The sequence below is a fragment of the Sinohyriopsis cumingii genome, chromosome 1 (genome assembly GCF_028554795.1).
Source record: "Sinohyriopsis cumingii isolate HCF-2022 chromosome 1, ASM2855479v2, whole genome shotgun sequence".
NCBI lineage: Eukaryota > Metazoa > Mollusca > Bivalvia > Unionida > Unionidae > Sinohyriopsis > Sinohyriopsis cumingii.
Window position 1 is genome coordinate 20539124 of NC_142961.1, and position 144179 is coordinate 20683302.

Below are 144179 nucleotides of genomic sequence, written 5' to 3' on the forward strand. Positions count from 1 at the left end.
GAACGTGACGATGTTTGCCTAAGCATTGTTTCTGGTGTTTGGACAAAGGGATTGTGCCTTTCAAGACGTTCAAACAACGTTCGCACACGGTATCGATGACCTCTTTGGAGGCTGATTGAATGAGTTTTTTTTCGTAGAGGTGGAGAAGCTTTGGACAGGACAGATAACATGTCCCCATGTTTGACTAAACGAGGAGGTAGTCCTTTCCTTTTCTTTCCTTGGGTTTTAGAAGAGGGATGTTTTCTGGAGGGTGACATCTTTGAGTCTTCAGGAGCATCAAAAACACTGATACCCCTACTTGGTCACAGACCTTTTTTATACTGGAACGCGTCGCCACTGATTGTCTTTACGTCGTATTAACTTGAGGACAGGCATGACACGTCGTGCAGGGGTACGCAACGGACTAAATCGAGCCAGTTCTTGCTTGGACAAATCTAGTAGACTTTGTAACATGCCCGATCTTTCTTGAACTTTGATTTTGGGAGCAGGTACTTTGTGAGCAGCGGCCACTGCCGCTAAACTGGAGGGTCCTGCCACTGGGGAAGTTCTTGGGGTCATCAACGGAGAAGTTCTTGGTGTAATCAACGTCTCCAAGTACTTTTCAGTTCTTGGTGTCATCAACGGAGAAGTGAATGAATCTGAGGCTACCGAAGACGCGGTCACCGCCGTTTCAGGTCGTGGTTTGCGAGTGTAAGGTTGCGTCCTGGCCGAGGTGCCTCTCTTGCGACTAGTTTTCTGTGGGCTTTTCTTTTTCTGTGGACTTTTTCTCTGCTTCTTTAACTGGGGACTTTTCTTTTTCCGGGGTGGTGACTGGTAAGAGGAGGGTCCCGCCACTGGAGAAGTTCTTGGAGACACGGGTCTCCTTGGGGACCTGGTCTTGACACCGTGGCTCTTTTTCTTCTTGGAGCTTCGTTTGACTTTTTTCTTGGGGAGAACTTTGGGAGCATTAGGATCCCATCTTAAGAGAGAGCGAATGATGACACCTGCTAGAGTTCCGGTCCCTCCAGGTTTCAAAATGATTTGCTTTTTGGTTTGAGTGTCGATGCGGCGATCGGCCAGTTGAGTCAAAGCGACTTTGTTTCGATTGAGACTGGCTTCTACGACACGAGCGCATATTTGTGGATTTTTTCGCGACTGATGCCATACAAGGCACGAATCAATTTGACGGGAAGATGCGACTGAAGGGACGTCATGATGAGACTGTGTGAGACAGACGAAAAGTGTCTGAGGTTTTTATAGATTTTTTTTGAGTGAAATTAAGTCGAGGAAGGAGACGTGTACAGGACAGGCCCTCCGTCTTGACACCAGTGGTGAAACAATTAAGTACGAAATTGCAAATCATCAGGGGTCGTAGGTTTCAAATCGACGAGTAAATAGGCGTATGGAGTTTGAGTGGCATCGTCGTACGCCTGAGTGAGCCAAGGCGTTCCTAACTGTTTGGCTAAGACTTGCACTTGCGATTTATCTCGAGGGCTTTTAAACAAGACCACGTAACGAGCATTTAGACTGATGGTGCGATGGGCTTTACTTTGTTGAAACAAATTTTGAGTGGCATTACGATGATGCCCTTTGCATGTAAACCAAAGTTTAATTTCTTCTTCGTCTTCTCCTAACATGTCGTCGAAAATGACCAAATGGGTTTGACGGGAGTCAGAGACGATGCCGTCGTCTTCTTTAGGAATGCCTTCCACAAACACGATGGAATCGCCTTGACTTTCTCGCAAGAGGCTGTACGCTGATTGCCACTCTTTGTAACACCACACGATGCGCTGAGGTGGTCGATCGATCAAATGATGTTTATGTTCAATCAAACGTTTGACAAATTCGGTTTAGCCTGAACCGCTAGGTCCAGCAATGAGCATGTTAAAGGGATGGCGAAGATACAAAGCCTCCCAAGTGGCACAATATAAGTGTTCGTCGATAACTTTGACAGTGGAGGAAGAGGGAGCAGAGACAGCAGAGGTAGCCATAGTGTTAGGAATGTCACTTGTGACACGAAAACAGACAAGACAAGAGTTTATATACTTTTTTTCAGGACACGTTTATTGAATGTTTTAAACATGAACATGAAAGACAAAAATACATAAAAGCCAAAGGCTTAAGTACAGCGATAAAAGGCACATGAAAACCATCAACGTGGAATAGAAACAAGTTTCTGTACAACATGTTTTGGGTAATGTTCTGACCAGTTCTATAGGGGGTAAGGTCACACAAGTGTCCTCCCGAAAGGGTCTTTCAGACATGTCCACGACAGTCTTGTTCTGAGTGACGAGTTCCTCTTCTGGTACTGTCACTAACACAGGTTGAAAAGTGACTTTTTTCTTTGGACGTTGAAAGGAAGGATCACAACTCTCGAGCATACTGGGCCACTTCTTGGGTCCAAGCCTCAAAACCCCTTTTTTTCCAGGCACGTACATCTGTCCAATGGGGGTGTAAGTCACAAGCTACACACACATCGTCATACACGTCTTGGGTAGCTAAAAGTTGACGAATCTTTTTTTCCAGTAGAGGTCGAGAAGTATCCAGATGAAAACGCAAGCTTTGAGCAAAATGAGTCTTTCGTGAACATTTAAGGCCAATTGGTTGGTAAGTACTGTTCGTAAAGAGTCCACAAGGAATCGGCTGGTAAACGAAATCCCAGAAAACAAGTCACTAAGACACACACCACTTGTCGACTCAAATTGAACGGAAACAGTTCTTGTAATAATTGATGGTAATGATCCACGGTTTGAATATGGTCATTGAGTTCCTTCCACGGAATCTGTTCAATCACATGTGATAAAAGTCGTGGCATGGATTCCTGTTTTTATAGTCTCTTTGTTTCGGAAGCAATACACGTACTTTCTAGCCAGAGATCTTCGTTCTCCAGTTGGAAATTTAAATGCTCCAAACTGTAACCTACACTTCAGAGTTCGATTAAAAGTTTCCTCTTCCCCTAAGTAGATTCCACGTAATAGACCTTTGTAATCCTTTAACTTGTCTTCCTCAATGCGTTGCTCTAGGTGAATCTCGAAGTAACCAAAATGATGAACATTTCGATCATTCACTAACTCAAAGTGTTGAACAAGGTCTGACCACTGAAACAATTTCTGACGAATCAGTCCTCTTATACCATTCAGGTACCAGTGGTTCAAACACTGGTGACGTAACGGATGCAATTGTTCTTTACGTTTGACTTGTATTTTGACCAGCTCTCTGTAAATGCGTTCTCTCAACTCCACAGGCAAAGCACGAATGTTCTCTTGTAAAGTATCCATGAATAGGTCAGTCAGAATTTACAATCTTCTCCTAGAGCAAAAGTGATCCACATAGTAAGTAATTTCTGACCACTGCCACTCAGGGTAACGTCCAAGAATCTCATTGAAATCTTTTGATGTAAACGGTCTAAAGCGATATAATAGGATGAATGCACACTTGACCCAGAGAAATCTAACACACTGGTTGACTTTGTTTCACTTTCCTCTTGTGAATTTCTCGGCACAAAAGTTCTACAGTTACCCACTGAGATTTCACTCTGGCAAGTCCCTGCCAAACTTCCTTGTAAATCTTTTCTTGCAGTTCTTTAGGTGATGATTCAATATTATTTTTGAAATGAAGTTTAAATACTGGTCTCGGTGATGTCCAACATTTTACTCCTTGCCAATCTGGTTTCTTCTTCTTCAACGACATGGTAAGTTACTTCAATATCTCGGTCCCACTAAGGGTAAGTAATGACAATTCGGTGACCATCGAACATGTTCTAGGTAGGCGGAATCTTGTGGTTCCCAGTGGTGATGTGACACACCGCAACTGAAGCACATGACTTTATCCCCTTCGCCCAAGTAGAAAAATCCGGCTCTGGCTAATTCTTCGGGGGTTGGTCCTCCCAGATACTTAGGCCATTTTCCTTTGAACGATTGAAGACGATTTTCAAAGTCGCAGTATTCCGACAAACGCACAGGGTACGAATATTCGTCTTTCACAGGTTAGTTTCGATGAGGGTAGGGTGACATGGACAGGAGTTTGCTCAGGGCTGGATGACATCCGTAGGGTGGTAGACGTGAAGGTTGACATCCACATTTAAAATGAAACCCAGTAAAGTGTCCAAGGGGACGAGTGGCATCGCTTTCGCATCCCTCAGGTTTGACACGCACAGCATCACTTTCCACGATAGGGGTAGTGAAAACAAAGTTTCCATGATGCTTTATGGCATCGCTAAGGTCACAACGTACAGCATCGTTCCCATCGCAAGGCTCACAATCGCACTCGTCTGCAAACTCCGTTACGCAATTACAATGGTAACCGCATGGACACTTGCAGTTTCCTTCTGGACATTTTCCGTCGCAATGCATGGGTCTTATCCATCCAGTATTAGTCACACTAGGGGAAGATAAAACTTTTTTACAATCCCCAAACTGGAATGTTGTTTCTTTCAAAGGATTCATCTTGTTCGCTTGGTCTTGGTAGTCACAATGAACTATCGATCTTGGACATTGTCCCTTTTTATATACAGACCAATACCAACATGTCCATACGGTAAGGTGAAGTGATTGGAAAGTCGCACTCGCTTCTGGCACACGATTTGATAGACTTTTTCCAAGGGTCGACTGACGATGTGGTGAGTGGATAAACGTACAATCTTGTTGGGCTGATAGGTGGTCTCTTTAAAGTGGTCATCTTTTCCAGAGTGAAAGCTTCTTTCAATACCCCAAAGTTCACCACTCGACTGGTACTATAATTCAGAGTCAATCCTTTCACCTTACACTTCGTGTGCACTTCTTGTTTGTCCCGGTATTCGTAGCCGTAATTTTTACGACCGCCACTTGCGAAATTTAGAATCTTGTCGTCGGGGTGCTCGTCTGTCCAGGCTCCTAAACGGTCTCCTTCGATGTCAGGGTGCTGTTGACTCTGTCACAGAATAAGGCAAAGAAATAACTTGGTTTTGTCTTAAAAACAATTAGACTATTTCTCGTTGTACATACGTACGTTATATAGGGTGAATGTGTTTTTCCAGGTAAGCGACTGTATAACATGTACCTAGCCACAGATTACTTGTGTCGGGTATCATGACTAACATGAGGTGCACGGGTATTCTACCCCGACTTTTACTCACTCTCCTATAGATTTAAGTAAGTCGATTCCCGAAAAACCACACTGGTCATTTTTTGGATCACGTCAAGGAGTATACACTCTCCTTTATTCTCCAGCCATAGGGGTAAGTGTTAAATTTACATTCTATTTATTTGATAGGCAAAGCTTATTCGGTTTGTACTGTGTTATCGCGTAATAATGTTTATTACAACGCAGATTTTTAAAAGTAATATCATATATATAGAAATTATGCATACACTATTATGTCCCATTTGGTTTTATTATAGCTGCGTATGTGAATCTGTAGCTGCGTCTGTGTGTCTGTGTTGGCAGCTGTGTCTGTGTTGGCAGTAGCTGTGTCTGTGTTGGAAGCTGTTTCTGTATTGGAAGATGATTTTGACTGTGTTCGTAGCTGACTGTTATAGTAGCTGACTATTATGGTAGCTGACCGTGTCTGTAGCCGTGAACGTATATGAAATGTTATTGTGAATATAACTAGAGCGGTCCGAAGCTGTACGAAGCAGTCTAAAGTTTCTTGGAGTCATCTGGAGCTTCCAGAACAACGCTGTTAGTCGTGATAAGATTATTGTGAATCTTAGTCGTGATAAGATTATTGTGAATCTTAGTCGTGATAAGATTATTGTGAATCTTAGTCATGATAAGATTGTTTTGAATCTTTAGTTGTGTCAAAGATTATTGTGAATCTTTAGTTGTTTCACAGATTATTTTGAATCTTTAGGTGTGTCAAAGATTATTTTGAATCTTAAGTTGTTTCAAAGACTATTTTGAATCTTTATAATTTTGTTCTTGTTGAACAACATACTGTTTAAGGGGTAAGTGCAGTCCATGAGGGTTCTTGGATCTGCACTTCATTTTTATTCAATATTTGTTTTGTTTATTTTCAATTGTATTTTTTTACATCACATATTTATCATTATTAACTCATTCATAAATTTCCATCTTTCTTACATTGTGTTTGGCTTGTTCATTTCGTCCAAAAACCCACTCGGTTACAATTCTGCGACAGACTCGGGTGATCAATGTAAATGCAACTGTCCGTGTCAAAGTTCAGGACACGTTCCCCTAACAGTTCTAAAGCTTGGTACAGTTTTAAGCGAGCATGAGCTGTCACGTAAGCCGCAATGATGACATTTCCAAAGGGGTCGGCTTCTACAAAGTCCAGATCTTCTTCGTAATTGACTAAGATCAAATCCTCGCGAACGACGTCCACGTGTTTCATAAATTTGGTTTTGTCGTGAATCATCTGAAAGTAGCGGGAAGGTTCTGTCAAATACTCCGTCTTGGGTAAACACGGTCGTTGTGCCATTTTACCCCACAAGCAATTTAACATCACTTTGGCAAACGATCGCCTGCCATCGTTTTTCTCGATGTGATCTAAAGTAATGCCTTCTTGTGCCCAGTATTTCTCTTTGAATGTCTTTTGGTCTTCGGGAGTGTGACACCAGGACGGATAGCCACTGGCTTCTTGCTTTAGTTTCAAAAAGGCATCCACGTAGTCTGCGAAAATGCCTTTCTGCGAGGGATCACCCTTGTGGTATTGTTGTGTCTTGGGAAAGTGACAAATTTCGTACACTTCTAACAGTTGGTATCCCATGTCCAGAGCTTTGAACAATTCTACGCTGACCCAGGTTCCCGTCAAGGCGCGTTCTTCCTGGGTGTGCTGGCAAGGTTGATCTTGGTTGCACGTTTCGGCACAAGTACGGCAGAAAGGAAACATCAGTTTGCCTTGACAATGGTGAGGTAGCACGGGATGGTACAAGTCAGTGGGAGGCAAAACTTTGCACTTGATCAAGCCTTCGTATTGTCGAATGTTGGCCAGGTCGATGTGTTCCGTCAACAATTGTGGGTGCCCTGAAGGAAAGCAACAATATTTGCACACGTAGGATACAGCGAACACACGTCCAAGTATTTAATTTCTTCTCCTTTCTCTTCGTCGGCTTGGTACAGCAAACAGGTGGCATTGGTCCTTCCTCTGTACAAACTATCCCTCGGACTCAGGGGGTCCATGAACTGGTAGCTTTCCACGGTGCGTTTAAATTCGGGATCGGTTTTCAAACGGTGATCGTATTCGTGTTCCCACATTTCCACCACTTGGTATCCTTGCTGTTCTAACTTTAGGCGTCGCTGACAAGTGGCCTGGTACAAGTCTTCAATGTTTCGATGTAAATACTGATTTTTAGTGTCACGATCAGGGTAACAGACGGGACATCCGTGAAATAAGCAACCGTTAAACTCGTACACGATCTTGGGGTTTTCTAAATTCCAGCCATCGACCGAATACGTTCCGATGGTCTTCTCGCCCCCTCCGTTGCGGGCATGCTGAATCCACTTGTCTTCCTTGTCGCACAAGTATTGTAACCAGCGTAGGGATTTGACCGTGTATTGACGTTTGACATAGTTGGTCGATTGAGGACTGATGACAGCAACGGTGTTTTCAGGCATGAATCGTTGTCGGTACACTAAGGAATACGCTTTGGCAATGGTGCAAGCTTCTTTCAAAGGATCGACCCCTCCGTGCTCCATGAACAGTTCTCGAAATTTCCCACAGCAACGCCGTAAAATGTCCACGTCGGAACGACAAAACTTTAGCATTTCTTCCTGAAAGTCGAAAGGGTCCGAGGTATGGGCCTGGTACCAAGCGTAGAAAGCTTCTCGTTGTTCGGTGCGCTTGTTGTCGGGGTCGTAGTCTTTAGCCTCAGGCAAATGGGGTAGAACGGCGTGTTGATTGGCTTCTGTATTGAAAAAGTGTGGAAAATAACCTTTAGCCATTTCTGTCATTCCAAACGTTTTAGGCATTCGGCTCAAAGGCATGGCCAAATAGCTCATGGAATCTTTAAACTGCACTTGTCCCACTTGCATGAAAATGATTTTGGCTCCGTTCAAAGTGACTTTAGGACGTTCGGTACCATGTTCCGTATAGTATCTGAGAAGAAACTGTCCATCGTATCCGGAGAAATTGTGATCCATCACTGTGGCATGACGATGACAATCTCCGTAACGTTCGATGTCCTCTTGGCTTCACGTCTTGTCGATGGGGTCTAAGACCCATTGTGCGAAATCGGCTAGCGTGTTCGGTCCCCGAAAGATTTTTTCACGCCCTCCAGGAATCTTACTGCAGTGAGGGCAATGACTGAAGATAGATTCTTGAATGTACTTTTCGCACGCTCGATGAGCCACACAGAAATTAGGAATGTGAATGCCAGTCTCTTGCATGCATTCAAAATCGAAAAAGATGAAATTGCCTTTCTTTTTGTGACCATCCTCTTTCTCTGGTTGGGGTTGGTATTTTTGCATGTAGCATTGATGTTCCAAGTCCACGATGTGGTGACAAATATGACATTTTTTCTTTCCTCGACATACGTGTATCTTGGCAGTATTGGTACGTAAGCTTTGTCCACACGTAGGGCACAATCTCAGGAGTTGACAAGCACATTTCTGCTGTGAACCTTGCGTCTTCAAATGTTGTTGGTAACAGGTAGGGCTGACAAACAAGCGCAGACAAGCAGGACAGTGCACTCGTTCTTGTCCTTCGTCCAGACAGGGTTGAGAGGCCAAACATCTTGAGCATTTCGATCCACAATGTTTGTGTTGTTCTCGATTTTTATAGCCATAGTCACATTTCTCACAGTAATAACTGTATCCCAGGAAAGCAGTGATACTAGTAATGGTATCGAAATGTTCATCGTGATCATAAAGGTGAATGTATTTTCCATCCTTAAAATCTTGGCCTCGAAACAACAGAGGCCCGCGCACTTCTTGAGGGTGCACTTTCAAGGTGTAGCGTGGAGTTAGGATATCTTGCAATTTTTGCATCCCAGGAATGCCGCAAGGTGTGTCTTTGGACAGGCCGGCTTGTTGCAACAGGAGTTCTGCTTCACTTCGTTGTTTGGCTCGGTCGGATTGTCGAATGTTCTCCCAGGCTCTTTTCCATTCTGCCGTGTCGTTTTTGTCGGCATAGGTTCGTCCCACCACAATAGCCCTGGCTAAACACATCTGGTCTTCAGAATTGTGAATTTGGACGAGGTTCTTTTCGGTGCTACGAAGACCGTTCACCATTAACACCTTTTTGCGCTGTCCGATCCCTTGAGGAGGAGAGACGTGGGTCATGTCCAGTGTGGCTTTTCCATCGGTGATGTCAAACTGGTCATTGGATTGTTGTACATGTTGAATCTTGTCCATGACTTTGGAAGCGGTCAATTCTGCAGGGCTGCTAAACTCAATCCAAACGGGATTTCAAGCCGTCGTGTTGTATGGAATGTCTCAAGCGATCGTCTTCTTTGGCTTCACATTGTCGTTTCAGTGTGGTGAGCAAAGAATCCCACACTTCGGTGATGAACCCTTCTGCTTTCTCTAACGGTACTTCGGACTTGAAATCTTTAACCTTCACCGTGTATTTGTAAGCCGTGGTTCTAAATTTTCTAGAGGGACGTTTTTCCGTCTCTTGAATGGAATAGTACTTTTCAGGGTTGACTAAGGGTGGTGAACTTTGTTTAGAGGAAAACTCTCTGGGTTTGGATTCTGGCTCACTCATGTCCTCTTCAAAATCACTGACATGAATTTGTGCCAAGACTTCAGCCCTGGTACGAGGCGATAGATCACGTTTCTGCCTCTTAATTTCTTCTTCTTTCTTCTTGAATGAATTGGATCGTTTCATCTTGATAGCAAAACGTCAAATGACTAAAATTTAAACACCATGGGTTACTTTATAGTCATGACAGACCAGCATATATAAAGGGTGTGTGTCTTGTCCTTCCACTATTCATTTCACTCTCAAACCGAGCACAACGATGGACGAAACTACACAAATAGAACTTTTCATCAGAGCTTTGCGAGGGGTCATCCGAAAATTTTCTTCAGACCAGCCGAGGGACTACTCACCCTCCTATCGAGATAAAGTCAAGATACTTGCTATATCTGTCAGAAGAAAGGGCATTGGTCTTCAGAGTGTCCAGACCGTCAAAAAAGAAAAAAAGGGGCTAGAAGAGACAAAAGTCAAGATACCTGTTATTATTGTCAAGAAAAAGGACATTGGTCTCCAGATTGCCCTAAGAAACAAGAGGAGTCAGAAGAAGAGAGAGATTCTGGAGAGCAAGAAGAAGAGGAAGAAGAAGAGGGGGAAGAAAGCAGACAGTGAAGAAAAAGAAACAGGAGAAGAAAAGAAGAAGGGAAGAAAGTGAGGATGAAGAGGAGGAAAAGACTGTGACTGTGAAGAAATTCAAAAAACAGAGTGCGAACAATGAGACAGAAGTAGTCTATGAACCTTTTAAAGTGTTATGTTGTGAATTGTGAATTGGATTGTAAATATTTATAAAAGAATAAATTATGTATAAAAGGTAAGTGTCTTTGGGTTTTGAGTTTAAAATAAGAACCTACACTCACGCACTCATACACAGACACGTACTATAGGGTAAAATGTTTCTTTCTTTTTTTTAGTTTGAATAGATGTTGGCAATTGAAAGACTATCTCTTTTCGAGAGACATGGGTGGCCCTGAAAAGGGCCTTTTTGGTGTATGGGTGAGTTTAAACAATCAACTTTAACTGCCTTAAGCCTTTGCCACGGCCAAGGCCTACTTCTGGACTGCGTAATGTTGTTGATGATGATGATTTGGTTGAAATTACTAAGGGTGATGCAGTAGGCTTAGTCACAGGGTTGGAGTGTTTAGCTCGGGAAGGTCGTATTCTCTTCGGTCGTAATAAAGAAGTCTGATACATTTGTTTCAGACTTCTTAACTCTGCTAAAATGTCTAACAGTATCGTGACCGTTTGACATTCACACCCTTGTTTCTTTGCTGCTTCTTCTTCTTCTTCTTGTTTTTTCTTACCTCTTCTTCTTGCTGCTGTTGCTGTAGGAGAAAAGCTTGTTCCGCTTCCTTTTGCTGTTGTATAAATTTCTCCAATTCTTCTTTCTGTCTCTGTCTAAAATTCTCCATGTGCGGTAATGAAGGAGAAGGTGACGAAGGTTCCAGAACAAATTCTTGCGAGGTAAGAAAATCCACAAAATCCCAATTCACCTCTTCTGAAAGTAAGTCCGGGTTCCCTTGGGTAGTCTCCACGGCTGGTGCACCCCAATTGATCGTTTTCTGAGTTTCCGTCATGTTGAAAAACTGTCACATGGATTGAATGCGCATTGGCGCTAGCGAATCTATATAGGGAATGTGACGCCACAGACTGCTCTCTTCGGATTGGACGTGGGCTGACTGAATTTTGTAACGCGTGTTTGGATTGGTCAATGAACTCAATCCGTTTCAATCCTTCCTCTCCCTATGAATAAGCGCAGTTTACTGCATTCCTTTATCTGTTCTCGACACCCCAACATGTGGACCACAGTGGAATCATCAACTCTTGTCTCTTCCATGATGTTCCGGACGGACATACCGATGTCCGATCCAAGTGGACTATTGTCCATAGGGCAGAAACAAGCCTATGGATACGAAGGATTTACGTGGAGAAGCAAGGATGCCTCAAGAGGGTTCTCATTTACGGCCCTGAAATCAGACGTAGTTTGAGGAAAAGAAGGACATCTCAAAGATGCCCTCTATGTTAACAGTTGGGTATGTTAACATAAAACCAAAGGCCCTTTTCAGGGCCCCTTCATATGCCTCGAAAAGACCTTGACTTTCATGCCTACCCACCCCCTTTTTTTTTAAAAATATAGACCCTCCCTGTTTAAATTTTCCCATGTTCAATTTCCATAGACCCATAAGGTCGAAACCATATTAAAATAGGGTCCCGACCCTGTTCTTCAATTCCCCTTGACGCTAAAGTGCCGGTCTTGTATTCCCCATGTTAAATTCCCCTTGACCTTATAGTGCTGGTTCTGTATTCCCCCATGTTCAATTCCCCTTGACCCTATAGTGCCGGTCCTGTATTCCCCATGTTAAATTCCCCTTGACCCTATAGTGCTGGGCTAGTTTTCCCCATGTTAAATTTACATAGACCCTATAGTGCCGGTCCTGTATTCCCCATGTTGAATTACATAGACCCTATAGTGCCGGGCTAGTTTTCCCCATGTTAAATTTACATAGACCCTATAGTGCCGGGACCATGTTTTTAATGGTAAGTCCCATAGACCCGGAATCGCCCCCATATACTACTATCAAGTTCATTGTGTACCTGACCAGTAATGTTTATTTTGTTAACAAATAATACATATTCAATATTTCTCTGAGTTTGGGTTAAATATTAGGATCATTATCAATAGAGGTAAACCTATTTATTTGGGTCTGGGTCTAGGACAGTAGACCCTCCCCCACAAGATAAACAGGATCTACCATTTTACTCTATGTCTTACCACATTCTTTATTACAGTTTTAGCAACAGACTTTGTCTTGTTGAGAACAAGAAATGAACTTTTGACTCATATTGGATATATATATATATATATTGTTTACTTGAGAATTTACTTATGCATTTAACATCTGAGGTAGAATCAGTAATATTGTAGTGTTCAGCATTTCATTTGGATGTAATTATTTATTCAACTTATTATTCACAGGAAATACGTGCTCATCTATATTATTCTTGGACTGGAACAATAATTTGGAATCGTAGCAATTTTCATACAAAAACATTATATGAGTGTGATATATCAAGACTGTTGGCACACCATCACACTTCAGGCAAATATCAAAAGACTGTTGGCGCACCATCACAATTCAGGCAAATATAAAAAAACTTGGCACACCATCACACTTCAGGCAAATATCAAAAGACTGTTGGCACACCATCACACTTCAGGCAAATATCAAAAGACTGTTGGCATATCATCACACTTCAGGCAAATATCAAAAGACTGTTGGCATAACATCACACTTCTGGCTATTGGCAGATTAACACATTCAAGAGTACAGGCACATCAACACATTCAGTACTGGAACTTATTTGAAATACCACTAGAATTTAGTTAGAATGTTATCATTTGGACTTGTGATAAAACTGGTAGGTAGGGAGAGGCTAAGTAAAGGAGGTCTTAGATTGTAACTACCATTGGTAGGTAGGGATAGGGGTAGGGAGAGGCATAATAGAGGTCTTAGATTGTAACTGCCATTGGTAGGTAGGGATGGGGTAGGGAAAGGCATAATAGAGGTCTTAGATTGTAACTGCCATTGGTAGGTAGGGATAGGGGTAGGGAGAGGCATAATAGAGGTCTTAGATTGTCACTGCAATTGGTTGGTAGGGAGAGGCATAGTAGAGCAGGTATTAGATTGTAACTGCCATTGGTTGGTAGGGATAGGGGTAAGGAGAGGCATAATAGAGGTCTTAGATTGTAACTGCCATTGGTTGGTAAGGAGAGGCATAGTAGTGGAGGTCTTGGATTGTAACTGCCATTTGTTGGTAGGGAGAGGCATGGTAGTGGAGGTCTTAGATTGTAACTGCCATTGGTTGGTAGGGAAAGGCATGGTAGTGGAGGTCTTAGATTGTAACTGCCATTGGTTGGTAGGGAGAGGCATAGTAGTGGAGGTTTTAGATTGTAACTGCCATTGGTTGGTAAGGAGAGGCATAGTTGTAGTAGTTATAGTTGTTGTAGGGTTAAACGCCATTTTTCAGCACAAGATAGGCTATACATGGCGGCCAGTATAATTGGTGGAGGAAGAACCCTGGAAAACCCCGGGACGAACCACCGACCCACGAGAAGCTACTGGCTCACGTACCCATGTCAGCCGAGCCTAAGACTCAAATTCATGCAGACAGAGGTGAGATGGCAGTGATCCGTAATGGTGAGTGCTTTAGACCACTCGGCCACTCTGGGCCCTAGAGGCATAGTAGTGTAGGGTTTAGATTGTAACTGCCATTGGTAGGTAGGGTGAGGCATATTAGTGGAGGTTTTAGATTGTAACTGCCATTGGTAGGTAGGAATAGGCATAGTACAGGAGGTCTTAGATTGTAACTGTCATTGGTAGGTAGGGAGAGGCACAGTAGTGGAGGTTTTAGATTGTAACTGCCATTGGTAGGTAGGAATAGGCATAGTACAGGAGGTCTTAGATTGTAACTGCCATTGGTAGGTAGGAATAGGCATAGTACAGGAGGTCTTAGATTGTAACTGCCATTGGTAGGTAGGAATAGGCATAGTACAGGAGGTCTTAGATTGTAACTGCCATTGGTTGGTAGGAATAGGCATAGTACAGGAGGTCTTAGATTGTAACTGCCATTGGTAGGTAGGAATAGGCATAGTACAGGAGGTCTTAGATTGTAACTGCCATTGGTAGGTAGGGATAGGCATAGTACAGGAGGTCTTAGATTGTAACTGTCATTGGTAGGTAGGGAGAGGCATATTAGTGGAGGTTTTAGATTGTAACTGCCATTGGTTGGTAGGAATAGGCATAGTAGAAGTCTTAGATTGTAACTGCCATTGGTAGGTAGGGAGAGGCACAGTAGTGGAGGTCTTAGATTGTAACTGCCATTGGTAAGTAGGAATAGGCATAGTAGAAGTCTTAGATTGTAACTGCCATTGGTTGGTAGGGAGAGGCATAGTAGTGGAGGTTTTAGATTGTAACTGCCATTGGTTGGTTGGGAGAGGCATAGTAGAAGTTTTAGATGTTGACAATTTCTAGACTGGCATAATATATGGCAGTGTGGTATACAACAAAAACGTTGTAATCATACAGTATCTTTTAATATCACAATAATTATATATCTTTTAGGCAAAAACATTTCATCATGCAAACGATCCTTTATCCCTTGCACCATGGAAGATAACAAAAAATATTCGTCTTTCTAAGTATGTATATACATTTAGTATTTATCAGCATGTCAGTACAAACTTAGAAATATTGTGCCAATTGAACTTTGAGTTCTTAAAGTCAAAATAAAATTAATGTAAAAACCATTAGAAGAATAAACTTTTCCAGATAAATGTAACAATGAACAAAACTGCAACATTTAAAAAAAAAAGAAACCAGGATTCAATGATATTTAAGAGAATTATATCGAATTAAAATCAAAATGAACTGAGTATCTAAAGCGCACCTCAAGCTGTAGATATGCAAGAAAAGATCAACAAAGTCTTTTTTTTAACCATGTTTATTAATACTAAGTCCTTTACAGCCACCATGCTCGTCAATTTTGAGAATTTTGCAAAATAAATAAACTTTAGAAGACGCCAGAATTGATCTAATTATAAAAATTCAACTACCATACATATATCAACAAAACACATGCACTCTTGTGACAAAATAATAATATAAGCATTTTATACATCTTTATCATTAATAGTCATTCTCATGCGATGAGCAGACAAAACTGGAAGTTACATCAAATGTCACCTAAGTGCTGATAAAGCTAAAAGATTTGGTCATTTAAAAGAAGTACACTTTTAAACTTTTTGCAAAACCTGAAAAATGTATCTATTACAAAACTGAAGGCATTTAATGTAACATGGAATAGTATCATAGACAAGAATGTCTGATGATATACCTATGATGTACTAATTGCCAGTTTAGGCAATGCACAAAATGAGGCAATGCAAGCATAAATACATCTAAATGACTCTTCTGACTGCAGGACTGGAATTATGAGTACTCTGTTTGTATACCTGAAAGGACCATGCCAAGCAAACCCTTATATATAATATGTATCCAACTGTACCAGGAGTATAGCAGGTTGTGCAGACCCATACTACTGCTGGTGGTATGGACATTACTTGTTTGGGACATACATCCAAATGAGTACAAAAATGATTCATTTTCAATTAGATTTGGTTTGATTTCATGGTGTACCACTTTTTGGCATACAATACAGGCTATATATGACAGCCAGCATCATTGTTGAAGGAAGAACCCAGAAAGAACCACCAACCTACTGGAAGATTTCTCACATAACCATGTAGGTTGAGCCAAGACTTTAACTCCAGAGGTTAAATACATGGGTGATCTGTAAACAAAAGTGTTTTAGACCATTCAGCCACACATGCCCATTTATCCAGTTTTAAATCAGTATGCCTTGAGATCAACCACAGACAAAACATGAAATTCTGCAAAGCGGTCAAAGTATTTGGTTCTTTATTCTTTACTACTGATAAATTTTCCCATCACCTAACAAACTAGAGAATGACCGTAACAGATGAATCTGGCAGCAACAACCCTACATAATTCTTGCAGATAAAAAGGTTCTAGGCTGTGCCCTGAAAACTATTAACAGAATGAACAGCACCGACCAAGTGACCAAGTCCAGTATTCTCAAAACATTCTGAGCAAAAATGTCAAGCTCCACCCCAAAACACCCAAAATATCAAATGATGCTTGGAGCACATGTAGTTCCATGAAATTCTGCAGCTGTATCAAGCAAAGACAATTCTGAAATTCTATAATTTTAACTTTATTATAATTCAGACAGTCCATATTATGAAAAGGAATCCAAAAGACCATCATGCAAAGTACGTCTTTCTAACTTTAATTTTATTCAGACTGTCCAAGTTAAGGAAACTCAATTGAAGACAATCCTGAATTATGCAGTTCCAACTTTATTATAGTTCAAGATACAGATTGTCAAAAGGTTTTTGATTCTAAGCTTGAGTCTGAGTTTTAAGTTGACAAATTTGTAACAGGACTGTTAGACCATGGTATTAATTAGACTGTTAGATTACAGTGTTACATGACTGACAGATCACAGTGTAACAGGACTTTTGGATCACAGTGTAACAGGACTGTTAGACCATAGTATTAATTAGACTGTTAGATTACAGTGTTGCAAGACTGACAGATCACAGTGTAACGTGACTGTTGGATCACAGTGTAACATGACTATTAGATCACAGTGTAACATGACTGTTAGACCATAGTATTAATTAGACTGTTAGATTACAGTGTTAAATGACTGATAGATCACAGTGTAACAGGACTGTTGGATCACAGTGTAACATGACTGTTGGATCAGGGTGCTGCAGTTCAGGGCCTCTTAGGCTGATAAAAACATAAACTGCTGTTGATAAGTAAATAAATATTGCACTTTGAGCTACAGAGAATCATTTTTACAACAACAAATACTAATTATGCATAGAAATAAAATCTGAAACAAATCACAACATAAAATGATGTAACTATATATCATGTTGAGTAAGTATGATATCTCCTTCAGTTTTTTCAGTAATGCTTGAAGCTTTCAATAGACAAAATATCACTCTATCTTCCTGAATCTTGGAACACTCTTAGTGGAATAAGGTAGGTTGTTGACAATGACTATAAAATATATAAATAAACATTTCTAATTATCAAGCAACATTGTTACTCATTACATCAAAAGCAACCCAATGCTTTTGTTCTTAATTTCCTAATTCATACTGCAGAGCAATGATATATGTCGCAATCAACTCTAACCTAAATAAGAAAATAAATTTGATATTTTGTCCTATTTTCAAATATCTGACAGTGATTAAGTTTATGATAATTTATTTGCTTTTTTCTTTTAAAACTACCTCCATTTGATGATTCGTACTGACTGACAAGTCGACCATTTTTCCAAACCATTTTTATTAAACAAAGGGTTTAAATTAAAACAAAGGGGGCAAATTAAAACAAAGTTATATCGAAATTAAAACAAAGTTATAATCTCAACATGATTACGTTGTTCTGAAACACATTTTAGTGATAAATGGTGGGGGTGTTCCTTAGACCTAGACTTTGTTGTACCAAATCAGATTATTCAAAAATGGCATGAAGCAGTATTAAATAATGCAATCGATCATAGCTAAAAATAAAACGATAATAAAATCAACCATTTTCAAGGCAAAAAGATGATGGGGTCCATTTGGGCATTACAATTTTAATGAAACTGAATGCTTGGAAAATACCAATTACTGAAGACATTTTTAAACACAAACTTATGCTCTTTAAAAATTTTAAATTTCAATTATTGAGGCACAGCATTTTACTTAAATATTTGACAACTCTCGATGAGACAGCCTTTTATTTAGCAAGAAAGTAAAATACCTTAATGCCGGATCCTCTGAAGGGCTATACAGTCAGAAAAGAAATAGCCACAGTGGCTGCCATATTGGCTGTAATATTTTTATTTAGGATGGACCGGGCCCCATTAAAAGACTTTTGGCCAAAAAAAAACATGCTAATAGGACAACCCATTTAGAAGAAATGGTGACAAGATTTTCAATGCGTTTACTGAGGCAGCCATATCTGAGGATATATCAGCTCCATTATCATGCAACTAGATATCATAATTCGTCTTCTCATGAAAACCCTTTGTTGATTTTCAGTTTCAATTTGTCTGCCTTTGTGGTCATTAACGGATGTCATGTCCATACCAACTATATCATAATAGGCCTTTTGGTCAAAACAAGACCTTGATATATATGACTTTCCATCTAGGAGTTGGTGATAAAAGACTTTCAAGATGGTGACTGTGGTGGCCACTGCAAAATTTTATTTAAGACAAACCAGACACCCTATGAAAGTCTGTAAGTGAAAAACCCTTTCTGATAAGAATTTCAGTCCAGGAGAAGTAGCAATAACAAGATTTTCAACATGGCATTTGTTGCTGCCATATTGTGTGTGTGTGTGTATGTGTGTGTGTGACTTGGATTTTTAATGTAGCTTTAACAATTTTTCAGCCATATTGCTATGATGTCTGCAGTGTGGCAGTTTATAGTGATGCCGAACACTAAGGCATCATGCTCCAGACATGTAGCATGATGTCCCACCCAGTCACATTATCCTGACACCAGGTCGACCAGTCTTAACACTAACCTCTTAATGCTGAGCACCAAGCGAGGCAGCTGTCAGTACCATTTTTATAAATCTTTGGTATGACTCAGCCGGGGATTGAACCTACGACTTCCTGCAACCGATTCGGATGCTCTAACCAATAGGCCACCTGAGCGGTGTTGCCATATTGGCAGCCAGATCAGCACTACTTGAATTTATGATCAGCTAGACATCATGAGTAGTTCATGGTAACTTTACTATCTGTTACTCAGGTGGAGCAGTGATAACATTTTCAAGATGGCAGCTGTCCGAACAGAACCATATGAATTTGGGACCCAAAGGACGTCATCAATAGTCTTTTGGCAAAAACCCCGATATTGGTATAATTTTCAATTCTGGAGCTGTAAAAAATATTGTCAAGATGGATGTCAGATCTGCACCATTTTCATTTAGGAACAACCAGACATTACAAGAAGTCTTTCATGAAAACCTCATGTTGATAATAACCATCCATTCAAGAGAAGTAGTGATAAGATTTTCAAGATGGCTGCTGTTAGCAGCAGCATCATTATCGGTTTGGACAAACTAGACCTTGAAATATATATGTGTCAAGTTTCTTGGCATGCAGTTTTGGGAATAGCAATAACTAACTTGTGCTAATGAAGGAATGGAAGTCAGATGAGAGATGAGGTACAAATGGTCAGCCCATAAACTACTGGTGTATGACCAGTAGAGGTAAATACTTTACCATTGACTTTAATCTAGATGGTGGATAGACAGATGCCATTGATCACTATGCTGACTAAAACACGGGAACATTTTTTGACCTAATGCCCATACATAATATATGCAAATATAAAGTTATTGTGGAGACTTCCATTTCTAGGATAACTCAGTCCTATGTACTATTTTTCTAAGACATGCACAGGCTTTTATTATAGTCAATATTATCATAAAATACTGAATTTGGAGACCCACAACAGCTCCTAATGCTCCTACACTTTTCATGGCAAATTACACAGAACTGAAAAAAGGTATCTGATAAGTCACCAATCTAGAAATGAGTGTATTCATTACATCGGAGATAAGTACCACCAATAGTTAGTCGTAATTATGCAACTGATCTGCACTACATTGCAGTCCAGGTATGCTTTTCTAATCATGACACAATATTAGCTCACTTCTTTGAAGAACAATAGGTAGTACAAAATAGAATTGACTAGAGAGGAAAATTCATATAAGAAAACTGTCACATGTATTAACACATTTACGCAATCGACCATCAGTTCTATAAAAGCTTCTATAAAAGGCGCTCAACACTGTGTTTAAACAACTGTGCTAATAAAGTAATGCTTGGTCATCTAAAAGTGGTGGGATTAGAAGAGATGGTGGGAAACATTGTAGAGACCAAGTTATTGTGCACAACTGAGTCAAAACAACAATGGTTGTGTGCTTTAGTTAAAATCAAGTTTAGTTTAAACCAAATTCTATAGAATGTTATACTATATTTGCTTACTCTCTTACTATTTCTTGGCAAATGTTTGGTTTGGTTTTGTATTTTATGGCACTGCAACACAAATTGTTTAGTAAGTACCAAGGCAAGTGGAGAAAACTGCCTTGCCAAAGAAAACAGCATCGTAGCCAACATGAGCTGAAAATATGGTAGGGCTCTAACATGCACATTTTCAATCAGGCTAACCAACCTGCTACTGCAGCTCTTCTCTGCACATGTGCCACAATTCAATTTTATCACTGCTTCATTTCTTTATTTCCATATTTATGCCTTAAATAGCTTATTCTACACTTTGTCCAAAGACAATTTTTAACTACTCAAAAGCTTGTCCTGTCAAACTAAGAAGCACAAAAAAAAATGGCAAAAGCAAGTGTTATGGCCTGGACATCACAACTCTGATCACGAGTTTCTGCTAAAAAACCAATCAGAAACAAGCTTTCAAAATCCACATCATATGTGACCGACAAAATCAAAATCTCAAGTTCCAACTCAGACTCAAGGGATTTATCATTTCCAGGCATGAAGAAGAATCCATGAATATGTGCAAGATTTATCCCACTATGTCGGACTGGCCAAAACTTTAATAATGTTGTTGCATTTATCCTTAAATTAGTTTGCATGGCGATATTCATACAGACAACAAGCATCTTAGTTATAATACTTGGTGCAATAGTTCTTTATGAAAAAGAACAAGAACTTCCAAATTCTCTAGCTGGCACAGAAGACCAGAACCCATTTTCAGTCAACTTCTCAATAGCCATTAGAAATAAAGAGCCATCTGAAAACTGAAAGAAAATGTAACATCAGTGATAGATGACCTATATCTACTGTGTACGTATGTTAAGGAGTTAATGAGATCAGCAATTCGATCTTTACATTTATAATGCTGTCAGTAATTTAAATTTGAAAATAGGAGATGAAGATGTATAATACTGGTGACAATTGAAATTTCATTAAAAATGTTTTATAAGAAACACTGTATCTCATAAAATCTTGTTACATGTACAAAACTGTTAGAAAGAAAAGGAAAAAAGTCCTCTTTCAATGTACTTTACCAAGATGTGGTAAGGATTCTATAAGAAAAGCACATTTTTGGTATCTATATTAGAACCATCACAGAGTCCATATAAAAAATTCAATCTATCTTCATGTCTAAGGATTTCTTACAATGTTTTATTTATAACTGGAGATAGAAATAAAACACACACTTGTCCCTTATCTGCAGCACACAAGCCTCTTTTGCAAGATGTGATCATTCCATTTCAACCTATAAGACTTGGTGACAAATAAAACATAATATTTCAACAAATCACATATCTATTATAATCTGTTTCCAGATCTGGAGGAGAAAAAGCAGGCAAAACACAAAATCCAGCAAAGCCCCTTTCAATGCAGTCGACCTTAATCTGTAGTAAATGAAAATATACACTGACCATTATGCTGTAACAGAATGTTACTAATCCAATCAGAGTGAAAACAAGAAACGGATGAATAAATAAGCTAAAACTGAATACTAAACTGTGTGATCAGATGTCAGGATTTATAATATAAGATATAGTACATAACATAAGGAATGGAAACTCCAGAAAGCTACCAAATTTCAACCATTTCCTTTTACTATGCAAATGAGGTTCCTAGAAGTCAAATGAGCAGTAAGATTAAAGGAACAGTAGAGGTAAATGTGCCCCCAGGTAACAAACTTAACTGAATGAGCAGACAGGTTGAAATTAACTGCAACAGTTGTGTTGAAAATCAATTTATATTTTCTTGTTCTATTTTCAAGATTTAACATTTTGGTAATATTATTTCCAAAAGATACGATGCTTCCCTTCCATTGATATATAGTTCAAAAGATCCATCAATATTTCCCCTCCACTGCTAATTAGTCCAAAAGATACATTGATGTTTCCCCTCCATTGATATAAAGTACAAAAGATACATCAATGTTCTCCCTCCATTGATATACAGTACAAAAAATACATCAATATTTCCCCATTACTGGTAATCAGTCAAAAAGATACATCAATGTTTCCCCTCAACTGATATATAGTCCAAAAGATATATCAATATTTCCCCTCCATTGATATACAGTACAAATGATATATCAATGTTTCCCCACCATTGATATACAGTACAAATCATATACATAGTCCAAAAGATACATCAATCTTTCCCCTCCATGAATGTATCATTTTGTAATTTTATGATAGCAAGATTAGTGAAGGATATCACTCAAAAAGTTTCTTTTTGCTACACTTAAGTTAACCCTGATTTTCAAATTTCAAGTATCGATATGGCCAAAAAATCTTTCAGTTAAAATGTAGCAATACATGGTTCCATTAATGTACATTTTACTCATGTATCCTGCATACAAAAGGCTTTATTGGACAGGTTTGTTGACCATGTATTGTAGCAATACAATGTTCCATTACATGATTCCGTTAATGTAAATTTTACTCCTGTGTCCTGTATACAAAGTTTATGAAGCAATTTACAAAAACCAATATTTTGTATGCAAATTCTAAATTCATCTTTCACCTCTCATTTTCAAATGTTCTGCTTAAATGTAACGAAATAATTACAATAATGCATTCTCACATCTTTTGCCAATAAAAGAAGGCTTTTTTCTTATTTAGTTATGAAATATAGGAGCAATGTGGTTTACAAGTATTATCATGATGGACCTTATTTTGTTCCTTGAATGAATTTACATTATAATCTTAGAGTGTACTGGGAACACCATTTACATAACAACTGGGAATGAATCCTCCTTGTTGGGCAGGGAAAGGGTTTGCTTTGGGAACAAGTTCAATGTGGGAGACTGGGAAAAGAGTTTACACTGGAAATGGTGGGCTGGGAATGGAGTTAACGATCCTCATATATATTAGTATCAAACAATATGCAATAAGAAAAACGTTGACAATAATAAAGCTCTTAAATTTGTATTGTTTATTTCTATTTCACCTGCATACAAAAATGGCTAAACTGACCCAAGAGACAGATTTTAAAATAATTAATCACCTTTTTGAGTTTGGCTTTTTTGGCCAATAACATTTACTTCAACCAGTCTGAATGAGAGAATAAACATCTGAAGTTGTTTGGGGCAGTAGACAAGAAAAAATTGTGGTAATTCATATCAACTAATGTATATATTAGTTGAACATGTGAAATACTTATGGTATTAAGCACATCAATAAATGCAGACATTATGAACAAGAAAAACATTAAAGACCACATAATCAATCTTGATACTTCATGCTTTATGAACATGAAAAAAAAGCATTAAGTGTCAGATAATGTAACTGAAATACTTTTCAATATCATTAAAACAACTGATGGCAGGCAACAATACTGTTAAAGCATATCACAGTATATAACACAGTATATAACATAGCAAGCTAACAAAATAGTCATGAGTGTGGAAAAGCTTAGTAATTATTTCTCTTTTTTGTGTGAAATTGTGTTATAAATCAAGCTGGTGAAATTCTAGTTCACTGTGAAATGAATAAACCCGACTAGAAAAACTCTGGCATAAAGATAAATTTGAAATAAATGAAGAGTCTTTTATCCTGATAATAATGCCATAGAAAATCAGTGTATATGGTGCAAAATTTAACCATTAAAAACCCACAGGACAAAATATTTTATATTCCTGAGTGATTTTTAGTTGCACAGCAAACCAAAGATAAGGTCTGGGCCTGCATGTTAAGACCACACTCAAATCATCGGTGTAATTAATACATGTGTCCTTGATCCCAAGGTCAAAGGCTGAGCGAGCATGTTGCAAATGTACTGTCTCAGTTTCATACTGATTACTTCAAAATATGAACACATCCATCAACTAGTATAGTAAGTGCAAGCATATTTAAAATCTTTAATAAAAATTGAAATGCAAATGCAAATGACCTAGCAAATGATCTTAGTTTTATAATGACCTTGAAAATACATGCACATGAATAATTTTAATAAAAACATTAACAAACTGTTGATCACACTGATACTGCTACTTGAAATGTGACCATTATGTCTCTCTAACCACTAATATTGGGTTCACAAAAATTGAAGCAGAAAATCCCTGGTAATCGTACAGTGGATCTGTAATATATACTGGATGTAATGCACTGGCTTCTTGGATCAGTATGCTTAAGCAGAAGTATGTACCTTCCACTGCCATGTAAGGAGTGATTTTTCCTACATCAACTTAATTTATATAAACCTGACAACTATTTCAAATTGCCTTATACTAACTGAAAGAATTTTATCTTCAGAAGGTCAGATGCCTGACTGGGAAATTGCTGATCATAATTTTTCCCACTCAAGGGAGTGCATCCAGTATTAGATATCTTATTTACTCACTTTTTACAAGTCTTGGGGAAATCAGAGGGCTAAAAGGACAGACATCTGGATCAAGAATGTTAGTCCATAGTAAGGGCATTGACTGCCCAGGTTTTAGTCCATAGCAAGGTTTTAGAATGGTAGTCCATAGTAAGGGCATTGACTGCCCAGGTTTTAGTCCATAGCAAGGTTTTAGAATGGTAGTCCATAGTAAGGGCATTGACTGCCCAGGTTTTAGTCCATAGCAAGGTTTTAGAATGGTAGTCCATAGTAAGGGCATTGACTGCCCAGGTTTTAGTCCATAGCAAGGTTTTAGAATGGTAGTCCATAGTAAGGGCATTGACTGCCCACGTTTTCTTATCTGGAACTTGCAAGGTGTGGGTCAAGAGATTAGCATTCACTTAGTCAACAAGAGGTCCACACATTCATCAATACAAGCAACATCCCATGTCGAGATACGAAAATGATTTACAAGGGCTGTAACTCTAATAGAGTAGATGAGACAAACTAATAAATGACAGATATAAGTCAATTTAAAAAAATTCTCATCAACTGCATTAGAATATGTTCAGTGGTTCTTGAGCTATGCCAGCAACATCCAATGTTAAGATATTAAATTCTGATACAAGGGTCATAACTCTGTCCCAAATGGTATAGATGAGACAAAACCCATAAAGGCACATGTAAGTCTAAGACAATATCCTTACAGAATTCCATCATAACACATTGCATGGACATTGAATTATGCAGATTGCAAGCAACATTTAAAGGAAGAGAAATTGACTGTGTAAAATGGAGTAGACATGACCAAAGCCATAGAGGACATATTCATACCAAATTGAAGCAGACTGTCGAATGATTATTGAGCTATACAGGTTACAATCCCATTTGTCAAAGGTCATAAATCTATCCAAAATGTAGCTGACAGAACAGAAACCATAAAAGGATCATCCAGGCCAATGACACAACTTAACTGCATCAGAACATACAAATACCGTTAAATGAACATTTCTGTCTACATGGCAATGTGGACACCAAACTGCACTGGAACATATAAAACAAATGCCTTTAAATTGAAAATTTAGTTCTATGAGACAATGTACATACCAAATTGCATTGGAACATATAGACAAATACACTTAAATGGAACATTTAGGTCTATGAAAAAATGTACCCATCAAACTGCATCATAAAATACTGAATGATTCCCAAGCTAGGCCAACTCTATCAAAATTGGACTTAAAGAATTAAATCTATGTGTAAAAGGCAACTCACCTACCAACCAGTTATGTGAAAGAGTTATAGATTTCGCTGGTTACAAGAACTGTGAATGGGCAGACACAATGTCAGATAGATGTACTGAAAAGATGACAATTACACAAGGAATTTTAAGTAAAATCATCAAACTTGGCTTTATCGATAAGAAATCACAGCCACATAAAATGCCTACAATTTCTGTAACATTTGCCTATGTTTTGTACATGCAATGAGATATTCATCTGCAAATGTCAATTTCAAATTACTGTTTCCGAAGCTAACTGTATGCAATAGAAATTTCAGTTTAAAATAATTCCTAATTGATGATGGATTTTGTGTTTCTCAGTTGGCCTAGTTTTAATCACAGTTACTCCAACTTAAGGTTTGTGATATTTCGATTCTTGTCAAACTTGGCAGCGACAACTTTGTGAACGCCCCTGCACATTTTATAAAACCAGACCAAATTAAGAAGGTCAAGGACAAAACATGTAAGAACTAAAACAAGCTGTATGTGACCCAGCCGAAGAAAGTCTTCAGTGCCATAAACCGAGTAAACCTTGTGCCAGTAGGTGGGCATCGTGAAAATTCTCACTGCAAAAAAGGTCACCGTCATCAAAACACCGCTGCTGATGTAGACTGGATGTGTTTTGGGATAGCCCAAGGCATCGAAAAACCATCTAGAATGAAACATACATGCATTAATTGTACAAGAAATAAGCTTTATAGTCAAAACTATTACTAAATCATATATGACTGAAATAACAACTACATGTACTTAATATGAAAAATGGAAAGCGCATAATTGTATAAATTGAATTATAAAACAACTCTGAACACAATATTTCTTTGCATCTTATCTCCACTTCAGTTACAAAGTATCTCTGTACAAAATAATTCTTTGACTCTATCTGCAATTCATTTCACAAAACAACTCTGTACAAAATACTTCTTTGCATCTATCTGTATTTTAATTTACAAAACGATAAGCTCCAAACAAAATATGATAAGTAATTTAACTCATCAACTTCTTGTGCCACGTTTATGCATCAGGAGCTAGTACCTTACTTCTGAGTTTTGTAGCATCAAGATCACTTAAGATACACCAAAGTGGGTGGTTTTATAGAAGAGCAGATGTATCTCAACAATGATTTAAAATAATCTGGACTTTCTACTCTCACTGCACAATATAGGGCAGAAACATCTTCTGTGACCCAATTTTCACCAAAACTTTGCCTGTTGTTGGAAATGGATTTTGGGTCTGGATTTTTGGATTCTTTGGTCTAAGATCTGAACTGCAAACAGACAGGTGAACTTTTGCAAAAAGTAGGATAAGAAGTTGGTGATTGGAGTAAAAATGTGGCCAGGACACGAAAATGATGTGTACCATGTGTTTCACGACAATTTGCTGTTACTACTACCAGCATACTTCATGACAATTTGCTGTAACTATTACCAGCATACTTCATGAAAATTTGCTGTAACTATTACCAGCATATTTCATGACAATTTGCTGTAACTATTACCAGCATACTTCATGACAATTTGCTGTAACTATTACCAGCATACTTCATGACAGTGTCCTGTCACCCATGCAATACTATTATCGGCATATTTCATGCACAAGTAAATATTGTAATGACAAGTATTGCTTTATATAAAAGACAGAATACTTGCAATATGGCAGTGGAAGGCATTGAATACCATTTGAAAACTTGTTCTGAATTTCTCACTATTAGTTTAAGTTCATGTGAAAATGGCTGATGTTACCATGATGGTGAAAATGAAATCAAATGCAACTTGATACCAGATTTTCCAGTCTTTACTTTGAAAACTCAACAGGTAAGTTTGTCATGAAATTAAAACTGTGCTAAGTGTTGGAAAAAAGCTGGAAATTTCCAATCACTCAGACCTATTTCACTCACTACACTTTAGCAAAGCAATACTATGCAATTAGTTACAAAAGTCATATTGTTTTTTAAATAAAGAAATCTGCCCTTTACATACAAAAAATGGACAATAATTGACAGCATCAAGATGTTTACCATGCAATGTAGCACTGTTCCCTCGCTAATGCTAAAAAAGAGTTCACATGTTGAACTGTAACACATCTCCACAAATCAATCAGTCAGTCTTGTGTATCAGATATTATCTGAGTAGAACCAATTGCCAAGACATGTTGTTTTAACTAAATCAGCTGAGACTGATTTTATTTGTGTAACCTTTCTCAAGGTCCACATTCTATGAGACTTATTTGATCACTGGCAGTACAGAAAGATTTCTTACTACTGTGTTTAGCTTGTCTGCTATTTGTACATTTGTCTGCTTGAGAAAAAGTTTTATAAATGAGAATTATCAGAGACATAAATGAAAGCATTAATGTTTGGATTAATATCTCATTTTAATGTCTTGAACACAATTACAGTTCTATATGTGCAGAAGTAAATCTCAAATAGCAACTGGAACCTGGAATGGAGGTGGGGGGGGGGGGGGCAGTTGCTAAAGTATTACTAGCTGGACAGACAATTACAATTCTAAAATGCAACCGTCCAATGCTAGATTTTCTAGCCTCAACAATACCATACTTTTTGGCACTGACACCAGGGAAGTGCTTTCTTTAAGCCTGACTTTTTTTATGATGGTATGACCTTATGATGCCATCAAATTATGTTTAAATCGCACCTTATGAGGCCATCGAATTGTCTTTAAATCGCACCTTATGATGCCATCAAATTGTGTTTAAATCATACCTTATGATGCCATCAAATTGTCTTTAAATCACACCTTATGATGCCATCAAATTGTCTTTAAATCACACCTTATGATGCCATCGAATTGTCTTTAAATCACACCTTATGATGCCATCGAATTGTCTTTAAATCACACCTTATGATGCCATAGAATTGTCTTTAAATCACACCTTATGATGCCATCGAATTGTCTTTAAATCACGACTTACGATGCCATCAAATTGTTTTTAAATCACACCTTACGATGCCATCAATTTGTCTTTAAATCACACCTTATGATGCCATCAAATTGTCTTTAAATCACGACTTACGATGCCATCAAATTGTCTTTAAATCACACCTTATGATGCCATCGAATTGTCTTTAAATCACACCTTATGATGCCATCGAATTGTCTTTAAATCACGACTTACGATGCCATCAAATTGTCTTTAAATCACACCTTACGATGCCATCAAATTGTCTTTAAATCACACCTTACGATGCCATCAAATTGTCTTTAAATCACACCTTATGATGCCATCAAATTGTCTTTAAATCACACCTTACGAAGCCATTAAATTGTCTTTAAATCAAACCTTATGATGCCATCAAATTGTCCTTAAATCACTGTAAAGTTACCAATAATAAATACAGTATAGTTTGAAAATAAGAATAAATGCAAAGGTTATATTTAAAGCAGGTACATAACACAGTGATTTTATTTTATTAAATTGATGAAATCAGTCTGACACAAGTGATTTTCAATTATATTGTTTTAAGATTATTTCAACTTAATGAAAGATTCTACAACTTTACTGGGTCTTATTTTTTGGTTTACAAGGGCATCCAGCTGTTAATAACACCAACACTAACAATCACATAATGTTCTAGCATATAAAGTCAACAATCACATAATGTTATAGTATATAAAGTCAACAATGTTCACAGTTAGGTGAGTACTAAAAGAAATTTGGTTGTTCACTTAAGTCAGTTTCTTGCCATGTCCTTTGGAAGGGCACTTAGCCCCATTTACTTCGCATAGTATAGCCATGTCCTTAGGAAGGGCACTTAGCCCCATTTACTCTGCATAGTATAGCCATGTCCTTAGGAAGGGCACTTAGCCCCATTTACTCCGCATGGTATAGCCATGTCCTTAGGAAGGGCATTTAGCCCACAATTTACTCCGCATGGTATAGCCATGTCCTTAGGAAGGGCACTTAGCCCCATTTACTCTGCATGGTATAGCCATGTCCTTAGGAAGGGCATTTAGCCCCCCCCCATTTACTCTGCATGGTATAGCCATGTCGTTAGGAAGGGCATTTAGCCCCCCATTTACTCCGCATGGTATAGCCATGTCCTTAGGAAGGGCACTTAGCCCCATTTACTTAGCAATGGTATAGCCATGTCCTTAGGAAGGGCACTTAGCCCCATTTACTCAGCAATGGTATAGCCATGTCCTTAGGAAGGGCACTTAGCCCCATTTACTCAGCAATGGTATCGCCATGTCCTTAGGAAGGGCACTTAGCCCCATTTACTCAGCATGGTATAGCCATGTCCTTAGGAAGGGCACTTAGCCCCCCATTTACTCAGCATGGTATAACCATGTCCTTAGGAAAGGCACTTAGCCCCATTTACTCAGCATGGTATAGCCATGTCCTTAGGAAAGGCACTTAGCCCCATTTATTCAGCATGGTATAGCCATGTCCTTGTAAATAACACTGCATTGCCATGTGGTTGTTGTGACAATGTAGACTGTAATTAAACTAAGAACGAATTATTAATTTAGTGGTGTTTATTGATAATGGAATGTAGATACATGAAGATTATCAAAATCATCAGGTAACTGAAAATAGCCTTTTTTCTCTTTGCAAAAGCTACAATAACAAAAAACTGTCCTAACAAATACGGCCCTGTACACTGAAAAATTTTTGTTTCATCTCTCTCTCTTTTCCTCACACACACACACACAAACACATGCACACGTGCATTAACTAAACGTGTCTTCAAGTTTTTATTGTTTTTATTGCAATTTGATAATGAGATTATTGTTGCTGTAAAAATAAAAGTTGCACTTAATTTCTTAACAATGTGGACTTGTATCATTGCGGAAAATTTACCAATAAATAATACCGGTAACTAATACATGTTCAAACCATCTTAATCATTTTGCCAACATTACACAACATAACAGCTACATATGCTCTAAATGCAGATGAGCTTGTACACTGAGACATAATCCTCTCTCATGTTCACTAACTCTCTCATTCACTATTACAACAAAAATCTTTTTGAGTACTTTAATTTTTTTGTATTTAGATTCTTGAGTTGAGAGCAGAATGAGGCAGAAAATATATGTTTACTTTGTCCGTTTGTACCGTTAGGTTGACAAGTAGTGCATGTTCCATATAACTTGTTCAGGTATGATCCCTTTATTTTTCGTACACGGTCAGTACCACAAAATGATAAATATTCATTTTACATATAATGTTTTGTACAGTGAAATTAATAATATTTTTTTGTGCACGAAAAGTTACATGAAATATAGTACAGCAGGAAAATTTCCATTTTCATATAGCCCAGTACTTCTTTCAAAGATTCTGCAGGCAATGAATTTGCTGAAAAAGATTTCTTGATAAATTTACAATTAAAAAACACTTCTTGACATTTCTCACCTCTGATTGACAATAGGAGTTGAAATTTCTGCCATCAATCGGTAGTTGGCAAAATATGGCAGAACACCATATGTCTGAAAATAAAAAGGGAATGTTTCTTAATTATTATATGCTCATTTTTTTCCCCATTAACTTTACATTGTCAGAATCGTTCAGTAACACTGATTATACTGTGTGTAAGACTGATCATACTGTCTGTAAGTTACACTCTGGTCATACTGTCTGTGAGTAACATTCTAATCATACTGTCTGTGAGTAACATTTTGATGATACTGTCTGTGAGTAACACTCTGATCATACTGTCTATAAGTAATGCTCTGATCATACTGTCTGTAAGTAACACTCTGATCATACTGTCTGTAAGTAACACACTGATCATACTGTCTGGAAGTAACACTCTGATCATACTGTCTGTAAGTAATGCTCTGGTCATACTGTCTGTAAGTAACACTCTGGTCATACTGTCTGTAAGTAACACTCTGGTCATACTGTCTGTAAGTAACACTCTGATCATACTGTCTGTAAGTAACACTGATCATACTGTCTGTGAGTAACACTGATCATACTGTCTGTTAAGTAACACTCTGGTCATACTGTCTGTAAGTAATGCTCTGGTCATACTGTCTGTAAGTAACACTCTGGTCATACTGTCTGTAAGTAACACTCTGGTCATACTGTCTGTAAGTAACACTCTAATCATACTGTCTGTGAGTCACACACTGATCATACTGTCTGTAAGTAACACTTTGGTCATACTGTCTGTAAGTAACACTCTGATCATACTGTCTGTAAGTAACACTGATCATACTGTCTGTGAGTAACACTGATCATACTGTCTGTAAGTAACACTCTGGTCATACTGTCTGTAAGTAACACTCTGATCATACTGTCTGTAAGTAACACTCTGATCATACTGTCTATAAGTAACGCTCTGGTCATACTGTCTGTAAGTAACACTCTGGACATACTGTCTGTAAGTAACACTCTGATCATACTGTCTGTAAGTAACACTCTGATCACACTGTAAGTAACACTCTGATCATACTGTAAGTAACACTGGTCATACTGTCTGTAACACTCTAATCATACTGTCTGTGAGTCACACTGATCATACTGTCTGTAAGTAACACTGATCATACTGTATGTAACACTGATCATACTATATGTAACACTGATCATACTGTCTGTAAGCAACTCTGATCATACTGTCTGTAAGCAACACTGATCATACTGTCTGTAACACTGATCATACTGTCTGTAAGTACCACTGATCATACTGTCTGTAAGTGCCACTGATCATACTGTCTGTAAGTAACACTCTGATGATACTGTCTGTAAGTAACGCTCTTATCATACTGTCTGTAAGTAACGCTCTGATCATACTGTCTTTGAAACCTACTGAATTCAGGATATACCACAACTTAATGGGTGTCAGTTGTGCTGCATGATCCCATGGAGTTCAAATAAGCAAACTTACCATTACATAGTAGTAAGCATAAATTGAGGCTCCGTGGTGGAAGAAATAGAATATTTCCCCAATATGTTTATAGTGGATGGCCATCAAAACTGCATCTGAAATAGAAATTCTGGGGTTGAAAAAGGTCTAAAAATCCATTTGTAGTACAAATATTACCAATCTAAAATAAACTCCCAGCTTGCTATAACAGAAATAAAAAGCTGAAAGTCAAGTTAAAGATTGTTTTTCAAACTTATTCTGTCACTATTCTAACATTACTGTAAATAATTACAAACTGAGACCAGTCAGCTCTCCCACTGGTAAGCATTTATTAGCACTGAAGAGTGCGAGTAAAGCATTTGAATGAGTAAAACAGATGGAAAACAGAACTTCTCATGGAAGGTATGGGCATCCCTCAATGTAAGTGTATGGGCATCCCTCACTGTATGGGTATGGGCATCCCTTAATGAATGGGTGTGGGCATCTCTCATTGTATGGGTGTGGGCATCCATCAATGTATGGATGTGGGCATCCCTCAATGTATGGGTATGGGCATCCCTCAATTTATGGGTATGGGCATCCCTCAATGTATGGGCATGGGCATCCCTCAATGTATGGGTTTGGGCATCCCTCAATGTATGGGTATGGGCATCCCTCAATATATGGGTATGGGCATCCCTCATTGTATGGGCATCGGCATCTCTCAATGTCTGGGTTTGGGCATCCCTCAATGGATGGGTATGGGCATCCCTCAATGTATGGGTATGGGCATCCCTCACTGTATGGGTATGGGCACCTCTCAATGTATGGGTATGGGCATCCCCCAATGTATGGGTATGGGCATCTCTCAATGTATGGGTTTGGGCATCCCTTAATGTATGGGTATGGGCATCCCTTAATGAACAAAGCAGCAATATTCTTCATAGGATATTATCTTCATTAAAAACAAAACAAAACACTGGTTAGCCCTGAATCAACTGTAGGACAGTAATTTTCAACCCCTGAAAGGGTAAACTCCTTTTACCCTTAACATAAAAAATGCCTGGACTCCCATTCAGCTCTATCAGATGGTAAATGTGTAATTGGTGTATCCAAAAATAGCCTCTATATCTCTATTTAATGTTGCAACCATACAAATCTGGATCAGACAAAGTAATTTCTGGGGTTTGGTTATATGGGACTATCAAACTGTGGGAAGTCATGGTGGGAATGAGTCCTCTTAAGATGACCTCTACCTCAAGGGAGAAAGCCCTCAGTAAGTTTTTACTGTGCTCCAGCAAGACTTGGGAAGTTTCCAGGGCAACTTCCTGCGGAAGTGAATATGCTTCACTGATAAAGCCATGGGCATGTATAAACATGCTTAGATATTTTGGCCAGTGCTTTTAAAGGTAACTGGTGACAGATTTCTCCTTCAGCAGGCTAAAAGCTGCAGGAAAAAAGTTGGTCTGTGAAACTTTTGTAACTAAAGCCTGTAGTTCTAACACCTAGTGTCTCAACTTGAAGACAAATCCAGGTCCCTGTTAAAATATCCACTATAACTGTTGTCCCAGCATCAACAGTGGGTGGTGGTGGTTGGGGAATTTAGAGGCCAAGAAGGAGGTGAGACAAATGATCTTAATGTAGAGGTGAGGGGACACAGATAGGGACACAGATCACCCCTTATGAATGTTGAGCTAATTCTTGGCCCTAAGTAAACCTTTAACAAAGTGCCTGGACCATAACCAAGTGAGGAAGTAACAAGATCTGGCCAGGTGGTAGCCCCAGAAAGCCTCTCCAAGCTGAAGATAATTTTATAGTTTTATCAGCCTACTGGTTGTGGACATAGATCCTGAGTAATGACGGTAAACTTCATCAAACACCTTGTCAAAAGACCAGATCTCTTCCTCTTCTACTGCCTTGAACACTGGTTGGGAGGAGGAGGATGACCTGAAAGGGGAATGTGCCACACAAGGCTATTCTGTCAAACCTGTGAGAATATATGGACATAACATTCTCATCCTGCACTTGCTCCAATGAGGCAAGAGTTTGTGACCCAGTTTCCTTCTGTTACAGAGAAGACTTTGGGGTAAGGGGAACCTGACCCGTAACCTCTTACATGGAACTAAAGTACTGTCCCTAGTGGCAGACTCAGCACAAGGGTAAGAGTGATCTTCAACCCTCCTGGGGTGTTAGGGGTTAGGACTGCTCCCTCGTGCATTTTTGACCTAATTTTGTGAAATGTGATGTCAGCACACAGATTACAATATTAACCTCTCTATCATAAAGTCTATGTCTGCATGCATGAGAAAGACCAATCATTTCCCTTTAAAGGAAAAATGGATGTCATGTATCAATTTAGTGGTATTATAGGAAAAAGGGGGATAATGATCTGATTCCCCTTCCCTAATCTGGCATCTGTACACATATTCCCAATCATAAGCAGAATTCAATTACAGCCTAGAGAGATGGGGTCCATAGGATGAACGTGTATGTAAAGTTTCAAGGCAATCCCCCAACTAGTTTAGGAAGAGTAGCTATTACAAACTTGTGCTAATGGACAGAGAGATGACAAAGGTCTTCTAGTCAGAGATGACAGGTGATGGACCAATAGACCATGCCTTACGATCTAGTCAGAAATGACAGGTGATGGACAATAGACCATACAAGGTGATGGACAACAGACCATACCATAAGCTCTTTTAGTCAATGACATGAAGTTCCAGAGAAGCAAAAGAACAGGCAGACAATCTTAATAGTAGTCATCTCTGATGATACTTTTTGCAAGTCAGAAAAAAATTATTTTGTTATACTCAGTTACTTACCGGAAGTCATATATCCTACCACAACAGCACAGCTTGTTCTTACCATGGAGCTATCCCACCTGAAAAATATAGACATCATAGTTATACCTCCATAGACAACATAATTATACCTCCATAGACACCATAGTTATACCTCCATAGACACCATAGTTATACCTCCATAGACACCATAGTTATACCTCCAATGGTGTACAGAACAAACATACCTTCATTAAGACATGTATTAATTATATATCCTGGTCATACAAAACATTCACTAGGACACTACCAGCAGTACAAATACATAACTGAGCAAAAAAAATCCTCTTGTACCTTTTTAGTTTATGTGCAACATACATACAAATGCCAGCAGCCATGCCCTGATCTACTGTAGAATAATGTGACCCCAAAGTGTAAGTTTGTACACCCTAATATTCCAAGCTAATGGCACACACCTAATAGCAGATCAAGGTCTGTGCTGTTTGCATTTGGGACATGGATAAATCAGTATCTGATGACTTTAAGGCATAAATAATGGTTATACTGGCATAAATAATGGTTATACTGGCATAAATAATGGTTCTACTGGCATAAATAATGGTTTTACTGGCATAAATAAAGGTTTTACTGGCATAAATAATGGTTTTACAGGAATAAATAATGGTTTTACTGGCATAAATAATGGTTTTACTGGCATAAATAATGGTTCTGCTGGCATAAATAAAGGTTTTACTGGCATAAATTAAAACTTGAGCTGTATATACAGTATTAGCGATGAATGCATCACAAGAGGCTCTACTCACTAGCTTGCTCCATAGGGCCTTAAACAGAGAAACTTGTATTGGGAAAGCAAAATTTGGAGCCAATGGGCATTCAGCTGTCATGACTGATCTAAATGATGGCATGGAATGCGTGAAATCCTTAAGGTTGAATGATTACAAGCAACATCGCATTTGAAGACATGAAATCAATCTTGAAGGGCCACAACCCTGTCCAGGTTGAAGTAGATGACACAAAACCTATAAAAGGTACATCTAAGTCATAAAACAATGATTGGCTTACTCCATCAGAACATGAGCTATGCTGATATCAGGCAACATTCCAAATTTCAGTGTGAGGACAAGAAGTTTTTGACATAAGCCATTATTAGGTCTAAAATGGAGACAAACCCATAAAATGCACATTTAAGTCTAGAAGACAATGTTCATATCAAACTGCATTAGAATGTGTTGAAGCACTGATTCAAGCACATCACAAAGTGATAATATCATGTCAAGTGTCAATAATGAAGCCAACAACACCTAGTGAGAATACTGTATGCACACACCAAACAACACCTAGTGAGAATACTGTATGCACACACCAAACAACACCTAGTGAGAATACTGTATGCACACACCAAACAACACCTAGTGAGAATACTGTATGCACACACCAAATGCATCAAATTATGGAATGGTCCCTCATCTGCAGTGGTTACAACAATCTGCTTTAGTAACAACTGATGGAAGAAAGATTAACTATGTCAAAATTGGACCTGAACAGATATATGCTTTACACTAACCAAAACGGCATCCAATTGTGTGCAATAGTTGCAGAGTTATGGAGGTTACAAGAAGTATGAATTGACAAACAGACAGGCAGACCGATAGAAATGGTGATTAAGATATAGCCCTCCCCATGCAAGGCCCAAATTAGTGATATAATAAAACAGAGTTACTCAACTGTAGAATATCTGAAAAAGAAACTAGAGAAATTGTGAGCAATTTGCTCACATAAATATACCTGCACCTTTCCCACAACCAACTCCTACATGATGAAAGAGGGGAGTCCATATTAAAAACAAAAGCATAGCTCTTGTGAAAAAGTTCAGTGATTTGTGAACATGCATATCTTCTTCTGACCATGCTAATTATATACTAAGCACTCCGCTAAAAACTGCAATAGTTGCATTCACAAAATTATAACATACACTGTATTAACTATGAGTAAAGAATGGCAATAATACAAATTAAGGACACAAAATAATTTAATGATATATGCATCTTCCGGTGATAGCTATGTTTACCAAGATTTATGGCAATTCAAAAACCTGGGGGACTAGTGACTGTTGTGCTAACAAGACTGTGTCATACACTGTGTTGACCTACTAGTTAAAAATGGGCAAAAGCTCTAACAAACATTGTTGATATGTACCAACATCTTCACATGATGAACATAACATACGCCAAGTTTCATGGCAATCCATCCAACACTGGTGGACTTGTTGCAATAACAAGATTGTCCCATACTTATACATGGTTCCCACGCTTTTCTGAAGATAAATTTCCAGGTCATTTCCAGGGTTTTTCCAGGATGAAATTACATTTTTCAAGGTTCGCATATGACCATTAATGAATGGAATTAAAGAACATCTTAGATTATCAAACATGCATTTTCTATATTTAAAGATGTTTCTCTTTCAAGACTCCCCAAAAACATCGAAGTCAGAAAAGATATGTACAAAACCATGAAATGTATCACACGAAACAAGTTTGATTATATTCCTACAAATTGGCATGTAAAGTCATTCAATGTACAGAAAAAAATTCTAACTTTATTTTGCTGCATTATGTTGCTAAGTGGGAACAACATAATGAACATAAATTATGTTTTGTTCCTTTCAAACCTTTAATTCTAAAGAATTCTATAGCAATTTTATATGCATCTCACAGAAAGTAACATTTCCCATTACAGTATAAAAAAACAACAATAATCGCAAATGATTAGAATCTTGTCTTGTAATGAAGAGTCATCTCTGAATTTATCTGTGCCAATTAAATCCCAAACAAGATTTTTCAAACAACCTTATCTCCTAAGACAATCTGGTTAAAAATCCATCATTTAAAAAACATTTTCAAAAGGGTTGCTTTAAATTCTGACAAAAGACCTTCAAAATTATATACTGTTGTATAAACAAGGACTGAATTTTTTCTAAAATCAACTTGTCTTCTTGTAATTCATTAAACCAATCCCCAAACCTGTATTGATACAGGGGCTCCTATAATATATAATACAAGGGGCGACAACTTCTCATTTCAGCTCTGAGATTCAACAATTTGGACTACAAATCTGGCTTTAAATGAATAGCAGTCCATTTTCTAATCCAAGTTTCCTCCAAATATTCTCACCCCATTTTTCATATTTGGACATTTAGGTTGGGGTGTGGGGTCATTGTGACTGCACATCGAACATTTGGAATTTGCCGCCACCGTGCAGTAGTGACATATGGTAGTCACTTACCAATGGGTCTAGAAAATTTAAACTTATGTTATATCGACTCGTACCTGCATGAAATCGATAGGAAAATGATTTATTGTCTCAGAAATGGCAACTATTATAATCATTATGTCGTTAATCTGCTGACAGACAAGACGAAACTACGCCTTAGATGAAACCTGACCCAGTACTCACCAGCTGCATTATTAGTCCCATGACTTCACAAATCTCAAATGACGACATCGAAAGTCAAATAGTCATGTGATATCAACAACAAACTCCTTTATACATGTAATGTTGCTGTACAGAATTTCAATTATAGGAAAGTCAGATACTTTATGTAAAAACCAGCAATCTGGCCAGTCTGATTTATCAAGCAGAGAGCACATATCAACATGGTAGTCACATGATACAATAAAACTCCAGAAGTTCTCGGAATATATAAATATGGAAAATTTTGTGTTCTTTCATTTTTGTATTTTTATTATAACCAGTATACGACTGTTTTTTTTTTTTTCCTCTACAACATTTGAAAATATAGGTTGTTAGATTTGTGTACTCATGCCACTAGCAATGCAAATCGCAAGTACCATGTCACATTTTATCAACGACATAGTTTGATCTTGTCTTTAAAGACAATGATTTTAATACTCACAATTTCGATCTAACAATGTTTAAAGTTTGCTAGGCCATCTGGTAATCAGCTACGCTTTGCCACCACCATGTTAGTGTGGTTCCCTGCTTAGTATGCTCCCTGTGTTGCACTCTCAAAGACTTATTGATAGGGCCCACTACCAATAAAGTTTGATGGTATTTAAGTCTCATTCAGCCCCACCCCAGGTTGTAGGGGATGCTATGCCACTTTCTTTCAAGAAATCAATTCGAAATGAAACTGACAGTAAGAAATGTCCAATATTAGCCAAATTGTCAGCTTAATAAAAAAAATAGTTGGTATTTTGGTCTTAATCTTTTGCAAAATGTGGGTTGTCATTTTGAACAATACATCAATATCAATGTAAAATTGATCAAACAATTGATTTAAAATGGAACATTGAGATGATACTGTCTAAAATATTCAGTTTTTGGCAACATTTGCCCCTTGCCCCACCCTTCACTGAAGGGATTTGATAATAACCTTTGGCCGATTAAGCACGTCATCTATCACCTTATACCAATTCTGACGTAATATTTATCAAGTAATCGATAGCAAATGGAATGTCATACATGATTTGACAAAATGTCATCACTTTCACCTCTTCGTAGAAGAGGGTTGTTATATCAATGCTAATATTTGGGCTATCATGGAAAACGATATATAACATATTTATGCAAAATTGGTCAAGGAATTCATTGCAACTAGAATATTTTAGATGACGCAGTGTGAAATGTGCAATATTTGCAAAACAATCGTTACCCTCACCCCTAAAAAATGGGGAAGATATTTTTGTCTTAATCGTTGGCAAAATTAAAGCTGCCATACATAACCTCATACCAATTTCAATGTAAAATTTATTAAGGAATCGATTGGAAAAGGAATTTTTGAGATGACATTGTGGGAAATGTGCAATATTAACAAGATATTGTTGCGTGTATCCCTCAGACATGATTTTGGTATTCCACAAAAAAAGCTGAAGATTTGAAAGGTGGGTTTGGGGGTCCTCCCCCAAGGGGGTCTTGAGAGGCAGCTCCTGGAACAACTTATGACCATAATATATAACAAAATAATCATTTGAAAAACTAACAAACTTACCAAAAAGATTCAACTTGACTTTAATAATTTCACAATATTTATTGTCACATGAATTTGTTCTCCAATACTATTTGTGCTTAAGTTATTTCATGTGCATGTCAGTGTTCACATCAGAATTAAGTCACAATAATTTCTCAATTTTTGGCAACATGCAGTGCATGTATTCTGACAGAGAGCTAGGTCTGTTCTCTCATGCAAGAAATCTTTCTTCTTATAATAATTATTTGTACTTTTTCCAGATGCCTTCTGAGCTTCAAATTTTCCTTATGATTTTCCTTATGAAGCTTCTTTTGTAAGTACCGTTCCTAACTCTTCCAACCGCGATTAACGTAGAGCAGAGCTCACAAAATGCCAGTCCTCTTGTGTTCAGTTTTCTTATAAACTGACCAACTAAATTTCTGTTGACTTTTCACTCCAGCCATTCCCATTTCCATACGTTTTTGAAACCTTTATCTGAACATCTCGTGTCATAGTCTCTCTCAACAACTTGGGATGCCATTTTTTGCAAACATGCTTCTTCTTTCCATTGCCATGAGTTTACATTACATGAAGATTCACTGGATTAATTTAAACTTTTGACCAATCAGAATACTCTTTAGAGAGTCGTGGACTAACTAATATATGGAACGAATATGTTACAAGGGTTGTTGCAGAATGGGACCAAACAGACCGATTTTAAAAAACTGGATTGGAGATAATAAAAAATAAAAAAATATATCAAGAAAAATTGGATTCAAGTCAGGGGAAAAGCAGATTTCCACTTTAAAATCGAGAAAAATCATGTCTGATCCCTATACTTCATCTTCGCCTAACTGTAGAAAATATTTGTAAAAATACCTACATCGCTGATTTGCTGGTTAAGCTTGAACACAAGATAACGACTGCTATAGTTAAAATTGAAAGTATTAGTAAAGTTTGCATTGTGTCACTAACAAACAGAATATTAATGGAATAAATGTGCCATGGTTAGATTAACGAGCTCTCTCCATACTAGGCCAATTGTTTTGATCACGTGACAATATGGTGTTGGCGTTCACCTGACTTAGTATAGCAGAGTGCAATGCTGGGAGCATACTAAGCAGGGAACCAGACTACCACCATGTTGGCCTTTTGTGATGCTAGACTGGTTTTCATACCTTCCATGTAAGGAAGGATACAGATACTGAGCTGACTTTGAAAATAAAAATTTACTAGACGAATCTAATCCTGTGGGCGTATGTACTGACTCAGCATGTATGTTTATTGCAAGCAACCGATTGATCCATACTGCACCCTCCGAATATTCTGGTTAGAATTCGATAAATTTAACTCAAGATCAGTTTAGTTACAATTCAATTATGTAATTGTTTTGGGCATCTAGTGGTGGCGGAAAGTTCCCAGGTTTTTCTCGACTTTCATCAATACTTGCAAAATTCAAGGACTTTTCACGGTCGGGAAAAAAATTATCATTTCTACTGGGGTTTTTTCCCCGATTTCCTGGCAGTGTGGGAACCTTGTGTATACTGCATTAGACCACATGATAATAGAATAACTTGTGGAAGCAAAGTGATTTATTGATATGCATATCTATAGGAGATGATCATAATATTTGACTTTCATGGCAATCCACAACAAAGAAGAGACTGATGATTTACTGACTGAAAAGGATCTCCAGGAAACTATCATACAACTATTTCTTCTTTTTAACTGATGAGTAATGAAACCCCACTGATATCACTGGTCAACAGTGAAATCATTACTGACTTGAAAAGGCCATAATCTGTAGTATTTTGGTGTGCCGAACACGAATATAACCGTGAAAAATTTGTATTGGCTCTCGTTTTGAAGATATTCATATACCTCATTTTCTATGTTTCACTGTGTAAATTTCTCCAGTAGGACTGCAGCAACATCCGGAATAATGATGTAACATTGCATAATACCATCATGCTCACATCATCCACAGTTGATTGCATCATTTTCTGATGCAATGCAATACTAATGCCATGCGGCTGCTGAAGTAAGTTGACGTCAGCAGTGTACTATACATGTGTAGGCCTATTATACTAATGCCAGGCGGCTGCTGAAGCTGACGTAAGCAGTGTACTATATAAAGCCCAATCAGATAGGTTCAGCATTTAAAATATTTTAGACGTTGTGCGAGACAGTTCAAGCTACTGTTACATAAAACTTATTATTTTATCCATTTACGTACAATAAAGAACAGTAATGCCTCGAAAGTGTGTTAATACCGCGGACAATTTTTGCTATATTTGTGGGGAAGTGACATTTGCCAACCAGAAGAAAAGTATCAATTCTCAAGTGAAGAAGGCATATCATCTTTACTTCGGATGCAAGGTTGGTGACCAAGACAAGCCTTGGGCTCCGCATATATGCTGTGCTACATGTACAACACAGCTTTCACAGTGGTTGAATTGCAAAAGGTCATCAATGCCGTTTGCAGTCCCAATGGTGTGGAGAGAGCCAAGCAACCACCTAAATGACTGTTACTTCTGCTTGGTTCCTCCTCTTTCCGGCGGAATAACGAAGCGAAAGGAGTCGAGAATAGTCTACCCAAACATTCCGTCTGCATTGAGACCAGTTCCACATGGTGAGGAACTTCCTATTCCAGAACCTCCAGCAGAATATTCTCTTGATTCATCTGACGAAGACAAAGGTGAGTCGACCTGTTCTTCTCCTGGTCCATCAGCATGCAGTGATCCAGATTTTCACTGTGGTGCATCATCAACCCCACACAGAATAACACAGGAAGAACTAAATGACCTGATTCGTGATTTGGACTTATCAAAGAACAAGGCAGAATTGCTAGGATCAAGACTCCAACAATGGAATCTTCTAGAAGAAGATGTCACAATTACTGCATATCGAAAGCGCCACCAGCAATTGGAGCCTTTCTTCAGAAAGGAAAGTAATCTGATATTCTGTTCCGATATTGAGGGCCTCATGAATGCTTTAAAAATCACTCATGACCCACAAGAATGGAGACTATTTGTGGACTCTTCGAAACTGAGTCTCAAGGCTGTGCTTTTGCACAATGGAAACATTCTTCCATCTATTCCAGTAGCGTATGCTGTCCACATGAAAGAGACATACGATAACTTAAGGCAGCTACTGAATTCCATTGAGTATAACAAGTACAGCTGGCACCTCTGTGGTGATTTGAAGGTAGTTGCCCTTTTAATGGGACTGCAGCAAGGATATACAAAATACATGTGTTTCTTATGCGAGTGGGATAGCCGAGCAAGGGAAATGCACTACATGAGGAAAGAATGGACTCACAGGCAGAATGTAGCCATTGGAGAGAAGAATATCCAACACCCAGCTCTGGTTGAGGCTCAGAAAATCTTGCTACCACCCCTTCACATCAAACTAGGTTTGATGAAGAACTTCGTGAAAGCCATTGACCGGACTTTGCCAGCATTCCGATACCTGCATGAAAAATTCCCTCGACTCAGCGAAGCAAAGATTAAAGAGGGAGTTTTTGTGGGTCCTCAGATTCGAGAGCTTTTCAAAGATGACCGGTTCAATAACTTGCTGGAAGGTGACGCGAAACAAGCATGGGATGCTTTTCGCCTAGTTTCTACAAACTTCCTCGGAAATGTTAGGGCAGAAAACTATAAGGAACTAGTAGAAGACATGTTGATGAAGTATAAGAAACTTGGCTGCAATATGTCTCTAAAGATTCACTTCCTTCATTCCCATTTGGATTTCTTTCCTAGCAACTGTGGTATTGTAAGTGATGAACACGGCGAACGTTTTCATCAAGATATCGCAACAATGGAACAAAGATACCAGGGAAAATGGTCCACTACAATGCTGGCTGACTACTGCTGGACACTCCTCAGAGATGCTCCCGAACAGCTGTACAAGAGACAGGCGAAGAAATCTAAGATGTAGTCAATGACTTGATTTTTTATAGGTAGGCTATTACAGTTGACCTTTTACTATTGGAATGCATTTCGTTATGTAAACATTAATTTCTTGCAGATTACAAAAAAACTAGAGCCAATTTTGCAATTTGACTGTCATATTCGTGTTCAGCACATAAAAATTGATAAGAATTGACTAATTTTATTTCAGTAACATGACTTTTGTAAAAATTTGTTGTCCAGTGTATTCTTGAGCCATAAGAAAATTTTTAAACTGGCCACTATGGCAACCATACTGGACATAGTTGTTGTAGGGTTTAACACCATTTTTTTAGCACATGATAGGCTATACATGGCGGCCAGTATAAATGGTGGAGGAAGAACCTGGAAAAATCCCAGAAAGAACCATCGACCCATGTGAAGCTACTGACAAGCTTTCTCACATACCCACATTGGCCAAACCTGAGACTCGAACCCATGCAGACAGAGGTGAGATGGCAGTGATCCGTAACGGTGAGCGCTTTAGACAACTCAGCCACTCGGGGGCCCCCATACTGGATGTTGTTGTTGTTGTTGTTGTAGGGTTTAACGCCATTTTTCAGCACAAGATAGGCTATACATGGCAGCCAGTATTAATGGTGGAGGAAGAACCCAGGAAATCCCCAGAAAGAACCACCGACCCTCGAGAAGCTACTGGCAAGCTTTCTCACATACCCACATTGGCTGAATCCGAGACTCGAACCTACGCAGACAGAGGTGAGATGGCAGTGATCCGTAACGGAAAGCGCTTTAGACCACTCAGCCACTCGGGGCCCCCATACTGGATGTAATCAGCACCATTTTCATTGAGGACAAAGCAGATATCATTAGATGTCTTTTTCTCAAAAAAAACCCCCTGCCAATATGACCATCCATTCAGGATTAGTAACAGTATGTTATGAAGACAGCCATCAATGCAGCTATATTGGATATACGATTAGCACCATTTGCAATCAGGACGAAGAATATATTTGAAGTTTTTCGTCAAAATCATATGTTGATATGTTAGATTGACAACATTACTGTTTACAATGCATATTGAAATAACTCTCTCTTTAGAGACATCAGCAATAATAAGATCTCACAACCGCTGCCATGGTGGCTTCAGGACCAACTGGACATATGAAGTCTTCTAGCTAAAAATCCAAGTCAGTCTTACTTTCCATTTAGCAAAGAAAGTAATAACAAAAATTTTAAGATGGCTGCCATGATAGCCATATTTGATGTTAGATTGGCAATTTTTTTATTTAGGACCAATTAAACATCATAAGAATTCCTCTGGTGAAAACCCAATGTCAAAATGACCCACTATCAAACTGGTGTAACAAGAACAAATTTTCAAGAATGCCACAGTGGCAGCCATATTGGATATCTGAGTGGCACCATTTTCATTAAGGACCAACCAGACATCATACCAAATCCTCTACTCAAATACACCATGGCTCTGATTTGCTTATAGGACCCAGAGTAAATACACCATGGCTTTGGGTTGCTTATAGGACCCAGAGTGAATGATACCATGGCTCTGATTTGCTTATAGGACCCAGAGTGAATACACCATGGCTCTGATTTGCTTATAGGACCCAGAGTGAATACACCATGGCTCTGATTTGCTTATAGGACCCAGAGTGAATATACCATGGCTCTGATTTGCTTATAGGACCCAGAGTGAATATACCATGGCTCTGATTTGCTTATAGGACCCAGAGTGAATATACCATGGCTCTGGGTTGCTTATAGGACCCAGAGTGAATATACCATGGCTCTGATTTGCTTATAGGACCCAGAGTGAATATACCATGGCTCTGATTTGCTTATAGGACCCAGAGTGAATATACCATGGCTCTGATTTGCTTATAGGACCCAGAGTGAATACACCATGGGTCTGATTTGCTTATAGGACCCAGAGTGAATATACCATGGCTCTGATTTGCTTATAGGACCCAGAGTGAATATACCATGCCTCTGATTTGCTTATAGGACCCAGAGTGAATACACCATGGGTCTGATTTGCTTATATGACCCAGAGTGAATACACCATGGCTCTGGGTTGCTTATAGGACCCAGAGTGAATACACCATGGCTCTGGGTTGCTTATAGGACCCAGAGTGAATACACCATGGCTCTGATTTGCTTATAGGACCCAGAGTGAATATACCATGGCTCTGATTTGCTTATTGGGCCCAGAGTGAATATACCATGGCTCTGGGTTGTTTATAGGACCCAGAGTGAATACACCATGGCTCTGATTTGCTTATAGGACCCAGAGTGAATACACCATGGCTCTGATTTGCTTATAGGACCCAGAGTAAATACACCATGGCTCTGATTTGCTTATAGGACCCAGAGTAAATACACCATGGCTCTGATTTGCTTATAGGACCCAGAGTGAATATACCATGGCTCTGGGTTGCTAATGATCAAGAGTAAGAGAAGGCTATGTGTGATCATCAAGATAAAGCCTTCACAATATCATCTAAAGATGAGGATTGAAATATGTCCAGGAAATAATGATTGCTCTGATTTCATGGGTTTTATTCTCTTTTTGTGAGACAGGCTTTCTTTATGGTCAGCAAAATCCACTGAGAGGAAGTGGAAGATGAAATATCAGCTGAGCATCTTAAAGGGAGAAGGTCTTTTACATCCCTTCCTCCTCCCTTTAGAAGTTGCTCAGTAAAATCTAAAGTGCTCTAACTGGGCAAAAATGTTTATCTTAATCATTTCCATCATAAATGTGACTGAAACTGGCAACTTCAATCAGGGATGGAAATAATGATGGCAGTTGTTTTTTTGGGGAAACAAACCTCACTGACATAATGAAACTGAATCATAATTCCCACTTAAGTATAAACATCCCCTAAAATGATACAAGTATGCAGTTCACGTCTCCAAACTGATGCAATGGTCAGATAGTCGGAAGTATATCATTTTCAAGATAAGCCTCACTCAATGGTCCATGTTCCTGACAGTGTCCATATGAAAGGTTCATGTTCCTGACAGTGCCCATATCAAAGGTTCATGTTCCTGACAGTGCCCATATCAAAGGTTCATGTTCCTGACAGTGCCCATATCAAAGGTTCATGTTCCTGACAGTACCCATATGAAAGGTTCATGTTCCTGATAGTACCCATATGAAAGGTTCATGTTCCTGACAGTGCCCATATGAAAGGTTCATGTTCCTGACAGTGTCCATATGAATGGTTCATGTTCCTGACAGTGTCCATATGAAAGGTTCCATCTTGTTGTCAACAAGCAAGACACCAGTCTCTGAAGATCAAAGTACTTTATACGATCTGCTAACTGATGTTCTAAACTAGTGAACTGATAATGGAAAATTTAAGGTGGACTTGTTGCAATAACAAGATTGTCCCATTCTGTATACTGCATTAGACCACATGATAAATTAATATGAATATGAAATAGCCGACAGACCATGGAAAATTTAAGGGTGTTTTTAAAAAGGGCAGCCAAATAACCTTTGGTTGTCAAGGTTTAGCAAGATTTCTCCAAGAGGAAGTGAAGAAAATCTGCTACTGCAGCATGAGAGGAATGGCTAGGATTAATTTCCTTGTGCACCAATCACAGAAGATTTTCCACTTTGCATCACAGACTTTAGATGTAAACTGTCACTGGCCTGGACAATGCAGTTGGTAATGTTGCTTACAAAGTTTGCCTGGAACATAGAGCATTTGTGAGGAGCCAAGCATGAAGTACCTATGTGTTATGAGAAAAGATTGTCCCATTGAGGTAATACTCTTTGGTTTGTCTATCAATAGGTCAAGGGCACTGAACCATGACCTATGAGGCCACAGAGGTGTGATCAACTTGCAAAATCAACCTGAAGGGTGGGAATGTGTAAGCTAACAATTGATTCTAGTTCAGGCTGAAGGTATCAATGCCCCAGGCTGCAAGGCCTGGGACTGGGAAGACAAAATGACAGCTTGTCATTCAGTTTTGCTGCAAACAAGTCCACTAGAGGTTTCTCCCATATAATGATGCTACAACTGCTTGATTTAGAGACCATTATGTTGGGACTTCCTTGTCTGTTCTGGACAGCCTTTCCAGACTTCCATACAGAAAATAAAGAGCACAAGTGCCTCCTTGCCAATTAAGGTATGCAACCACTTATGTATTGTCTGAGAAGACCATTATGCAATGCCCTTTGAGGTGCTCTACGCACCTTTCTGGGCAAAGATCATGGCTTTCATTTCTAAATTGTTGATGTGTGGAGACTGTCTTCCAGTGACCAATGGGTGTGCACATGAATGTATTCCTTATGGTTCTAAATGAACCCCAGACCTGAATCAGATGCATTGGTGTACAAATAAGAGTGGAGTTCTGTGGCATGCATTTAACTCCCATCGGAAACATATCTGGATTATACCACTTCATGAAAGGTCAATGAAAGGTCGAACATAAAGGAATTTGATCTGACACTGCACCTTTGTAAGGTTTCCAACAACCAACAGAGACAATTAAGACACAAATGAAGTCTCCCAGGTCTGCTACACAACTCAAGGTTCCCAGAGGAGAGGTACTGATGAAATGACAATTAAGTAATGGTCTGTTATGTCATTTCTCTGGGGGAACATGAGCCCAGTTCAGAGGAAATTCATTCCTATGTACACATAATCCAGAGAGGGAATGGGACTGGAGTCAGTCCTAACCAAGTCATTATGAACCTACAGCAGGTCATGTGATGTAATAGGGAATGTTTCTTATTGTTGTGAAGCAGCCAGTCAATGAAGTACAGGATCAGCAGAATTCCCAAGTATCTCAAGTGCACATCTATTACCACCATGACTATTGTGAAGACCCAGGGTGTTGAGGCTTGACCAAACAGCAAGGCTTGGAAATGAAATTCTTCCTGTCTAATTGATAACTGGAAATATCTTTGTACAAAGGAAAAATTAGGATATGGAAGTATGCATCTTGATGATCAATGGAAACTGCCCATATGAATCTTGATGATCAATGGAAACTGCCCATATGAATCTTGATGATCAATGGAAACTGCCCATATGCATCTTGATGATCAACTGAAACTGCCCAATCTGCTGGTCTGATAGCATTCTGAACTGAAGCTGCGGTTTCAATCTTTAAAGCCTCCTATAGCAGTAATTTGTATGTGTATGTGGAAGATCTACAATAAGCCTGTTTTTCACACTTTTTGGGAACCAGAAATATTCAGGAGTAGAAAGCTGGTGTCTGTATGTTCTGAACCTCTCCACTGTACCCTTCTGAAGATGGATGAGGATTTTCTTCCTTTAACTTTAATGTTTGATTGATAGAAGATGGGTATCCTTGAGAGAGATGTAAGTTCTTTGAAGCGTAGACATAAACCCTCTGTCACAAAGGGCCCACCGATCTTCTAATGATGTTTGAACAAAACTCTGAAAAATTGGCCACACATGCCTCATAGGAAAAGGCACATATGACATGAGAGGTGAGGTGACCCTTGGGATGACCTCCACCCCTCCCACCTGTTTAGGAAAAGGGGAGGCCAATATAAACTTTTTCGCCTTACCCTTGTCTCTCCAAATTAAGTGGACTTGTCAAGGATGTGACAAATTTGATGTTATGGTTGTATATTTTTTCTCTGAATTATGACTGACCAGGTTGCATGTGAGTACCAGCCAGTTTTATGGCCAATCTGAGCTTAAAGAGTGGGAATGAGACCACTGAATAAAGTCCTAGAATCCTGGGGTGCAGTACTTTGAGGAATTTTGCTATAATCTCACTAAAACTTTGAAGAACTCAAAGCTACATCTCAGTGGAGGCAAGGAAGCACTGCTGCCAATGCCATCACCACAGATAATGTGTCTCGAAGTCTTAGCTATAGTCTGTTACAAGGTAATGAGTGATAATGATTCTTCCTTCAGTAAATTGAAGAAAGCTGCTGAAAACAGGTTAGCATGTGAAACTATGATCACTAATGACCTGGCCATGATTAAACCTCTATAGATTTAACCAGAAAAGGAACCTGCTCAAGGTGAAGCTTCAGCATCCAAAGGGGGAGGTGGAGCATCACTGGCTTGGTAGATCAATGAACTTTACAGTTAGATGTTGATACTAAGGGTCCCAATGTAGCCTGAGGGAGACTGCCTCCCTCCCCTTTATTTTGTGTCACCAATTCTTGACCTTTGCTAAGTCGTTGCAGAACTTCTTTAACCACTGGTGAGTGAGAAAGGAGCAGCAAGTTCAGTCAGGGCATAACAGTTTTTCTGCACAAGAAAGAATCTAAATGTAATGATCATTTGGGCTTAGTGCTCAGTGGGAAGAAAGTGGTATAATTCATTCACTGCCATGTTGAATGACCATGTCTCTTCCTCCTTGATCACTTGTGATGCTTGGTGAGAAGGGTTTAGAGATCCTTGGAGGGGAAGGTATATCTTATCCTCTGGAACTTCAGTAAATTCCTGTAAATCTAAGATAACTAACAAAGCATCATCACCTTCCTGTTCTTAACTTCAATGGGATACAATAACAATGGATCCAGGACGATTCCTCTTTCGAGAAGGCAGGAAGTATGACATATCTGTGACTGATCAAAGGTAGTGACAGAACTGTCCTTAACTGGCGTCTTGTCAGAGGAGTGAGAATTCTTTTCATCTCTCCTTGGCCTCTTAGAGGAAAGGTAACTCATCCTCCCCTTACTCGATGACTTCCCTGTGGAACTTGTGCAAACCATCAGGCCTCATCACTTGTACACGCAGGGGGCCACACAGATGGCATTCATTGTGATGGTGATTTAGGCTGTTCTCTCCCTTAATGGGGAAGTTCTATATACCAAAACAATTAAAAGGGAACATCAGCATGATTTCCTGTCCAGGAGTGAGCATAAATGCAGGCTCTGTCCTTGTGGTTGGACAAATAAGTAATTTGGGAAGTGGGATAATCAAACGTATCCCTGATACTATATGCCACCCCTCCATAGCTCATGCCCCAATAACTTGCAGGTGCTGGCATGGATCCCATTTTGTTTCCTGAAAAATGCCAACTGAACTCATTATTTTTGGTTTAAATGAAGAAAATTGTGATAAAAATTTGTAAATTCAAATCAGTATCATGAAATATTCAGCTTATAATAAGAAGTCCTCTATTTTCTTCCCAAAAAATTCTCACAACACTGTAAATAAAAATGTCTGATGAAATTTCAGTCATTGAAAATGTCACTAATGCCTACCAATGGCAACACTTGAAACAAAAAATAGCAATGAAATAAGTTTTGTCAAGTGAAATTTGTATTTAAGTTGTATATTTTAACTAGGTTTCAGTGTAATCATCATAAATGTGATATTTCATTTTGTATTCCAATGTGAAAAGTGTCAATCTACCATCACATCAATGTCCACAACATATCTGTGAAAACTATGTTAAGTGCCAACTGTGTTTTATCATAAATTTGGTTAATATTTGTTCTACTGTTACACTCAGTTAAATGCAAGACCGTTATACTGCTAGTTTTCTTCATCAGTTTAAATTAAAAATCATTCAGTATAACCCACAATATGCATAATTTTGTTGCTTTTTTATTAAATAAATATTTTGCTCCATTGAAATTTAGGCATCTTTTCTTTCACTCACACTGACCTCAAAATCAATAGGCTCCTTTTTTCTTTATCTCAAATGCAAGCCATTCACAAATTTTGGTTCAGGGATATAGAACTAATGCTATTTTTCAGAAACAATTTTTTCAGTAGGTGACTTAAACCTTCGCAAGCTCACATCTTCCTTACACCATGTACATGCCATCCCCAAAGCTTGGCAACAGTAGATAGTGGACAACTGGTATTACTGTGCAGAAACGAACTGGTAACAGATAGACCAACAAATAGACGGACAATATCATAACAGAATATGCTTTGCCTTATGATGAGCATAAAAACCATTGAAAATATTATTCCCAAACAGTACCATATATACTCACTTAAAAGACAAGTCCAACAGCAAAATGCACAGACACAGATCTGCCATCTCATAATGCACCATCAGATCTGGGTCTGTACAGTTTGTGAGGAATTATCAGTAGAGCAAACAAACATAGACCCTGATTAGCAGGTGCATTATGCTACATTAGATTAGGATCTTTGTTGTTTGCAGTTTTACTCAATTTATTAGTAAGTACATATGGACACTGATTAACATATTTGGTATATACATTTTGTATTATATCCAATCAACCACAGTATTGAAATAATCTATTTGTTATGTAAATAATAAGGTTCTTAACAAGGATTTATTTTTTTATGCCTAATGCCTGTGACACATTTCACTTAAATGAATATGAAACACGTCCTGTCTTTATTTATTTCATGCATAGTTCCATACATAAAACCTTATCTGAGTTGTCTCCCATTGAACATACAGTGTATAAATTGTTTGGTTACAGAAACAATATATCCAGCACATCCATCCACTTGAAGACAGTTGATTCTCACGTGACCATAAAGACACATATCAAGCCCCTACCCTCATACTTCCACCTGGAGACAGTTGATTCTCACGTGACCATAAAGACACATATCAAGCACCTACCCTCATCCTTCCACCTGAAGACAGTTGATTCTCACATGACCATAAAGACACATATCAAGCCCCTACCCACATACATCCACTTGGAGACAGTTGATTCTCATGTGACCATAAAGACACATATCAAGCCCCTACCCTCATACTTCCACCTGGAGACTGTTGATTCTCACGTGACCATAATGACACATATCAAGCCACTACCCACATACATCCACTTGGAGACTGCTGATTCTCATGTGACCATAAAGACACCTATCGAGCCCCTACCCACAAACATCCACATGAAGACTGTTGATTCTCATCTGACCATTTCGTTTCATTTAATTGTAGATTGTGTTGTATCAATGGTTTAGCATTTTCCTGGTGGAATGACATCATCTGTGCATGTAAAATGAATGCCAGGACATTCTCTCTCTCTCCCTCTCTCTCACACACACACACACACAAATTTGGTTAAATTCAGTAAAATGATTTTGAGACATGGTTTCAGTATATGTCCTTTTAGTAATGGTAGCCATATTTAATGGTAGATTGGCATCATTCATTGTAATGGTAGACATATTTAATGGTAGAATGGCATCATTTATTGTAATGGTAGACATATTTAATGGTAGAATGGCATCATTTATTGTAATGGTAGACATATTTAATGGTAGAATGGCATCATTTATTGTAATTGTAACCATATTTAATGGTAGATTGGCATCATTCATTGTAACGGTAAACATATTTAACGGTGGATTGGCATCATTTATTGTAATGGTAACCATATTTAATGGCAGATTGGCATCATTCATTGTAACGGTAACCATATTTAATGGTAGATTGGCATCATTCATTGTAACAGTAACCATATTTAATGGCAGATTGGCATCATTCATTGTAATCGTAACCATATTTAATGGTAGAATGGCATCTTTTATTGTAATCGTAACCATATTTAATATGTGGATATGTGAGAAAGCTTGCCAGTAGCTTCTTGTGGGTCGGTGGTTCTTTCCGGGTTTTCCCAGGTTCTTCCTCCACCATTAATACTGACCGCCATGTATAGCCTATCTTGTGCTGAAAAATGGCGTTAAACCCAACAACAACAACAACAACCATATTTAACGGTAGACTGGCATCATTCATTGTAACAGTAACAATATTTAATGGTAGATTGGCATCATTCATTGTAACGGCAACCATATTTAATGATAAACTGGCATCATTCTTATTAATGGTAGACATATTTAATGGTAGAATGGCATCATTTATTGTAATCGTAACCATATTTTATGGTAGATTGGCATCATTCATTGTAACGGTAACCATATTTAATGGTGGATTGGCATCATTTATTGTAACGGTAACCATATTTAATTGTAGACTGGCATCATTCATTGTAACGGTAAACATATTTAATGGTAAACTGGCTTCATTCATAGTAATGGTAGACATATTTAATGGTAGACTGGCATTTATTGTAAGCATGACCATTTTTAATGGTAGACTGGCATCATTCATTGTAATCGTAACCATATTTAATGGTAGATTGGCATCATTCATTGTAATCATAACCTTATTTAATGGTAGATTGGGATCATCTATTGTAACGGTAACCATATTTAATGGTAGATTGGCATCATTCATTGTAATCGTAACCATATTTAATAACAGACTGGCATCATTCATTGTAATCGTAACCATATTTAATGGTAGATTGGCATCATTCATTCTAATCGTAACCATATTTAATGGTACACTGGCATCATTCATTGTAATCGTAACCATATTTAATGGTAGACTGGCATCATTCATTGTAATCGTAACCATATTTAATGGTAGATTGGCATCATTCATATGCATTTGAAAGACCTTCATACCAGGAGGCTTTCTATCGAGACCAGTCAAATTCTATGCTGTAATTTTGATGAAGTTGTTTAGAGGTTTCTTTTCTCTAGTAATGACAGACATTTATGATGGTGGATCAAGATGTTTCAGACTTGAAAAGACTTACTACTATCAAGATATTTTACGGTAAAAAATTGGTCAAATTCTATTTAACATTTGGAGAGGTCATTTTTACATTTGTCTAATTTTAGTAAAGGTGGCCATATTAGACTGTAAATAGGCATCTTCTGTATAGATTTCAACAGGTTTCCATGACAGGAAGCTCTGTGTCATGTTTTGTCAAATCATATTCAATTTCAAAAAGCTTTTAATATATAGTAATGGTGGCCATATTGGATGATGGATCAGCATAATATGTATTAGTTTATTTAGTCTTTATGTAGGATGCTGTCAAATATGATCAAATTCTTTTAAGGCAAAACAAAACTGTGTTTCCGGTCAGCGGACCATCCCCATTTCTGTTTTTCATTGCCAAACCTAGCACTCCCCTAACCCCCCATAAAAAACCCCAAATGTAATGAAATATATATAATGTTCAAATAAAAATAAAAAATTGACCTGCCTACCATAATACAAACACAACAGGAAATATATTGGGGTGGAGTGGGGGTCTAAGCAGCTTTGGAGAAGCTTTTTTTTGTAAATATCTTTTTTTAGTAGCCATATTTCATGGCAGATAGGTACTTATGGTACAAACAAAAAATGCCAAGATCCTTTCTAACAAGTTTGGTCAAATTATATTTCACAGGTTTAATGAAGAAATTTTTCAAGATTTTATAATTTCAGAAATATAAGCCATATTTGATGGTGAACTGGCATCATGTGTACAAATCTGAAAGGTCTTCATGCCAAGATGCTTCTGTCAAATGGGATTTCCTTATGTTCAGCTGTTTTGGAGTGTGTGTGTATTTTTTATATATTTTTAATGTAGCTTTAACAATTTTAACAATTTCAGTCGACCGCTCCAGTGGCCTAGTAGTTAGAGCATATGCCTTGGAAGTGGAAGGTTGTGGGTTCGATCCCCAGCCAAATCATACCAGAGGCTTACAAAATTGGTACTAACAGCTGCCTTGCTTGGCGCTCAGCATTAAGAGGTTAGTGTTAGGACTGGTCGGCCTGGTGTCAGGATAATGTGACTGGGTGGGACATAATGCTACATGTCTGAGGCATGATGCCCCGGTTCTAGACATCACTAGAAACTATCACACTGCAGACATCATAGCAATATGACTGAAACATTGTTAAAGCTACGTTGAAAATCCAAATCACACACACACACACACATACACACACACAATTTTAGTCATATCACTACAATGTCTGCAGTGTGGCATTAGGGGATCAAGCTGAAGACATGTCCCACCCAGTCACATTATCCTGACACCAGGCTGACCAGACCTAACACTAACCTCTTAATGCCGAGTGCCATGCCAAGTGAGGCAGCCTCAAGTACCATTTTTATAAGTCTCTGGTATGACTCAGCCGGGGTCTGAACATGTTACCTCCCACATCCGAGGTGGACACTCTAACCATTTAGCCAACCAGAGCAGAGAAAATTATATAACTGCAGTACTAATGTGAGTGTTTAGGCTGGGTGGATGGATGGACAGACATCATCATTCAAGAAGCCAGTACTGTCTTGCAATCCAGCCGAAAATTACACTACTCAGTTGATCTTCATTTTATAACCTAATCCCGGAACCCTCTCATAAACCTGCCATGTATAATGCACATTTTGACTTTGCAACATATATATAAAATATTTGTCCCCAAAATGCATACATATATTTTATTCATGAAAAAATCCAATCCCAAGCAACCAAACCCAAACATGAGATATACAGCTATCCCTCAAGTCTCTCAGCAAAATATTCCACAAGAAAAAGCAAGGGTAAAAAAACATATGTATCAGTGCAGCAAAAGAACTGACACAAATCTAATCTCTTACCATCATCAACCACCCAAGAAAATCTGTATAAATATAAACTCAAATTGGTCAAAGTTTGTTGTTAAATAAAACAAATGAAAATAGAGATGATTGTAATTTTCCTGATAGTTGCGGTTTATGTACCTGTTTTGATAGATGAGGTTTATGTACCTGGTTTGATAGTTGACATTTATGTACCTGGTTTGGCCATTACACCATGTACTATAATCATAAGAGCACAGCAGAAATGATACACTGCAATTCCAACTCAGAAGCACCTAATTATATTACTACAATTGCAGACAGGTAAACATTTAACTAAATGCCATTAAAATAAGAAATTCAATTTGATTTGTTTTTGTTTTAAACTTTTCACTAAACATTTACCATGTAAACAAAATTTCACATTTTGTTTTGAATTAACTTCCTAATGATGTAGTTGTAAAGTTTACATTACTTACCTGTAACATCATGTGGTTGAAATACATGACAACCAGTGTAAAGACCTGCATGTACTCTCATGTACATTTACAGGAGAGGTTTCAAAATACCTTCAAAACACCAAATCCACATTCTGGTTAAGTTTTGGAAAACATAGGATATTGTTCTATCGGCAGTTGATTAAATAGTACCTATTTGCAATTACAATAATGTAATTGACTTACTCCTATCTGTCAGAATTAATTACAATGTATAGTTTCTGCTGTTGTGCAAAGGTCAAGCAAAATCACCGGTCTATGAAATATTGATTACAGTGACCTGATTTGGAGCAAAAAGGTGTAGTACTCCACATATGAAATACCAACTTGTGTGATGATGCAAGCAACAGTCTCTGAGAAAATTACTTAAATGCAAACCCTAGCTAGAGAAACTGAGCTCAACCCAAAGGTAAGCACCAATGCCCTAAATACAAAACCAACCCCAATTGTTGACGGCAGATGGATGGGTTAACAGCCAGACTGACACCATCAATACAAAGGTCAGAATTTCTTTCCAATCCAACCAAACCTATGCAGCAATGTATATTTGTGAATCCCAAAAACCACAACCCAATCTGTCATCTTGCAGATCTGACTATTCAGAAATCACTGTGCATATGCAGTATTTTTCCCATTATAAGCCCAGGTATACACTATAATGAATTTTCCTTGAAAGGAATGAGGGGTGTGGTGGCAACAATGCAAATGTATCATGAGTAAATCTTTGACAAAATTTCTTAAAAGTTTGACCAAAGGCAGAATCACAAAGTTTCTGTTGTTTGTCCCTTTGTTTAAATTGGGACAGGGATGAATAAAAATGATTTCTACCTTGGCTTATGTTACAGTGAAATGACCATCTTCAATAATAAGTAGGGAAAACCCGCCTACCTAGGATGGCATAGTTAAAACAACATGGAGGACATACTGAATGCCAGATCGGCACCATTTTCATTTAGAAGTAGCTAGACTTTGTAAAAAGTCTTTTGGTGAAAATTCCATTTCAAACATGATCTTGATGAGGAGTAGTGATACAATTATTTTCAAGATGGTCACCTTGGTGGTCATGCCATATGTAACAATCAGAAACATTTTGATTTAGGACCATTTAGACATCCTCCTTCTGACATGCCATATGTAACAATTGGCAACATTTTGATTTAGGACCATTTAGACATCCTCCTTCAGACAAGCTATATGTAACAATTGGCAACATTTTGATTTAGGACCATTTAGACATCCTCCTTCTGACATGCCATATGCAACAATTGGCAACATTTTGATTTAGGACCATTTAGACATACTCCTTCAGACATGCCATATGTAACAATTGGCAACATTCTGATTTAGGACCATTCAGACATCCTCCTTCAGACATGCCATATGTAACAATTGGCAACATTTTGATTTAGGACCATTCAGACATCCTCCTTCAGACATGCCATATGTAACAATCGGCAACATTTTGATTTAGGACCATTTAGAAATCCTCCTTCAGACAAGCCATATGTAACACTGGCAACATTTTGATTTAGAACCATTTAGACATCCTCCTTTAGAAGATTTTCAAGATGGTCACCATGGCAGTCATATTGGAATGTCAAATTTGTAGAATTTTCACCTAGGACAAACAAGACCTGAAAAGAAGTCTTGTAGTGAAAATCCCATGTTGATATGACCAAGTGCTCATAAGAAGCAATGATATTATTTTCAAACATGCCAGTGTGGTGACCTAATGGATGTCCAAGTCGAATGATTTTCATTTAGGACCAACCAGACCTTTAATTTTAATCTCTGTGCAAAGTCCCATGGCAATCCTCCAGATATTTTAAGAGAAACAGTAATAACAAACTTGTTTTAATGGACCGATGTGCTCGGACAACAGACACCAAAACATTATGTAAGCTCTTCTGGTCTATGACAGTCGAACTAATAATTTATTAAAGAAACCAATGCAACAAGAAAATATGAAGAAGAAAAAAAAGTATATCCAAGGAGCAGATCCCAAAAAGAGTTTAGTATATGACACAGATTAGGTAAATGAGAAAGTACATTGAATATGTCAAGCGAAATGCATTTATATCAAGACTGTGTAGTGAAAAAACCCGACATGCATCAGACTGAGATCAATCAATAAGAGTTAAAATAAAGGTAGAATCAAACAGAGATCCAAAGTTAAATACATGTATATATATATATATATACCTTTATCTTGAAGGCCTTAGTATTCTTCTAGCTTAAAAATTATGATTAAAAATTAATTAATTAAAAAATCCATAGATAAATCAGAAAAGCAATATCCTAATATTATATGCTAAAGCTTGAAAATTATTGCACTGAACTCAGGCAGTATGTGTACTGGATATGGCCATCCACTTATGAAACAAGAGTCCCTAAAATACTGACACTCTACCATTCAAAAAGTATCCAGGAAAAGTCTCTCTCTTCATTTTAAGTACCGTGTATTGAACCCATCTCTGATATTTTAAGTGCCATGTATTGAACCCATCTCTAATATTTTAAGTGCCATGTATTCAACCCATCTCTGATATTTTAACTGCCATGTATTGAACCCATCTCTGATATTTTAAGTGCCATGTATTGAACCCATAACTGATATTTTAAGTGCCGTGTATTGAACCCATCACTGATAATTTAATTGCCATGTATTGAACCCATCTCTGATATTTAAAGTGCTGTGTATTGAACCCATCACTGATATTTAAAGTGCTGTGTATTGAACCCATCACTGATATTTTAAGTGCCGTGTATTGAACCCATCTTTGATATTCATGAGCATACCATGACTTTCAAATTGACTTAAGTGGTGCCCAATTTGCATGTCACCTTTCTCATTTAGGGCCAATCAGACTGAAGTGGTGCCCAATTTGCATGTCATCTTTCTCATTTAGGGCCAATCAGACTGAAGCGGTGCCCAATTTGCATGTCACCTTTCTCATTTATGGCCAATCAGATCTTATAAGACATCCAATAATATTACAAATCCATGCTAGGCTTAAGAAATAATTATAATTATCCAGTAAAATTCAAAAGAAAAACTGCATGTTCCAGCACTTTTCTTACATAGCCAGATGCATTCCCCAAATGACAAAAATCTAAAACTTTACTGCAGTATCAACTGTACACAATGTACCTTGTCCTTGCAAAAGCTGACAGAAAAAGAAAGAAACAATACCAAAATAAAATAAAATAACAGTTTTCTTACACAAACATTTGATGATTCAGTATGACATCTTTCTAAACAAAAAACAAAGAGTCCATCTCAACAAGGAGTGACAGCAACTACCAAATCTTTGATTGTTGTACAGAAAAAGTTGCATAAGCCCACTATCTGTAGTCTTTCTCCTATTCTCATTGCAAATGGAGAAAAAACTGCTAAAGAGATGTTGAAAGACAAAATGGATTTGATTAAAAGACTGCATATAGGCATAATAATGAGCAAACACTATTTAGTCTACTACATGGGCATCCCATGGGAAAGATTAAGAAAACTCTCAGACCCAAATATTTTCCCTCTATTTGTTTCTGATCAGCTCTGTCCATAATGTCCAAATATGTGTACCATGCATTCATGTAATAAATCTTCACTCTGTATCAAAATCTATAAATAAGTGGTTGCTCAGTAGTAAAATCCATAAAGCTGTTATTTACGAGGAAACTTGTTCAGCTGTTACATTAACCGTGGTTAATGGCTATAAATGATCATTCACCACATTTGTAAGACTCTGATGGGGACACATTTTCAGTCCAGATAGAGGGGGGAAAAATGGTTACTTTACAGCTTTCTTCAGAATTTTGCTTACATTAAAAGAAGGTACTCTTAAAGCTAAAATAAAACATAAAACGTTTACTGAGTTTAGAATGTTGGGTTTTGCATAGGATGAAAAAGCAAACTGGTGTGCTTTGGCAGGTCCTAGAAAGGTCTCAAGCACTAACAGTTTTAGTCTTTTCATTCAGATGCAGCGATATAATGGTAACCTATGCCAACTGTTTTATAAGCTGCATCCAAGTCAATATACATGTACTGGTAACCTATGCCAATTGTTTCATAGGCTGCATCCAAGTCAATATACATGTACTGGTAACCTATGCCAATTGTTTCATAGGCTGCATCCAAGTCAATATACATGTACTGGTAACCTATGCCAATTGTTTTATAGGCTGCATCCAAGTCGATATACATGTACTGGTAACCTATGCCAGTTGTTTTATAGGCTGCATCCAAGTCAATATACATGTACTGGTAACCTATGCCAATTGTTTTATAGGCTGCATCCAAGTCAATATACATGTACTGGTAACCTATGCCAAATGTTTTCTATGCTGCATCCAAGTCAACATACTAGCAACCTATGACAACTTTTTATAGGCTGCATCCAAACCAATATACTGGTAACCTACGCCAAATTTGTTCTATGCTGCATCCAAGTCATTATACTGGTAACACATTAAGCCCATGCGACGACTTTACAGGGCAGGAGGTAGTAGCCTACTGCCGAGCTCTGTAGTGTCATGGTCATGATACACTAAAGTGGGTGGTATTATAGAAAGGTAGACAGATGTAGCCTACAATGATACCAAATAATCTGGAATATCTAGTTATACTACAAAATACAGATAGAAAAACCTCATTTTTTGGACCCGAGTTTTTTAACCCAAAATTTGCCCATGGTCAGAATCCGATTTTGTGTATAGATTTTAAACATTTTGGTCTCAGATCTAAGGCAAACCGGTATGAACTGCAAACAGACAGATGAGCCTTTGCAAAAAGTAGGATAAGATGGGCATTTGGAATAAAGAGTGGTCTCCATACAAAAATAACGGCGCCATTTAGCAAAAAAAAAAAAAAACAGAAAATAAAAACCCCTCCAACTTTTACCCTTCTGCTCATGTGCGAGTCAAATAGCCAACGAAAAACGATGTTTCTAACACAACTAGGCAGTATGTTATTGAGAGATGACCGGGGATTTGGTGTTTTGGACATTTTTTGTATAGGCTGCATCCAAGTTACAGCCTAATATGGTCTTATTACATCTAGCTAATGCAACAGATTTCCTTGAAATGTAGAACAGTGAAAATATGTTAATCAGTTTTTGAGACTTATCTATTAACCATTCTTTCTCTAGTACAGTGTGACCCTGCTAAAACATGATAGTTGGGAGCCATAAAACTTGACTGTGTTATATACTGAACCGTGTTATAAGCAACCAGGTCAGCTAGCTGAAGAAAATGATGCATGTACCCCAACAAATTTGTTGGGGGCTCGGGGTGTGGGTAGGTAATAAATGTGGGCAGTAAAATATGTGCTTCACTGGCAAAATTACCATCTTAAATTGATGCATATTAAATGGGAAATACACCTATAGTGAAAACAGATAAGGCATATATAATATTTTACTTTATTTAGAGAACCATGGATTGGTACATATACATGTATACTGTTTATATATGCACATCTTATGTATAGCATGAAGAGTATCAACACCGTGTATTCACCCGCAAATCTCATCACATACACTGAATCCACAATAAAAGTAATTCCATCTAAAAAATACACACAGATTTCAAATATTCAATAATTTTGTCACAGGTCATATAGGTCTTAATTCAGTGGATAAACATAGCACAATCACGTAATGAATAACGAAGCACATTTACTTTTCAGCACATCCCAAGTCGGTAAAAGTTAGTTTGAGTTTTAAACCACCGTTGGTAGCATTTGTGAGCGCAAACTTTTTCCCTGCAAAAAAGAAACTTTTATGGCACAGTAAACGTGTTCCACTCACATTGAAAAATTCAAAATTCTATCAGATTCCACTGCTTTTATTTAAGTTTGGTACTGACTACTCTGAAGAAAAGTTCTTGTAGTTGGCTTTCCTTGATGAAATATGCATGCGCCATTGAAGTCACCGCTAAAGACCAGCTTTAGAGAACCAAACAAATGCCTGTTTCTTATTGTGGCGGCAACATCAAATAACTGGATTGCATTATCAAGACTGATTTTTTTCCATTTGCTTAATACGTTTTCATAACAGTTGGTGCTTCAAAGGTAATGTTTTTGTTGAAATTTCAGCAAACTATTTTATCTCGGTACATTTTTAAAAAAGGAATTGGCCATCGTTTGGTTGATGGTAGTTACAGTTCCTCCCTGCCTACTGAATAACCCAATAAGTAAAATTTTTTTTTACATTTGTGGTTGCGGAGTGATGCTGCCTTCTACTCAATTTAACAAAGGGTCAACAGATGATAGAGATGCAAGTGTTCTGATCTGATGACAAGGATTAGTACAGAAAATGTGGGTGTTCTGAAGGATTTAATTCTGAGTGGAAAGATGAGGAATTTTACATACCATCCACACATAAATGTCAGTCTATGTAAATATGTTAACTACCAGCGAGCAGCCAAAAATCTGATGAAAGATAGATTACGAGATAATGCCTTGTCTGTTTGATCTCCACTACCAGAAATGTCAACAACAAAAGAAAGAAAATAACTCACAACATACAGTACTCATGCTCGATGTCAACATAAGCCGATTATGATATAACAATGCACTGTTAAGATGGCTTGTCAATATATACAAGAAACTGTTTATGTAACAATAGATAAATTTCAGTGCATTTTGTATCAGGTTTGCGACATCTTTTCATAAGGCCTCTGAATTTCTCAACTCCAAACCAATGGTTGTAAATACAAGTTGAAACAGCCAACAATGTCGCCAATTTAAAAAAAATCGCCAGATGTTATATTTTGCCACCAATTAGGAAAATAAAATCGCAGTTTGCAACATTGGCGAAGCCATACATGATCCTAGAATAAACATTTTACACTTTATTTTTTGTACTATTAAAAAGAAAAAAACTTTATTCGTGTACGAGTAAAAAAACATAAAATTTCAAGAGCCACTCCAAGATTGTCTTGTATTATTCATGTGCAATCTCTTCCCCAAAATGATAATAAACATTTTACGCTTTTTTGGCGTACTTTTCAGAAGAATTTTTTTCATGTGCAAGATAAAATGCATATATATAATATTTTGGGAGCCATGCCATGACCATGTTATATCCAAATTTGTGCTATAACTTAGCGCGGTATAGTGGGGTCACACTGTAATTGGTGCTATATCAAATAGTGAATTGGCATCACTGTGCAAATATGAAAACATTATGCCAGAATGTTTTCTGCCAAATATGGTTTATTTCTGTTTAGTGGATTTTGAGAAATCCCTTACTTTTTAGTAACTGCAGCCATATTTGATGGTGGTTCAGCATCATTTGTACAAATTTGAAAATCCTCCATGCCAGGATGCTTTTTGTCAAATTCAGTCAGATTCAGATACGAACGTTTTGAAATGTCATTCAAATATTTTTTTTAATGTTTAGTAATGTTATCCAAAACTGAGACAGGATGGTTTCTATAAAATCTAGTCAAATTCTATTCAGCACTTTTTGAGAAGTAATTTAAACTTTGTTTCTAATTTTGGTAATGGTGGCCATATTTAATGGTGGATCAACTTCTTTTGTACAAATTTAAAGTGTTTTATGCCATAATGGTCTTTGTACAAATTTAAAATGTTTTATGCCATGATGGTCTTTGTATAAACTTAAAGTGTTTTATGCTATGATGGTCTTTGTACAAACATAAAGTGTTTCATGCCATGATGGTCTTTGCTACATAAGGCTAAGACTGGACAAGCGGATTTTGAGAAATTTAAAACAAAAGTTATGATGGACACATGACCATACCATAAGCTAAAAACTCTTAATAGAATTTTATGCATGGTGAGTCCATAACCAGAAAGTGGAGGTTCTGGAAGAAGTCACTGTTATTAATGAGACCTCCATGCAACAGATACATATCAAATGTTCAAAGGTTGTGTATCTGTTATTTTCAATCCCTGCCCTACACCCTTGAATGCAAATGTGTTCACTGACCAATAGTGGGGTAAATACAATATATAAACAGGTTCTCATTTGGTAATTCATCAAAAAGGAAGTCAGTAAACATATTTGGTCTCTGAGCTACTTTGTATAGTTTCTCTTATCATACACAATAAATCAAAAACATGAAAGCCATACATACCAGATTGGTTCCTCATTGAGTTCTTTTTCATACAGCATAGTGTAAACACAGAAAGCACTGACAACAGTTGCATGCAGACTGGAATTAACCCTGAAACAAAAATATGAGCACCATAATTGTTCATACGTTGTATGAGCTCAAATGCAAGTGGTGTAGACTTGGATCTGTTGACACATAATCTATTAGCAATTCTGGATATTACACTGTCTATTTTACAAATGAGGTCAGCAAATAAAGGTTTTGTAAATCATGTGATAAATTCTCAATTTGCGATTGGTTGACTGAAAAGATCTAGTTTAGATCAGTATTTATTTCCCCTTGAATGCGAGATATATGTCACAGACTCAACTACAGGAATTATGCTCAGTTGGGAGGACTTGGCTGCCATGTCCTGTCATTGTATGATATGACATGATATCTTGCAATTTACTAAATCTATTAGTGTTTTGTCTCTTGGAAACTTTCTCCTACAGTTAGTTCCCTTGGAAGACAGGGAACATGATCTTCTGATGCATTACATGACCAGACATCATAATCTATAGCATTTGTAGTTTGATATATCTTATAGGTAATGTGATCATCCACATGCTAAACATGGCCAGACATCAGAATCTATAGCATTTGTAGTTTGATATATCTTAATAGGTAATGTGATCATCCACATGCTAAACATGGCCAGATATCAGAGTCTATAGTGTTTGTAGTTTGATATATCTTATAGGTAATGTGATCATCCACATGCTAAACATGGCCAGATATCAGAATCTATAGCGTTTGTAGTTTGATATATCTTATAGGTAATGTGATCATCCACATGCTAAACATGGCCAGATATCAGAGTCTATAGCATTTGTAGTTTGATATATCTTATAGGTAATGTGATCATCCACATGCTAAACATGGCCAGATATCAGAGTCTATAGCGTTTGTAGTTTGATATATCTTATAGGTAATGTGATCATCCACATGCTAAACATGGACTGATATCAGAATCTATAGCATTTGTAGTTTGATATATCTTATAGGTAATGGGATCATCCACATGCTAAACATGGCCAGATATCAGAATCTACAGCATTTGTAGTTTGATATATCTTATAGGTAATGTGATCATCCACATGCTAAACATGGCCAGATATCAGAGTCTATAGCATTTGTAGTTTGATATATCTTATAGGTAATGTGATCATCCACATGCTAAACATGGCCAGATATCAGAGTCTATAGCGTTTGTAGTTTGATATATCTTATAGGTAATGTGATCATCCACATGCTAAACATGGCCAGATATCAGAATCTATAGCATTTGTAGTTTGATATATCTTATAGGTAATGTGATCATCCACATGCTAAACATGGACTGATATCAGAATCTATAGCATTTGTAGTTTGATATATCTTATAGGTAATGTGATCATCCACATGCTAAACATGGCCAGATATCAGAATCTACAGCATTTGTAGTTTGATATATCTTATAGGTAATGTGATCATCCACATGCTAAACATGGCCAGATATCAGAGTCTACAGCATTTGTAGTTTGATATATCTTATAGGTAATGTGATCATCCACATGCTAAACATGGCCAGATATCAGAGTCTATAGCATTTGTAGTTTGATATATCTTATAGGTAATGTGATCATCCACATGCTAAACATGGCCAGATATCAGAATCTATAGCATTTGTAGTTTGATATATCTTATAGGTAATGTGATCATCCACATGCTAAACATGGACTGATATCAGAATCTATAGCATTTGTAGTTTGATATATCTTATAGGTAATGTGATCATCCACATGCTAAACATGGACTGATATCAGAATCTACAGCATTTGTAGTTTGATATATCTTATAGGTAATGTGATCATCCACATGCTAAACATGGCCAGATATCAGAATCTACAGCATTTGTAGTTTGATATATCTTATAGGTAATGTGATCATCCACATGCTAAACATGGCCAGATATCAGAGTCTATAGCATTTGTAGTTTGATATATCTTATAGGTAATGTGATCATCCACATGCTAAACATGGCCAGATATCAGAGTCTATAGCATTTGTAGTTTGATATATCTTATAGGTAATGTGATCATCCACATGCTAAACATGGCCAGATATCACAGTCTATAGCATTTGTAGTTTGATATATCTTATAGGTAATGTGGTCATCCACATGCTAAACATGGCCAGACATCAGAATCTATAGTGTTTGTAGTTTTATATATCTTATAGCTAATGTAGTCATCCACATGCTAAACATGGCCAGACATCAGAATCTACAGCGTTTGTAGTTTGATATATCTTATAGGTAATGTGATCATCCACATGCTAAACATGGCCAGATATCAGAATCTATAGCGTTTGTAGTTTGATATATCTTAATAGGTAATGTGATCAGCCACATGCTAAACATGGCCAGATATCAGAGTCTATAGCATTTGTAGTTTGATATATCTTATAGGTAATGTGATCATCCACATGCTAAACATGGCCAGATATCAGAGTCTATAGTGTTTGTAGTTTGATATATCTTATAGGTAATGTGATCATCCACATGCTAAACATGACCAAATATCAGAATCTATAGCATTTGTAGTTTGATATATCTTATAGGTAATGTGATCATCCACATGCTAAACATGGCCAGATATCAGAGTCTATAGCATTTGTAGTTTGATATATCTTATAGGTAATGTGATCATCCACATGCTAAACATGACCAGATTTCTGTACCTGTCAAAATACCATGCAGTGTCCTTATCATAAGAATCTCAATTACAACTAACCATTCCATCTTTAAAAGATTAGCAATCATGGGTGCACATAGTCAGTTCAAAGTTTCATGTTGTGTATCTGTACTGAAAACCTGCACAATGCTAATAATGTTAAAGGGGAGATCATCTTATCCAGTTCTTACTGCAGCACAATGGGTACTGCCTAAAACTGCATGTCTGTTAATTTGTCTTTGGTTTTCTTTTTACAGATAATTCGGTATTTTTGGTAAATGTCTTTATTCTTGGTGACTTTATGAACATTACTGTTATTAAGATCCGCACAGGAGACCCAATGTAACAAAGCCAGAGATCTCATCTGTTCATTTTATTTACAGAGTTTTTATTTATATCATGGGTGACAGAGGTTTCAATTCTTGGCTGGAATAAATTTATTACCATATATATACTCACATATAAGCCAAATAATTTAGGAAAAAATAAAAGCATGAAACAAGGGAGGTCGGCTCATCCATGGGACAAGGTCTAAACTTGAAAACTGTAAAGCTTTCTTACGGTCTATTGTTATTGCAGATTGCCAATGACAAGAACATATGCCTACCCTGACACCCCCCCAGGACCTGCTGTAATGAAACATCATGTGGATATGAACATACATTCAAATGGACAAGCAATAACAAGATTTTTCAAAATATGGCTGGACTTATGGGTCAGCTTATATGTGGGTCATGCACTTTTTAAAGATTTACCTATTCAGTTGGGGGTAGGGATCGATGTATATGCGAAGAGGCTAATACATTAATACTGGCCGCCATGCATAGCCTATTGTGTGCTGAAAAATGGCATTAAACCTCACAACACTGTTGTCATGGTAATTTCACAAATTCTGGATAGGATATGTAAGTGTTATTTTATAATTAACTTTCTAATTCATATACCATTATGCCAAGAGACTACTATTATGTGAATCTGAAATAAAAATGAAAATATTTATGACCAATGTATTTTTAGTGCTATGCAAAAGAAATTGCATGAATACAAGTAATATTTTAACAAAAAGTATGTATGAAGAACAAAATATAAGTTTAGTAATTGCTGGTTGTTGTTGTTGTGGGGTTTAACGAAAAACTGTCAGCAAGAATATTTTCTATGTCACATTTTGAACTGAAATTGATATTGTTCAGTTTCAGACGTCGGAGAGAATTGTGTTTTCTCTTTCCATTCATTTTGCGGATAGTGTCCCAAACTTTCTTAATAAAGGAATGAAGTTTAAAGAAGAAACATATTTCTTCCATAATGCTTGTTTGCTTTCTTTGATCATGCGGCAAGCTTTGTCCCGGAGAATACAGTATTTACTTAAATTTTCAGGTGTAGGACAATTGTTAAAAAATTGCAATGCTTCTTAGCGTTTAGTAACCTACGGTTTTGGGGTTCTTTTACATTTCAGTGAGGACGTGGGAAAGGATTCTTCTGCAATCTTGATTCAAATAAAAGTTAAATGCTGAATAGGGTCATTAACATTGAAAAAGGTATCCTCATTTAGCGTAGTTTTACAGAGTCTTTCAAACTTGGCCCAGTTGGCCTTTTATATATTCCATTGTGGAATTGCATCATCAATTGCAGAGTTAATGTTTTCTAACGAGAATGGAAAGTGATCACAGCTGTGAAAGTCATTGGCAACCTTCCAATCATAGTCCAAAAGCAGTGAAGGAGAACAAATTGTCAAATCGATACACATGTATGTACCCGTTCCTGGGTGTAAATATGACCATAATTTGTTGTAATATAGACACAAATTGTGTCTAGAATTGAAGTCTTCTACTTTGTGGCCTCGGTCACTTATGTGTTTTGACCCCATAAAATGTTAGGTGCATTAAAATCCCTGAGTAAAACAAATGGCATGGGAAGCTGTTGAACAAAATTATCTAATTTGTTTGGTACTAAGTAGGTCTTTGGTGGTACATAAATAGAACAAAACATAATCACTCAGTGTAGAGTGACACTTACAGCAATGGCTTGTAAATTTGTGTTAAAAGGGATGACATTGTGAGGAGCCCTATTGTTCACAATGACAGAAACTCCTCCAGAGGCCCTGTCTCTATTTTTAAAGCAGTTGTTAAAAAGGGAGCAGTTTTTAAGTGTGATGTTGTTCGTATCTTTCAAGAATGTTTCCTGCAGGCATAGTACTGCAGAATCATGCCCATTTAGAAGCAGAAGAATATCAATGTAATTGGTTTTAAGTCCTCGACAGTTCCATTGTATGATTGACAGTTCCATGGTATGATTGACAGTTCCGTTATATGATTGACAGTTCCGCTGTATGATTCACAGTTCCACTGTATGATTGACAGTTCCACTGTATGACTGACAGTTCTGTTGTATGATTGACAGTTCCATTGTATGATTGACAGTCCCACTGAATGATCTTGTTCTTCATTATAAGTTTAAAGTAGAGATTATGTAGCTAGGTTTTGCAGCCACACTCCAGGTGGTTATTTTTCTGGAGGTAGTATCAGGTTAATCTGTCTGGAGCCACCCTGAGTTTCTTCTGCATCCATGCCCTCAAAGTTGCCAAACCTATTGTGTAGCTTAATGGGGTCATCAGACCCCCTTTTCTGACTGTTTATTATTTTTGTTTTTTGGAGATTTAGGTATTAGGAGGTTGTGGAAAGTTGTCTGTGTGGAGATTGTGGTTTTTTTTGTGCCTTGTAGTGTGGAATGTTAATAGCTGCTGTTGAATCTGGAAGATCAGTTTGAGTTTGTCCATCCTTGGTTGTCTTTGGACTGTTTTTTTTTTACAACAGTTGAGAAGATCTGGCCATGTAGATGGGTTTGAGATATGACCATCTTTCTGGCATCTGGGAAGGGAATGTTTGACGTATATTTTACCCTCTGGATCTCCTTCTCTAGTTTCCAGGTCTCACAGTCTTTAGAACTGGCATGGTGACCTTTGCCACAATTTGCACAATGGGGGTTCATACCACAGTCTGCTTCTCGATGGCTGGTTTCTCAGTTTCTCAGCATCGGCCACACACAGGGCTTCTGGAGCATCTCTCTTCATGGTGACAATACTTCTGACACTTGAAACAACATAGAGGATTTGGAATATACACTTCAACTTTAACCTGCAAGAAACCAACTTTTACTACCTTAGGTAGTGTTGGTGTGTTAAAGGTAAGTATGATGGTGTTCATGTCCTGCAATTGTGTACTGCATTTGATACGAATTCTGCAAATTGCAGTAACACATTGATTCCTCATTCCCTTGACGATTTCAGTGTCGCTGACCCATGCGTGGTCTCAGCAGCGAATGACACCTTTGGATGAGTTGAGAGTTGATGAGCGATAGTAGCTTGAATATCATAAAAAGGTCTGAATTTTCCTGATATTCTCGGTCTGCACCTTGTGCTCACATTCAACAAGCAAGCTACCCAATTTGAGTTTTTTTCATACTTTTTGGAGTGCCGACATGGCCAATTATAGTCTTTTCAACTATAAATAGTAATAGCGCAGCAACTGATTTTGTAAGATCTTTTGACTGAATAATCATGAAGCGTGGGAATGATTCCATGCTACATGGTTCATCATCTGAGTCCATTAAAGGTTTAGAATGTTTTAGCTGATTTTTGTTTTTGTTTTCCATTATGTATTGTTTTATATTCATCACCCACCTGCCACAGAGTCCAACAAGGTGACACGAGTGCCAGGGATACATAGATGGTATATGCAGCGAGTAAAGATACCTCCAGATTGACCCATTAAGCCAACCCACTGGATTCTAGGAAGTCATCTGAGAGTAGGAGAAAGGATAAATAAAGGGACAGACATTGTGGGTAATGGTGGTACCAAGAGAGATACATAGAGAAAGAGAGAAAGTGAGTGAGTAGATTCAGATTTCCATCAAATTCATAAACAAGGTGTGATCTGTCTAGTTAAATATTAGCAAACAATACCTGATAAAACTCATGTAGACCATAGACTTTTCAAGAGAAAAAACAATGTCCTGAACTCAAATCCAAGTAAACATTTTTTTGTTTAATGACAATAGTCAGGAAGGCCCAACTCCTACCCTCAATTATAGACAAAGGTCAAGAACAAAAGTTAAGTATACATAACATGATAAATACAAGCTGCCTTGAATGTCTACCGTTGTTATTTGCTAAATTATTAAATTTAAAAAATCCTCTCTCCCCCTCTCATTGTGACAGTTCTGTTCAACTGGAAACAAAAGACAGCATTTGGTGTTATTATTCAAAACACCATTTATGAGACCCAGCAAAGGATAACCAATTTCTGGTACCCACTGGCCTAGCCACGAGTCACTAGAATTTAGAAAATTGGAAAAATCTGACAAACAAGCTTCTGACATAGAATAATTGCAATCATCCCAGAAGTGTAATGTATCAAAATGATGTTAGATTTTAAACATAGATTAACGGTATACAGAAAATGTTCAATACCCACCTAGAGTGCCAGTCAATTTGCTTGCTCTCTGACAGCTGTGTAAATCTGGGACATAGTCGAGCAGACAAACTGGGGCTCACATATTTGAAGAGGCACAAGAAAAAAGCAAAACTCAGCACTGCCAAAGGATAATATGTGGCATCAAACTGGATGTTTTCTATCCTTCCCATTCTTTCTCTCTCACTATCTGAGGATCATCAGTTTCTGGTAGTTGTGGCAGTCAAAAGAACTGAAAGAAATTCCAAGCAATATATTTCACATGACTACCCCATATTGGTTAATAAACTTGTATACCCGGTATCTTTTAATATTATATGTCACCTCATGATGTCATTCAAACTGCACTGCCATCATTTCACTAGACCTGATGTTCTCAAACTGCTATGTGAGTGAGCTCCATTCAGGTGGTCTGTGAAAGATTGTGGAACAATCAAGGACCTGAACTTTGCTTAAAAATACAGATTTATCCATCACATTAAAATAGAGTACAGATATAAAAGTATGAGTTGTGTGCCTTTCATTGCAGAGCAAATTTATCTTAATAGTTATTCAGTTTTTTTTACATGAAGCATTTTTATGTAAAGCACTTTACAATAGTTTGCTAATGGTACAATCAACATTATCAGAGATCATCATATGTAAAGTCTGAAAAGACCCTCAAAAATCATTAAGTGCTCTGCCGAGACCCTCGGAATGTTCAAGTGTATGCAAAAAAGGTTTGAGAACCACTGCATTAGATTATGGTGCAGTTGTTTTGAAGACTTTGTATTCTTTTATCAATGATTAACTCTCTTACATTTAAGTTCATTTCTAAAGAAATTCATGAAACCCATTGGACAATTTCAATCTAAGGTTCTTGGTGACTTGCAAACAATTCAGTTATTAACTCATTTCATAAATTTTCATTTCAGTCAACCATTCAAAAGGTTACCCCATTTCTCTGCCATTACCTGCCTCATAAAATCCTTAAAAAGAGAGCACGGCCCTATCATCATCAGAAAAAATTCATGCAAATGCTGGGAAAATATTTTTAAAATATTGAGAATTTGGCATGAGAAAATAATGGTATTTTATGAAGACTAAATTTCATTAGTCTGATCAATGGTAATGGAAAGTTTTTATATATGAATAAAAAGTTGTAAGCATATACAATATATAACGCCCCCACTTTTAATCATCACCCCTGACTTATTATGGAAACAATACTGTATTTGGATACTGTTGTCATAATATATCCAGCTCTGCCAATCTTATTAAAATTAGATCCCACAGTCCAGCATGTAGATCTGACAGACACCGCTAGAAGTTCTGATGACCTTTAGAATTTCTACTCCACTTATTTTTTGTAACATATCAGATTAAGCATTGCAAATTCATGTTTGGGAGAGTTATCATTAGTAATTATATGTTTTAAATGATATTCCTCACTTTCATAAATTTGAAAGTTGTAATTTGATTGATGAACCACAGGGTCAATAGAACATGACCTCTTACTGTGTCGGTTGGATCTACATATTGGACTGTGGAGATCTGATTTTAATCAGACTTCCAGCTTTGCATCACTTGATTTTTAAAACATTATGCACTGCCTACAATGGACAGATATACAAGTGGCACGTGTCAAACAAAAGATGAAAAAAGATTAATTAAATAAATTTATTATGTTAGCATCTGATGATTTTTGCATCTCCAATTACATTAGTTTATGTGTGTGTGTGTGTGTGTATGTGTGTGTATGCTTTAGATTTTTAATGTAGCTTTAACAATTTTTCAGTCATATCGCTACAATGTCTGCAGTGTGACAGTTTATTGTTATGTCTAGCACTGAGGCATCATGCTTCAGACATGTAGCATTATGTCCCACCCAGTCACATTATTCTGACACCAGGTTGACCAGTCCTAACACTAACCTCTTAATGCTGAGTACCAAGCGAGGCATCTGTTAGTACCATTTCTGTAAGTCTTTGGTATGACTTGGCTGGGATTCGAACCTGCGACCTCCCACATCCGAGGCAGACACTCTAACCACTATACCACCGGAACAGTACATTAGTTTATCATGAAAGTTTATATATATATATATATATATATATATATATATATATATATATATATATATATATATATATATATATATATATATATATATATTTCTTTGTGAACAGGGGCCTTGTGTGGATGAGTGGTCTAAAGCGATCACCATTCCGGATCACTGGTATCTCACCTTTGTTTGCATGGGTTCGGCTATCATGGGTATGTGAGAAAGTTTGCCAGTAGCTTCTCGTGGGTGGTTCTTCCTGGGGTTTTTCAGGTTCTTCTCCACCAGTTATACTGGCTGCCATGTATAGCCTATCTTGTGCTGGAAAATGGTATTAAACCATACAACAACTTTGTGACCAATAAAAAGTATTTAAAAAATACAAGCAATAAATGACAATTTTTCACCAGTTTTTATGTATATCTATATTATTGTGTTAATTTTCACAATTCTAGACTGAAAGGGTCATTTACTAAATAACATTAAATACAAATATTCTTTATGGTTGTAGGTTTGTACTGTAAGATGAGGTCATTCTTGTAAACACATTCATAGTTTCAAAGACATTGAAATAAACATGTTGATGAGTTCTGTACAGATCATGGGATTCCCAACCCCAAGGGAAATCAACTGACCTAATTCCTGACTGGCTAGCTGTTAGAGTACTTGACCTTGTTTAAAGTACTTCACCTTGTTTAAAGTATCTGACCTTGTTTAAAGTACTTGACCTTGCTTAAAAGTACTTGACCTTGTTTAAAGTAACGTGATTTTTCAAAATGATTTTGTTGCACCTCATTCTGATTTCTGTATTACATCTCAGTTTTTTATATAAGAGATAACAGACTTCGGATTACTTACAGCATTATTATCAGTCTTTGATGGGACAAATATTTCTGGTCATTTAAATGAATTTATTTATTGTAATTATTCATTGGAATTACAATGCTCACTTTTCAGATCTAGTAGCCGTAATGAATTAGTGTGATTTCATTTAAAGACATAATTGATCATATCTGTGTGATACTTCAAGACTATTGGCACATCATCATAAAAGCGTGAACTTCATTTGGATTACCACTACTTTTGGACATGCGATAGAACTTTATGGACTAATAGAACTTTTAGGACTGTTTAGGATTTCATTAACCATACTGTAAGTAATTTTAATTTTTCACCTATTTTATGTAAATAAATCAAATTTTGACTTTTACAAAACTTTTTGGTTTTTGCTCTTTTTTGTTTCTTAGTTTAAGACCATAGAGTTGAAACACTTCTTCCAACAATGCACATCATTCAATGTTTTTTTAATTTTCATTTTGTTAGCCAACAATTGTTAAACTGCTTGAAGATGGGTTATATGTTTCAGTGTTAAGTGTTTTGATCTTTTGCAATTCTCTAACATCAAAATCTCTGTTTCAGTGTATTTATCATGCCATGGTTGCTGTACATGCATCAGGGAAGGTAATTCTTGCTCAAACTTCAGCGATGTTCATGCTGTTATCAGTAGATAATTTGCAAATAATGTGATCAAATTTTATGGGACAATATAACTGTTACAATATAAAACTCCATCTTTTACTTTAATTCAATTAAATCTTTTGACTTACAACATCTCTGACTTCCTTAGTCATTCACAATCCCAAGAAATAAATGCATAGCTTTGAACAGGGACCAATTTATAACCCTCATTAAACATTTTATAATCTATCCTTAATGATTTTAATGGGGTGGGTGGGTGATTACTGTTGTTGTTGCTGTTGTATTTACTGATATTGTTTGACAGATGGGGTATCCATATTGATTTTATTTAGATGAATTCTCTAATTTACAGTTCTGTCATGTTCACTGATAATATCAGCAGAATTCATCTCATGAAGACCACATTTTGCTCCAAGCATGAAGTACATAACACTGATTTTGGATGGTATTTCAGCCATCTGAGGCAGATGTACCCAAAATCAAAATGTGGAAGAGACCTTATTGGCCAAGTGACACAATTATGTACAAGTCTGGCACTAAATTATTGTCCCATGTTGGTGTAGGTTGTAGTTGGCTAAGATGGTGCCAACTGCAAACCAGTACATAATCAAATGCTTACATGTTTATTTTTGGTACACACAAGATCATGCAATGTCAATGCTAGTAGAAATTAGAAATGTCAAAAAGTAACGTGTCACAAGTTTTAATTTGTTTAGATTCAATGAATCTGCTTCTTTTTTTTTTTGTTTCTCTGTTGGCTGAAATGGCTATATCACACAGGAAATGAGAACAAAATGACTTTTCAAAGGACTCACCCAGGCAGTCAACCTGATCTGTCTTAGGCAGGGATCAAACCTGCAACCCTTGCATCATGGTCTAATGTTGAGCTAAAAGAGCTACAGTGACTCCCACAGAATCTTAAAAGTGCACCAAGAATTTGGTAACAAGTCCAATCAACAGGGAGGTAATGTTCATTAGTCTTGCACGGAAGAATGTTTGAATATGTTGTGGCCTTGAGGCTTTTTGGAAATCAAATATTTGTGGCTGAATGTAAATTTATCTGACAGGAAATTGATTAAAGTCAATTGATGGTTAATACAGATACCAATAACACCAACTACCTTACTGCTGTATTGTAGCTGTTGTGATCAGAGGTTTCTGTAATAGTGTTATGGCTGCAAATCAAGCAATGCATTCCACATCCAACATTTTCAATTAGAGGTAGTGTAAATCTGGGTCAGAAACAAGTTAACCTCCATACAACTAACAACTACAGTATACTAGTATAAGTACAAGAGGCTCAAATCTCAAGTATTTCCCAAGCTACAGTAGTAAGACCTAGTTTTTTTGGTATGGTGTTGTTCAGCGCAGACACAAATGAAGGTTAACAAGCTACAATAGCAAGATCAAGTTTCTGGTACTGCATTTTCCAGCATGAAGGTGATTTAGTGCTGAGATTATCCTGGCATAATATGCACCTCATAGCAAACTTCCTACAATAATGTCCCCCTATAAAAAAAATATTTAGTAGTAATTACAAGATTTCATGATTGTATATGTAGTGCCATACTCGATCTCCAAGCAGAACAATTTTCATGTAGGACCAACTAGACATCATAAACAGTCTTCTGGTGAAAATGCTATGCCAATATGACTTTCCATTCAGTAATAACAAGATAACAGCACAGCAATAACATGATTTCCTATCCTCATATTTCACTGCTTAACAGTAAAACCTGTCTTTAGATAACACCAGTTCCTTAGGGACACTGCGAGTCCCTCAGGCTCATCTAACTTCCCCTTTCACGTTTAGCTTCTATGCACAGAGCATCTGTCCTTAAATTTTAATATTTTATGTTTTTTGTTGGTTCTGATGGCATTTTAAACATATTATTGGATATATCATGCTGAGGAAATGAGCAGCTAAGTGCCTTCCCTAAGGACACAATAAGTCAGCTGACCCAGGCGTGTCTCACTCTCATGAAACTTGGCTTACCTGGTACAAGTCTGACGCTCAACCAAATGAGTTACCATTGCTGGGGAAAAAAGTAAGATTTAAGTGAATCGAATAAAAGCAGCACTGCCCCAGAACACATTCAAAATACTATGTGATTAAACTGTTGACTAAAAACATGTTCCTATATAAGCAAAAATGAAAGAATGAAGTTAATTATGAACTTTGAATTTACAATTAGCTGTGCTAATCAAAGAAATGCTTTCATTTTGTAATTAAACAAAACTATAAGTGATGGGTACATCATCAAGGACTCTGCTTGTTACAATTTGTTCTGCACAGCCTAAAACAGCTGAACATTGTGGAACAAATGGCATCAGTCCAACAATAATAGCCAATAACTCCTCAAAATGATGATGAAACATGATGGCAATCAAATTTGTTAAAGATTTAAGACTCATATAAAATCTGATTGAAATCCAGGATAATCCTTGGGTGGTAAAACAAACGCTGGAGAAAAATGGGTGATCATTCCACTAATTATAATTCTGGAACATTACAATTAATCTTGTGACGGGCACATCTGGAAAATAAACCTGTCAATTATACTCTGCTGCACACCAAATCCTTTTGAAATCGAAGAATCTCAGGTAATGTTAAGAAGGACAAACACTCAAGGGCCATGACTCCTGAAAATGATGGCATGGAACACAGGGAAACATGAGATTGAAAATCACGTCCATATAAAGTTGTTTACCATACATACTGGTGTATGAAATCCAACAATCATTGGAAAAGTTATATTGCAAATCAAATGCTAGGCAGATAGCCAATCAGGACCAGCAACAAATTACGAGGAATGACAGATTTATTCAACATCTCATCAACACAAAGCTTCATACCAAATTTAATTGAAATCCAATAATTGTGGAATTATGCTGTTGAAACCTGATGTAGAAGGACTGGCAACAAGGACTACAAGTCCTAGAAATGAAGGATGGCAACAAGGACTACAAGTCCTAGAAATGAAGGACTGGCAACAAGGACTACAAGTCCAAGAAATGAAGGACTGGCAACAAGGACTACAAGTCCTAGAAATGAAGCTGCATGTAAAACTGGTTGAAATCAAACAATCCTATTTGTAGTCAGAGTTACAGTGGGTAGTTAGGACAATCCTACTTGTAGTCAGAGTTACAGTGGGTAGTTAGGACAATCCTATTTGTAGTCAGAGTTACAGTGGGTAATTAGGACAATCCTATTTGTAGTCAGAGTTACAGTGGGTAGTTAGGACAATCCTATTTGTAGTCAGAGTTACAGTGGGTAATTAGGAACCATAATTCCTGTAAATGAAGCTGCTGAAGCTGGAATTCAAGTTCATTAAAAGGTCTCTTTAATATAAAGCTGCATTTCAAATTTTGGTAGAAATCCCAAACTCTATAGTTACGCTGTGGAAACAAAGGTTAAGGTGGGTGAACAGGGTCAATGACTTCTGTATATGACGTTTTGGAAATGAGTCATGCAAAGTCATATAAAGCCTCAACCCAATTTGGATTGAAATCCAACAACACATATTTCAAGTTATCTTGCAGAAACCAGATTGTTTATGGATGGACAGATGTGCAAATAGACACATGGAAGGACAACATTCTTATCTTGGGACCTCGCCAACTTCACAGAGTGGGGTCCTAGTAAATTCTCAAAATGCTTTCAAATTTTGTACTATCAGATACAACAGAAAAAAAATACAATATCTGTAAAACTCAGTCTAAAAGAGTAATGCTCAAATGATCTGGTTTTGTCTCTCTGTACTATATACAGAGAAAAAGAACTTACAATGTAGTTATATTGCTGAGCCACAGAAGCTCAGTTGGTTGAACACTGGACTTTAACTCAAGGGTTGTGGGTTTGATGCCCACCCAGGGAAAGACATATAACTCCCAGTTCTTTAGCAAGATAAGCCAATACTGTGTTAAAAGTGCCATCAAAAATATATTTATCCTGGACAACAGATACCCCTTTTACAGGCCCACACATGACCAATAGCAATGATGTAACACTGGGATGTTATCAATCACACAAGTGCCCAAACTATTGTTAATCAAGATGCTCACATGCTGTGGTACTAGTTCAACACAACTGGTCCACCGCAAATCAATTTAGTTTATCTGTTGTCAAAATCTAAATATTGATGTGAGAAAAGTTAAATATTTCAAAGGAAAATTCCCATTGTCAATGTTGCAATTTCTATATATAGTACAATAGCTGCAGCAACACAGATGGTAGAGTGTTGGACATGTAATTAAATGGTTGCAGGTTTGATACCAACCCAGGATAGCCAGTGTTGGCTGCCTTGGTGTGTCATTGGAAAAGGCACTTAGGTTCACTAGCAAGTGTTGGCTGCCTCAGCCAGTCATTGGAAAAGGCACTTAGATCCCATTTCCTTGGCATGATATACCCAATACTGTCTTTAAGTGCCATTAAAACTGACAAAAACAAAACTAACCTCACACAACCTAACCAACATTCTGGCTCTTCATGAATAATTCACATCAGAGCTCTACTGCACATGGAGTCCACTGCATCTGTAGCTGTATTTACTGCATGGTTTGTAATTTGAGATGGCGGTTTGATAAAGAGGAAGTATAAAGTGAGTCATCCATAATGGAAACTGCTGGATGACATCACACAAATCACATGTCTGAGCAAATTTCCTTATGTAGCATGTATTCAACCAGTATCAGCTGGGATGGGCTTTTATATGATAGGCTGGTAATTTATTTGTATTATAAATAACCTATTAAACATTTGAGAAAAAAAAACAAGTCTGCACCTGCATCTTCTAAAACATTCTACAATTATCATATCTGTATTCAAAAACGGGGGGAAACTTTGGTCTTTATTTCATTCCAAGTTATATTGATTTCTAATTTCAGGTGTATAAATTCTATAATTAGTGTTGTGACTGTAGCAAGTGCTGGGGAAATAATTTTTTCTGTCTTAGCATGCAAGTGTCGTTACAAATTTCACAAATCTTGTCAATAATGGAGCAACAAAATGTTTTCAAGTAAGCCAGAGCACAATACTGAATAGTGAGTAATATAATTATGACCTCCATACAGGAACTATATACATATATTTCTAAGGAAATAAACAAACATACTTACAAATGATAAACTGAACTATATACATATATTTCTAAGGAAATAAACAAACATACCTACAAATGATAAACTTAACTATATACATATATTTCTAAGGAAATAAACAAACATACTTACAAATGATAAACTGCGCAAAATCTTCTGACAAGGTCATAGTGTGATCAGTCTAAAAAGTGACCTTTATGTTTTAATTTTATACTTTTAATAAATTATTAACAGTACTGTCAAGTTTAATTATACCTTTGTCTTCTTTTTTTCTTCAAGCTAAATATCTAAGTGGTTTTAGCCAGAACTGGCATGTCTGTGTCCTCAGTAGAGTACTTTTGGAAAGTTCAATTTGCTGAAATGTAACCCCAAGCTTGGAAAAAGGTCCATGGGTTGTTATACTACTTTCCCAGTAAACATTATCATAACTGTCCCCTGAGGGGTCCATGCTTCATTTTTTTTAAGTCTATCCCCATGTTGAATTTAAGCATATTTTTTGTTCCCCTTTCTTTAAGAGATGGAACAGTGTTACTAACTGACATGCCCACTCTATACTTTACAATGTAACTATAGGCCACTTAAACATACAGTTTATGTCTGCTATCATTTTAGTCAAGAAATTTTCAGCATATTTCTATAGTTACCTCAAGTGTGCATACTGTATATACATGCTTATAAGTCCAGTCAAACTGCGAATGACAAAGATCCTGATCTACCATAACATAATGCACCTGTGAATCTGGGTCTCTTGTTTGTTCTACTGATTACTCCTAACAACTGCATAGACCCGTATATGCTGGCAAATCTGGGTCTGTGCAGTTTGCAGTTGGACTCGACTTATGAGCGAGTATACATGGTATCCTCTCATTATTAAATGAACTTTCTTCATGGTAATGAACCAAAATTTACATAAATCAAGCTTGTTACGAGGAGAAAATGGTCCATGCACATGAAGTGTGAAACACTTGGTTGCAGCTTTATCAGACTAGCTATTAGAAAATGGTCCACGAAGTGTGAAAGATTTGGTTGCAGTTTTGTCTGACTAGTTTGTCATTGAATTGAAGCAAACAACTCAACATTCAAATAGTATATCATGAATAAAAGGACAGAAAATCTGAATATTCATTTGTTTACCTTGTGTGGCAGCATTGTACAAAATACAAAGCAAAATATAAACTATACAATGCTAATTATTCTTTATGCAGACTTTTAAACAGTTAATTCACCAAACATTCAAAGACTCACTCAAAAATCAATCTTCTCACAAATCTAAATATTTACATTGATCAAAACTATTTCTACCAGTATTTACTGTCAATCAATTTATCTTGAAAAAGTAACATGCTGTACTGCAAGTTTATAAAGAACATGGTATAGAAAGAAAGCCTCTATGTATTAATCAACATATTCAAATTTAATTAAATTAAATTGACAAATGTCTGGGTGATTTTCATTGGGAATAAAATGCTTCTGAGAGATTCTTATTGAAAAGATTGCGGCTTTTCGCTTAACAGGTTACTGAAGGCTACAGTCCAAGTTTCCTCTGACTCTTGCCACCCTATTTTTGATACTTGGACCATGAAGGCTACAGCCCTTCATTACTTATACTCCATCTTCATCATTAAAGGAACATGGCCATGCACAGTTCTTTCATAAGCAGAGATGACAATACCAACAGTCAAATTAGATTTCTAAATCCCAAAACAAAGTTCACACAAGACCTCATTAGTCTCATATAACTGGATTTAGATGACTGTTGTTGTTATTGTTTTAATTTGGCTTGGTAACAGGCAAAGATGTCATTAAATATTAAAGTAGACAAAAACAGAAAGCAAAACAGATGGATTCAATTATTTCATTATTTTTTATTTTACCTCGAAAAACGCGTTTTTTTTACGTTTTTTATTTTTTTGCGTTTTTTATATTTGGTACTTCCATTTTTTTTATCATCGGCCATACAGGTTATTATATGGAGGAAACCATAGAGTGGTCAGATCAGTCAGATGGTGATAACGACATTGAGTGAAAAAAATTTCAATGTTACCTGGACTATGGTTTAAAACTTTTGACATTTTTTCATATTTGTATCACTGAAACTTTAAAACTGGTATGTCGCGTGTAAATAAGTAAAATATTGATTTTTTTGTTGCCTAAAAACTACTGGAACCTTCTTTTTTTCGTTTTTTATTTATTGAGAAAAAAATGCATTTTTTTTACATTTTTTATTTTAATTTTAAAGTTTTTAACATCTATGATGTTGATCAAATTCCATCTGAATACACCTCTGCCTCAAGACAAAGGGGTCCAAATACACACACACACACACACATGCATGTAGGCCACACTATAAGCGACTGCACAAGTTACCAAATGAAGCAAGAAGGGGCAGGCTATCCTGACTAGACTTTGAGAAGACCATGAGTGGGGAGTAGCAGCACCATTTAATGGCATAATACTCATGATATAACTGCTTTGTGAAAAGTTGTCATTAAACAGGTTTTTCTACTGAAACTGTCTGGGTTTTTTTTCTTCATAAACTTCCTTTATTTTCAAAATAACCAATCTATTAAAGATGATGAAAAACATAACTTCAACAGGTTTCACATCAAGTACATATGTGACTTGTGTACCTGCAAAGCACTGTGTATTACATCCCTGTTTTTTGCACAACAAAACAGGATTCCTTTCAAAAAGTAAAGTCGTTTATTTTGCATAAATACTGTCATCACTGACACTCAATTTTTTCAGACTGTTTTATTGGTGAAATATTGATGCTGTGGTATTACTGCAAGTAACAGTAAACTTCTGAGCAAATCTGATTTCCAAATTAGATATTTTGAGTTCAATACAAAGTTTGGACTTGATTCTTCATAATGATCCATACTTATAAAACAAAGCTTTGAATTCATCAGGAAATCTGTTAGCTTGGTTGCTATCTTAAATTACATTTGTGAATGACTAAGGTAGTTTGTTTATATTACTTACACAATAGTATTTATAACAGTGAGTAATCAGTTGAAACAAGTTGACCCAACCCATGACTGTGACTGCTAGCTCTCATCCAGGAAGAATTTTAACTTTAAGGTTATGATGCCTCATTTCAATCATTCCCAGTCATCAATGGAATCAACAAAGGCTACCTACTGTCCCAAACCCTCTTCAGTATTATATTCTCTGCCATGCTAACAGATGCCTTAAATGACTATACAATGAAATCAACAAGTTGTTTAATCTGAAGTGATTATGGATGAAGCTAAAGTTACATAAAGTGACTGTTTGTGATCTGTTTGCTGATGACTGTTCCAGGAGTCTGACATGCAACTGTGTAAGGACTATTTTTCCTCAGTTGCTGATGACTGTTCCAGGAGTCTGACATGCAACTGTGTAAGGACTATTTTTCCTCAGTTGCTGATGACTGTTCCAGGAGTCTGACATGCAACAGTGTAAGGACCAGTTTTCTTCAGCTGCTGATGACTGTTCCAGGTGTCTGACATGCAACAGTGTAAGGACCATTTTTCTTCAGTTGCTGATGACTGTTCCAGGAGACTGACATGCAACAGTGTAAGACCCATTTTTCTTCAGTTGCTGATGACTGTTCCAGGAGTCTGACATGCAACAGTGTAAGGATAATTTTTCTTCAGTTAGGTGACATTTCTGGTCTCACATTCAGTAACAACAGAGGTGATGCACCAATCTTATATCACAGTGAATAGCCTTTGACATTCGACAAGTTCTTCTACCTCAATATTAAACTGTCATATGCAGACAAAATCGATAATGAAACCAATGCCACAATTGCCCAAGCAAGTGTAGATTTTGGCATACTAAGCACAGAAGTGTGGAAGCAAGGTGGCATAGGCCTGTAAACAAAACAAAAGATCTACAACACCACTCTGTTGCCATCCCTGCTGATTGCGAGCAAAACAAGGATGGTGTACAGATGCTATGCCATGATTTAAAACATTTTCACATAGGCTGCCTGAGGGAAATGATGAGGATAAGATGGCAGAGCAGGATCCCAGATACTGCTGTTCTCATATGAGCAGGCATTCCAAGCATCCAAACTCTGCTGATGAAAACAGAGATGAGATTGGCAGGCCACATCAATGAGATTTCAAATGACCAACCACCAAAGGCCTATGGCCTGCTGAATGAGAATAAACGATCTCTCGGCGGTTAGAAAATGCATCACAGACCCCCTAAAGTCATCCCAGAAACACTTCAATATTGATCTTATGTAGGATCATTCTACCTGCCACAGTATCATCCATACTGCCACAGTATCATCCATACTGCCAAAGCATCATCCATACTGCCACAGTATGATCCATACTGCCACAGTATCATCCATACTGATATCATCCATACTGCTATAGTATCATCCATACTGCCACAGTATCATCCATATTGCCACAGTATCACCCATACTGCCAAAGCATCATCCATACTGCCACAGTATCATCCATACTGCCAAAGTATCATCCATACTGCCACAGTATAATCCATACTGATATAGTATCATCCATACTGATATAGTATCATCCATAAGCCACAGCATCATCCATACTGATATCATCCATACTGATATAGTATCATCCATAAGCCACAGCATCATCCATACTGATACAGTATCATCCATAAGCCAAAGTATCATCCATACTGCCACAGTATCACCTATACTGCCACAGTATAATCCATACTGCCACAGTATCACCCATACTGCTAAAGCATCATCCATACTGCCAAAGTATCATCCATATTGCCACAGTATCATCCATACTGCCACAGTATCATCCATACTGAAAAAGCATCATCCATACTGCCAAAGTATCATTCGTACTGCTATAGTATCATCCATACTGCCAGAGGATCATCCATACTGCCACAGTATCATCCATACTGGAGCTACGACTATGAACTGAGCAAAATTGCAGAGGCAGTACATAAATACAAGTAACAATGCAGCACATCCTCTGTTGGTCAAGCAACATGAAGCAGAATCTCCTGTCTGGTGTGCCACAGACAGTTCAGACTTGCTTGATCAGCCACTAACATGCTCACAGAAACCAAACCAGTTAGTAATCTCATAGTCATCTTCAACCTCAAAGGAGAAACCACAGATAATTAGATAATAAATGCTAAATGACACTGATTGAAATGTTGAGTAGATATGTACTGTGTAATGAGAACCTTTTTGTTTTCTATAAAAATTATTAGATAATTTTTTCTAATTGCCAAAAGTGTTTTTATTTCCAATGAATAAATTCATGATGGAAATTCCTCAACATTGCAAGATGATCAATAAAATCCTGGAGTTTTCTATAAAACAAAGAGATAAACTCTCTCTCTCTCTCTCTCTCTCTCTCTCTCTCTCTCTCTATATATATATATATATATATATATATATATATATACACAAAGTTGTCTCTTTCTACAAAATCTGAATTTGCCAGTAGCTTCTCGTGGGTCGGTGGTCCTTTCCACTGTTTTCCCGGGTTCTTCCTCCACTATTAATGCTGGCCGCCATGTATAGCCTATAGTGTGCTGAAAAATGGTGTTAAACCCTACAACAACAACAAAATCTGAATTTGAGTTGATTTGCTATTTTACTTGTTTATATTAACCTCCGTGGACTCAAGGAGTCGTGGTTAGTTGCCAGTCTCATGACTAAAAGGATACAGGTTTGAATCCTACCATGGATCAACCTAGGTTGGTTACCACGGTGTATTATTGGGCAAGGCACTTTACTCTAACTGCCTCTGCAGTAAATGACCTACTTGTGTTGTTTTGCCATGAAGCACCAAATTTTTTCCAGATTATACCCATTTGCAAGAGGGTTCATTTTTGGCGACATATTTCCTGGTTCCTGGAAGGAGTCTGGGGATCAAAAGGGTCAAATGTACACAGTAAAATTTTGCTAACATTAATCATATTTTTAAAACTTCAAAAAATCTTCTTTATGCAATCTTAGCCCAAAGACCAAATAACTAAACATTAAATCGTCAAACTTTCCCTGGCAAACACATGCATGTAAAGATCACCTGTGTATAAAGACCAATTTTCCTGCCTTTCATTTATGATTGTATACAAGTCAGTTTTTACCTTCAAGTCAATTTTTACCTTCAAACAAAGATCATGTACTCTCAGTAGCCACTTTTATCTGGTCACCTACCTGTATCTGGTCTTTCTACACTGGTTTCACAGTAGAGACTATATGACTACTCTGTCAACATTAAGGGTCAATGGTTTACTTTGGGGGAATTACAGAGGAAGGAGCCTAGGGGGTATAAAATAATGCTGTTTATGGTCCAGCAATATATGAAAAGCATAGGGATTTGTGAATGCGAATCACTAAAACGTCTCCCCTTTAAAGTTTGAAGTCTTCATCAGAAACAGTGTACTGAAAAACTGGACATTTTATACATGCACTTTAAATGTATTCCTTCAAAGGATTGGGCTAAAGCAGTCCTTTAAATGTATTCCTTCCGAGGATTGGGCTAAAGCAGTCCTTTAAATGTATTCCTTCAAAGGATTGGGCTAAAGCAGTCCTTTAAATGTATTCCTTCAAAGGATTGGGCTAAAGCAGTCCTTTAAATGTATTCCTTCCGAGGATTGGGCTAAAGCAGTCCTTTAAATGTATTCCTTCCGAGGACTGGGGTAAAGCAGTCCTTTAAATGCATTCCTTCTGAGGATTGGTGTAAAGCAGTCCTGACTCCTTACTTTTACAGATACAGCAAGGTATAAAAATAACTCTTGTGCCCAAAGCCTTAAGGCTAGGAGGATTCTTAGTCTGGGCTAATATATGTTGAATTTAGTTAGCCAAGTAATGTATGATACAAAGACAAAGCGAAATAATTACAATTCAATAGTAAAACTAACCTAAGTAGCCTCAAAGACGCATTCCATCCCAAACGGATATTTAACTACTATAATGAGTGTGTTCTTTGCAGCAACTAACAATGTAAAATGATGGCCCTACCACCAAATCCTCCCATTTCATCTAGTTTGGACTTTTTAATTTTCAGGAAATGTTCTCCAAACCTTGCTTTCTTGTGCATCAAGTTCATTATGAATTGACTGAAAAGATGCATGTGCCACAGCGACATTCTTGCCACTTTGATATCATATGAGTACATGTTCAACGCATTTGAAAACAACCCATCCTATTTAAATTTAAATGCAAAATAATCTATCCAACATTTTACATCCCTGCTCAGTACTCCCATTCTTGGACTCCGGTGTTCTTTTCTTCAAAATATCTTCTTCACAATTCAATTGTAGGCAAAAAAAATCATGGCATTTCATTATCTTTATTTTCAATAATTTTTGCAGTGTGTGTGTGTGTGTGTGTGTGCGTGTGTGAAGGCAGTTTCAAAGCAAATAGACTTTTATGCTTTTTCTATCATACTGAATTTAAGAGCTGGGCTTCCATTTAACTTATGAAATTTGCTTGACCCAGCATAGAATAACCATATCTGCTTCTTACAAAAAAATGTTAGACTAAAGTTAAAGTTGCAAAAGCAACAGTATGTCCCTTGTAAAAGATCATAAAAATCACCTTATCAGTTATACTGTCAAAATGGTAAATGGATTTACAGCAGTGTATGAGCAAAAAGAATTTCTGGTGTGATTGCTCATGAACTATGTATTGATGATAAGAAAAACTACAGCAGCCAACAGAGTAAAAGGTAACTGATATTCACTCTGTAATGTTCCAATTACAAATCACTCCATACTGACAACATATACCACAATATATCAGCACCACTTTTCAGTGTGCTATAATAATTACTACACTGTAACATATACTTACAAGCTGATATGTAATGGGATCCTTAAGTGGCCTGTTCCAATGCAAAATGGTGGTATCTGTAGCTCGGGTATACCTAATTAATGTTTTGTTTACCTGATGAATACCTAATTAATGTTTTGTTTACTTGATACACTTAAGTCTGCAATAGGTTTAGGAATATTTTGAAGCTCTTTTCGCTTGAATACACATTCATCTTGTTCAGTAGGTGTGCACGCCTAGCTTGAATACACATTCATCTGAGTACAGTAGGTGTGTATGACTAGCATGAACAAACACTCATCTGAATACAGTAGGTGTGCATGCGTAGCTTGAATACACATTCATCTGAGTACAGTAGGTGTGTATGCCTAGCTTGAATACACATTCATCTGAGTACAGTAGGTGTGTATGCCTAGCTTGAATACACATTCATCTGAGTACAGTAGGTGTGTATGACTACCATGGATACACATTCATCTGAGTACAGTAGGTGTGTACGCCTAGCTTGAATACATGCTCATCTGAGTACAGTAGGTGTGTATGACTAGCATGAATACACATTCATCTGAGTACAGTAGGTGTGTATGCCTAGCTTGAATACACATTCATCTGAGTACAGTAGGTGTGTATGACTAGCTTGAATACACACTCATCTGAGTACAGTAGGTGTGTATGCCTAGCTTGAATACATGCTCATCTGAGTACAGTAGGTATGACTAGCTTGAATACACATTCATCAGAGTACAGTAGGTGTGTATGTCTAGCTTGAATACACACTCATCTGAGTAAAGTATGTGTGTATGCCTAGCTTGAATACACACTCATCTGAGTACAGTACATGTGTACACCAAACTACACACCCTTAATGGCAGCTCACTGGGTAGAGCAACAGACTTGTAATACAGAGGTCACTGGTCTGATGCCTGCCAAATCCAGCCCAGTTCACCTGCCTCAGTGTGTCCTTGGATAAGGCATTTTTATAGCAGCTCCCATTTCCATGGCATGAAATATCCATTAATGTGCTAAAATGCTGTTAAATCAACACAAAAACCATCATACCCATGGGATATTTGGAATATCATGTTAAATCAACACAAAAACCATCATACCCACGGGATATTTGGAATCTCATCTTAAATCAATACAAAAACCATCATACCCATGGGATATTTGGAATCTCATCTTAAATCGACACAAAAACCATCATACCCATGGGATATTTGGAATCTCATCTTAAATCAATACAAAAACCATCATACCCATGAGATATTTGGAATCTCATCTTAAATCAACACAAAAACCATCAAACCCATGGGATATTTGGAATCTCATCTTAAATCAACACTAAAACCATCATACCCATTTGATATTTGGAATCTCATCTTAAATCAACACAAAAACCATCATACCCATGGGATATTTGGAATCTCATCTTAAATCAACACAAAAACCATCATACCCATGGGATATTTGGAATCTCATCTTAAATCAAAACAAAGACCATCATACTCATGGGATATTTGGAATCTCATCTTAAATCAAAACAAAAACCATCAAACCCATGGGATATTTGGAATTTCGTCTTAAATCAACTCAAAAACCATCAAACCCATGGGATATTTGGAATTTCATCTTAAATCAACTCAAAAACCATCATACCCATGGGATATTTGGAATCTCATCTTAAATCAACACAAAAACCATCATACCCATGGGATATTTGGAATCTCATCTTAAATCAACACAAAAACCATCATACCCATGGGATATTTGGAATCTCATCTTAAATCAACACAAAAACCATCATACCCATGGGATATTTGGAATCTAATCTTAAATCAATACAAAAACCATCATACCCATGGGATATTTGGAATCTCATCTTAAATCAATACAAAAACCATCATACCCATGGGATATTTGGAATCTCATCTTAAATCAACACAAAAACCATCATACCCATGGGATATTTGGAATCTCATCTTAAATCAACACAAAAACCATCATATCCATGGGATATTTGGAATCTCATCTTAAATCAACACAAAAACCATCATACCCATGGGATATTTGGAATCTCATCTTAAATCAACACAAAAACCATCATACCCATGGGATATTTGGAATCTCATCTTAAATCAACACAAAAACCATCATATCCATGGGATATTTGGAATCTCATCTTAAATCAAAACAAAAACCATCATATCCATGGGATATTTGGAATCTCATCTTAAATCAAAACAAAAACCATCATACTCATGGGATATTTGGAATCTCATCTTAAATCAACACAAAAACCATCATACCCATGGGATATTTGGAATCTCATCTTAAATCAACACAAAAACCATCATACCCATGGGATATTTGGAATCTCATCTTAAATCAACACAAAAACCATCATACTCATGGGATATTTGGAATTTCATCTTAAATCAACACAAAAACCATCATACTCATGGGATATTTGGAATTTCATCTTAAATCAACACAAAGACCATCATACTCATGGGATATTTGGAATTTCATCTTAAATCAACACAAAGACCATCATACTCATGGGATATTTGGAATCTCATCTTAAATCAACACAAAAACCATCATACCCATGGGATATTTGGAATCTCATCTTAAATCAAAACAAAAACCATCATACTCATGGGATATTTGGAATCTCATCTTAAATCAAAACAAAAACCATCATACTCATGGGATATTTGGAATCTCATCTTAAATCAACACAAAAACCATCAAACCCATGGGATATTTGGAATCTCATCTTAAATCAACACAAAAACCATCATACCCATGGGATATTTGGAATCTCATGTTAAATCAACACAAAAACTGTCATACCCATGGGGAATCTCAAGATAATATATTTGTCATATTATAATGAATTGCTTTTTATAACAAATTAAAAGTATTGTAAATCACAGTTTTTGTCAGCATATACTGTTGCGAATGAATTTAGTGCTAAAATGGCATTCATAGCATTTTGTTTACTTCATATATGTTTCATGTGGACACTGCACTGTATACCAGTAATATGCCAATAGCAATTCAGGAAGTGACAAAAAAAAAATCATAAATATTCCAAAATGTATCTAAATTATAATGACTGGACGGTAATGATATTTGTGTGTTTTTCATGTCTGATGTACATGTACATGATATCTCTCAAGACCAAAATACCCCAGGATCAAATTAAGGATGACTGATATTTTTTTAACAAAGTGTGGAAGCAATTACAAATTGCTACAAGAAATAATTATTGATTAATTTTCTACATTTCCTTCTGCTTCTCTTAGTCGTGTTTGTGTTTGTGTATGTGTGTAAATATGTATGTATGTGTGTGTGTGTGTGTGTGTGTGTGAAGTAAATGTCTCAACCATTTCATTTTACATCCAATCTCTTGCAAAATTCAAAGAACTACATACGATACACCCAAAAAGTACATAGTGACACCATATCAATAAAATTGTAATGTAATAATCAATAATCTCATCATTTCAAGCCATGCAGAAAGCATTTATTGTACAAAAGTGGTCTACCTAACTTTATTTGTTTTTAGTTTTCATTTTAACTGAGGGTCAATTTTCATTTTAAAATTAAATGTGATCATCTGTGCTCTACTGTAAAATTCATGATTAGGATTGCATTACACTTTTTTTCTACTTCTGTGTTGCTTATGGTTGTTTTTTTTAGTTGGAGGGTGGGGTGGGTTTTTTTTCTTTTTCTTATTTGCTCCAAGCTATTTAAACACTAATGGTTGGTCCTATTTTATGATTAGACGTTGATTTTATGAGGTTCATTAAAGTACAAATGTGACATCTGAGACCGAAAATTTACTTCAGTTTTCAGATAACAGTTTTAGCTTACTGAGTTAACATTTATTGAAGATAAAGAAGGAAATATTTGTGACCAAAACAGATGGTTCATTATCAATAGGATTTGGCAGAGCAAGGTTTATTTTCAATGGAATCTGGCTTAATAAGGTTCATTTTCAATGGATTTGGCCTAGTAAGGTTCATTTTCAATGGGATTTGGCCTAGTAAGGTTCATTTTCAATAAGATTTGGCCTAGTAAGGTTCATTTTCCATGGAATTTGGTCTAGTAAGATTCATTTTCCATGGAATTTGGTCTAGTAAGGTTCATTTTCAATGGGATTTGGCCTAGTAAGGTTCATTTTCAATGGGATTTGGCCTAGTAAGGTTCATTTTCAATGGGATTTGGCCTAGTAAGGTTCATTTTTCATGGAATTTGGTCCAATAAGGTTCATTTTCACTGACATTTGGCCTAGTAAGTTTTATTTTCAATGAGATTTGGCACAGTAAGGTTCATTTGCAATGGGATTTGGCCTAGTAAGGTTCATTTTCAATGGGATTTGGCCTTGTAAGGTTCATTTTCAATGGGATTTAGCCTAGTAAGGTTTATTTTCACTGATATTTGGCCCAGTAAGGTTCATTTTCTATGGATTTGGCCTAGTAAGGTTCATTTTCAATGGGATTTGGTCCAATAAGGTTCATTTTCACTTACATTTGGCCCAGTAAGGTTCATTTTCTATGGATTTGGCCTAGTAAGGTTCATTTTCAATGGGATTTGGTCCAATAAGGTTCATTTTCACTTACATTTGGCCCAGTAAGGTTCATTTTCAATGAGATTTGGCCTAGCAAGGTTCATTTTCAATGGGATTTGGCCAAGTAAGGTTCATTTTCAATGGGATTTGGCCTAGTAAGGTTCATTTTCAATGAGATTTGGCCTAGTAAGGTTCATTTTCAATGGGATTTGGCCCAGTAAGGTTTAATTTTAAGGGGATCTGGCCTAGTAAGGTTCATTTTCGATGGATTTGACCTAGTAAGGTTGATTTTTGATGGATTTGACCTAGTAAGTTTCATTTCGATGGATTTGACCTAGTAAGGTTGATTTTTGATGGATTTGACCTAGTAAGTTTCATTTTCCATGGAAATTGCTCTAATAAGGTTCATTTTCACTGACATTTGGCCCGGTAAGGTTCATTTTCAATGGGATTTGGCCTAGTAAGGTTCATTTTCAATGGGATTTGGCCTAGTAAGGTTTATTTTCACTGACATTTGGCCCAGTAAGGTTCATTTTCTATGGATTTGGCCTAGTAAGGTTCATTTTCAATGGGATTTGGTCCAATAAGGTTCATTTTCACTGACATTTGGCCCAGTAAGGTTAATTTTCGATGGATCTGGCCTAGTAAGGTTCATTTTCAGTGGGATTTGTCCTAGTAAGGTTCATTTTGAATGGGATTTGGCCTAGTAAGGTACATTTTCGATGGGATAGGGCCTAGAAAGGTTTGTTTTCAATGGGATTTGGCCTAGTACGGTTCATTTTCAATAAGATTTGGCCTAGTAAGGTTCATTTTCAATTTGATTTAGCCTAGTAAGGTTCTGGTCTTGGAAAGCATCACTGTATATGCAAAATAAAGAAAAGTTTCCTTACCAGTCAACCAACCAAACCATGAAAAGGATCTACACAGACTAGCAGTTATTACTTTATCATTTATTTAACTTTTATCACATAATTTCCCTATCTATCATGATGATCTTCAGTGTTATAATCCCTATTATTCATGAAAGGCCAGCCTTGTTATCTTCAAATCTGCTGAATGGTACAGCCAAAATTTAAGTCCCCTTAAAAACCAAGCTAGCAAGCAATTCCCATGTTCAGTACTAAATGGCAAACATTATTAAACCCAGATCACCTATTATGTGCCAGTAGATCAGGATAAATGGGGGTTTGGTGCTAAGAAATTCACATACTGTTCCACCCAGATGGCAGATATGGGTTATCCTGTTTCAGTGGTTGATACACATGTGGAAATGGCTGTTAAGCCCAGACATTGTATTTTAATACTGATGACCTCTGCATTGCCCTTGATCTGGATATTATTACACAACTCAACATATACATACTGCTTAACATGCAAAGATTTTTAAATTAAAAAAACCCCACAAAAAAACCAATAGCAATGACTTCGTGCTTAATCTTGAAAGAGGAGTATGGTAACCCAGTAAGTAGATCACCTGACTCTTAATTGATAGGATGTGGGTTCAGTACCCATCCTGGACAGCCTGTGATGGTTGCCTCTGTGTGTCCTTGGGAAAGGCACTTCGCTCCCATTTTCTCTGCATGATATAGCCATTGATGAGTTAAAAAGTGATGTTGAAATTAACCAACCAAACAATCCTGACGACACTCTTAATAGCAGGTTAAAAATTAGCTGATGGGAGAAGGATAACTAAAAATGCATCAGGCTTTATAATGTAGATTCCTCAACCTACTAAATGCATCACTGCAACCATAAAGAGCAAGCTGTCTCATGTCAGTTGTACCAATCTGCTGTACAGAAAATGTAAACACATTCTATGCAAAACCCCAGGTGCAGATTTCTCCACTTGAACTGCTTAAAACCCTATGAACCTATCAACTATAAAAAAAGGTCTATATGCTGTTCACCAAGAGAGCTGTTAATGGGATCCAGTCCTGTAATTAGCAGTCAGTGAGGAAAGGTTATGACTTTCAATCTTTATTATATTTTCTTGCCAAATCTTGTGGTGTGAGTGGGGTTGGTATTATCCATCCCCAAAAGTCTGTGGATTTCTCAAGGTCTGTCATGCATTCCTAAATTGGTACCCAATAAGCTGGGATTATCATTAACCCCACATTTACACATCACAAGGTTATACCATACTTCCAAGCTGCTCTGTACCAATGACATCATTTACGATACACCAAATTGTTTGGTATTACAAAAAAGCAGACTAATGAAGCTCTATGATAACAAATAATGTAGACTTTCTACAAAATACAGCAGAAAAACCATAATTTTATTGGACCAGATTTTCTAGACTAAAATTTACCGGTTGTCGTAACTGAAGCTTGTGTCCGGACTTTTGGCTTGGTATCTTAAGCAGACTGGTCAAAACTGCACACAGACAGGTAAGCCTTTGCAAAAGTAGAAGTTTGATATTTGGAGTTTAAAAAAAAGTGGTCAGGACACAAAAATGATGAGTGCAACATGTCTATACAACATAAAAAGTCCAATTTTTACCCCTCTGCACATGTCTATACAACATACAAAGTCCAATTTTTACCCCTCTGCACATGTCTGTACAACATAAAAAGTCCAATTTTTACCCCTCTGCACATGTCTATACAACATAAAAAGTCCAATTTTTACCCCTCTGCACATGTCTATACAACATAAAAAGTCCAATTTTTACCCCTCTGTAAGCAAAATAGCCAAACAATGTTTTTAATACAACTGGCTAAAAATATCTCTTGGAAGCTGATTATCTGGATGCATTCAAAAGTATCCCCAAAATAGCCAATCCAAACAATGTTTTTAATACAACTGGCTAAAAATATCTCTTGGAAGCTGATTATCTGGATGTATTCAAAAGTATCCCCAAAATAGCCAATCCAAACAATGTTTTAATACAACTGGCTAAAAATATCTCTTGGAAGCTGATTATCTGGATGTATTCAAAAGTATCCCCAAAATTGTGTTATCTCCATTTCATACTAAAATGACAGGAATCTCCAGGGTTGAATGAGTTAAGCTTTGCATTGTGGGTAAAGAGTATACCATGCACGTACAAAATGTCAGGAGTAAATTGCTAAGAATGGGAATTGTTTTCAGCCCTTGAGGATGTCTATATTTTTAAAAAATGGTATGCGAGCACAAAATTAATTCCATGAAAATAAAAACTTGAAAGTTCAACACAGCTACAGTTAATTACACATTAAATAACATTCATACACATATTTTATAACATAAGAAGTTCTCTAACAATATGGCCTATAGATAACTGTCAACTTAACCGAGATTATAATAAACCACTTCCTGTGCCAATTACATCTACACTGCAAACCATCTGTCATTACACAAATAATATATATACTAGTCATTAGTTATTCAAAGTCTCCAGTAAACTTTTGAGCCACTAGTCTTATTGCTAAAGAAGAAGCCTGAAAAAGTTTTTAAAGAATCTGATCTGCCAATGGATATATGATCTGCCAATGGATATATGATCTGCCAATGCATATAATCTGCCAATGGATATATGATCTGCCAATGCATATATGTAAGCAGAGAAAAGTTAATAGGTCAATCACATTAAATTTTGGACATGTATTTGACCAGATAATGTAAGGTTATTTCAGGACAACCAAAATGCACATGTATGTACATACACAATATCTATGACAATCAGGTCACCCTATCTGATCAGCCACAAAAGCAGATAACTGTTTCATACTTACACAAAGAAAACCTGTCCATAATGGAAACTCAAAGATTCTGTCCTCTGTGGAAAAATTATCTTTATAGCAAGGTTAAATTGTAATGGAATTTACAAAATGAGATTTTAAAAACAAGTTTAGATTAGGTGCTTTTTAAAGAGAAGTGTCTGCTAAACAAGGTTTATTGGATTATTAAACTTGTAAACATTCATTATAAAATATTTTGTGCTCAGAAAAGTTTCTATCATTCCATCATTCCTGAATATAGACCTTATTCTGAAAGAGTTTTCAGCTACTGTCATCACAGCCAACCATCAATCTGCTACTTTTTACAACTACTTCATCATTGTTACAGTAAAATTTGGAAAAATCACTTTTTTAATTTGGTTTGGTGTTTTATGGCACAAGAAAAGGCAACTGGAGTAAAATCAGAGACACATCATTGTTGTCAGCATGGTATGATCCAACTGTAATATCACAACTGTCTTGTATTCATCTGCTATGAAATTGGTCTCTTAAGGCAGGTAGTTTTCTCACTAGAGGTCATTCCATTATGTATCATGGTACAATTTGATATGTAGAATCTGACCCTGAATGATGATTGGTACTGGGTTTAAAAATGGGATTTTTATCATTGATCCAAGTAAAAGTAGCCCAAACACTTTTATACATCTCTGAATACAGAAAGTTCACAACACATCCTTTTCTTTGTCATACTTCAGCTGCATATATTTGTAAGAGTTGTGGCACTTTCCCCTCTTTACAATCTTGCTCTTTCCTGTAATCATCTAGTTTCTGATGTTTTGGTGTTGCATATGCACCTTACAATCTTTCATCTCTTTCCAAATGTGACCTCACAAAGCAGTGAATATTTTAGAACATAAAAATAAAACCTGTTACCCACAAAAGTACTTAATGTCACACAGGAGGGGTAAGTGGTTTATACACAGGAGGGTAAGTGGTTTAAGTTTTGGTTTTTGTGGAAGACAGACATACACAGACCTTTTCAGAACCCATGTAGAACTCTTGGAAAGAAAGAGATATTTCTTATATCACCTAATCTGATATAAATGTGCTTGAGGGAATTATGCAAGAGAAGGTTTTTCTTTTCCACATTTAATTAAACTCTAATACTTATAGTTCCACATGCTGACTCACCTGTACTGTGTTTGACTGTACCTTACACTTAAGTGAAAGTATTCCGTGAAGACCTTTTCTAAACAACTTAGGGTCTGATGTGTTAGCTGCAGACCTTTATCTAACCTGGTCTACATACCAAAGTGCACAAAACCTAAATTCTATATAACCAGATTATCACCATATATCTGCTTTCCAAACACACTTCTTTACAACTTTTAATGTATATTTGAATTTCCCAAAAAGTTATATTAAGTGGGAAATTACTTGTAAAATTTGTCCTTATGAGCTAATTAATTCCAAATTTAACTAACTACTTAACTCTATTTTAAGCATGTTACACCTACTTAACTAAGCAAGCTTGAAATGTGACAACAAAATGGTTATGAAACTAAATGTTTGACTATTAAGGGCAACTTGCTATCATTGATTTATTGTAAGAATACAAATTCACAATCCCATTATAATGCTTCTTTTGTTTCAACTGCCAAACCAAACCCCACTTGGGACTGACTGGCTGTATATAACACTATTATTCAGAAATTACAGCCAATAAATTTAACAGTAAATAAAGATGTACCCCTCTATTGTAGACATACAGTTATTAAATTTATCAAAAGAACTTTCAGAATTATATACCAATATATTTTCACTTTTTAAGTTGAGATAAATACCACCTTAAATAACTAAATATAGCCCTATAATATAATACTCAACTGCCAGATGAAACAAAACCAGATCTTGCCATTATAAAATTATATCTGTGTTTATATGAATATCTTATCCATACTGTTTTTTTTTAAAACTTGAACAAAAACTTTCTTAACACATTAACCCCTGGTGATGAGTTTATGTGGCAGGAGGTAGTAGCCTACTGCCGAACTCTGTAGCGTCAAGGTCATGTATGATACACTAAAGTGGGTGGTATTAGAGAAAGGTAGACAGATGTAGCTCTACAGTGAGACCAACTAATCTGGAATTTTTAATTGCACTACAAAATACATGCAAAAACCTCATTTTTTTGGACCTGAAGTTTTTCTACCCAAAATTCGCCTGTGGTCAGAATCCGATTTTGTGTCTGGATTTTAGACTTTTTGGTCTCAGATCTAAGGCAGACCAGTATGAACTGCAAACAGACAGATGAACCTTTGCAAAATTAGGATAAGATGGGCATTTGGAATAAAAAGTGGTCTCGATACGAAAATAATGGGTCCGTTAAGCAAAGAAAAAAGAACTCCAACTTTTACCCTTCTGCTCATGTGTGAGCCAAATAGCCAATGAAAAACGATGTTTCTAACACAACTAGGCAGTATGTTTCCTACTTGAATTTCAGGCAAAAACGACAAAAACCTCCAGGGGTTAATATGTTAAATGTGAATTTGTTGCATAGTGAAAGAATAATACAAACTTTTTTTTTAAATATAAATTTGTTGCACTAGGGAATTTGTACCATAAAGAAAACAATTTCAGATAAAACCCCTAAGTAGCATTCCCATGTTCAAATCTCAAAGACTCTCAAGTGACATTTCTCCATGTCAGATTCCTGTTTGGTCTAGATTGTTATGTTTGAGGTTAGAGTGCCATATTTGATATCAAATGTTATAGCCAATTTGTTATATCCCTATAAAAAAAGTATAAGAGACCAATCAAACCCATAATGTTGCAGAACTATATTTTCCATCAAATGGAACCATAATATTGAACCTATGACATTTTGTAACCTTTGTTGCTATAACTGATAGAACTTTTTAACACAGGATTCCCATAGATGCCCAGAGTGTGCACATCAATGTAAGCATTACACTTCACATTAGAGGTCACAGAGACCCACACATATTAAACCTATGGGCATTTTAACATTAGATTTCTGTCAGAGGCCAGACAGCATGTTAATTTTCTGCCAGACATACCCATAATGATACATTGTTGTATTTCCCATAAGATAGACTCATTTTGTTACAGTGTTACATTTTCCACCAGTTAGATCCTTACTGTTGAACCTGTGGAAAAAATGTTAACAGAATTTCCCATCTTGAGGCTGGAATCCATACACTTTTAAAATGAGATTTCCCATTCTGAGGCTATAACGTATACCCTTTTTAACCTGAGATTCCTGTCTGAGACTAGAATCCTGACCATTTTTAAAATGGGATTTCTATTTGAGGCTACAATCTATACCCTTTTTAATACGAGATTCCTGTTTGAGTTTAGAAATCCTCTTCCTTTTTAACATGGCATTCCTGTCTGAGTCTAGAATCCACACCCTTTTTTAAATGGCATTCCTGTTTGAGTCTAGAATCCACACCCTTTTTAACATGGCATTCCTGTTTGAGTCTAGAATCCACACCCTTTTTAACATGGCATTCCTGTTTGAGTCCTTGCCCTCTTTAACATGAGAATCCTTTTATGAGGCTACAATCCACGCCCCTTTTAACATGGGATTTCTGTTTGAGTCTAAACTCCTTGCCCTCTAATCCTTTTTTGAGGCTACAATCCACACCCCTTTGAACATGGGAGTTATGTTTGAGTCTAAACTCCTTGCCCTCTAATCCTTTTCTGAGGCTACAATCCACACCCCTTTTAACATGGGATTTCTGTTTGAGTCTAAACTCCTTGCCCTCTAATCCTTTTCTGAGGCTACAATCCACACCCCTTTTAACATGGGATTTCTGTTTGAGTCTAAACTCCTTGCCCTCTAAGCCTTTTCTGAGGCTACAATCCACACCCCTTTTAACATGGGATTTCTGTTTGAGTCTAAACTCCTTGCCCTCTAATCCTTTATTGAGGCTACAATCCACACCCCTTTTAACATGGGATTTCTGTTTGAGTCTAAACCCCTTGCCCTCTAATCCTTTTCTGAGGCTACAATCCACACCCCTTTTAACATGGGATTTCTGTTTGAGTCTAAACCCCTTGCCCTCTAATCCTTTTTTGAGGCTACATCCACACCCTTTTTAACATGGGACTTCTGTTTGAGTATGTGTGTGATTCGGACTTTTAACATAGCTTTAACGATTTTTCAGTCATATCGCTAAATGTCTGCTGTATGGCAGTTTATAGTGATGTCAGGCACTGGGGTATCACGCCGCAGACATGTAGCATGATGACCCACCCAGTCACATTATCCTGACACCAGGCCAACCAGTCCTAACACTAACCTCTTAATGCTGAGCGCCAAGAGAGGCAGCTGTTAGTACAATTTTTTATAAGTCTTTGGTATGACTTGGCTGAGGATCGAACCCACGATCTCCCACATCCAAAGCAGACACTCTAACCACCAGGCCACTGGAGCAGATGAACAGTGACATAAAGTGACAAAAGTGACTTACTTAGGTATATGAAATTGGCATTGTCATGAAAGTACAACATATTAAACATTTTAGAAGTAGAAGGACAAAAATCTTTAATCAATTAATTTGCCCAAAATTCAGCTGGACCAAACAAAATCCCTGTATATTATATTGTTGTTGTGGGGTTTAACGCCATTTTTTCAGCATGATAGGCTATACATGGCGGCCAGTATTAATGGTGGAGGAAGAACCCGGAAAACCCCGGAAAGAACCACCGACCCACGAGAAGCTACTGGCAAGCTTTCTCACATGCCCACATTGGCTGAATCTTAGACTCGAACCGCCGCAGACAGAGGTGAGATGGCAGTGATCCGTAACGAAGAGCGCTTTAGACCACTTTGCCACTCGGGGCCCCTGTATATTATATAAACAGAGCTTTAATACTGACTGTTGAAGTCTTACAAAGTAAATTTTTGTGGTGTGAAAGATCAACCTTCAAAATGTGTTATGGAGCAATGAAGGGACAAGGCGAGATTAATCAAGATCCAGTAGAGCTAAGAAGGTGTAGGAGAAACAGTGGAACAAACATGAAGCTATACGGAATCCCACCCACACCTTACTGGCCCAGGAAGAACACTGTTGCCATAAGGATAATTTTGTATATTTCACCTCCTTCAGATGAAGGATTATATCAAATAATCTGGATTAAAAAAAGAATATCAGCTTTTAATTCTATCTAATGTTGGCTCTAATCAGACTGCCTCATTTGTCTGATGATGCTGTAGCATGTGATGTTAACAGTACAGTGTACTGATCAGATGCAAAATATGATTACACCTTTGCCTAATGATAATATAGTTAAACTGACCCTGTTAAATTACATGTTATCTCACTCTAGGTTAAACATAACTGTTAAATTACATGTTATGTCACTCTAGGTTAAACTTAACTGTTAAATTACATGTTATGTCATTCTAGGTTAAACTTGACTGTTAAATTACATGTTATGTCATTCTAGGTTAAACTTAACTGTTAAATTACAAGTTATGTCACTCTAGGTTAAACTTAACTGTTAAATTACACATTATGTCACTCTAGGTTAAACTTAACTGTTAAATTACACGTTATGTCACTATAAGTTAAACTTAACTGCTAAATTACATGTTATGTCATTCTAGGTTAAACTTAACTGTTAAATTACAAGTTATGTCACTCTAGGTTAAACTTAACTGTTAAATTACATGTTATGTCACTCTAGGTTAAACTTAACTGTTAAATTACATGTTATGTCACTCTAGGTTAAACTTCACTGTTAAATTACATATTATGTCACTCTAGGTTAAACTTCACTTAAATTACACGTTATGTCTCGAGGTTAAACTTAACTGTTAAATTACATGTTATGTCACTCTAGGTTAAACTGACCATGTTAAATTACATGTTATGTCAGTTAAATTACATGTTATTTCACTCTAACCATTAAATTACATGTCATGTCACTCTAGGTTAAACTTAACTGTTAAATTACATGTTATGTCACTCTAGGTTAAACTTCATTGTTAAATTACATGTTATGTCACTCTAGGTCAAACTTAACTGTTAAATTACATGATATGTCACTCTAGGTCAAACTTCACTGTTAAATTACAAGTTATGTCACTCTAGGTTAAACTTCACTGTTAAATTACATGTTATGTCATTCTAGGTTAAACTTCACTGTTAAATTACAAGTTATGTCACTCTAGGTTAAACATAACTGATTTACCAAGATGACCATTATTATATTCCACGATTCTTAACATTCAGGACCATATTACTCAGACAAGGTTCTCATCTTACTCTATGGTATATCCTGGCAGTAACTGATAATGCTATGTGCTAACTCAGGTAAGACAAAAATTCCTGGTACATAAAGGTACTAACATTTGGACTCTAGTATTGGTATACTGCAACTGAATAAAGAAAACTATTTTTTAAAGTTTTGCCACTTAACAAAGAACTGTAACAATACTGATGACCACAATGTTGCATTTACTCCTGCCAAACAATTACACCTTTGTCCAGCCACTCACATGAAAAACAAATGAATTTTATCACAACATTATTTATGACATTATTTATGTGAAATCTGTTTAGAAAATGCTGAAAACTTTTGTCCTCTGCACACAGAATAATAGTCTCAGACCTCATCACACTGTATTTGCAAATAATAAACTTGTCTCTCCCTCAAATATACAGAATGACACCAACATAATCAAGTAGGTTCAAGCCATGTGTAATGGCAGTCTGGCATATATATATATATATATATATATATATATATATATATATATATATATATATATATATATATGGTAGTGATGACCTATAATTTCAGTAAACATACCTGTAGGAAGAGGAAACACTAATTTAGGCAGGTCACAGTCAATTTCAGGTTTCCCAGCCTGTAGGAAGAGGAAACACTAATTTAGGCAGGTCACAGTCAATTTCAGGTTTCCCAGCCTGTAGGAAGAGGAAACACTAATTTAGGCAGGTCACAGTCAATTTCAGGTTTCCCAGCCTGTAGGAAGAGGAAACACTAATTTAGGCAGGTCACAGTCAATTTCAAGTTTCCCTGTCTTTGTACCCTGTCAGATTAGTTGAATCAATACTCCCATTACAAGTGCCAACTCATCTGAAAAAGAAAAAATAGCTTATGTAGAAAAAGCAAAGAGTGCCATGGAAATGGTAATATAATGAGAGGTTATCAAGGTACTAACCATTTCATAATATGGAAAGCAGATGGGGCTAGGTATAAGCAAAACCCTGTTATTCTTACCCCACCCCACCCCACCATCCGATCCCACTTAAATGATTAAGTCATACAAGGTGCAGTAAAGAAAAGTTTGATGACATAAAACCATATTCCAAGTTCAAATTAAACAGAATCTGAAATACAGATTTCATAGTAACAATAGTTGGCAGAGGACACACAGGAACTATAAGCCCAATGTTTCTTATGGCCAGATGAGCTAAAAGAATCAAGCTTCATATTGTTCATACATGTACATGCAGACATCTCCTCAAGACATGTACATGCAGGCATCTCAAGACATCTACATGCAGACATGTCTACTCAAGACATGTACATGCAGACATCTACTCAAGACATGTACATGCAGACATCTACTCAAGACATCTACTTAAGACATGTACATGCAGACATCTACTCAAGACATGTACATGCAGACATCTACTTAAGACATGTACATGTACATGCAGACATCTACTCAAGACATGTAAATGCAGACATCTACTCAAGACATGTACATGCAGACATCTACTCAAGACATGTACATGCAGACATCTACTCAAGATATCTACATGCAGACATCTACTCAAGACATGTACATGCAGACATCTCCTCAAGACATGTACATGCAGACATCAACTCAAGACATCTACTCAACACATGTACATGAAGACATCTACTCAACACATGTACATGCAGACATGTCTACTCAAGACATGTACATTCAGACATCTACTCAAGACATCTACTTAAGACATGTACATGCAGACATCTACTCAAGACATGTACATGCATACATCTACTCAAGACATGTACATGCAGACATCTACTTAAGAAATGTACATGTACATGCAGACATCTACTCAAGACATGTAAATGCAGACATCTACTCAAGACATGTACATGCAGACATCTACTCAAGACATGTACATGCAGACATCTACTCAAGATATCTACATGCAGACATCTACTCAAGACATGTACATGCAGACATCTCCTCAAGACGTACATGCAGACATCTACTCAAGACATGTACATGCAGATATCTCCTCAAGACATGTACATGCAGACATCTACTAAAGACATGTACATGCAGACATCTACTCAAGACATGTACATGCAGACATCTACTCAAGACATGCACATGCAGACATCTACTTATGACATGTACATGCAGACATCTACTTATGACATGTACATGAATACATCTGCTCAAGACTTGAAGTATGGCCAATCTTTTGCTTTTGTTAGAAAAAGTGTCATTTTGATCAAATGTCCATTTCCTCAAAAATGACAACAGAATTTGCCCACTCATTTTTTTGAGTTGACATTTTTGCAACCTTTTAAACAAGTATATGCTGATACTGTTGTGCTCTAGGCTAAATCACATAATTATTAAGCAGTTATTATTATTATGGCATGCAGATGATTTGATAATAATGTCGTATCAAACTCTGAGAAAGCTTAGATTCCTTTCCTGATTTTAATTTGCATTACCACTAAATAAATTTACAGACCATTTCAACAACAAGAGCAATCGTTTATCTGCCAAACAATTGTAAGTGCTTATGTCGACACTCAGTAAAAGAGCACCTCTTTCTTTGAAGTCTTATCAGAGCAGTCTTCTGAGGGGGCAATCCTGTTCACAGTGATGAAGGATTAACTGTTAATTAACCACACTTGCTCCATGTCCATTTCCTTAAATCCTGCCTGCAGCAATACCATGGATTAGCCACACATGACATAAGTAAAAAATGGGGAGTGCCCCAAGAGAAAATGATGCAAGTCACTGGGACTCAACAGGGAGAAAGGGTGCATCCTTTGACACTTTCATGCATGTTTGACCTGGAAGCTCAGATCCCTAAGAACCCCAACATTAAAAGTAAGTTTTCAATCATCCTTTAAGATAATCTAGTTATTTTACCCATAAAATTTTCTTAACTTGTAGACCGTGGTAAGAAATGTAATAAATTTAATTTAAAGCTTTGTCCTGTAATTTTGTCTTTTCTCTCTGATTATTGTTAAATATATTTAATTTAATTGTTTGTTTGTTACGTTTTTTTTAATTTATTTCATTACATGCTATTGTAATGTAACACTGTATGTTGGACTTGACCTTGTCCAAAACTGAGTTCAATTCTGCTTAATACATAGCTAAATTATTCTCTTTATGTATGGGTTTAAAATCAGTATTATTAATAGAAGTAAATATGTTTATTTGGGTCAAAGTTTTGGAATTTTGTAAATGAATTATATACATTCCAGGTTATTGTTTTGTAAATATCAGGATCATTCTAGAAGATTATTTGCTATTTGGTAATGGTTTTTTTTTGTGAAGATACCAATTGTGACCTGAGGTCAAGTAGAGAACTATATAATGCTGCAACTGTCAGGACTTGGTCACTTGTGCCTTAACATCTAGCGCTTTCAAGTTGTATTATGTTGTGCCCAGTTGAATGAAATCTTTATATTCAAATTATTGAATTCAAGTGACTATTATCTGTTAATATAAAAGTGCTCTAAAAATTCTTGGAGAAAGATATTCACTGGAATCTATTCTGAATTCAAACCTGCAATTATATTACTGTGATTCAACAAAAGACTGTTGACACATCAAAACTCTATAAGCTATAACAGAAATGTCATTGCCTTAAGTATCTTGATTACTTCTGGACTTGTACTGTGTTTTATTTAGGACTTTAAATTAATAGGGCTTGTCACTTGTGTCTGTAATTCTGGAATTATTTTAGGATTTAATTCACAATATACCGTAAGTTCTTTTTTCTCAATCTCACTTTGTATTTTTGGGAAATAAATTATATGTTAAATTTTACAAAGCTTGTTGTCTTTCTCTCTTTTCTGTTACTTATTTTGAGAGCACAGACTCATAACAATATATGCACTTCAAGTAAAATGAGTTTTGAAGGATGCAAGACAATTCTTAAGTTCCCAAACAGTACATTCAAGTATGCAAGAGTTCTGAATTACCAAACTGGTACATTAAAGTTGTGAAGGATGCAAGACAGTTCTGAATTACCAAACTGGTACATTAAAGTTGTGAAGGATGCAAGACAGTTCTGAATTACCAAACTGGTACATTCAAGTTGTGAAGGATGCAAGACAGTTCTGAATTACCGAACTTATACATTCAAGTTGTGAAGGATACAAGACAGGTTTGAATTACCAAAACAATACATGTCCTGCATAATGACACTGCTCATTTTTCCTTAAAAAAGATTAGCTTATACTTTTTAATTAGGCGTAAACAATTTCATTATAATGCCATCACAATTTTTTCCCAAGCTGATTCTCGAGGCTTCTTAAATAAGTTTTCTCACAAAACCAAAACTGTTATAAACATCAAAGCAATGCTTTAGGAATGCTAAATCAAGTTTCTTTACGTCGTTTTTTCTACAAATCTACGTTTTATTGTTTCTATTCATGTTGTTATGCAATATATTTTTATTGGAGCACATGTAACCGGTGTCACAAAAAGCTGACTCATGAAGTGCGTCAAAACAAGCAGCCTAACACACAAATTGTCAGGCAAGGGATCGTCTGGTTGAAACCATTCCAAACCATCACAAGGAAATACGTCAATATCAGCTGATATGCATAATTTGCTAAAATAACTAATGTTTCCCAAAATATCAAAGGCACCAGTATGTATAAGTATATTTACGAAGAGGTGAAAGCAAATGCGTCAAAATGGATGACTCCAGGTTAACAAAGATGTCTTTCCAGTAGTCATGCATGAACCTGTATCCTTCATTATAGAATGGTGTTCTAAAACTCAAATAGAAATTTATTGTGAAATAACAGAGTATACCATCTATTCTTTGTCAAATAGCTTCTACGCTAAAAACAGACGCTTGTACCGGTTCGCTTGTGGTTCGGTTGTATACTTTTGACAGCTGATATGCCGATTCTCACGATCTGCAACGATTTATTTACGACACCGTCTATGTTTTCGGAATCGTACATAAAATTCGAATGCCTAAAATGACTGGCTTAAACAAACAGTACAAAACTTACCAATATTCAGACAAAGAACTAAGTGCCACAGAATCAACTTCCACAACTAATCCAATCAATAGCCACAGAATTTAAAGCCACGTTTATGTTGCTAAAATTAGCATTCTTTCTTTAATCCCTAACGTAAAACGGCCATTCGGTCAATTTCGGCTATCTCTGAAAGACAAAAATATGATCCCGCGCCATCGAAAAAGTTCGGGCTTTTCCGTCAATTGACCATGATACATCGGCTGTGGCTCACAGAAAATGTGAACTATATTCTGGACTACTTTCATTGACATATAGCAATTATGACAGCGGAAGAAGACAAGTCACAATCGGTACATTGTTAGACTTATGCTGCCATAGCATAAGTGGTGTGCTCTGCTGCAACGAATCATCAAACAACAGCAGACTGACTAATACTACCTCATATAATGTGACTGAAATAGCCGGGCGATTTTCCGATCAGATTCGTATAATTCACCTAGCCCGGTTCCTACTACACAGCTACTAAGCGGAGCAGGGCCAGTTTTTATGTACAAATTTAATGCTGCAATCAGCGACTTAGTATAAAGAATCATAAAAGTATTAAATACACAAGTGAGGTCAAAAAGGTCCATATTTTTGGATACTATATTAAAACAAAGCATAACAATATTATTCACCTGACCAAAGAAGTCAATGACAGTTCATATCAGAAGAAGTTTATGCACCTCAACCCTAGATTTCTACCTGCAATTTTCATGTCCGAAGGTCATTTTTGACGCAATGTGATGCTCACAGTGCAAACACAAGCATTTTTCCTAGATGACAATTCTGCAAAACAGTGTATACTTAACAGGCCGATGCAGCAGCAGAGGGGCTGTACAGACCGAAACTTTTTGCACAATAAACCCCTCCAGGAAACTATTCCTCGATAGAGGGCTTATTTCGACGAAATAAACCCTTCTATTCAGAATACAGGACAAAAAAAAATGTCCCCCGAAAACTCGAAGAGTTTCCAGGGACAAACTCGTTGAGTTTGCACTGACAACTTGGGTTACTTCAATAAATCTGAAACAGTTTCCGTGGCGGGGTCGTTATTGAAAAATCCATGGGTCGGGTCCATCCCCTCTGCTGCTCTGGGAAATGAGTTTCCAAGGAAAAACATTTTTATGTTAGCGGAATTAAATCATTGACAAATAAATAATGGCAAATATTGGAGAAGCACATACGACTAGATTAGCTCGAGAACGTCTCGAAGCAATTCAGAAATTTCTTCCTGTCCGTGATAGTGTCAGACAAAAATTACAACTAAGACAGCAAGCACGGGAAGGCTTTGCAGAGACTACGGAGGAATTATTTAAACCCGTGACCAAAGCTACTGAAAAATCCGCAGCTGTTACCAAAGAGGCTTTAATAGAGCAAAGGAAAATTTTACAGGATATTTCAGCTGGACTTAAACCCCCGCCTCCACCCGATGAAGTTGTTGTGTCAGTACCTGCTGGTAAGCGAGTAACAGGGAGAATTACTGACCCCGCCAAAAGATTTACGCCGGATTATATTGAACTTCTTAAAAATGTACCAGAAGAGAAATTACCTGAGACAATACTGTTAGGATTGATTAGAAGAGATGTGTCTTTAAACCCAGAACACGGTTCTATGACAGATGATAATTTTATCAAATATTCGTATCGTATACGTGAAAATAAAAAACAAATCAGCAGGGACGATACAAAATACGATAGACTTGTAGATGCTATACGTAAACTTGAAATTCCACCATCGCAACCTCAAGAAGAAAAATCACCGTTGCAACACACAGAACGACAACAATATCCTTCACGGCGAAGAGCAATAGATCCTGACCTAACTCCGTTAAGTGAATACGAGGCTGCATCTGAAGGAAGTCCGCGGGGCCAAAAATTCAAACAAACTAGGTCGCCGATAATTAGCTTAACAACATCTTCTGAAAGTTTGCCTCAAGACATTTTATCCCCAAGAATTGTACCATCAACAGGGGAGGGTTTAGGATCCGGTTTTATTGCCTGCCCTAATAATATCATCGATGATGTATCACGGTTGGAAGTTCTCATCGGAGGAAGACGTGCCGGAAACAATTCTCCGGAAATTATAAATGAAGCCGCAGATATCTGTCAGAGACTATTTCAGCGTGGCATCATGGATATCAGCATCTACCGGGGGCTCATTGATGAACTCGCAGACGGTTACCACAGCGACTAATAATTAAATTTGCTAGCAAATTCAGTTAGATAAACAATAATTAAATAAAATGATACTACACGATTCTTTTCGCAGACCAAGAAGTGTCAGAGTAGTAAACTCACGATTACCAGTATACGAGGTTGTTTACGGAGATGGAGTCGGTGATGTTGTTAGGGATTTAGTCACAAGAATCGCTCCGAAAGCTGGACCGTTAGCAAAACAATTCGCGATGAAAGCCGCTGATGTTGTCAAGGATAAAGCCATTGGCACTGTTGGTAGTCTTGCCGGGAAAGCATTTCAATCAATCAAGGATCGACTAGCACAGCTGATACGAAAAAAAAACCCAGTCGAGAGGTTGGTGCCAGTAAAACTACCATCCACTGAAGCTATGCCGGCAAATGTTAGTAGCGTAGTAAATAAGGCCGTAAATCAGAAATTAGCTGAGATCGCAACAGCAGGAATTACCTCCAAAGCGTTGCAAGATAGTGTAACTGCTAATTTGATAGCTGGTAGTGGTTTCCGGTGACGATAACATTTTAATTAGATCATCACAAATAATAATAATGTTTGCACGAAAATCCAATGACGCGTTTGATATGTCCAAACCAGTACTTAAAGATGATTCTGTACGTGATTTTCAATATTATTCTTATGAAGCACGTGATCCTAACCAACGCGGAAGAATTGAACTACAGGTCCAGGATACAAGTAGATACTTCTTGCCCGCTGAGGCCTTCATCGAAGTTGAAGGTAGGCTTTTAAAGAATGATAACACTAACTACGGAATCGGCGACCGAGTTGGATTTGTTAACAACGGCATCATGGCGTTATTTAAATCCGCTATTTACATGATAGATGGAAAAGAAATTGAAACAATTCATGATAACGTCGACGTTGCCACAACAATTCTCGGGTTGGCGAGATACTCGGATGATTACACCAGATCAGCCGGACCATCAATGATGTTTGCAAAGGATATAACCGACAGCCCCGAGAACAGGAATGTAACAATGAATAATGCCGGTGACGCAGTTGCATCGATGAACGAAAATTTTAATTTGGGTTTTGCAACACGTAGATCGATGTTAAGTGGAGATGAAGAGTTCTCAGGTGTGATTCCATTGTCTCACATCTTTGGATTCTGCAGAGATGTCCACAAGGTCATATTCGGTGCCAAACACACAGTTGTACTTGTGCGAAAACCTGATGATAATGACGCTATCTGGCGAGATGCTGCTGTTGCCCCTGGTCAGGTAATACTAACTAAACTGTGGTTGTGGATGCCAGTGTTGTCTCCGTCAATCACCGAAGAACAACGACTGTTGTCTTTCATGGACACGGGCGGTAAATCACTGCTATCCTGGAAAACAACAACCACAGACGTTATTCAGGGTGATAATGGTGGGTTGTTTACATGGCATATATCATCGCAACAAGGAGTATCAGCACCACGACATATTTTCATTGCATTTCAATACCGTGCTAGAACAGATAGCCAGGAAAGAAATCCAATGGTATTTGATACACTTGGAGTTTCTGAAGTTTCGTTGAGAATAAATGGGCATCAGGAGCCATCTGAGGATATATTAATAGATTTCGAACATCATCGTGTCGCACGCGCGTATCATCGTCTGATGTCATTTATGGGGCGCGACCTTAATGTAGACACTGGCCTGCAAATATCACAGCGAGACTTTATGAGTTTATATCCGATTTATTACTTTTCGCTGGAACATCTTGATCTGGTTAAACAATCTGTTGTCGACCTACATTTCCGAGCTCGTGTAGGTGTTCCTGCTGGTGGTTACAGAGCGATTGCTGTCATACTCTCCGATAAAGCAATGCTGCTTGAAGGTGTTGGCGGACGAATGAGGGTCATCGACGCTCCAATCGAGAATATGTAACGCAATTAAAATCAAACTTAGGATATAATGTCATACAGTCATGTTAATGTCACCTTGACTTCCGGTCAAACGAAGAAATTGCAATCAAAGAACGCAAGCACGTGCGGGACATCAATAACACTAAAACGAGATCAGATTACTGGTGGTCCAAACAAATTGTCGTTGACTAATACTCAGCTTAAACATTTTAATAAGGCACTAACAGCAAAAACCGGTGTCCGACTTGATTTCTCTGCTGCAGCTATCAAGGACATGACTAAAACCGGTGGAATATTTCCTCTTCTCGCAGCAATACCGGCGTTGATTGCCGCGGCAGCACCAGCCGTAGCAAAAGCCGCAGCACTCGGTGCAGTTGGAACTGCAGCTGGAATGGCACTAAAAAAGGCAACGGGAAAAGGATACAAGAAAAAAAAGGGACGCGGTCTAAGACTACCAGGAACTCCACCATCATGGTATCCAAAAAAATTCTAACGCCGTTGAGCAATTTTGATTTACTCGATGCTGTTAAAAAATTGCGTGTAAAACATTTCAGAGGCGTATTTATGCGAGATCAATTACCGCAACGACCGAATAATCCAGAAACTGGCATTATCAATCTCGACAACAAAGATGGTCCGGGAACTCACTGGGTTGCTTACGCGATCGATCCACGTGGAATTATCTATTTTGATTCGTACGGTTTAGCACCGCCAGTTGAGTTTCTCAAGTATGTCAGCAGATTTTCTAATGTTCCAGTGTGGCAGTCGACGTTACCAACACAAACATTAATTGATCCGCCCATTTGTGGGAGGGAGGTTTTAAATGTTCTTGATGCAATCTCAAGAAATCCAGCAACTCCTCCTCATAAAGTAGTGTATGAATATACCGCATCGAGAAATGCTAGCATTTGAAAAACAGCAATAAGAATAATGGTGGATATTTACGGAAGACCTTTCACACGAGGAGGTAAACCAAGCACAGATGCTGATCTCTCAAAATATGCGACCAAAGATGAAGTCGATAATCTTTTGAATATAGCTGGAGTTGACCCAGATGAAGTTGCTATTTTCCAAGACAGGCAAGGAAAACTAAGAACGAGCAACATTAAGTGGAATGATATAATTCGCAGAGTTCTTGGAGCTACCAAGGATAACTTCGTTGCATTTAGTGATGGCGGCCGGATCAAGGACTCGAATATATCAATCGCAAGCATCAAAGACAGTATTGATAAAGGTGTTGATAAATGTGTGAAAAAAGCCGGTGACACGATGACAGGCGAACTCAGCATGAGCGGCAACAAAATAACCGCGTTAGCGAATCCCGAATCCGACCAGGATGCGTCAAACAAACAATACGTGGACATCGTCAACGGTAAACTAAATACGCTGCGTGCAGAGCATGATGTTCACGTGGGCGCGTTTACAAGATTTCGAAGAAACTTCGTAAAAACTGATGAGGTCGTGGATAAGTTCTTTGGGACTCCTCCAGTCGTCGATGTAAAACTCGCTGATGTAAAGACCGACATTAACACGATCAAACAAACACAGCAGGATATCGTATCGGGTATTCCTGATATCGTTAACAAAACCAGTTTGATTAAAGTTCCCACTGGAGTTACTCCGGGGCATATCACCAACATCGTATTCACGGTATCATCGGGATTCGCAACATGGTCACGACAAAATAACACTATCAAATATACAGCAACAGCCACCGGTGTTTACAGGTTGTCTGTGTTTTCAGCCGCTAAATTTGAAATCTTCACAACATATCCTTGGAGACATTCCACCGATAAGTATTCCGGGGTTTGCACTGTAATACTAAACAGCGGAACCGAGGAAACATTTATGCTTGAAGCCGAGGACGATAGTTTAACAGCAACATCTTACTGGTTTTGTTTGGAATTCGTCGCTGCAACGCCTCAATTGGTTACCGCGTAATTGAATAATGTCAACGACGCCAGATGCTCAACAATATCGATACAATCAAGTCCGTGAGTGGCAATCTGAGTTAAAAACTGTCATCGAAGTAACTAGTCAAAAAGTAAAAAAATACAAGCGCCGCATAACAGTGCTGGATATTATGGTTTATTCAGTATCTGCCGTTGTTGCATCTGCCGGAGCAATACTATCAGCGGTCACTCCGGTAACTGCAGCAGTCGCCGCCACGATCTGTGTTTCCGCGGCCACAACAACAGCTGGAGTTTTCGGCATCATAGCAAAAAAAATATCATCATGTGCTAACACAAAATTACACGATTACACGACAAAATTAAATACAGCCACGACCGCATATCAGAAATTATCATCGCTGATATCATCATCGTTAGACGTGCAAAGTAGCGACGCTACGATATCAGATTCTGAATTCAAACTAATGTCAGATGCGTACAATGACTATTTGAAAACTAAACAAATAAATAATGTCAATAGAACTGCTTCAACAAATAGTCACAAACACAACACCGGTAAGGACCACAATGATCTCAGTGTCCTCGACGACACCAGAATTCGGTATTAATTTTCGAACTCCAATTCCAGTGAGTGAAATCGCGTTAGCAAAGCTCAGTGTGTATCACAGCTGGCCCAATGTTAGGTCGGCATCATTTGGTGGTCTGCAGCCAAATAATTCATTCGTGTTCGGGAAAAGCAAAGCCGACTCCGGCGAACAGGGTGAACTTGACTGGAATACAATTACACTTCCCACTGGGAGTTATCAGATCGAAGAAATCAATAATGAGATACAACGCCAAATAAAACGAATCACCGGCAAGGAAGCCAAAATATCTATAACAGCTCATGAACCAACGCTGTCTGCGGTCATTGAAATCTCAACGCCAGGATACGCCGTGGATATTTATAACAGCTCAATCCGAACATTATTAGGATGGCCAAAGGCCCCCGAGGTTAAACCTCGTCCACCAAAACCTGAAAAATCGGATTTTATGACCTATAAAGAAGCACTACACGACCTCGAGTACAATTATTATTTACTCCTTGCAGATCAATTACTAGCAAGAAAAAGTACTTTAATGCCCGATACTTGGAGTATAGAAGCTCCACGTGTTAAGGGGGGGCAGGAGCTCCGTGTTTACCGTCTAGATGATATAGAATCTGAATTATTTATTCCGATCAATCTAGTACATAAACAACAGCTACAACTCCTGCGAGTATATTTCCAAGATTATATTTCTGATTTAACAAGTCCGCGTGATAATATTATCACAACCATAGAAAAACTAAACAAACTCGCATCGGCCATGGAAACTATAAATCTAAGAATAATTCAGGCTTTACTGGATCTTAAAGACTATATCGATGATAATTATAGACAGATAGCCAGAGCAGATTTTGCAATTAAATATGGTATTCAAGTGAATGATATTTCAGATTTTAAATTTCCTGGATATAACGTGCCCGAGCTGAGAAAATCAGTCTCTGATCTCATCGATCAATCTTTCGAAGATATTCTTGCCGCGTACGAACGAATAAAACCACAACCTGTTATTCTCAAGCACGACAACAGTACAGCATCCGATGGCAGACACATCTCACCCGGGATCGTAAATATCACAGATGTTATTGCGGTCAATTTTGTATGTGACGTCATCGATGGCAGTTACAGCGCATCAGATACTACGACGGCACAACAGGGGTTTATCCTGTATACGTTCACACCAAGAGACCCCCCTGGTTTTCTGATTGTGCAAGAACCAATCAATCCGGTCTATCTACGGTGTCATAACCCGTGGTTGTCAACGATAAATTTCAAACTCACCGACCAGAGGGGGAATTTGTTGGACCTGCGTGACGAGACTGTTAGTATAAACTTACTGGTGAAGTCCTAAGTCAAGGGATCCATAATATTTATAATAGTTTTTTTTTCTGCACTGATCCATTTTCGTCATTTTATCGTGCAAATACCCTATCAAAACCAGCATAAGTTATCGTTGAAAGTGCTAGCACGCATTTAAAAAAAAACGGTTGTGTATAATGTATCAACCCGAGTACATTCATGCACGAGTTCATATTCATGATAAGCAAATTCTTTACGAGGCAATAAAAACCGCATTTCAAATACAGACATTCCCAGAACAGTATTTCCCCGTTAAAATAGTTATTGACGTGTATGGTGACGAAGACTTCTTGTTAACTCCGTCACAATTAACAGAGCTACAGCAAAATCATATGATCATAGTTTGGTGTCAACGAGAACAGATTATGAACTATTCTCATTCCTGTATTGATGTTGAAACGCTTAAGCAAATCCTGAAAATCTGAAAGCGCCCTTCACTTGAGAAACTCTTTGAGTTTCCAAGGGCAAAAAAAATAATACACTTTTTTTTTACCCGTGGAAATGTGCTTTACACTCCAAGCGGGGGGGGGGGGGCGCTAGCGTTCTCAGGTTCTACTTTCACTTTGTGCTGTGAGTCACACGCTATGCGGTTTATACTTCCTTGTCGGCCTCGTAGTCAGAAACACTAGTATTTTTGTCAGAAATGCAAGGCATTTCCGTGTCTAGATTCTTTATATAACCTTTTAACCGTCTCACCCTGGTGCTAATTAATTTTCGAGTCTCATACTCTTGTGACAATCCAAGACGAATCTTCTCAACTGCACGGCACAGTGGAATAAATTCAGATACCTGATTTTCAGTTATCCCGGCAAGTGATCTGTAAACACGATCTTGCAAACCCTTAATGAACCTATAACGAGCAGGGAGATTGTTCTTCCCCAAGCGTGATAGCTCATTCAAGGATTCAAAATCTGACATAATTGTTTCAGTGTCTAGTAAAATATTAAAACCTCGCTGTTGTAATTCTTTAATTTCAACAAGTATGGTATTTATATTTTCGTGATTCATATTATTATATATTTTTATATTTTTAATAGAAACACTTTGCATGAGAAACGCTAGCTTTCCAAAACAAAACGAGACAGTCGGAAACATTTATCCCCTGCAAGGGCCTAGATCGTCAAATAACGTTCTAGAACCCCACGAGGACTGCTTCCGACATGACAATACAACATGTAACACGAAACACTTTATCCCCTGCAAGAGCCTCTAGATCGTCAAATAACGTTCTATAGGCTCAAGAGGACGTGTTTAGTGAATTGACAAGGACAAACATATAACACGTAACTTATCCTAAGGACGGACCCCTCTGACTGCCAAGTGACTCAGAGGCACATTTATTTACAAGACGAGACAGCCCTGGCTTCTAGGATCGAGTTCTCTAGCAGGCCCGGCAAACATTTATTTGACAACACAAACAACCTTTACCTCTGATTCGAGTATCACAGCAAGCAAAGGTACAATGAACATGTAATCTTATCCTAAGAGACGGTACAGAACAGACAACCTTTACCTCTGATTCGAGTATCACAGCATGCAAAGGTACAATGAACATGTAATCTTATCCTAAGAGACGGTACAGAACAGACAACCTTTAACCTCTGATTCGAGTATGACAGCAAGTAAAGGCACAATGAACATGTAATCTTATCCTAACTTATCCTAAGACCTTATCCTATGACGACACAAACATACACAGGTGGGTCATTTTCTACGGTCAGCAGCAGAGCAAAACCATCCATTGAATCGACCATTGGATGGTGCACAAAAGACACCCGCCATTGGCGGATTAAATTTATGGTTTTGCTTGCGCGTGCTGACTTTCGATCGACCCAAAGGTCTTAGGGAGCGATTTCGTATATAACCCAACTGTTACTTGCGAGTTGGAAATTCGCTCTAGCAGTGGGCGGGACTTGTTTAAAATATTTTAATTGTATGTTTTCTTAAGCGCGGTCATATAACAAGCACAGAAGAGCAAAACAGTCGGATATATTCAGTAAAACGAGGATATTGTTTGTAAAAAAATATATATTCTACGGTAAATAAATGATTACATGTTATGAACTCGATAAAATATTTTATCAAGGTGGCTTTCTTAGGGGGAGCAAATCCTCTGACCAGCAACGACAACTCTGCAAAGCGTTACACACTCTCGGAGGAGTTATCGTCGTTTGTGTCAACGATAAGAGTTATATAACAGAATGAAATCTTCTGTTTGAGCTTCTTTGAAAATGCTGTTTTGTAGATCCCATCTGCGACATGCTGTACAGAAGGTGGACAAATACCGAAATACCTACCGGCTGCGCTCATTGATTGAAATATTATTTCTTCACGAGTCTCAACATTCACAGATTTCACTGCTCTTCTTATAGCTGTTTTACATTTAACTCTTCCTCGTATGGTATTCTTGCTCTGAGTGATCGCTTGAAGGTTTTCAATACTGTTATCAAGTCTGTTCCCGTTAATATGATCAATGACAAGGCCTTTAGGGATCTCTCCGTTAAAAACCTCATAGACGAAACGATGACATAAATACCTCCCTTTCCTAACAGTAAATCTTAAATAACCAGCATTATCAACTGTACCAACTTGTTTCCTCAGCCTGTAGTTTCTCACTATGCCATCTCGGTTTGCCTCATAATTTGGAATAGTTGGATGTCGGACGAATTCTTGATTCATTATACTATAAGCAAATCATTGTCTAATTCATAATTTGTCTGAAAACTTATTTATGTAATCACGCTCGCATTTGAGAGCGTTATCACAGTCTGGATTTTTTTTATCATAATACCGTTTTAGTTCTCGATAGCGTTTTCCACCACACGCTGAACATAATTGCGTTTTTCCTCGTACTCCAATGCCGCATCTGATACACGGTATCGGTCCTAGACTCCCACCGCGGACCTGTTGAGCATGTTGTCCACAGTATTCGCCTCTGCAGGGTTTGCTACACGGCGCTGATGAATTTAGTTTGATCCACTTGCATTGGTTCATCATATAATATATTTGTCTATTTAAATATTTGTCTTAATTATAATAATGGGTTTTGAAAGACTATCCAGAATAAAACCCATATCAGGTTCTAGATTCGATCTTGACCGGTTAACCGCTGATCCACGACGAAGAGAGTTAGCAGAGGTAATTGGTGTTATCAAGAATGCCAAAGAAGAGTTTCGTCGTGATGGTGCCGCACACACGTGGTCTTCGTATAAAATTATCCTCGGAAACGCGAGCATTTCTCGTGACCGTATCATTGATGCTACCATGAACGATACAATCGCGCGTAACATAATTGGGTATCTCGACGATAGAAGATATTTCGTACAGATAAAATTTATTGTTGGAGTCGGCGAGGGAACGTGGATTATCAGAGACAAACTAGACCCTGTTCTTGATGCCAGAGGCGTTCGTGGAAAAACCGTTCTGTTAAGTAAAGACTCAAAACCGGGAGTACTTGTTGGGATTGATATACCATATTATGCCAGAGCGTATCCTGTGACCGCAGTTGTTTATGGAATTTATCCGATGAAGAAACCACGCGTTGATAAACTCAAACCGATGAAGGTGTCGGTGTTGAATTGTGTAGCTGAGCGAGTAATGGAACATTTTAAAAATGCAATGCGAGGAAACGGCCTAACACCGCTAAGACAAACTAAAATAACAGCGTGGGCGACACGAGTAGCGGATAAAGGAGCGTCAATAAATGATGTTGCTGAGCTAGAGCGATTACTAAAATTTCCTATAACGGTTTCATCGTTAACCGGTGAGGTATTGTATGAGTGTAAATACAATTCCCGTGGAACACCAATAACTATTATCGATCATAACAGTCACGCCTGGACTGACTCGGTTAGGATATTTCCGCAAGACCGTGTTGTGAAGTATTATCCGGAATTGCAAAGCAATTCTGGGAGCATGTTTGATTTTATTTATCAGATAAGTAAAACCGATCCAGTGTCTGTGTGGTTATTCAGAAGTAGCGAAGATGGAGAATATGATCAGTTTGTGAGACCCAACGGGGAAATATACAGAACAATGGCGTTACAGCAGGAAATGAAAAAACTCGCAGAAAAATATCATGCTGGCAACACTGATACGTTACTGACACACTGTTTTACTGTCCCGGGTGTTGTCGCGCATGTAGCCCGGGAACGAAATTCATGGAGACCAACTCCGAAAAGTTTTCTTGCTGATATCCAGCAGAGCTGTGTCGAATACGGACACGGCGGTTTGTGGAATACTCAGTATGATCACCGCGGTATGATATCCGTGGACATGACGGCGTGTTATCCAGGAAGTTTCCTTGGGCGTGGAGAATGCAGCGAATATTTTAAACGGTTTGGCCACGCTGGCAATACCATGACAAGAGTAGCTGTCAACGGTGTTTTACCCGATTTTGACTTGACCGGATTTGCTTGTGTGTCGTCGTTTAAATTCGCTAAGGATTTACATCCTGTGTGTTATGTTTGGTTTGGCAGACATTTCGTTGAGAAGCGATGGGCACCGATAGTGTTATTGCGATACATGCTTGACAGTCGAATACTGTTGTCGCTGACGGTCAGCGAAGCGATTATATGTTATTGTCGTCAAACCGAAGTTTGGTTGCAAACTCCAACGCCGGTTACGTTAGAAGAAGTCATCGAAGATTGGTCACGAGAATATCCAGAAACTTCTATCGACGCTATCATCAAGAAAGCTCCTGAAGTACTTAAAAGCAAACTCAGAAATGATGAAAGCACAGCAAAAGATCTAGGACGAAGAATAATAGGGAAATTCACTCAAGGTGGAGCGTATGATCATAAACAACATCACAGTCGATTAATCATGGACAAGACTGAATTGGATCTTATTGTCGCTGATGCAGCCACGAACAACATGTTCTGTAACCGCAAAGATGTGTTTCTGTCAAACGGGGAAAAACTAGGGACTGTTTTTAGTTATATTGACGGAGAATCATCTCAGTACATACATTTGAGATCTTCGATGCTGGCTTATGTATCCATAAATTTGTTGTCGATGATCAATAGATTCCCTGTTGCCGCAGTGAGAGTTGCAACGGATTCATTTTATATTGATAAAAAACACTCAGCGCTGTTGGATAATGTTATATCGGATGATCCATCGTGGGGCTCGTGGAGAATAAAGAATGAAATGTTACACGGATATTGTAAATCGGCTGATGTTGAAATCGAGGATGAGTATCGCAGCGCAGAAATATCTTCGATGGTTTCGTCGGGGGCAACTTCGTTGTTGCCGCCGGTGCACGATCCTGTTACAAGACACAAAACAGTTTATCTGAACGGTCCTGGTGGTTCTGGTAAAACAACTCGAGCGATTGAATTATTTAGAAACTCTGACATGATTGTGCTAACACCCACGCACAGACTTGCCAGGGAGATGAGACAACGGGATGTTAACGCGTGCACGTATCACAGTTTTTTCAAATACAGCGGCGGCACGTGGACACCTGAACGAATGGGAACGAAATATATTCCCGAGAAAATCATCTGGGATGAGATAGACACTGTGCCGTTGGATACATTAAAACAGTTTCTGGATTGGCTGCTAAAGAAAAATACCGCAGTGGTGATGTGCGGCGATCATGGTCAACCACCCCCATTTACAGGTGAATCTCCACACGAGTGGCTGAAAACTTTTGTAGATTATTATGAGGAAATAACTAACGATGTTAGAGCACTCGATGAAACGCTGAAAGAGTTTAAGGCACTGATCAGGCTACAAACCAATAAAGTCCAGTGTGAGATAATGCGTGAAATAATTCCAGAGACTTCGCTGAGCGACTTTTGGGAAACGTGGAAACCAGGTGATTTAATTGTGGCAAGTAGAAAGATAGTCAGGGACACACTTCAGCAGCGGTTATTTCAGTTACATCAGAAGAAATTTCCCATGTTGCCAGTGCCGTTGTGTTATAGACCAGCTGATACGCGATTGCAGAATATTGATGTTGATATTCCAGGGCGCCTGACTGCGTCGGGTCCGGAGAAACAGAATTTAGTATTAAATGATATTGTCACAGTTGATGTTGATGCTGTTGAACAGGCACTGAAAATGAGCAAATCCCCGTGGACGCTAGGATACGCTATGACCATCCACAGTTCGCAGGGACTAACTATTTCAGATACAACAGTTTGGATTGTTGATGATCGCATCGAGTGGTCAAATTTAGTTTATTTAGCCGTGTCAAGAGTAAGAAGGATAGGTCAGTTACGAAGAATTGTATTAGATGATGTTGTCAACGACAGCTCAATCGCTGATGACACAATAAGAAAGAAATTAGCCGGTTACAAACAGAGCGACAAAAAAAATGGTAGAGAGTTTGATCCCAAACAAAGTTTGGATGTTGAATTTGTAATACAATTACAACAACAGCAGAATAATCACTGTGCGAGTTGTAATTGTTTATTGCTGTGGCAGTATTCGAAAAACGACCCAAGGCAATTCACCGTAGATAGAATAGATAGCAGTCGCGGTCATACACGTGAAAATGTGATGTTGACCTGTCTTGAGTGTAACCGACGCAGAGGTGTTGCTGCAGTTATTTAAATGATTGAATCACTTCAGTGCGGATCACTTTAGTGATCGGGGTGGTAATTGTGTATCCTCGGGAATCACCTGAAGTTGCTCGCGTTTAAATCCGCGTTGAGGAGCAGTCGAATCTAATCTGTAGATTGCGTTTCTCCCAGTTGATCTGGTTATGCTGGATATCTTATGTGTAGTAACACTCCATGTGGGATCGGTTGCTCTTTTTTTTCCTCCTTCTAGTTCGCCTGGTTCGTATAAATACCTAACGGTGACATTACCCAGCAGTGGGGACGCTAGCGTCCCTGGCTGCGTTGAAACATTTTGTTGCTGTTGTCCGCGTTCACTGACGCGGGGTATATATTTTTTTGTGATTGCATTTACAGGTCTCATGTTTGTTGTTCTGGTAATTTCATTATTCAGTGCGGCTATCACGTTTGGCAGTCTTGCAACCCATTCACGAGATCTCGTATCGTAAATGAATTCCCTCGCGTACTGGTATCCGAATAATCTCTCAGCGAGTGTTCTATTAAATCGCTCAACAATTGCCTGATCCCGATGAATTTCAGTATGTCCTCGTCGTATGGTAACGTTATGCTGCTTTGTCAGTGATGACACCGCGCCCTGAAATTCCTTGCCAGGATCAACTTGTAATAATCGTGGCCAGTTTAGAGGTCCTCGTTGATAAATTCGTTTAAACGCAGAGGCGACTTCGGACGCTGTTTTAGTCGCTAACGGTTCTGCTTCTTTGTATCTACTGGCAACATCAACTACTGTTAGCGCGTATTTGTATATTTTTCTACGGACAGTATCATGAGGCAGGAATAGTATGTCAGCCTGATGAACTTCATTGGGCACACTAACATCAAAATGTGCAAAGTTGATTTGTCGAGGTGGTGGTAAGTAGATTTGCCATATTGCTTGTTTTGATAGCCAATTTTTGGCAACCTCGCGTGTTACTGATGCCGCGTTGGCGAGTTTATTAATTGCTGAGTTACCTCTCCAGTATCCGATTGGGGAATAATAAATCGCTTGCATTTTTATTTAATTATCCAGCGCCTAATACTAATTTAGATTTCATCGCTGATCTTACTAACCAATTAGCGAGTGACTCCTTAAATGATTTATTTTTTATGGCGCTTAGTGCATGAATTAATTTCACATCCGCGATATGCCTGTCTTGTAGATCTTTACTTCGATAAGCAACATCATGTATGTGACACGCTGCGTCGATAGCGTTTATCGGATACTCTCCCGGTTTTGGTTTAGATTGTTCATCAAGTCTGATATCTAGTCGGGTCCCTGGACCGCAGTAATTGTATCCTGGGAGATGTTTTTCTCCGGGATACTTTGCCCAGGGAGTTCCGGGGAGCTTTCCAAGTTTGGCTGCAATGTCACCTCCGCTAAATTCTCGCTTTTTTTTTTAAATCTAAATTTTTTTGTGCCACATCGCGTACACTTACCAGAAAGTGCTTGTCTGTTATTTTTTGTTGTAATGGTTGTTAGATCATTCGTAGGGGTTCGTGCCTTACACTTCACACAGTATAGATCCATAATTATTATTCTTTATATACAAATGGAAATTACAGATTTTTCTGCGACAAAAAAGAAAGAGCCAGTTAAGCATAATTCAGTGCTACCAAACTCTATCCGCGCGATTATAATTGGGCCATCCGGTTCAGGTAAAACACAGCTGTTGCTGAACTTGATAATGAAGTGGATGAAATGGGATAAACTGTATTTGATAGCTCCATCTGTAGATGATCAACGATGCTATAACGTTATAAAAGATTTTAATGAGAGTGCAAGCGCGCTGAGTAAAGACGGTGAGGATGTTGTTGAATTTATCACTGATATCGAAGAAGCCCCCAGCGTCGAGGATCTTGATGAATCAATTAACAACCTAGTAGTGTATGATGATGTTATGTTGGACAAGCAAAAAAATCCCGCAAGAATATTTTCCCGGGGACGTCACAAAAACACTGATGTGATTTATGTTACTCAGCGTTATACACAAATTCCTAAAGTAATCAGGGATAATTGTAATCTTCTTGCGATATTCAATGGAGTTGATACACATACACTGAGAAATATTCATCAAACCTGGTGTGGTGGCGATATGGATTTAAATAAATTTAAAAATTTCTTCAGTCATGCTCAAAGAAAACCTCACGGATTTGTGACAATAAATTTACACGATCCCAGAACAAGATACCGTATTGGACTTGATACACTATTTGCAACATAAAAATGTTTTTCCTTGGAAACTCATTTCCCAGAGCAGCAGAGGGGATGGACCCGACCCATGGATTTTTCAATAACGACCCCGCCACGGAAACTGTTTCAGATTTATTGAAGTAACCCAAGTTGTCAGTGCAAACTCAACGAGTTTGTCCCTGGAAACTCTTCGAGTTTTCGGGGGACATTTTTTTTTGTCCTGTATTCTGAATAGAAGGGTTTATTTCGTCGAAATAAGCCCTCTATCGAGGAATAGTTTCCTGGAGGGGTTTATTGTGCAAAAAGTTTCGGTCTGTACAGCCCCTCTGCTGCTGATGCACCTGAACATAGTTGCCATCCAAGCCGTTTTTTTTTTTTTTAATAGATATTATACTTGCCCCGCGTGGTTAGAGCGTCCGCCTCGGATGCGGGAGATCGTGGGTTCGATCCCTGGCCGAGTCATATCAAAGACTTACAAAACTGGTACTAACACCTGCCTCGCTTGGCTTTCAGAATTAAGGGGTTAGTGATAGGATTGGTCGGCCCGGTGTCAAGATAATATGACTGGGTGGGACATCATGCCACATGTCTTCAGCATGATGCCCAGTGCTAGACATCACTATAAACTGTCACACTGCAGACATCGTAGGGATATGACAGAAAAATTGTTAAAGCTACGTTAAAAATCAAAATAACACACACACACACACACACACACACACACTTGCCCCAAACCCATGTGTTTATTGCTATGGGAGGCTAGATCTTCTTCCTAGCTGACTATTGATATTTCTCTATCAACATACTGCAGAGTAACTATGGAAGGTGTACATGCCTGGCATCAGTTTCATGAACAACACAAGCCCGAAACACCTAGTTCACAAATATATCAATATCTTTAAATAGTAAACAATAATAGCTGAAAAAGTCGACTTTGTTAAGGTGGCACTCACCAGTTATTGAGAGAGTGACGTTTTTAAGGTGAAGTAGTTTGCGTTTGAAGCATGAACAGTGGAGAGAATGATGGCATACCTCTATGCCCGTGTGTGTGTGTGTGTGTGCGTGTGATTAGGATTTTTAAGGGAGCTTTAACAATTTTTCAGTCATATCGCTACGATGTCTGCAGTGTGGCAGTTTATAGTGATAGCAAGTACTGTGGCATCATGCCGCAGACATGTAGCATGATGTCCCACCCAGTCACGTTATCCTGACACCAGGCGGTCCTGTCCTAACACTAACCTCTTAATGCTGAGCGCCTAGCGACGCAGCTGTTGCTACCATTTTTGTAAGTCTTTGGTATGATTCAGCCGGGATTCGAACCTCCCGCTTCCGAGGCGGACGCTCTAACCGCTAGGCCATCGGAGCGGTCCCATACCTCTGTGCTGCTTTGATGTAATGTAGCTGACATTTCTTTGGATATTGTACTTGTGGAAATTGTACATGATCTAATCACACAGTTAACTAAACTTACCGTTCCCTTTACCTAAAAAGTCAGCCTGAATTAGTCTGAAGTACGCTATATATAGCAACTACTAAAATAGGGAAAATTAATTTTGCCAGACTAGACAATGCCTGTAAGGTTATTTGTTATTGAAGAATAACTGCAGAAGGCGTTCTGTACTATTTATCAAATAGAAGACATCAATACAGCTAAGAATGGGAGTCAAGTGATATTAATTAGATTAAGGCTTACACTAAGTCACCCCTCCTGTCAAGTTGATATTAAAACATAACGTGATCTAACGACCACATTTCTAAACAAGCTATATCAGCTTCATTTTTACAAGTTCAGTCTCTCAGGTGGCTTTGACAATCTTCCCGAACGTGTGAAATATCCGTTTTGACTGGATGGCACTACTCTGCTTTCATCTGAGACAGTCAAAGTATCAGGGTTTGAAACAATCACTCTGAGAGACTCCGATAATGTAGAATGCATGGGAATTAAATTTCTCCTATTACGCCGTATCTCTCCCACATCAGTTACTACCATGTCTGATCGAGGTGTACATGCCTCAGATTTAATAATTCCTGGGAAAAAATAACCTTTAATCCATACTTTATTCCCTACTTGAATTTTTTTTCCTTCATATTTTGGGTGCGATGTGGAAGATCATAATTTCATTTCTGAGTCGGCTTTTGATAGTTTTCCGATTTCTTCAGTTTCATTAAATCTGGCCATTTGGACTCTAAGTTGCTTGGTGCCACTGACAAAGTAGTTTGTAATTTTTTCCCTCAATAATGCTGCAGGGCTGTGTCCATTTGGTAATGGTGTTACGCGATATGTTAAAAGAGCTATGTACGAATCCTTTGCTTTTTTAAGCATTCTTTTAATTGTTTGAACAGCTCTTTCAGCCAGACCATTGCTCTGTGGATATTGTGGACTACTTGTAATATGCCTGAATCCATAATTTGTCGCAAATTCTATGAGAATTGTGGATGCGTATTGCGGAACATTATCTTAAACTAATAATTCTGGTATACCGTGTCGGGCAAAGATTGATTTGAGATGATTGATAATTGCTTTTGAACCTGTGCCATGTAATTTTGCTATTTCGATGTATCGTGAGAAATAATCAATCACCAAGAAATATGTTTGACCATTCAGTTCAAACAAGTCCGAAGCGACTCTTTGCCAAGGTCGACTTGGAAATTCATTTGGTATCATTGGTTCAGCTTGATCTCGTGAGTTTTCGATGCAGTTATGGCAAGACTTTACCAAGTGTTCTAGCTGAGTACTTAGTCATTTTCACCAAATTGACGTTTTGGCACGTTCTCGGCATTTTACTATGCCTTGGTGACCATTGTGAATTCTCTCTAGGATTTGTTTTTGAAGTGATTTTGGTACGACCAGGCGTGAGACTTTCATTAAAAGACCATTTTGAATTGTAAATTCACCTCTGACTGCCCAGTACCATTGAAGTTTTCCATCATATGCGGATTTCTCTGGCCACCCCTTTTCACAGAAGTGTACAAGTTGTTTACAAATCGAATCATTTCGATATTCAGTATTTATTTGTTCAAGTTGGATATTTGATGCAGAGAAATTACTATCTAAGAAAACAGCATAGACGTTAGTTTTAGCCTGAAATTGTCTGTCACTCTCAGAGTGATATGTTAAAGGTGCTCTGGATAGAGCATCAGCAGTTAAGAGATTTCTGCCAACAACATGAACTATATAAAAGTTGAATATCATGAAACTCATTCTAAGGCGTTGAATTATAGGGTGTAAATCTCACAAAATTGTTGTGCTCTAAAGCGGCAATAATGGCTTATGGTCAGTTTCAAGTTTGAATTGTGACCCAGTTAAATAACTACTGAAGCGTTCTAGCCACCCCTTTTCATATAATTGTACAAGTTATTTACAAATCGAATCATTTTGATATTCAGACTTTATTTGTTCAAGTCGAGTATTTGATGCAGGCAAATTACTAAGAAATCAACATAGGCGTTAGTTTCAGCCTGAAATTCTCTGTAATTCTCAGAATGATAAGATAATAAAAGTGCTCTGGATAGAGCATCAGCAGTTAATAGATTTTTGACAGCAACATGAACTATGCAAAAAGTTGAATCTCATCAAACGCATTCTAAAGCGTTGAATTCTAGGGGGTAAATCTCCCAAGATTTTTGTGCTCATTAGTGGTACTAATGGCTTATGGTTAGTTTCAAGTTTGAACTGTGATCCAACGTTCAAAAGCCCAAGTGATTGCAAGGGCCTCTTTTTCTATTTGAGCATAGTGTTGCTCAGTTTCTGACATACCTCGCGATGCGAACGCCACCAGTCTCAGAGTGTACCGTGCTTCTGCCGCAGCACAGCACCTAGTGCTAAAGTTGGTGAAGATATAATTTCTTGCTTGATATCTCTAAAAGCTTGCTCTTGATCTGGTCCCAATGTCCACGAAGTTTTACTTTTCTAAAGCTCACGTAATGGTTTTGATTTTTTTGCCAAATTTGGACTAAATTTGCCAAGCTGATTTGCCACACCGAGAAATCGTCGTATCTCTGTTACACATTTCAGAGTTTCCAGTTCAGTTATAGCTTTGACTTTTTCCGGATCAGTCGGCAACCATTTTCGTCAACAACACGCCCAAGAAACCTAGTGGATGGTCTCGAAAATTCACTTTTCAGCGTTCAAAGTGACGCAGGCCTTTTGAATTGATTTGATGACTATTTCTAGTCTTTCTATTTCTGCGTTTCCCCCAAAATAAGAACATCGTCCATGTGACAGTGTTACGAAAGTGCTTCTCAAAATGCAATGAACGAATTAACAAATGTAAGAAAATTATCGGCTCTTTTTTCTTTACAATTTACCGCTGAAGTCAAGGAAGTGAAAATGACCAAGTGGAGCTAGTAGTGTTTTGAATGGTGAACGTCTCGAGTAAGGCCAAACTGTATATTTTGTAATCCATATTACACACATCAATCATAACCAAAATAAAAGGAATTAAGGTTCTTTGGACAATATCTAATATATGCAAGGTCTTTTTTTTAATAGCCAGTCTAACCAGTGAGGAAACCCGGGAGTAGTAACTGGGGGCAATATAGGGCATTGTGGACTGTTCAGGGCAAATGGGAATGTGAAATGAGCTTTAGGACGATATAGGACAAATGGTAATTTAATATGGGGTTTGGGACTGTTTTGTGCAAATGTAAATTTAACATGGGCCTTGTGCCTATATAAGGCAAATGAGAATTTAGTATTGCGGGCATGTATAGCGACAAGGAGTATTTAACATGGGACTTGTCTAGCAACAATGGGATTTTAACATTGTGGGCTTGTTTAGCGACAATGGGAATTTAATAAGGGGCCTATCTAGAGACAAGGGCAATTTAACATGGTGGATCTGTCTAACAACAATGTGAATAAAACATAGTGGGTCTGTCTAGCAACAAAGGGAATTGTATATCGTAGGACCTTCTGGGTCAAGGGGAAATGGAACATGGTAGGCTTGTAAAGGGACAAGGGGAATCAAACATAGGATCTGTTTAGAGACAATGCGATTTGAACATGGTGTGACTATCTTGGGTCAGCATTCACAAACAATCAAACAAACACCTATATAAACAGTGAAAATAGTAGAAAATTATCTTTTCTAGGCAAGTGAGAACTAGTAAAATGTTAGTATCTATTTATAGCCACTAATTGTATCAAATGCTTTTGGAAAATCCCAGTATCGATTTATAGCTACAATTTGTGGAAATTCCTTTTGGTAAAAACCTAGTATCTATTTATAGCCACAACTTGTGGATAAATGTTCTATGAATAAAGTGTCTATTTATAGCAACAAATTTTGGAAATCTATTAGAAAACCCCGTCTATATTTATTGCCTCAAAACGAACTAGTGTTACAAGTGGCTGACCTAAATCGGGCGGCTACTAAGTAACAGTGTTGCAAGAGGATGACCTCAATTCGCGCTGCTCTATGTAGTTAGGTAAAATGAATTTTATAGAGTCAAGAGTTTGTAGGGACAAACAATTTGTTCCGTTTTTACATATTCCTTTAAATTTCGGTACAATCGTGGAATTTCTGTGTTACTTCTAGTCTTCGCCGATGTTTCAACATATTGTCACTGGACATTGGACAAGTTTATGGATGTGATCCTCTTATTTATGGTTGGAAGACACGAACAGAGAAGTGTTGAAAGGAACCTATTATTTGGCTGAGCTACAACGAATGACCCAAAAACAAGTCGACGTACACTATATCGAAAGCATTCTCGATCGATGGACACCTGAAGTATCACAAGTCATCGACTATACGAATAAATAACTATCATGCTATTAAATATAGCAGCTACCCATCCTTCTCAGACTTCCTCTCTTCAGAAACTATAAAAACAACCTCTGTTGGTGGGAAGTAGAAAATGTGTTTCTAAAACTCAAATCATCTCCTTCCGTAAAATTTTTGTGGTGTATTGTTTCATCGGATAGACCATTGCCAGTCTGAATGTAAAACTGTATCGAGTGACAGATAAACAATTGTCGACAATTATAATCCGCACTTGTAATGATAATCTCTTTCGAATACCTTCCTTGAAAAAACAAAATATAGTATACGCGCAGTAAGACCAACGGTAGCATTGCGGCCAACGACAGTCACCATTTTTCCAGTCACAAAAGCTGCACCCCATTTTTGAAAATTAGAAAAATCATTATCCTTTGACATCGAGTGATTCCTCGAAATCCAGAATCATCAAAGTTTAAAAATCCAATTTTATTTAACTGTATAGAGTGACAGTTCAGTGGATGTGTTTCCCAACAATACCTTATGTTTTTTCACGGCTAAATTACCACAACCAATACAATTGAATCATGAAGCCCAATGGAGATTTGCTTTAGTAGAAATCATTCATTCTATGCAAACCCAAAATATCAACAAAAATCATAACTCTGACATTTTCTTCAACGAACAGTAACAGATAAAATGTTCCTCTAATTTTATGAATAAAAAAAGTCATACCTCAACTGACTGTCTACCCCATGAAAACTTCTGTTGGGAATTATTTTAATATTCAAGTTCTGGTTAAAACGATTTTAACAAATCACTGGAGAAACCTCGCAAAAGTGTACTGAACGAGCACAATAAACTTGCTCATGGTCTTAAAATGCATATTTTCTAACGGTTAATTAATGAACATTACTATTTGCCAGGTTTGTTTCCTATGTTGGGTAAACATGAAACACGTTTATAACAACGATCGATTCGACATTATTTTCGTTTTCCTGTCCAATTAACCGAAGGACCAGATATATTGTTTGTATTCTCCGATCTGGTCTAGCACAACGTTGTGAGAAACAGTCCTTTCAATACTGGTAGTCGTTCCTTTCAAAGTTGATTCTGACATCGCTAATTATGTTCTTATCCTTATTTGCATCTTATTGATAATTTTATTTTCACGGTGTCAATATTAGTATAAATGAAGATCTTGGACAAATTATTCAACTCTGGAAAGGAAAATCACAGTGAAATGTTATCTGCGAAAACGATTATCCATTGAGTTGTAAAAAAAGATGTATACATCGTATCAAGGATTCTCTCGACAACGATGATATGGATGACTAGATGGATTCAAACCAGCTTTTTGTATGGTAGTCCCCGTCATAAAACCGATGGTGACTCGAGAATTGTATGCTATAACAGATGCCGCTTTGACGGAAAAAATCTTCAAAACGTTCCTATTGCCAAAGTCCTAAAGAAGCCTTCATGATGGCAGGAAAATGCTTACAACTGAAAGATCTTTTGGGTCGCCAAAACATCACTAAATTTGCTTGAAACTTCTGGGTAAGGGGTGTTTTATGGCAAAAACAGACATATCATATCGACCACTCTGGTGGCCAAATGGTTAGCGCGTCCGCCTCGGATGCGGGAGATCGTGGGTTTGATCCCCGGCCGAGTAATACCAAATACTTTTAAAACTGGTACTAACAACTGCCTCGCTCGATGCACAGCATTAAGAGGCCAGTGTTAGGACTGGTCGGCCTGATATCAGGATAATGTGACTGGGTGGGACATCATGCTACATGTCTGCGGAATGATGCCCCAGTGCTAGACATCACTATAAACTGCATCACTGCAGGCATGATAGCGATATGACTGAAAAATTGTCAAGGCTACATTAAAAATTCAAATTACACACAAAAATACACACAAATGTACGCGAAAGGAAAGACTCTCTCTCTCTCTCTCACACACACTTCAATCGTTATGCAATCGCTTAGAGTGCAAGAGAAGGAGATGAAATATCGCAAAATATCTATCCCTGACACCACAAAAAATATTATCCATTACACGCACAATACAAGACAATTTATCATACTCACTATTGAAACGCGTTGTGTTAGCTTAATATGTAAGAGAAGGTGATAAAATTTAACAAAATAGACTACCTCTTACATTATTAAAATATAATGTGAAAAACGCTAGTATCTATTTATAGTCAAAGCTGATAGGAAATTCCATTGGTAAAACCTAGTATTTGTTTTTGGTACAACCTATGGGAAATTCCAGTGGTAAAAGCCGCTATTTATAGTCACAATTTGTATGACGATCCTGTTTGAAAACCCTAGTATATATTTATAGCTAAATTATGTGGAAATTCTTATGAAAAACCCCATGTCTACATTTCTAGCTTCAGTGAAGGCTTCTTTAGGGTTTTGTTTGTCGATGATGACATTTTGGAGAAATTCTTTGCCTTGCGTCAGTGCCGCATCTTTCAAGGCGTGCAATCCGCGTGTCACCATCGGTTTCAACACCGGGGCCACCGAACGAAAGGCTGATTTCAGCATATCTCCTAAACCGTGTCCTCGCTGTCGAGCAACCCCTCGGTACACTGGATACATGACTTACTTACGAGTCGTGAGAAAACCGTTTTCGAAAATGGAGTTTCACCGTGACTTTTCCTTTGGTGAATGGAATATTTTGTCCCAAATCTCCTTTTATAGTAATGTTGACCGTGTCCAAATACGACTTGCTGACAGGCAAATAGTGAGGATGGACAAATTCACGGTGGACGTGGTAAGTGTTTCCACCTTCCTCGTCAGCGTTCGCGGCAGAATCCACTTTGAAAGGAATGACACGCAGTAACGGCACGGAGGTGTGTCCCACCACGTTGTACTCCACCACATCGGAGTACACAAACATCAAATTCAGTCCTTGGTTCAGTTCTACCGGGGTACGAAAATACTTGGCAAAAGAATAGTTGTCGTAAATGACTGGTAATTCGGGTTGTCCTTTTTGTTCTACTTTCTTCCTCAGCTCCATGTCTCCGCCCAACATGTCAAACAATTCAGGACAAAATAAGAAAGACATGATTTTGGGCCCCTCAGGAAATTTTATCAGGAAGCGACGAGCTGTTTTGTGGTACTCCAGGGTGACACTTTTTTTGACACTTTCCAAAGCTTTCAGAAACACACCATTAAACCTGGTGGCTATGGTGTTGACCAAATGTTGACCACTAAAATAATAGCCTTGGGGAATGAACAAGTGATAGGTGGTCCACTTTAGATTTGGTGTACGGGTTTTCTTGTCATATTTGCTATGGGTATCCATCCACTGTTGCATTTGCTCGTCATGAACTTTCACATCAAATTTATTTTGATTGGGAAGGACATTGAGGACTTGGGTCGGGTGAATCATTTCTACTAAAGCCACTTCCCAATGGGCTTCGTGATCTAACTGGATGGCCTGAGGTAATTTAGCCGTGTAACAGCACAACGTGTTGTGGGGAAACACCTCCATGGAACTGTCACTGGGTAAGGTTAAGTAAAATTGGTTTTCGTGACTCATAATTCCAGAGTTCTGTGGCTGTCCGAGGGGATATTACTGGACGTCAGAGGCGTGTCTCCGTCTAGAATGGGGTTCTGGTTGTGGTTGGAGTGGTGACTGACACTGGCACTGGACACAAGGTTCCCGTGGTTCCCGTTGGAAGAGAATTTCAGGGAGGGATTGGGAAGCAGGTAACCGATGCAACTGCTCATTAAAATGGTCCACAATTGTTTGTCTCCTTGTTGCAAACTCAAATTGGCAATGGCTGCCCCGATGACACAATACACCACGAAGATTTGGCAGAAAAAGACGATTTGCGTTTTAGGCACACGTTCTCCACACCACATCCACAAGGGTTGTTTTTGTAAATCTTGCACAGAAGAACTAGGTGAAGAAGGAGTGGTCGACGTAGCTGCGTATGCTGTGTGAAAGGGCATGATGGTCACTTCTTCTTTTTATAGTCGATGACTTGCGAAGCGTCGATCCAAGAATCGAAACTGGGTGGATATCCTTTCCAACGTACTTTGACTTCTTTGACACGTCGTTTGCCCACTTTACGGGTTCTGCGTTCGAGAATGCTTTTGATGTCGTACACGTAGTCTTCTTTTCTGGTGACACGTTGTAACTCGGGTAAATAAAACGTTCCTTTGAGTACTTCTCCGTTCATGTCTTCCAATTTATAGACGGCAGGATGACGGCCATGCACTCGTCCAGTGACGCGAAACAATTCGGTCGTCCAGTTAGGTAAGTAACCTTTGTCGAAAGTGCGTTTGGTTTTGCCAATGCGCACCCAATCTCCTACGGCCAACTCTCCACTTTTCTTGGGGACAGCCCTCGTCGGGGACGTACCGAACAGGCGCTCGAACACCAGCACTTCGTTGTCGGGAGTCACGTCTTGCGGGGCACGTCCGATGCTTCGATGGTAAGATTGGTTGTACGCTTGCACCAGGTGCGGTAAGATGTCGATGTACTTCAGAGTGTGGTGATGCGTAAAATATTTCCACATGCGTTCTTTCAAAGTGCGTTGAAAACGTTCCACGATGCTGGCTTTGGTTTCGGGATTCTCGGTGGTAAAAAAATGAATGTCACGTTTCTTTAATTCTTTTTGGAAAGCTTGGTTCAGAAATTCGGTACCTTTGTCCGTTTGCCATCGAAGAGGGTGACGACCGCTTTGTTTCAACACCCGTTGCAGGGCTCGCACTAACTCGCTGCTCGATTTGGAAGTCAAGGGCACAACCCAGGCAAATTTGGAAAAGACGTCGATGACACAAAACAAATATTTGTAGCCACGATTGTAGCTGGCCAAATGAGAGACATCGGCTAAATCGGCTTCCCATTGATGATCGATGCCTTCCACTCGGGTGCGACTTCTGGCAAACTTGCGTCGAATGGGTTTGTGTAAAGTGTAGGTAGCTTGTTCTTGTAACCATCGTTGTACTTGAGGTAAACGGAGACTTTTCAGTCGAGTTTTGGCAGCACGATACAATTTTTGAACTCGTGCGTAACCTGCAGGATGCGAGGGATCGTAGTAAATGCTGGCTAAGACTTTTTCCATTTTTTGTGTTGGTTGGTGTGTTAATAAGGCACCCACTCTTGGAAGAGGCTACTCTTTTTCTCTTGGGGTATTTTCTTGGATTGCAATGCTTTGCGTGTGCGGCCAGCAATAGGTGTCGAAGAGGAGAAGGATGTCTGAGCGGGGGATATCGGTTCTTGTTTCACTTCTGTCTTCACTTCTGTCTTCACTTTCTTTTTCTCTTGTGAGGAAGAAGGGGTGGCCATCATCTTTTTAATCCATCCAATTCTGGAGGTAGGTGGTGTTGTTAACTTGCGTACTTTTTCTGGTGGAGTTTGAAACCCTTCCTCTTCTTCTCCTTTTTCTGTCTTGGTCACGGGTACTGGTGGTACTGGTACTGGTACTGGTACTGGTGATGGTGCTGGACTTTTCATCAAGGTCTTAAAATCTTTCAGAGTGGGTAGAGCTGTTTCGTCTAAAGCTTTCTGGTGAAAGAGTTGCAGTCGTTGCAAGAGTTGACCGTACTTTTGCGATTTTTCTGTTTCGGACAAATCTTGGCGATCCATCAAGGACTGCAATTCGTGTTGTAACTGGGACATCTCGCTCAAATTGGGATTGGGAGGTAAATGCGGGGTGCGTTGTTCTTGCCACCGATGGTATTCCATCCATCGTTTGTAAGGCACTAAAGCTAGTTTTCGTCCTTCCATGGGGTTGTCAGGGGTCGATTCTGAGATCTTGGGACTTTCGAAGGCCTTTTTATCTTGCTCCCACCAGTCCTCCCAACATGGTTCCCAAGACTCCCTTCAGTATGGGGCCTAGCAAGAGAGGCAAAATGCCTCCACGTTGCACTAACATCTTCTTTTTTTGACGAATGGGAATTTTCTTTCGAACCATTTGGCGAAGAACGTGACGATGTTTGCTTAAGCATTGTTTCTGGTGTTTGGACAAAGGGATCGTGCCTTTCAAAACGTTCAAACAACATTCGCACACGGTATCGATGACCTCTTTGGAAGCCGTTTCAATGAGTTTTTTTCGTAGGGGTGGAGAAGCTTTGGACAGGACAGATAACAGGTCCCCATGTTTGGCTAAACGTGGTGGCAGTCCTTTCCTTTTCTTTCCTTGGGGTTTTCTGGAGGGTGACATCTTTGAGTCTTTAGGAGCACCTAAAAAACACTGATACCCTACTCGGTCACAGGCCTTTTTTATACTGGAACGCGTCGCCACTGATTGTCTTTACGGCGTATCAGTTTGAGGACAGGCATGACACGTCGTGCAGGGGTACGTAACGGACTAAATCGAGCCAGTTCTTGCTTGGACAAATCCAGTAAACTTTGTAACATGCCTGATCTTTCATGGACTTTGATTTTGGGAGAAGGTACTTTGTGAGCAGCAGCCATTGCCACTAAATTGGAGGGTCCTGCCACTGGGGAAGTTCTTTTGGGGGTCATCAACGGAGAAGTTCTTGGTGTGATCAACGTCTCCAAGTACTCTTCAGTTCCTGGTGACATCAACGGAGAAGTGGATAAACGTGAGGCTGCCGGAGACGCAGTCACCGCTGTGGCAGGTCGTGGTTTGCGAGTGCAAGGTTGTGTCCTGGCCGAAGTGCCTCTCTTGCGACTAGTTTTCTTCTGTGGACTTTTCTTTTTCTGAGGACTTTTTCTCTGTTTCTTTTTCTGGGGGCTTCTTTTCTTTTTCCGGGGTGGTGGTGTCTGGTAAGAGGAGGGTCCTGCCACTGGAGAAGTTATTCTTCTTGGGGACCTGGTCTTTTTCTTTTTCTTCTTGGGGCTTCGTTGGACTTTTGTCTTGGGGATAACTTTGGGGGCATTAGGATCCCATCTTAAGAGTGAGCGAATGATGACCCCTCCTAAAGTACCGCTCCCTCCAGGTTTCAAAATGATTTGTTTTTTGGTTTGAGTGTCGATGCGGGGATCGGCCAGTTGGACCAAAGCGACTTTGTTTCGATCGAAAAAGCGTTGGGTTTGATGAGGAATCTGAATGATTCCTTGGAGTAATTGACGTGCCGTCACCGTGAACCATCGTAAGACTTCTTTGAGACTAGCTTGTAAGACACGAGCTCGTGTTTGTGGATCTTTTTCTCGACTGATGCCATACAAGGCACGAATCAATTTGACGGGAAGATGCGACTGAAGGGACGTCATGTTCACACTGTGTGAGGCAAACGAGAAAGGGTCTGAGGTTTTTATAGATTTTTTTATGGGGAGTGAAATGAAGTCGAGGACGGAGACGTGTACAGGACAGGCCCACCATCTTGGCACCAGTGGTGAAACAAGTGGGTACGAAATCGCAAATCCTCGGGAGTCGTAGGTTTCAAATCGACGAGTAAATAGGCGTGTGGCGTTTGAGTGGCATCGTCGTACGCCTGAGTCAGCCAAGGCGTTCCTAACTGTTTGGCTAAGACTTGCACTTGCGATTTATCTCGAGGGCTTTTAAACAAGACCACGTAATGCGCATTGAGACTGATGGTGCGATGGGCTTTACTTTGTTGAAACAAATTTTGGGTGATGTAAACGACACTGGCATTACGGTGATGCCCTTTGCGCGTGAACCACAGTTTAATTTCTTCTTCGTCTTCTCCTAACATGTCGTCGAAAATGACCAAATGGGTTTGACGGGAGTCAGAGACGATGCCGTCGTCTTCTTTAGGAATGCCTTCCACAAACACGATGGAATCGCCTTGACTTTCTCGCAAGAGGTTGTACGCCGATTGCCACTCTTTGTAACACCACACAATCCGTTGAGGGGGCCGATCGATCAAATGATGTTTATGTTCGATCAAACGTTTGACAAATTCGGTTTTGCCAGAACCGCTAGGTCCAGCAATGATCATGTTAAAGGGATGGCGAAGATACAAAGCCTCCCAACTGGCACGATCTAAGTGTTCGTCGATGACTTTGACAGTAGAGGAAGAGGGAGCAGAGACAGTAGAGGTAGCCATGGTGTCAGAAATGTCACTTGTGACACGAAAAACAAACAAGACAAGAGTTTATATACTTTTTCAGAACACGTTTATTGAATGTTTTTTTTTTTCAAACATGAATACGAAAGACAAAAATACATAAAAGCCAAAGGCTTAAGTACAAGGATAAAAGGCACATGATAACGATGAACATGGAATAAACACAAGTGTCTGTACAACATGTTTTGGGTAATGTTCTAACCAGTTCTATAGTAGGGGGTAAGGTCACACAAGTGTCCTCCCGAAAGGGTCTTTCAGGTCTGTCGACGACAGTCCTGTCCTGGGTGACGGGTTCTTCTGGCACCGTCACTAACACGGGTTGAAAAGTAACTTTTTTCCTTGAACAACTCTCGTGCATACTGGGCCACTTCTTGGGTCCAAGCCTCAAAACCCCATTCTTTCCAGGCACGGACATCTGTCCAATGGGGATGTAAGTCACAAGCTACACACACATCGTCATACACGTCTTGGGTAGCTAAAAGTTGACGAATCTTTTTTTCCTGTTGAGGTCGAGAAGTATCCAGATGAAAACGCAAGGCTTTGAGCAAAAGGAGTTTTTCGTGACCATTTAAGGCCATTGAGGTGGTAAGTACTGATCGTAAAGAGTCCACAAAGAATCGGCTGGTAAACGAAATCCCAGAAAACAAGTCACTAAGACACACACCACTTGTCGTCCCAAATTGAATGGATACAGTTCTTGTAATAATTGATGGTAATGATCCACGGTTTGAATATGGTCATTGAGTTCCTTCCACGGAATCTGTTGAATGACATGTGACATAAACCGTGGCATGGCAGCCTGTTTTTATATTCTCTTTTTTTCGGATGCAATACACGTACTTTCTAGCCAGAGATCTTCGTTCTCCAGTAGGGAATCTAAATCTTGCATACTGTAACCGAAACGTCAGAGTTCGTTTAGAAGTTTCCTCTTCCGCTAAGTAGATTCCACGTAACAAATGTTGGTAATCCTTTAACTTGTCTTCCTCAATGCGTTGCACTAGGTGAATCTCGAAGTAACCATAATCATGAACATGTCGATCATTAGCGACCTCAAAGTTTTGAACAATGTCTGACCATTGAAAGAATTTCTGACGAATCAGTTCTCTTATACCATTCAGGTACCAGTGGTTAAAGATCTGGTGACGTATCGGATGCAATTGTTCTTTACGTTTCACTTGTATTTTGACCAGCTCTCGGTAAATCCTTTCTCTCAACTCCACAGGCAAAGCACGAATGTTCTCTTGTAAAGTATTCATGAATAGGTCAGTCCGTACAATTCACAAAAGTAATCCACATAGTGAGTAATTTCTGACCACTGCCATTCAGGGTAACGTCCAAGAATGTCACTGAACTCTTTTGATGTAAACGGTCTAAAGCGATACAATAGGAGGAATGCACCCTTGATCCAAAGAAATCTAACACACTGGTTGACTTTTTTCACTTTCCTCTTATGAATTTCTCGACACAAAAGTTCTACAGTGACCCATTGAGATTTCACTCTGGCAAACCCCTGCCAAACTTCCTTGTAAATCTTCTCTTGTAGTTCTTTAGGTAATGATTCAATATCGTTTTTGAAATGAAGTTTAAATACTGGTCTGGGTGATGTCCAACATTTGACTCCTAACCAATCTGGTTTCTTCTTCGTCAACGACATGGTAAGTTACTTCAATGTCTCGGTCCCACTAAGGGTAAGTAATGACAATTCGGTGACCATCGAGCATGTTCTACGTAGGCCGAATCTTGCGGTTCCCAGTGGTGAAGTGACACACCGCAACTGAAGCACTTGACTTTATCTCCTTCGCCCAAGTAGAAAAATCCGGCTCTGGCTAATTCTTCGGGGGTGGGTCCTCCCAGATACTTAGGCCATTTTCCTTTGAACGATTGAAGACGATTTTCAAAGTCGCAGTATTCCGACAAACGCACAGGAAACGAATATTCGTCTTTCACAGGTTCGTTTCGATGAGGGTTGAGTGACATGTATAGGAGTTTGCTCAAGGCTGGATGACATCCGTAGGGGGGTAGACGTGAAGGTGAACATTCCCCTTTAAAACGAAACCCAGTAAAATGTCCAAGAGGACGAGCGGCATCGCTTTCGCATCCCTCAGGTTTGACACGCACAGCATCCCTTTCCATGATAGGGGCAGTGAGAACAAAGTTCCCATGATGCTTTACGGCATCGCTCAGGTCACAAGGTACATCATCGTATCCATCGCAAGGCTCACAATCGCACTCGTCTGCAAACTCCGTTACGCAATTACAATGGTAACCACATGGACAATCGCAGTTTCCTTCCGGACATTTTCCGTCGCAATGCATGGGTCTTATCCATCCAGTATTAGTCACACTAGAGGAAGATACAACTTTTTTACAATCCCCAAACTGGAACGATGTCTCTTTCAAAGTCTTCATCTTGTTCGCTCGGTCTTGGTAGTCCCAATGAACTATCGATCTTGACCATAGCCCCTTTTTATACTAGTCGCAATGCAGTCTCCAGCTTGTACATCTTTCCTTTTTTACGTTTTTTATGTCCTGTTCTGGAAGGTACCGTCTCTAAGGTACCGTCAACATTGTACCGTAGTGTGATGGGTGGAAAGGCCATAGAAAGGTAAGGGCAATGCGGAGACCATCGAGTATGCTCCAGAATAGCTGAATCTTTATAGATACATAGATCCATTCGTAACTTCAGTCCGCAAGCGAAACACTGTACCTCGTATCCCAATCCTGACTCAGGTCCCAAGTAGACAAATCCTGTTCTAGCTAAAACATGCGAAGAAGGTAATCCTTCCCTATCCGTAGGCCATTTCTGAAACGTGTCCAATCGACGGGCACAATCACAATAGTCAGGTAAGAAGACTGGAAAATGGTAGGGTTTGAACTTGGAGTTCTCATCGGGTTTCTCACTCGATTCTTGCTGTGGCGAAGTCATCTTTCTGGTGGGTGACTATCCTCTTACAACCAATGTTTTATACCAACGTGTCCATACGGTAAGGTGAAATGATTGGGAAGTCGCACTCGCTTCTGGTACACGATTTGATAGACTTTTTCCAAGGGCCGACTGACGATGTGGTGAGTGGGTAAACGTACAATCTTGTTGGGTTGATAGGTGGTCACTTTAAAGTTTCCATCCTCTCCCGATTGCAAGGCTTCTTTCAATACCCCAAAGTTGACCACTCGACTGGTACGATAATTCAGAGTCAGTCCTTTCACTTTGCACGTCGTGTGCACTTCTCCTTGTTTGTCCCGGTATTCGTAGCCGTAATTTTTGGGACCGCCACTGACGAAACTTAGAATCTTGTCGTCGGGATGCTCGTCTGTCCAGGCTCCTAAACGGTCTCCTTCGATGTCAGGGGGATGTTGAATCGGGTGATGGATGTAAATGCAACTGTCCGTGTCAAAGTACAGGACACGTTCTTCTAACAGTTCTAAAGCTTCGTACAATTTTAAGCGAGCATGAGCTGTCACGTAAGCCGCAATGATGACATTTCCAAAGGGGTCGGCTTCTACAAAGTCCAGATCTTCTTCGTAATTGACCAAGATCAAATTCTCTCGAACGACGTCCACGTGTTTCATGTATTTGGTTTTGTCGTGAATCATCTGGAAGTAGCGGGAAGGTTCTGTCAAATATTCCGTCTTGGGTAAACACGGTCGTTGTGCCATTTTACCCCACAAGCAATTTAACATCACTTTGGCAAACGATCGCCTGCCTTCGTTTTTCTCGATGTGGCCTAAAGTGATGCCTTCTTGTTCGTAGTATTTCTCTTTGAATTTTATTTGGTCTTCGGGAGTGTGACACCAGGAAGGATAGCCGCTGGCTTCTTGTTTCAGTTTCAAAAAGGCATCCACGTAGTCTGCGAAAATGCCTTTCTGAGTAGGGTCACCTTTGTGGTATTGTTGTGTCCTGGGAAAGTGGCAAATTTCGTACACTTCTAACAGTTGGTATCCCATGTCCAGAGCTTTGAACAATTCTACGCTGACCCAGGTTCCCGTCAAGGCCCGTTCTTCCTGGCTGTGATGGCAAGGCTGGTCTTGGTTGCACGTTTCGGCACAAGTACGGCACAAGGGAAACATCAGTTTGCCTTGACAATGGTGAGGTAAGACGGGATGGTAGAGGTTCGTGGGAGGCAAAACTTTGCACTTGATCAAGCCTTCGTATTGTCGAATGTTTTTCAGGTCGATGTGTTCCGTCAGCAATTGCGGGTGCCCTACAGGAAAGCGACAATATTTGCACACGTAGGGATACAGCGAACACACGTCCAAGTATTTGATTTCTTCTCCTTTCTCTTCGTCGGCTTGGTACAGCAAACAGGTGGCATTGGTCCTTCCTCCGTACAAACTATCTCTCGGGTTCAGCGGGTCCATGAACTGGTAACTTTCCACGAGGCGTTTAAACTCGGGATCGGTTTTCATACGGTGATCGTACTCGTGTTCCCACATTTCCACCACTTGGTATCCTTGCTGTTCTAACTTTAGGCGCCGCTGACAAGTGGCCTGGTACAAGTTTTCCATGGTTCGTTGCAAAAACTGATTTTTAGTGCCACGGTCAGGGTAGCAGACGGGACATCCGTGAAATAAGCAACCGTTAAACTCGTACACGATCTTGGGGTTTTCTAAGTCCCAGCCATCGACCGAATACATTCCGATGGTCTTTTCGCCCCCTCCGTTGCGGGCATGCTGAATCCACTTGTCTTCCTTGTCGCACAAGTAATGTAACCAACGTAGGGCTTTGACCGAGTATTGACGTTTGACATAGTGGGTCGTTTGAGGACTGATGACAGCCACGGTGTTTTCAGGCATGAATCGTTGTCGATACACTAAGGAACAGGCTTTGGCAATGGTGCAAGCTTCTTTCAAAGGATCGACCCCTCCGTGTTCCATGAACAGTTCTCGAAATTTTCCACAGCAACGCCGTAAAATGTCCACGTCGGAACGACAATACTTTAGCATTTCTTCCTGAAAGTCGAAAGGGTCCGAGGCGTGAATCTGGTACCAAGCGTAGAAAGCTTCTCGTTGTTCGGTACGCATGTTGTCGGGGTCGTAATAGTGAGCCTCAGGCAAATGGGGTAGAACGGCGTGTTGATTGGCTTCCGTATTGAAAAAGTGTGGAAAGTACCCTTTAGCCATTTCTGTCATTCCAAACGTTTTAGGCATTCGACTCAAAGGCATGGCCAAATAGCTCATCGAATCTTTAAACTGTACTTGTCCCACTTGCATGAAAATGATTTTGGCTCCGTTCAAAGTCACTTTAGGACGCTCGGTGCCTTGTTC

General features: G+C 38.2%; 1 protein-coding gene across 6 annotated transcripts; it reads right to left on the bottom strand.

Moving 5' to 3' along the window:
* Positions 1–15094: 15094 nt before the first annotated feature.
* On the bottom strand, positions 15095–108701 carry LOC149806525 (TLC domain-containing protein 4-B-like). Of its 6 annotated transcripts, none has more exons than XM_089954192.1 (8): positions 108480–108701; positions 104214–104327; positions 72541–72769; positions 65337–65426; positions 35508–35566; positions 32728–32822; positions 31251–31324; positions 15095–26526 (listed from the first exon to the last, which is right to left on the bottom strand). In XM_089954192.1, the coding sequence occupies exons 3-8, from the start codon at positions 72708–72710 to the stop codon at positions 26217–26219; spliced, it is 798 nt and encodes a 265-aa protein (XP_089810318.1). In that variant the 5' UTR covers positions 72711–72769; positions 104214–104327; positions 108480–108701; the 3' UTR covers positions 15095–26216. The 6 variants fall into 6 exon arrangements, with proteins under 6 accessions (XP_089810318.1, XP_089810316.1, XP_089810314.1 ...); XM_089954190.1 differs by having other exon boundaries at positions 104098–104327; XM_089954188.1 differs by having other exon boundaries at positions 104040–104327; positions 108480–108699.
* Between the last annotated feature and the right edge of the window lie 35478 nt (positions 108702–144179).

Coding starts and splice junctions, on each gene's coding strand:
- LOC149806525 (XM_089954192.1), bottom strand. CDS start 72,710: ATGGGAAGGATAGAAAACATCCAGTTTGATGCCACATATTATCCTTTG. Junction 32,823..35,507: donor GGTAGGATATATGACTTCCG/GTAAGTAACTGA, acceptor TTTCTATTTCAG/ATGCAGTTTTGATGGCCATC. Junction 26,527..31,250: donor ACTCCTATTGTCAATCAGAG/GTGAGAAATGTC, acceptor GTTTCATTCTAG/ATGGTTTTTCGATGCCTTGG.